At 41.2% G+C, this 144179-nt stretch overlaps 1 protein-coding gene and 3 long non-coding RNA genes across 5 annotated transcripts; 2 read left to right on the top strand and 2 right to left on the bottom strand.

Moving 5' to 3' along the window:
- Positions 1–29954: 29954 nt before the first annotated feature.
- LOC117515893 lies at positions 29955–31415 on the bottom strand. Its single transcript, XR_004562250.1, has 2 exons — positions 30474–31415; positions 29955–30381 (listed from the first exon to the last, which is right to left on the bottom strand). It is a non-coding gene; the product is annotated as an uncharacterized LOC117515893 (long non-coding RNA).
- Positions 30029–57704, top strand: LOC117515888. Its single transcript, XR_004562246.1, has 3 exons — positions 30029–30146; positions 50047–50081; positions 57694–57704. It is a non-coding gene; the product is annotated as an uncharacterized LOC117515888 (long non-coding RNA).
- LOC117515870 (fidgetin) lies at positions 37486–120263 on the bottom strand. 2 transcript variants are annotated; one of them, XM_034176636.1, is made up of 3 exons: positions 120046–120263; positions 119350–119380; positions 37486–40508 (listed from the first exon to the last, which is right to left on the bottom strand). In XM_034176636.1, exons 2-3 carry the CDS (start codon positions 119372–119374, stop codon positions 38239–38241), a joined length of 2295 nt encoding a protein of 764 aa, XP_034032527.1. In that variant the 5' UTR covers positions 119375–119380; positions 120046–120263; the 3' UTR covers positions 37486–38238. The 2 variants fall into 2 exon arrangements, with proteins under 2 accessions (XP_034032527.1, XP_034032534.1); XM_034176643.1 differs by lacking the exon at positions 120046–120263 and adding an exon at positions 119483–119594.
- LOC117515882 lies at positions 64822–89496 on the top strand. Its single transcript, XR_004562244.1, has 5 exons — positions 64822–64957; positions 66898–66901; positions 82780–82790; positions 87351–87355; positions 89486–89496. It is a non-coding gene; the product is annotated as an uncharacterized LOC117515882 (long non-coding RNA).
- Positions 120264–144179: the final 23916 nt, after the last annotated feature.

Genomic DNA, 144179 nt, shown 5'->3' with positions numbered 1-144179 from the left:
AAATGGGCTTCCTCAGGAGGGTGGCTGGTGTCTCCCTTAGAGACAGGGTGAGAAGTTCAGTCATCCGTGGGGAGCTCGGAATAGAGTCGCTGCTCCTTCGAGTTGAAAGGAGCCAGCTGAGTTGGTTTGGGCATCTGGTAAGGATGCCCCTGGGCGCCTCCATCGGGAGGTGTTCCAGGCATGTCCACCTGGGAGGAGACCCCCGGAAAGACCCAGGACTAGGTGGAGAGATTATATCTCCACACTGGCCTGGGAACGTCTCGGGATCCCCCAGTCAGAGGTGGTCAATGTGGCACAGGAAAGGGAAGTCTGGGGTCCCCTGCTGGAGCTGTTGCCCCGTGACCCGAACCCAGAAAAGCGGTTGAAGATGAGTGAGTGTGAAATTCATAAGGCATTCATAAATTCGAACAGTCCAGATAGCAGCTTTGTGCACTCGCTGAAGTCTTACGCTGCAGCAGAATTCCATTATGGTCTGGAGTGTTTCCAGTTTCCATACTCAGTGAAACACATTCAGTGGAAACTTGAAACTCAGAATTTCCAAATTACAACAAGGAAAAAATACATCTAATAAAGTTAGAGTAAAACGTGAGTCTCTCCACTAATTCCTTTTGGTAAACGAAGTAAAAACGGTGTGAGTGTCCTCCTACCTGTCCAGCAGGTGAAATATGTCCACATTTTGTCCGTAGTTCTTTCCAGTGGAATCTCGGGTGGTCTTTGTTTGCCAGCTGTCAGCCACTGGCTTTCAATTTAAATTTTTTATTTATTTTTATTTATTTAAATTTTTTTGGGGGGGGGGGGGGGGACACTTTCAATTCAATCACAGTTAAAGGTTTACTGTATGTCTGTCTGTATTTCTCAAACATGAGCACACATAGTCTAGCAATGCCTTGTGATTCTTTAAGGGCCCCTTCACACATAGTGCGAAGTTTGGACGAAGTGCACACTTAGTGCGCATAACGCAGGAATCGTGTGCAAACCGTGTAATGTCGCTCTGCCTCCAACGCCTCGTACACCTGTTGCTACAACTATTTGCACACACAAGCACCTGAAAGACAAAGTGTGCGCTGTGCGAGCCCATCGCTAGTGGCGGCGCCAGGAAATTTTTGTTGGGGAAGCTGGGGGGGTAAAAGTTGGAGGGGCTCCACAAAATGTCATTGAAATGAACAATATATAGTAAATTGCTTTATAAATACCAAGGTATATGTTTTAGTCACCCGTACTCCTCTAAAATGTGGTATCAATGCACACACACATCACTTAAAATGATTGCAAGTTTAGTAAACTTGCCCATAGGTATAAATAAAGATAAGTGAAGTTTTAAGAGTGGTCGTAATAAATATTTAGGAAACCTAAATTTTTGGAGTATGGAGTTAAATTTGTCTCATTAATACTTGCAAATGCACAGAGGGTGATTTACAAATATCCTTTGATTTGTACATGTGCTTTGTGATTGTATTCTGTTTTTTTTTTGTGTTTTTTTTACATTTTACACAATGTCCCAACTTCAATGGAATTGGGGGTTTATTTCTTATTTGTTTAATATTGTCTATAGTGGAATAATCTGTATGACGAATTGAAGCTACTGTTTAATGGTTAATTTAATTATTTATTGACAACTTGATCATTGTCTGGTGTTAACACGCTAAACCTTTTGGGAACCGCCATGTTCATGCTCCAACATGTTCAAATTTCAATGTTTTTTAAGATTTTAGAGGGAAAAAAAAATCTTAATTCAAAGCTAAATTTGTTTTATAAACATTTGTGGTCAGCAGTTATCTGTACCTACATATTTTAATGGTTTATTGATTCAGTAAGCTAATTAGCAGTCATCTAATCTAACTTTTCTTATATATAAAAAGTGAACTTTGCCTTCAAAAGGAAGTTCTGCAATTAGTGTATTGCATTGCAGAGATCTGACAAAACAACATTTTAAATAAAATGCTCACTGGATCTGAAAGCTGTCGACGCTGCTTGTTCACCTTCATTGGAATTCTGTGAACACAGCAACCAGACCATCAGATTAAAAACAAGCAATCAAAGTCACATTCACTGCTCTATTGTTTTTCATTTTAATCATTTGTAAGACTTAATTACAAGACTGAAATTTAACTAAGTATACAAGCAAATTAATTTTCACCTTAACCTTTGAAAGGTAAGGAGGCCCGACACGGGCTTTATCCCGTCAGATCGATTAGGATCTCTGGGCTTGAACGGAATGGATTCCCATGCAAATTCATTTCAATCAATCCACATTGCTGCATAATTGATGATGCGTCTTTCCAGGACCTTCCAGAGACGAACGTGTTATCAGAACATGAGAATTAACGTGTCCACAGCAGGTTAGATTTCATCAAAACAAAGGAAGCAGACGTGATACGGTTTCGTGAGCATGTAACCTGTGTTTAGACGGACAGGAGAGATAAAGGAAAACAATTTCAGCATTTCAACACAGAGCGTGAAAGAATGAAGGTGGACAGGTTAAGAGAGAGAAAAACTCGTCTTCTTTGTCAGCTTTCTCTTTGGATTCTGAACAGACCAGCTATAAACATCAGCGTGAATGTGTTACACTCACTGCATCACTGCTCTGAGCGCCTTTGATTCCAGCGTAGCTGGCTAAACATTTATGAGGTTTTTGCTGAGTCATTTCACATCTGGGCAGCACTTATGACATTTGTATTGTTTCTATTATAGAGGGAAAAAATAATGTGGCTTGAAGTGAATACACATAGTTGAAGAATTTATTTTTGATAATACCACAATTTGAGCAGCATTTATCTGTTCATTTGTTTGTTTACCTGCTCCATAATTGATTATGTGGATGATTATTTTGGTAAAGGTCAACGTCATTTGGGGTCAAAGGTTAAAACTTTCATTTTCACTCTGATGTCCACCAAACCATAATTTTTTTAATTTTATTTTTTACAACTACTCTATGTGCCTTTGAATTGGGGACAAATTACATTTTTGAATTGCTTATATATATGGAGAGAGAGTCAGTGCTATGAAAAAGTTTGTGAATCCCTTGAGCTTTTACATGTTTGAAATCTTTTTATACAGAGCTGTGAAATGAAAATTGTGAAGTCTGAGGAAAATTTGCAGGGGGTCTGGGGGGCACAGCCCCCCAGGAGCTAGAGTCTAGGGCCCAGAAACCAAATTAATTTTGTAGCTAATTATACATTTTCAGCATCCCCTGGAAGAAGAAAATCTCCAAAGAAGTGCATATTTAAAAAATCCTAGATTAAACTTTTCATTTGAACTGTCAGTGATAATGCTGAAATAATAAAATATGACATGGAAGTCGGACCTGGAAAGACTTTCCTTTTAATTGTAAACCAAATTATGCAATAACTCAGAACAACTAAACTACGTGAAATTCATGAAGACTGAAAAGACTGTTAAAGCATTTCAAAACCACAGCTAAAGCTTGTACAATATTTTTAAAATCATGCTAAAATATCATCTTATTGTAATAACAAAAGTCACTTTGACCTTTGACCCCACTGACCGTGGCCTGTTTGGTTGATCCTTGGCAAATTTGAAATACAGGACAATTCCAGAACCATCCTTCACAGGTGTGACATGTTTGGTGCTAATTGGAGTAAAAAACAAACAAACAAACAAAATCATAAAATTTGACCTTTCACCTCAATAACCTTGACCCCAATGTTAAACCTTTGTTAAATTGGATGTCAACTGCGAAATTCTAGAACTCCTCCACAAATGCATTCCAAATTTGGTGTCAATTTGACCTTTGACCCCAATATTGTTTTTAAACCAGAAACCCTTTTAAGGGTAATTCTGTGGATGAATGTCATCCACATCTCAAGTTCGATGGAAATTAGCCAAAGGACCTGGGAGGAGTAGGGGACCAAAGAGACAAATAAACCCAAAATTGACCTTTGACCCTAATGGTGTTGACCTTTTCCAAAACAAGCCCCTCAGTAGTAATGCTGGGTTCAACCTACATGCACATAGCAAGTTTGGTGAAAAGTGACCTGAGCATCTTGGAAGAGTAGTGGAACAAACAAACAAACGTTTCTCAGATTATATATATATATATATATATATATATATATATATATATATATATATATGACAAAATATGTAATTTCTCTCATCTGGTGTCTACTTTGTGCGTTGTAAAATTTTATTGGCAGGATTTCATACAGTTGGTGCTGTGTTGTGCTGCCTCTACGTGCACGCACCGTACCTGTATGTTTTCTGCAGAAGGCAGCATATGCACTTCTTTGTCCTCTGGTTGACAAACTTTTCCCCGGCTGATATTGTATGCTGGGAGGGCGGCGGACTGCGTTAAGCGGCATTGTGTTGCCTTGGCCGAGGACTGCGGGAAGTTGTGCTTGGCACGAGGCCCAGAAGCAAGGTGAGGACAAACGCTCCCAACAAACATTCACAGGCGACCACAAATCTCTGTGTAGTACACATCAGCAGTGTGAGTGGGTGGGGAGAGGGGACAAGTGCGTGTGCATGTGCGTGTGTGTGCGCGCGCACATGTATGTGAAAGTCCACCTTTCATCTGTGCTGAGATTTGGAATGGCTCGTCTTCGTGCAGGCTCCTTAATTCTCTCTTAATTCATTTGTGCTCTAAATTCACTTGGCTGCCGGGATAACCTGCGAATGATAATGAAGTTGAGGAGAAGAAAAAAAGGAGATAGAGTGAAAGAAAGGGACAGGAAAACATCACAGCGCAGAGATCTGTCTCCCATTTCACCTTTGAATGTGCTCCGAATGGATTTACGGCTTTTCTGGGAGTCTTTTAAAAGGAGATGGATCTTATTAGTGCTGATTGCTAGTCGCGGGATGTTTTCTACCACAGCAAGCGCCAGGCTTACTTAGCCATTTTGTAGATGTCCTGCAACCACGGCACGATCAAGACAAAAACATCATATCATACGAATGCAAAATTTCATGCTCAGATAAAGCAAATTTGGTTTGAGAAACCAAAACAGTTCCAGTGAATTTGCACAAGTGTTTGGACAATATGGAACATGCAGGGGGGAAAAGAACCCAAGATATTTCACGGTTTGTGTGGTCAAGTTAGGGGGATGGATACATGAACATTTCCAAGTCACTGAATATGTCTTGGACTTAATTTCATAAAAATAGTGCATTTAGATTTTTTTTTCAACATCATCATCATGATTCATGAGTTATCTTTGGGTGTTTTAGAAGTCAGTCTTTGGTGCAAATGTCGAAGATTTTTAAACTTAAAGGTATAGTGCCACTGGGTTTTTTTTATTTCAGTCATAAAAAGAATTTTCTTTGGCACCACTATAATTTCATTTCTTAGCATTTAGATAAGGGATTCATAACATGATATTGCCAATATGATCAAAAATAATTCTGTCAAGAAACAATTTTGAATTTTAACCACTGAGGGGGAGAAATTCAAGGGATCGGATGCTATGACCAACATTTGGTAGATTTGGAAGTGATTTACAAGAAATCTCATGGATGTTAACAGGTAATAGGTCACAGGTAACCTCAAAACCTCACGCTTGCACACACGCGCTTCCTCCTGTAGTTAATCTGCATAACAGCAATGAAGGAAAAGACAACATTCGCTACGGAATTTATCCCAGATTCAATGTTCTCTTCATTAAAATGAGCTGTAATTTTGCAACATGTTACAAAAATAAACCTTCATTATGTTAGATAATATCTGTGCTAATTCTTTGTTTTATGTTAGCTATTAAGTATTTGTGTTATTTGTTTGGAAGTTCTGAGATAAATATGTTAAGTTTTACTCTATCATCTGTCCAAGTTTCAGACACAGGGAGAGCTCCCCCTGTTGGTGAGAGCCAGTAACATTAGAAATGTGAGACTAAACCACACCTATTGTAACACCCACAAGGTATAAAAACTGTTGTATGACTCATTTTCGGGGCCTTTTCACAAGATGGACACTGTCTGTGAGGGTCCCAGGCCTGGTTTCTAACGTGACCTTGAATAAACTCAAAATGAGGAATGCAGTGGTTTGGTTTTTGGTAAGGGGCAGAATTTTACATAAAAGAACCAGGTAGAAATAACAATTATGATGCATGGATTTTGGTAGAAACTGAATTTTCTCAGTGTTGTGAAATTTGAAAGGCGCTATAGTTTTAAATTTTATTTTAAATCTGCTTAACTGTCAGTTTTCACTGTCTTGATTGACCAAAACTCCCAGTGCTGACACCTCTCCTCTGCGCTAGCACCAAAAGTCCCATTTCAAGTAAATTACCACTAAGATGTAGACCGGTATAAAATGGGGCCAAGAAATATAGAATACCTGGTGTGCTATTCAAACTAAATCAGTATATAATTTTGGGAAGAATGCCCAATGTACCTAATAATCACCTTAAGGTGTATTTAATTGAGCTGTATTTATGTGTTGGCTAACTAAGTAATCAAAATGAGTTCAATTACTTCTCTGTGACTAATTGATGTCGCCTGACACAGTGGCACCAATGACACAGTCCCAGAAGGATGCGTGTCGGCCCTCCAGGAAAGCAAATGCAAGAGCATTGACTAATTAATTAAAATGTTTCCGATTAATATGGAGTTGAGGCCTAACGGTGGCGTACTGTGCAGCATCACCGTCTTGGTTCGTTCCGCTTCCTTCTTTTGACCGATCACTATCTATGTTTTGACAATTTCGTCCTCCTCAATGCACATGGCAACAATTCATCCAGAGGAGAAAAAAAGGGCTCAGAGCCGGGACGATCGATAAACAGAGTCAGAGCTGTGATTTATTTACCGCTACGCGTTATGTAGCGACGGGGGGGGCTTCTGAAGCGGCCACAGGCAGTCGACATAATGGGGCCCTCTCAATCTTCAGTGAGTGGCTTGCTGGATTGTCAGGCCGGTTTCCGCCGGTGTTCAAAAGCGCTATCCGATCAAACCCTTGAGACGCAAGTGACCAGACAGATGATTACTCACTGTAAATGATCCGGGGCGGGGGGGAAGAGGAATAACTACAGCGGATATTGATGACTCAATAGACTCGGTGACAGACGATTCCATTTGTGTCAAGATAAACTGTTGACTGTCTTGGATCAATCATATTACAGGCATGTTATTGAGCATAAAAACTGTGTTTAATGTCATTAAATCCCGTTTGAGCTCAGTCATCTCCCCCTCGTGCAGTCTCCTCCTCCACCGCCTTTCCAAGAAGCTCGCACATATCTGGCAGTCTGCCGCCCGCGTGCACGCACACCAACAGGCCGGCGAGCGAGCGAGGGGGATGGGCTTATTTGTTGTGTTGTTAGTGGTGAGTTCGGGAAGAGGAAAGGAATTGGTGAACAAGGGGCGATGCAAGAAAAAAAATAAAGCTTGCAGGCAATCATTTCTGGCAGAGCGAAGGCAGTTTTTTGTAACAAGTATGGACTGTAGCGGGCGCCCAGCTTCAGCCAGTAACAGTTTACAGACTGCTTATGTCATCACATTTTGACAAACTTCTCAATCTGGAGTGACCTTCGTGATGCTCAAACACACCCAGCCCTCTCCAGGCATCCGCTTAGACGCTGCCCATAGCAGATATGATTTCAAGTTATTACAGGAACTGATGATGAACAAAATACAATTATATAGAAGTGTGTTTCTGCAAAATAAATGGTCGAATTATGTGGCAAAAATGGCAGAAAAGTTCAAAATTATGAGGTTAAAAATTCTCACTTTCAAAGTTATACAAGTTACAAAAGTCGAGATTTTGACTTTCAAAAATCAATTTTAAGATTTCTAAAGTCTGAATTAGATATTTCCATGTTACAATTTTAATTTTAAAAAGTCAAAACTTTAACTCTCCAAATCATAACTTTAAGGTTTGAAATGTTAATTTTATGTCACATTTACATGTTTAATAAGTCAAAAGGTTGACATTCTTGAGCATAAATTTAAGATTTAAAATGCTTAAAATTATAGTGAAGTCAAATGTTTAAGATTTCGTAAGTATACCTTTTATAATTCTAAGTTATAATTATTATTTTAAATCCGGGGTTTTGAAATAGTTGTTTATATGTATGAAAAAGAAAAAAATAAAGTTTTGAGATATGAACATCAGACCAAAATTAAAACCACTGCCCATACGGAGAGAACATTATATGAATTATAATATGTATATGTCGCTCTTCAACACCATACTATGTCATTTAGGTCCTTCAGACTTTTTCAGTAAGTGCTTCTGGGGAGCATTAGCATGGCTAAAATCCTTCAGCTTACCAGAGTTTACCCTAACACACCCAGACAAGATAAACTGTTGACTCTTGGATCAATCATATTACAGGCATGTTACTGAGCCTGAGCTAGCTTGCCTTTTTCAACCAGACATGCAGTGCTGTGACATATCAATCATCTGGCGTGGCACTTGGGGTGTCCAATCAGATTTTAGGGGAATGAACACCCTGGCCTCCCCTCTAGCTTTGCCCCTTCTAGGAAGCCCTCTTAACCCCCCACCATTTTAACAATGTATATATATATATATATATATATATATATATATATATATATATATACTCAACAAAAATATAAATGCAACACTTTTGGTTTTGCTCCCATTTTGTATGAGATGAACTCAAAGATCTAAAACCTTTTCCACATACACAATATCACCATTTCCCTCAAATATTGTTCACAAACCAGTCTAAATCTGTGATGCAGACCACGTGTAACCACACCAGACCTCCACATCCAGCATGTTCACCTCCAACATCGTCTGAGACCAGCCACTCAGACAGCTGCTGAAACAATCGGTTTGCATAACCAAAGAATTTCTGCACAAACTGTCAGAAACCATCTCAGGGAAGCTCATCTGCATGCTCGTCGTCCTCATCGGGGTCTCGACCTGACTCCAGTTCATCGTCGTAACCGACTTGAGTGGGCAAATGCTCACATTCGCTGGCGTTTGGCACGTTGGAGAGGTGTTCTCTTCACGGATGATGCAAAGGAGATGTGTTGCACTGCATGAGGCAAATGGTGGTCACACCAGATACTGACTGGTATCCCCCCCCATGAAACAAAACTGCACCTTTCAGAGTGGCCTTTTATTGTGGACAGTCTAAGGCACACCTGTGCACTAATCATGGTGTCTAATCAGCATCTTGGTATGGCACACCTGTGAGGTGGGATGGATTATCTCAGCAAAGGAGAAGTGCTCACTATCACAGATTTAGACTGGTTTGTGAACAATATTTGAGGGAAATGGTGATATTGTGTATGTGGAAAAAGTTTTAGATCTTTGAGTTCATCTCATACAAAATGGGAGCAAAACCAAAAGTGTTGCGTTTATATTTTTGTTGAGATCCATCCATCCATTTTCTTCCGCTTTATCCGGAGTCGGGTCGCGGGGGCAGCAGCTCAAGCAAAGCCGCCCAGACCTCCCGATCCACACACACCTCCTCCAGCTCCTCCGGGGGAACCCCAAGGCGTTCCCAAGCCAGCCGAGAGATGTAGTCCCTCCAGCGTGTCCTGGGTCTTCCCCAGGGCCTCCTCCCAGTGGGACGTGCCCAGAACACCTCTCCAGCGAGGCGTCCAGGGGGCATCTGGAAAAGATGCCCGAGCCACCTCAACTGACTCCTTTCGACGTGGAGGAGCAGCGGCTCGACTTCGAGCTCCTCCCGAGTGACCGAGCTCCTCACCCTATCTCTAAGGGAGCGCCCAGCCACCCTGCGGAGGAAACTCATCTCGGCCGCTTGTACTCGCGATCTCGTTCTTCCGGTCATGAGCCAAATCTCATGACCATAGGTGAGGATCGGAACGTAGATTGATCGGTAAATCGAGAGCCTTGCCCCCCTACTCAGCTCTCTCTTCACCACGACGGTCCGATACAGCGACCGCATCACTGCAGATGCTGCACCGATCCGTCTATCGATCTCACGCTCCATTCGTCCCTCACTCGTGAACAAGACCCCGAGATACTTAAACTCCTCCACTTGAGGCAAGGACACTCCACCGACCTGAAGAGGGCAAAGCACCTTTTTTCGGTCAGAACCATGGCCTCGGATTTGGAGGTGCTGATTTTCATCCCGGACACTTCACACTCGGCTGCAAACCGCCCCAGTGCACGCTGAAGGTCCTAATTTGACGAAGCCAACAGAACCACATCGTCCACAAACAGCAGAGACGAGATTCTGTGGTTCCCAAACCAGACCCCCTCTACACCCTGGCTGCGCCTAGAAATTCTGTCCATAAAAATAATGAACAGAACCGGTGACAAAGGGCAGCCCTGGCAGAGGCCAACGTGCACTGGAAACAGGTTTGATTTACTACCGGCAATGCGAGCCAAGCTCCTACTGCGGTCGTACAGGGACCGGATAGCCCTTAGCAAAGGACCCCGGACCCCGTACTCCCGGAGCACTCCCCACAGGGTGCGCCGAGGGACACGGTCGAATGCCTTCTCCAGATCCACAACACACACATGTCCACAACACATGTGGACTGGTTGGGCAAACTCCCATGAACCCTCGAGCACCCGATGGAGCGTGTAGAGCTGGTCCAGTGTGCCGCGACCAGGACGAAAACCACACCGCTCCTCCTGAATCCGAGGTTCAACCATCGGTCGAATTCTCCTCTCCAGTACGCTGGAATAGACCTTACCGGGGAGGCTGAGGAGTGTGATCCCCCTATAGTTGGAACACACCCTCCGGTCCCCCTTCTTAAACAGAGGGACCACCACCCCGGTCTGCCAATCCAGAGGCACTGTCCCCGATCGCCACGTGATGTTGCAGAGGCGTGTCAGCCAAGACAGCCCCACAACATCCAGAGACTTAAGGTACTCAGGACGGATTTCATCCACCCCAGGAGTCTTGCCACAGAGGAGCTTTCTAGCCACCTCGGTGACTTCGGCCTGGGTAATGGATGAGTCCGCCTCCGAGTCCCCAGTCTCTGCTTCCTCTTCGGAAGACGTGACGATGGGATTGAGGAGATCCTCGAAGTACTCCTTCCACCGCCCGACAACATCCCCAGTCAGGGTCAACAGCTCCCCACCTGCACCGTAAACAGTGCTGGTGGAGAGCTGCTTCCGCCTCCTGAGGCGTCGGACGGTTTGCCAGAATCTCTTCGAGGCCGACCGATAGTCCTCCTCCATAGCCTCCCCGAACTCCTCCCAGACCCGAGTTTTTGCCTCTGCAACCGCACGGGCTGCGGCACACTTGGCCTGCCAGTACCTGTCAGCTGCCTCTGGGGTCCCACCTACCAACAAAGATAAGTAGGAGTCCTTCTTCAGCTTGATGGCATCCCTTACTTCTGGTGTCCACCACCGGGTTCGGGGACTGCCGCCACGACAGGCACCAGAGACCTTGCGACCACAGCTACGAGCAGCCGCACAGACAATGGAGTGGTCCACTCGGACTCCATGTCTCCAACCTCCCCCGGGATCTGGGAGAAGCTCTCCCGGAGGTGGGAGTTGAAGACCTCACTGACAGAGGGTTCCGCCAGTCATTCCCAGCAGACCCTCACGATACATTTGGGCCTGCCAGGTCTTACCGGTTTCCTACCCTCCCAGCGGATCCAACTCACCACCAGGTGATGATCAGTCGACAGCTCTGCCCCTCTCTTCACTCGAGTGTCCGAGACACGTGGCTGAAGTTCAGATGATACGACTACAAAGTCGATCATCGACCTCCAGCTCAGGGTGTCCTGGTGCCACGTGCACTTATGGACACCCTTGTGCTCGAACATGGTGTTCGTGATGGACAAACTGTGACTAGCACAGAAGTCCAACAACTGAACACCACTCAGGTTCAGATCGGGGAGGCCGTGCTTCCCGATCACCCCCCACCAGGTCTCACTGTCGCCACCCACGTGGGCGTTGAAATCCCCCAGGAGAACAATGGAGTCCCCAATCGGAGCGTTATCTAGTACCCCTCCCAGGAACTCCAGGAAGGTGAGGTACTCTGCACTGCTGCTCGGCCCGTAGGCCGAGACAACGGTGAGAGACCTGTCCCCAACCCGAAGGCGTAGGGACGCGACCCTCTCGTTCACCGGAGTGAACTCCAACACTTGGCGACTGAGCTGGGGAGCAATAAGCAATGCGACCCCAGCTCTCCGCCCCTCCCCGTGGGCGACGCCAGAAAAATGAAGTGTCCAGCCCCTCTCCAGGAGTTGGGTACCAGAGCCCAAGCTGTGCGTGGAGGTGAGCCCGACTATCTCTAGTCGGTATCTCTCAACCTCCCGCACAAGCTCAGGCTCCTTCCCCCCTAGTGAGGTGACATTCCACGTCCCAACAGCCAGGGGCTGTGAGCATGGACCGGGCCGCCGGGCCACCCGCCCTCGACCGCCACCCAATCCTCTCCGCCACTCCCCCTCTAGCTGCCACCTTATCGTGGTGGGGGGGTTTGTGTACCCGGATGATCCTAGGAGCTATGTTGTTGGGGGCTTTGTGCTCCCTGTAGGGTCTCCCAAGGCAAACAGGTCCTAGGTGACGGGTCAGACTAAGGGCAGTTCAGAACCTCCATGACCAGTAAAAGATCAAGGACCGTGACGTCTCCCGGTATGGCGGAGCCGGGGTCCCACCCTGGAGCCAGGCCTGGGGTTGGGGCTCGCGCGCGAGCACCTGGTGGTTAGGCCTTAGCCCATGGGGCCCGGCCGAGCTCAGCCCGAAAGAGTGACATGGGCCCGCCCTCCTGTGGGTTCACCACCTGCAGAGGGGGCCATGGGGGTCGAGTGCAGAGAAGATTGGGTGTGTATATATATATATATATATATATATATATATATATAAATTAATATTCAGACCTTTCATCTAGTTGACAGTACGGCTGCACAATATGGTCAAATTATCGTATTTCAATGTTGAACCCAAATATTATATCTCTACCTATCATAACATGCAGCGGCCGATCTGACTGTCATGTCACCCATGTGAGCTGTTCCACATGACACGGTGTCACTCCTGCTGCGTGCCATCCACAAGACACGCTGGCAGGCAGGACATGTGCCAGCAGATGTGGACATGATGAGAAGCGCAAACTGCTTCTCATTCATGTCATTGTATGATTGTATGTCTGTGACCATGGATCATCTACAGAAGAACAGACAGATCATATTTGTATTGCTCGCTTGATAAGAGGGATTCAGTGTTATACGATGTTTTTCTATGTGTGTGGTTTTATTTATTTATAATTTATTTATACATTCATGTCCTTCCTGAGATCAGGCATTTTCCTGCACCTTTCACAGGCCAGCAATAGTAGCTCACTGGTAAAGTTTCTAACTGGTAATCAGAGCTTTTGGAATATGCGTGTTCGAATCCCACATGTGAGATGTATTTTCACAGCAGCAGTGCAATGTGTAACCACATTGCACTGCTGCTCTCACTGTGTTCCCGTTGCAACATGTATGTACACTTGCAACATGTATTTTTTTTTTCTTTTTTTTTTCTTCACAGCAGCTGCGTGATGTGGTTACACATGGCACAGCTACTGGAACTATGTTCCCGTGTGCACGAACCATCGCACTGGCATCGTGCATGCCTGCCCGTCGGTGCCATGTTTCATGGTGTGCTCATACGAGCTGTTTGAACAGGAGTTGCCCTGAGTTGTACAAATTCACACTATGTGTGAAGGGGCCCTAAGTAATGTTACACTTTGGTATAATACCTGTAAATAACAATCAGTTTTATTGCCAGTTTTCTTCCGACAAGTCAGGGGATGGATACATGAACATTTCCATGTCACCGAATATGTCTTGGACTTTATTTACATCAATTATGAAGCAAAAACAAAAATTTCTTTCACCAAAACATTAAATCTAAGCTTGCATCTCAGATGTACTTTCTGGCAAATTGCAACTGATCTTTCAGGTCTTCTTTTTAAGAAAATCCTCCTCTATACCACTTCACGAGGAAGCTGTATTTTATATTTTTTACTAATTTATATCAAGTTGTAGAGATTTGCTTTCAGTTTGAGTTTAAGGAAGATAATTTTAGATTTTTTTTTTTTTTGTATTTGAACTGGCATAAACAAATTCACACTGCTAGTTTTATTCATCTAAAATCACTGGAGAAACATGTATATATAAGGCAACCCAAATTAAAGGAGGAAGGGCGCTTTTAACAACCTGGACCTCATCTCTGGCATACGTGACGTGTTCAGGTTCAAATCTGGCTTGAAGAATTTTCTTCTTCTACTAAGGTAGACTAGAACTTTTTGTGGTACACAGCACCAGCTACTGTATATAGGAGGGACCTAGCAGTCAATATGTGTCACTAATTTCAAAATGCAGCTTCCTGTTTTCATCCAGATATGTGGTGCTGTGAAATGTCAATCATATGGTGTGGCACCTGGAGTGTCCAATCAGATTTCAGGGGAATGAACACCCTGGCCTCCCCTCTAGCTCTGCCCATGCCGGGAAGTGTTCAATATTTGACATTTCCTGTTTCATTGTGGACTCAAAATTTGGCACTTCCTGTTTCAGGCTTAACTTGCCACTGAATTCCCGCAAGATCCCACGAGAACTCGTCTATTGTCAATCCGGGAAGTGTCGATCCAGGTGTTCAACATTTATCATTTCCTGTTTTACTGTGGACTCAAAATTTGGCACTTCCTGTTTGTGACATAGTGTATCGTGAGCAAGCTTTGCTCGTATGAATAATTTCATAATGGCAGCCATCTTGGCAACCATTTTGAATAATCATATCCTCCAATCCGATTCACAGTGGGGCCCCTCGGGGCCTGTTTGTATTTTTAGAGCTTCAGTTGTAAATGCTCAGTGACAAAGAACTTGACACAAAGGTGATACTGGGCTTTGATAAGTTTTAAAGTCACCAGTCAGCACAAATCAGGCAATGAGGGTGATAAAAGTGTTGAGGAACTTGATGTTGTCGCTCCATTTTCATCGAACACGAGCCCCCCGTTCCATTCTTCCCCACCTTCACTGTGGGATCCACCTGACTGCCATCTGTTGATTTGGATCTCACTATCACACGGTGAGTACAACCCGGATTCACAACTTCTCCCTCTGCTGTATTCCTCCCTGCACAAACACAATTCCCAGTTCTACAGGCCTTCATAATGAAGTCATTCCCTGCACATATGATTGGGTGAGATTGCCACCATCACCACCGCCACGATCGCCCCTCACACTCCTCAGGCCTCCCATCCCCCCATCTCCTTATAGCTCCCCATGAAGGCTGCAGCCAGAGTGTACTCATGTGGAAACAGCAAGTGGCTGTGTGTGTGTGTGCATTTGTACATCTGCGATGTACAAACGTGTGACGTGTGTGATGTATGTGTGTTGCTGTGTGTTCTTAACTAAGCTAACACAGGCTGACTGGCTACTAATTGGATGTCTCCATCAGCAGTTATACACGATGTGGCGTTATGGCAGAGAGAAAAATCACACAGCAAACTACACCTACACCGTGATACAGCGGAGAGAAAATAGCACAAGTGCTTGTAGCGTGGCGCTGAGGGATTGTCGGGTTCACAGTCGAGAAACAAATAGCAGTACAGTAAAATCACTGGAGCATAAATCAAGTTATTTCCACCTGTCTATCACTTTCGATGGAAGGATCAAAGGCTTCGGCGATGGATGATCTGAAAAAGTAGACAACTAATGAATCGCTAACGATGTCTCCCAGAAACTGAGGGGTGTGCTCGTTAAATAGCACCCTTTTCCACCCAAAAGAATTTTTGAAGAAAAGAAAAAGTCCTTATGTGGGCATTTCCTGGATGGCCTAATGCACATCGTAGTCCCTGATAGTTCATGCAGTGACACCTCCTCAGTAGGAACCCTCCAGAGACAACCTCGCCGGCTGTCAGTGTGCCAGTCACCACTAACGCGACAACCCGTCCCCAAGTGCCTGTGAACACTCCACGAGCTCCGCAAATCTGTGACAACACGAGAAGCCAGAGAGTGTTTGTGAAGGTACCCACCTGTAACGTCGGAAAGGCATGTTTTTAGGTTCTGCCAAAATGGCGGCCGACCATGTGAAGATGAGCCCACTGCCTCGCCCACTTACTAATGGGGTGGTACAATCAAATGGAACTGATTCTGTGTTTGAAATTTGATGATGGCTCAGCCATCTTGATAACAGCCATCAAACGTACATAATATATCACCCCTGTCCCGGAAATGTGACGGATGCCTTCTGAAAAATCCAGACAGACCTAAACAAAAGATCCTGAATGTATGATGATACTCCACGGACACGTTATATATCTGAGGATGCGGTGGACATTTAATCAATCAGTAATTTTCTGACTTCTTCAATTTGCAAAAAAAATTGCAGCTCATTATCAATATGCCAACATCATCCATTATTAAAGAATGACCACATTAACATAATCATATATTAGCATAATCCAGACCACAATTTGCATGGGAAATGTTCTTGTAAATCAAATGTGGTTTCCACGCATCAGCAAAGGTGAAGTCGGTTTAATTTCCACTAAATCTTCAACCAGTTCAACAGTCTTAGTTCCTGTCACATCAGGAGCATTGATTATTTTAATTATTCACATTTGTTATCTCCAGAGTTGAGGATGCATCATTCTACAGAAAGTGCATTTGCTAAAGTGGTGAATGATCTGTTAGACTCCTTATCAGGATTTGTGCCATTAAAACAGAACGCTGCAATTGACACACTCATCACTCTATTTTCTATTTTGAAAACTATTTTGGGAGCTGTGAAAAGGGTCTCGTGGTTCAGGTCTTACCTATCACGTCAAAAGGAAGTCGAAATGTGTTTTAATACATCATGTCAGATTCCTCCGCAGTGTAGCACAAAATGCTTCAGAGGTCATTTCTTGATCCAGTTATTCTCTCATTGTACAATCTAATAGTGGAAAGAAGTCTTCTGGTAGAGTTTTTGTCCAGATGTAGTTAATTTGGTCTTATTACTCTGTTGTTGGCCTTCTTTCATTGGTACAAGGGTAAATTTTTGTTCTTGGCAGTTTTGTTGGTTGCATATAAAACACTAGAAGGTTGTGCTTTGCTTTATCTTACAGATCTGGTTGAGCAGCACAGTCTCAGATCCAAGTCATCACATGTTGAGGCAAACAGTTCATTTGAGTCAATGGCAATAAATGACAAGTTGAGTAGACACGTTGCATCACTATGTGACGCATGGGGAAATGCTAACCTTAACACTTAGTTCCGCTGTGTCAGAGCTACTTAATTCATGACATTGTGACAGAAAGAGACACTGACTAAATGCTGTGAATTTTCACTTGACTTATGTAAAAATGAATTTTAAATGAAGGCATCTTAAATGATTACATATATATATATATATATATATATATATATATATATATATATATATATATATAAAATGTGCCATCAGCATGACAATTAACATTATTACAGATGTTGGACAAAATCACTCTAAAACAACTTTTAAGTCTGCAAATCATAACGTAGGTTTATGAAGCGGCAATAAAGATGGGTAGAGATGTAGAAAAATTGATGGATGTCATAATTTTTTTCACTTTTTATGTTAAAATGCATGTTTAGTTAGTGAGACTTTCTACAGTCTGAAGAATGCCATTTTTGCTGGAGACTCACTGATATCTAAAACTGTGTCATCAGCATCATTAATATTGTTACAGAAGTTGGACAATGTGAACTTTGTCAAGACAAAGTTGAATAATGTTGAGGGCCCCTTCATACATAGTACGAATAAGTACAACTCAGGGTGACTCACTAGTATGGGCAAACCACAAAGACATCAAGCCAATGGGCAGGTATGCACAATGGCGCTGTGACGGTTCGTGCACGTGACGGTGTCTTTCGAGCAGGAACACAGTGCGAACAGCTGCACCACATCACACCGCTGATGTGGAAAACAATAAAATAAAAACCAGCTGTATAATTAGTGAATATCACTGGGTTGATATAAATAATATGAGGGTAGGCTGAAAAGTTCTAAGGCTGACTATGATGCAGTTGTTGAATTGAACAAATTCAGGGTTATTTTTCTACATAGTCTCCCTGTAACTCATAAAAGGGGATGCAATACAGAACCCCGCGGTTAAATAGCCCTGGTTAAAGTCACTGATGGGAATCAAACCCATAGACAGAAACTTTACCACTGTGCTACCATCGCTGGCCTGTAATCAGTGCAGAAAAATGCCTGAAATCAAGAAAGACATGGAGGAGGTGCACTGTGTCCAGCTCCTGCAGCCCGGTGCAAAGGTGTAAGATGTTTTATATATTTCCACGTGAGCACAGCAACCAGAGACATGTACCTCATGGAGGAATGTTGTAAGTTCACGTCCTTCCAAACACGGAACGTGTTCCCAAGCTGGGACGTCCAGCAGCAGAGATCTTTACAGCTGCGGCTGTGAGCAGACACCCCCCGTCCGTTCAGCACCCAGATCAACTCTGTGTTATGTGGTCATTCATTTTCATTATTTGTTATGCAATTGTGTATGTAGGTATTGTCGTAATTACTTATATAAGTGTCCTGGCGGTGGATTCTGTGTTTGTAATGTGTTTGCACTGAGCCATCATCCAGCTGTCATCAGCTGACAGGCTCCTCCTCATGCTGTGTGTGATCAGATCTGTACATACATACAAGCATTTTATGCAAGTGGGGGGGCACGCGCAACTCCATAGTTTTGGGGTATTTAGACATATTTCACATCCAGGTCGACAGTGACAGACTGCTGACTGTTTTCGTGATGATAGTGTGAATGGCCACACTTTTTCTACGTGCCAAACGAGTGGTGTTAGATGTTCGTGTGTATCAGCTGGAATTTGTTCGGCACCTGCTGTGAGACGGTTTGATGGGGTCTCACCCCACACACTCTGTCTTTCACCTGCTGGTGTGTGCAAATAGTTGTAGCAACAGGTGTACAAGGCATTGGAAGCAACTACGATTTTATGTTTTGCATCCGTCCTTTTCAGGTTTCAAATCCCGCAAAACCTTGGAGAGTTCACTGCGCTGCGAGATCTCTGGTAGACTACCAGAGCAAGAATTTTAGCTGAGGAAGCTTCTGCGAATTGAAGCGAAATGTCCTCGCGTCAAGCAACCCAGTCCAGTCGAAGATTCAAGCTTCTGTACTCAGTAACATTGAGAACTGTATTGAGACGCTCTGATCACACTGCACTTTAACCGCTGCACACGGACAACAGCATTAACATCGCAACATAAAACTATTTTTATATTGTGCCTACAACTGTCATGAATATATTCTCTGGGTTTTTAGACATTGTTATTGCGTTTATTTATGTAAACATGCGAGAATCATAGGCTGTCTCTCCGTTATTTTCAAAGGGAGCTGCTGTGAGCTACGCTCGCTTCCTGATCACGTCATTCTGGGGGAAAGTGAAGTTTGCTCTTTAACGTCTTGATTATTGTTCTTTACAACACCGTTTGTCCTCTTTGTTCCAGACTAATATATATAATATGTCTGAAATTCGGTTTGCGTTTATTAAATTCCACGCAGATTAAACGTAGCAGACACAGATTATTCATTATAATTGTTTTAGCAAGTTTTCAGGGTCTCTTGCATGCAGTCTCTTATTAACGCGATGAAAAGCATAAAAATACATTTTGTAGGATAATATTCATTTACAATTGTCATGTGTATTCTCTATGTTGTTTTGACTGCAGCGACTCTCTGGCGCGCAAGGGATTATGGGATACATGAAAACCCTGGATATGATTCCTGCTTCATGCGCACTTCATGTGCACTTCAACCACGTTCGCACTTGGTATGTGTGAAGGGGCCCTGAAGTCTGCAAGTCAAAGTATCTGTGTATTTTGATGTCCCACTTTAACATTGTTGTATTGGCAGACCTAGTTCTGATCCCTGTGGACCCCTTGTTCAAACATCAATGTAATTGGATTTGTCCGATATTACACAGTAAATTCTTCCAAGGAGATATGTACTAAGCCAGCTGTGGGCATTTATCAAAACTGTGTTCTAAACCAAGGGTGGGCAATCATGTGCCATGAAGGGCCGAGACAATGCTGGTTTTGCTTGCTACCAATCACCTTAGCAGGTGACTTCATTAATGATCAGGTGTTTATGTTCACTGGAGAAACTCATCAGCAACCCACCTGCTGAGGTGATTGGTTGCAAAGAAAACCTGCGGTGTCTCCGCCCTCGTTGCCCACCCCTGTTCTAAACTGTCAATAACCTAAACAGTATAGGACAATGACAACTGCTGTGCCATACTCATTTTTGTCTATTTACATTGATTTTACAATGTTATCTCTATGAACACAGGTTTTGGCCTCACTCAAAACTCTGACTGTTAGTGCTAATGCAACTGTTGACCTCAACCAAAGATTTTAATTGACATTTAACCAGTGTGTTGGTGAAATGCTTCAATTTTGATGAGGTGGCAGGTGTTAATGTCTCTACTGTCATTGCCTTTATGCACTGGAACCACCTGAACAGTGATTTCCACTTTTCTGGAATATGATCATGTACTAAACCCTGACACATTGGCAAATCAGGTACCTCAGTGGATTGAAGTTGGGCTATCAACATATACCGTAGACCCATGTTCGATTCTTGATCATGCTACTTATTTCTTTTCTTCTTAAACAACACACGTCATCTGCGCTGTCCCATTCCACCCAGCTGTAAAAGGGTACTGGCCTTGGCAGAATCTGTAATGGACTGGCATCCCATCCAGGGGGAGCTGTGTCAAGTAATCTAGGAATAAGTGTCAGGATCAATGAGCCTTAGGGCCTATACAGGACTTACTTTTGAGGATAATACCACGTACCTAAGGATAAGGTGGTTTCATAGCAGGTAGCTAACCTACCCCAACACTAAGACCTGGATTTGACTCCTGGTCATGCTAAAAATGGAGAAGTGAGGTACAATTAGTTATACCTAACAGTTAACGTTAGCTTATCTAGCCAGCTGTAGCACCGTTTATCATAGCTAACAATATAGTCGGTCCTGTTCTGTTTGGGAAGCTAAAGTTAATACACACTTTTGTTTACATTTTTTATTATCTGTATTTGTTAATACCGTTATTGTAGGGTTAAACAACGCTATTGTACTTTATACGCTAGTTACCGGATTTGTTTAATCTTGTTGGCTAGCAAGTTACGGTTGGCTTATTAACTGCTAATTTAATGGTAGCACATCTAGCTATAGTTATCTTATTTTCATGATTTACATTTTTAATTTACATGGTGTAGATTTTTAATTATTCTATAGTTTATGGGTTCTTTAACAGATATCAACATATAGTATTTAAGTTTGGGGTTTCCATTAGATAGCAAATAGAATATGTATTTTGTCCTCCTATAGTAAGCTAGCAGGGTGAACTTTAGATAGATACCTAAAACATAAAACATACACTCAACAAAAATATAAACGCAACACTTTTGGTTTTGCTCCCATTTTGTATGAGATGAACTCAAAGATCTAAAACTTTTTCCACATACACAATATCACCATTTCCCTCAAATATTGTTCACAAACCAGTCTAAATCTGTGATAGTGAGCACTTCTCCTTTGCTGAGATAATCCATCCCACCTCACAGGTGTGCCATATCAAGATACTGATTAGACACCATGATTAGTGCACAGGTGTGCCTTAGACTGCCCACAATAAAAGGCCACTCTGAAAGGTGCAGTTTTATCACACAGCACAATGCCACAGATGTCGTAAGATTTGAGGGAGCGTGCAATTGGCATGCTGACAGCAGGAATGTCAACCAGAGCTGTTGCTCGTGTATTGAATGTTCATTTCTCTACCATAAGCCGTCTCCAAAGGCGTTTCAGAGAATTTGGCAGTACATCCAACCAGCCTCACAACCGCAGACCACGTGTAACCACACCAGTCCAGGACCTCCACATCCAACATGTTCACCTCCAAGATTGTCTGAGACCAGCCACTCGGACAGCTGCTGAAACAATCGGTTTGCATAACCAAAGAATTTCTGCACAAACTGTCAGAAACCGTCTCAGGGAAGCTCATCTGCATGCTCGTCGTCCTCATCGGGGTCTCGACCTGACTCCAGTTCATCGTCATAACCGCCTTGAGTGGGCAAATGCTCACATTCGCTGGCGTTTGGCACGTTGGAGAGGTGTTCTCTTCACGGATGATGCGAAGGAGATGTGTTGCACTGCATGAGGCAAATGGTGGTCACACCAGATACTGACTGGTATCCCCCCCCCAATAAAACAAAACTGCACCTTTCAGAGTGGCCTTTTATTGTGGGCAGTCTAAGGCACACCTGTGCACTAATCATGGTGTCTAATCAGCATCTTGATATGGCACACCTGTGAGGTGGGATGGATTATCTCAGCAAAGGAGAAGTGCTCACTATCACAGATTTAGACTGGTTTGTGAACAATATTTGAGGGAAATGGTGATATTGTGTATGTGGAAAAAGTTTTAGATCTTTGAGTTCATCTCATGCAAAATGGGAGCAAAACCAAAAGTGTTGCGTTTATATTTTTGTTGAGTATATGTATGTATGTGTGTATGCATATATTAGATGGTTGTGATGACACTGTATCCCATGGTATTTTATTTTATTCTATTTTATGTATGTATGTATTTATTTATTTATTTTTGGCTAACTTATTTTCTATGTGTTTTTCTGTATTGGGTGGTTATTGTGTTTTGTGTGCCAGTACGCAAGCTGCTGAAACTAATTGCCCCTGGTGGGATGAATAAAGTCGTCTAAGTCTAATATTACATCATAGCTTCTATTTCTATAATAAAATAACCATATTTATAGCTTAGCCTACTAGCTATAATTTAATTTTACGACTAGTCTACAGACTAGATATACGTTTAATACAATCTTCTCCTGTATGAATATTTAGGTTTTGGAAGCTAACTCCTATAATATTATGTAGTAACTTTATTTCTTGTATATGTTGTTTATTATTGTTGTGTAAATATCTCATATACATGATGTCCATTTTCTTGAGTCACTTGGGTGGGTAGGGAGAGTTCCCATGGGATAAAAAAGCTTTTCAACCTACCATCCCTGGTTCTCAAGACCAGGCACCTAAGTGGCTCTTCTCTACTCTTCTATTCTACTTTCTTTTCTTTTTTTTAGATATTTCAATATACCTTCGTATACACTTAGAATACACTTAGAATTGGAATGTATTATAGAAGACATACCTTACTGAATTTTCATGCTATTTGTGTTCTCGGACAAGACACTTCATCTGGATTGACCCAGTCCACTCAGCTGTAAATGGTATCAGCGTTGGCTGGGGAAGCAACCTGTGTTAGACTAACGTCCCATTCAGGTATAGTCGTAGTCTCATCTGCTTCCTTCATGCTAAAGAATCCAGGGATAAGCACCAGCACCAACAGGCCTCAGGGTCTACATAGGACTTCTTAAACTTTGAGGGTCTGCTGTTCACATGCTTTCTTTTTCCACCCTCTATGACGTCTACTTTGGTAGTTTATAAGTTATAAACAGACCTGTTTTGCTGTACTGTGTGGGTCATCCATTAGCATGGACAAGCGACCAAAAATAGCACAATTAATTTAAATTGTAGGTTAGAATTCAAGGATTCACATTGAGGTTTGTTTATTGAATCAGAAAGGTATGGGTTTTCAAGTTCTATTCAAAGTGAAGCAATGTGCCCCTGATAAAACAAAGCAAAGACACTTAGCATGTGTTCTGCTAGTTAAGATTCCCTCTCAGCAGTAATACGTTTCTGAGTGTGTGCTGGAAAACAAGTGGAAGGTCAAGAACACGAACAATAGATGTTGATTCCAATTATGTGTAAAGCATTGAACAAGATGCGCTAATGATGGCGTTGTCGGAGGAAAAAAGGTGTTTATGCGCCACTCTCGCGAAGCCTGAGGAACAGTTTATTAGGCAAAGGCTTTATTTCCATAAAGGCTGATAAGACTTCAAATGATTCGCTGAAAAACAGTCCTGGCATCAGCATAGCAAAGCGGTGTGCGTATTTATCTCTCGCGACGCTGGGAGACAATCAAGACAAAGATGATAGCACATTTTGAAATGCAGCACAGAGACATAATGAGATTGCAGCTACTTCAGGAACAAAACCAGACAAAATGCTGCCCCCCCCCCCGCCCAAAAATGCCGCCTTGTTTTATTCACTCACACCAAAAAAAAAAAAAAGGCCATCATTTTCAATTAATGAAGCAGGGAATTGAGTCTGAGGTCCTGCGGGATATGGATTAACCACGATGGCTTGAGGGTCCAATCTCAAACTGAGTTGGTGCTGCGGTCTGCGTGGAGGAATTTCTCATTCGACGCCCCGACCGGCCCCCCTCCCGCTGCCAACTCGGCCGCCCCATTCCTCATTGTAAGGTGAGCTGCTTCAGTGCAGACCGCTATTAGTGGTGGGGGGAGATAAAACTGTAAGTGTTGCTCCCAATTAGTGCATCAGTGACCGCTCGGTGCCTCCTCCGCGGCGAGGCCCGCTAGGAGGAAGTGGGGGGAGGGGCCATGCTGAGTGAGAGATTGGAGGAAGGATGACAGGAAAGGAGAGAGAAAGGAATTAAAAAAAAAGTGTAAGAGGGCCAGAGAGTTATGCAGGTAGAGGTGGGGGGGGCGGGGAAGGAGATGAAACAGCACATCCAAAATGGCTTCATTTTGAGTGGCGAGACAGCTCCTATTAACATTTAACAGCATTTGCACAACTTGGTGTGGAGGTTAGGATGCAAATGAGGAAGAATTAAAACTGGCCAGAGGTTTGTCATTGATGGATTGCAGTCTGGTGCTACTCACCACTTCCTAGTGTCCATCACCGCCGATTACTGTATAATTAAACCTTATTTCTGGACTCTCCGACGCATAATTACTTGTGTGGGAATGTAACCATCATCTAAAAGCGCCGGCAAAATGCTTTAGCATTTAGGGGCTGCAGGCAGGCCGCAGTCATTTCACAGAGCGGTGACAGATAGAGCCATCTGATGATCGCCAAAAGAACAGTCACTTTTAATAAGAGGTGGGGAAAAAAATATTAAGCGACAGCGTGCTGATTATAGGAAAATTAGGCTTTCAAGTGCTAAAGTCCTTTGTGTTATTTGCATAATTTATTCCGACTTTACCCCTCTGTTCAACCACCTCTGTTTTTTTTTTTCTTTCCATGAGCTGTGGGCAATTTCCTCTCATATTTGAATAGATTGCACATTTAAGACTACTGAAGGAAAATGATCACTTTGCATATTTTAATTGTCGTCCAAAGAACGAAGCAGAGTGGACAGAAAGACGAGCCTTTAAAGTGAAGAGGAGGCATAATGTTGTGGCAGATAACCTTTAAATGTACAGGCATGCACACACTTCTTTATGTCATTAATAAAATAATTATCTAAGATTCAAACATAAAAAGACATAATGGTGGTGCCGTATCAAATCAACAGATTTTTGAAGATTTTCCTGCCTGACCATCCAGGATTTTCTTCATGCTTCATGTAAATAATGGTGTTGTTCCTAATAACCAGTGTGCAGAAGTGTTTGCTTTCCTCATGTTTAGTTTCTGAGATATTGAGGGTGTAAATTAGGGGTTGTGGTCCTCATAAGTTAGTACATCTTAAAAAAAAATAATGTAAAGTTCCATTCAGTCCTGACCTTTGAAGTATTCATGCTTCTACACTTTTAGACAGAAGTAACATCTGAAACTGTCGGCTTACAGTTGCATATTGGTCTATGGCTCCCTGAAACCTGCATTTAAAAAAAAAATCTGGTTTTGAAGCTCACAAATTTTACTTTTCTATATCATTGGCATGCAATATGACTTTCTTAGCAACTATGTGTGTTTGGAAAAACAACAAAAACCATTTCTGATCCATCTGAGGCATTAAAATAAACAAAACACTGTTTCACATACATATATGCAAGTCCATATTTCCAATGCAAGCATGTTTCAGTTAATAAAGGCACAAATTTGAAACCAAACTACATTAAGGTATCAATCATAGTTTTCATGGGTTTGAGTGTGTATTTTATTTTACATGGAATTTTTTTTAATTATCAACCCCGTATGTATGGCGACCACCTGCTTTTTATGTGTAAGCCTGTATTTTAGAAATTAAAGAAGATACAAGCCAAAAAAAATTATGCAAATCCAAGCGAGTCGGTCAGGAGGTCTCGAGTGATTTGACATGAAATGATCCATAAATACACTCATCAGGTTTATAATGTTCATTTGAGTCTATTTCTTCAAACTTGATGAAATGTTGGTGTGATCCTGAATGGTTTTCTGGAGTGATTATCACCCACTGACCATCAGGCCAGAAGAGGGATTATAGAAATGCATTCCGTCAGAGTATGCCCATTATAGGCTGATTAGAATGTATCAGATTTTCACCAAATATGAGTAACTAAGACAAGTCTGACTATGAGGATGATGGGATTTAACCAAGCCCCTCTTCGAGCCAAGCATTTACTGAACGTAGCAATTCATACAGGCATGATAATTTGGGTAAATTTTTTGATTTTCACCAAACTTGAACTTGAAGTTCCAGATGTAGCAACCAAACAAAAATCTAAGGTTTCGAGTAGTTTCGGGAAACAGTATTAATCTTTAAATGGTCTACAGAAGCTGAGTACTGGTGGGTGGTGTCCAGTCCGACCAATAGCAATGGGCAACATGGGCCAAAAATGCCAGGGGCAATATTTTTGTCCCGTCCAGACCTATGAGAACAAACATCAGATTTTCACTCAGCCTGTGGGTGGTCTTGCGACGTACTATAACTAATGGCTAGTCTTCTTGTGTTAAAAGAAATAACTTACGACCAAAACAGTTTATTATTTGCCAATATTCTGATTCAGTACAAGAACATCTTTTCATCTTTAAAGAACAAACTCCTTTTTTTGTTGCTATTTTAAGAGTATGTGGATTTTTGTAACTACAGGGGCAGCTGCTCCACCCCAAATATGGATTTTTGCCAACATTGAAGATGAGTTGACCATGCAGATGCTTGATTGCTAATGTTTTGAAAAAGTCTTATAAACTATGCAAGATTTTGTGCCATCTAGTGGTGAGTTTGCAGAATGCATTCTGCTGTTCCCAGTCACGATTTTGTTTCCTTTGACATTGTGACTTCTTTGGTGACAGAATACAAGCTCACTCGTCTTCGTTCATGGTATCAGTGGTGGGCACAGCCAACTAAAAAAAATTAGCTCAGATAACCATTAATACGAAAACTGAAAAGTTATCTTTATGATGCTAAACCGATAAACTGCTAAAAAGTTTATCTTTATTACAGATAACCGATAATTTTTAGTATTGATTCCGATGTGACCACATCAGATTACAGTCGGCTTCCGATAAACTAGTTTCACTTTCCGCTGCTGGGTAAATTCAAGGATCACAAACACATAAGAACACACGAAAAATGAATGAATAAAAAATAAAACCCCAAACACTTATTTTTCAAAAGCAGTAAAACACAGTATTAGAAGTCAGTTTATCTCAGTAATAGATACACCATCATTTACAAATTAAAAAGCTGCTGCTTTTTTCCACACGCTTTGAACTCTGCGCTTAAACAACTGAAATATGTCCATTAATGCATTGATTGGCAGACTAAAATACACATAGTAAATGTACATTACCTGTTAGTTTCAGTTTTATTCATCTGAATAAGTAATCCACATAAAGCGTCTTTTTAATCCAAAAGAGTGTCTAAACATGAAGAAAATTCCCTCAGCTATGCCGTGAGAGCTCCTCTCCTCGACCGAGTCTTGGTGATTAAATTATAGTCACAAATAAAATAATGTTAAAATTAGTCTGTTTTGTTTTTGGGTCAGTGGACTCACTCACTGTAACGTCCAAAGTGAACCTGAACTACACTACCCACAATGCTGTCTGCGTCGACCAGCCAATCACAATTTGCGCTTAATGATGACATCATCAGCAAGCGACAGGAAGCCAGTCTGCTACAAACACACAACAGACGGACTAAAATATTTGATTTTAGGGTTTCCAAACATTTTTGACCGTTAAACTTTGCTTACTTTACCAGTAAAAAAAAAAAAGGAACTAAATTTATCTGAAGATAATTGGTCCGATGATGGTTTTAAAACTTATCTGAAAAGCTAATCCGTGAGCAAAAACATTAGCTTCGATAATCATATGTTATCGGATTAGCCGAACTGTGCCCACCACTGCAAATATGTATGATCCTCCATTTCATATAAATGTGGGTTCTCAAACTTATCTTGAACTAGCAACCAGTATACGAGGTCTGTTAGAAAAGAAGCTGCTGACGGAGCAAAAGCGCCACTGCGTTGAAGTCTCACAGGACATGCTGGACTCTGAAAAATGATGCCCACCTTTTCCACCATTCGGAAGATTCAGACGGCTTTCGGTGGCTTTTCAGTTGTGTGACTATCCGAGAAATTGTGGAAGAGGTGGGCATGTCACAACATGTCCTGTGAGGCTTCAACACGAAGGCGCTTTTGCTCCATCAGCTTCGTGCCGAAGCCATCGGCATGAATTTCGCTGCAACTCTTTTCATGGCCAAATGTTCTGTCACAGTGGAATGTGCCGAAAAAGTGCTGATGTCCACCCCTTCCGCAATTTTTCGAATAGTCACACGACGGTCCCGCATCACCACAGCGTTCACTTTGGAATGATCTGGTCATTTCAGCATGTTGATGGCCGCCCCGGAGCACGGCTCGCTCTCCACCGTTGTGTGGCCATCTTTAAACCGGTTGTACCGCTCCTTAATCTGTGTGATGCCCACAGGATCGTCACTGAAAGCCGTCTGAATCATCCGAATGGTTTCCACCTGGCTGTCGCCCAGTTTCTGGCAAAATTTGATGCAGTCGCGCTGCTCCAGTCGTTCCGTCTTTTTCTTTGGAATGAAAAAACGCCGAGCGCACGACACACACCTCACACAAAGGCTGCTTACCAGGAAATGACGCAATCGACAGGCGTGAAAAAAATTCACGCATGCGCACGAAGGTTGGCTCAGGAAAGCACATGATTCAAATCCATCAGGTTTTTGAAAAAAATATAAAGGTCAGATACTTTTCTAACAGACCTCGTGCAGTGAACGTATAAGGGTGCAACCACTGGTTTCTCTTTTTCTTCAGTCTTACACCAGCTTTTGTTAGTAGATGTGAAAAGCAGAGTATGTCTTTTTTGGGCTAGTGTGTAATCATGGCAGTCTCTGTGAGGGGGCCTGCTCCCATGTCAATATGAAGGACTCATTCTAAGCTCACAAACACATTGATTCATTGTTGCAGGTTATTAATTATACACTAATGCAGTGATGGTGATGAATGCTATATTCCATTCCTGCTAATAAACGATTTGTATAAGGTTGTTAAAGATGTATTTCTACCTAAGACATCAGAAAAGTAAATCTATCTGGACCAATTCAAGCAGACTGATAAACATCAGGAAGGCTATAAGAATCCAGATCGCCTTGAGAGAGCAGAGTTTCAATACAGTCAACCTCGAGGACTGATAAAGATAAAATAATCAAGAAGCTTCGACAGCTATCAGTGAAAAACTGGTGTAATTATTTCTGATCATACTTTACAGTTATAGTATGATTCAAAGTGGAAACACACAGAGATCTGCAGACCTCTAATGCAGCACAACCCAGTGAAGTGTTTTGAGTTTTCACAGATAATTATAGAGGCTATACAGCAGCTTCCCACACCTCACCACCAGCTATATAATGATACCTCACAAACGTAGTGGGCAAAAGCACATCATTTTCATTAAGAACACTCTCATAATCCAAATTCTTTGTGATAGAGAAAGATAATTAAAGCTTTAATGTTTTGGTCTTGCCACTTATAAATGCAGCAAGAGAAATGAATTGTTACATTTTAATGAGAAAAGTGACAGCGCTGCCTTCCTGCGCAATGTGGATGATTTTATAATTGCACACAAGGGTGACTAACTCAAGGCTCATTAAGGCTATTTTTCAGCTGGACTGTTTTTGGCAGGACAATCTATTTTTGTTTTTTGTTTTTTTAAACCAATAAATATATTCAGCTGTTAATCTTTCTTTACGCACTCCTCAGAGCCTTGACGTGACTTGCGATATAACAAAAAAAGATGTACAAAATGTAATCTCCCAAGAAAATGTCTTTAATGGATCGTTTGTTGCTGCTTGTACCTCAGATTACATGAAAATACATTTAAGTCGACTGCAAGTATGGCAACATATTCACACATATAAACAAGTGGTGCATTTGTATTGTATGTATAGGTATGTACAACAGAAACACGTTACACTCGGTTTTAAAGTTGTGCAAGTGTGTTATATATACTAACAATTTATAAAATTCAACACACTAAATAAAAAAAAAAAAAGTGCCCACGTATATACACATTCACACGCGCACAACCACAGTAGTTCACAAAAGATTAAAGCAAATGTATTGGATTATACATTTCAGGGTCACTTTTAGGGCAACCCCAACTGTCCACTGCCATGACCTTATGATGTCATTCAGTGCAGGGTTTTTTTTTTCTGCCAAGCTCAGATCAGACACTCAGATGACACACACACACACACACACACACACACACACACACACACACACACACACACACACACACACACACACACACACACACACACACACACACACACACACACACACACACACACACACACTAGGCTATGCTGCTGCACCGCGAGTGCACCATCAGCTAAAACTACAGTCATGTGAGGTAGACTGCACAAATGGTGTCATGCTGCGGTCACACTAGGAAATTAAAACGCAAATAAAAATTTTCACGGTCCAGCCAATTGTCAGACCTGGTGACTTAAAGTTGTTTTTGTAGAGCTAATCGGTAAACACAAATATCTCGTCACAAGCGCAGTTGTTGAAATTATTTTGGAAAATTAGCACCTGTGTAGCCTCAGAATATGTAATTTTCTTACACACAGTTTAACAGAGTAAATATATCTTAATTAGGTGTATGGAAACTATAAGCTTAGTGAGGCATTTTATTGACTGGGTGAAGGGCGTTAGCTTCTTAGCTATCTTGGTAACAACCTGAATAATAAACAGTTATTTGAAGAATGCAGCCTTTTCTTAGGCTGAGAACTATAGTAAATGTGTTTTTGGAATAGGTTAATCTCCCGTACAACAGGGGCTTATTTAATTTAAAATGATAATGTGACATAATGCAGCATGGCTAGCTAATATACAGCACTGTGCAAAAACCTTATGTATGAAGAAAACATTTATATTCATAAAAAAGACAAAACAAAAATATAAAACAAAGGCAGTACAATTAATAAAAAATTACAACAAAGTGTGCTAAATATTAAAGACTAAGTCAAATAAGTATTATTCCCTTAACTTATAAATCTTTAACATATAATCATCATTATCAAAATATCATTATCCATTGATTATTGATTATTATGCTTGTTATTTTTGTGGAATCATGCTTTGAGTTGTACAAAAACAAGTTTCTTTTTAATCTAAACTGCACAGGTTTGTTGTAGAGCAGGTAGCTACGGTGCACCCAGAAAGTATTCACGGCGTTGCACTTTCTCCACATTTTATGTTACGGCCTTATTTCAAAATGGATGAAATACATTTTTTCCTAAAAATTTTACACACAATAGCCCATAATGACAATGTGAATATAGTTTTTTCTGAGATTTTTGCAAAATTATTAAAAATAAAGGGCACAAATCTGCGGAAGGATACAGATACATCTCTGCTGCTTTGAAGGTCCCAATGTGTGGCCTCCATTATCAATAAATTAAAGAAGTTCAAATCCACCAGGACACTTCCAAGAGCTGGCCACCAGTCTAACTGAGCGAGCGGGGGGGAAGGGCCTTAGTCAGGGAGGTGACCAAGAACCCGATGGTCACTCTCTCAGAGCGCCAGCATTCCTCTATGGAGAGGAGAACCTTCCAATAAGACAACCATCTCTGCAGCAATCCACCAATCAGGCCTGTAGAGTGGCCAGATGGAAGCCACTCTTTAGTAAAAGGCACATGGCAGCCCGTCTGGAGTTTGCCAAAAGGCACCTGAAGAACTCTCAGACCATGAGAAACAAAATTCTCTGGTCTGATGAGACAAAGAATGAATCATCATGTTTGGAGGAAACCAAGCACCATCCTACAGTGAAGCATGGCGGTGGCAGCATCATGCTGAGGGGATGTTTTTCAGTGGCAAGAACTGGGAGACTAGTCAGGATTGAGGGAAAGATGAATGCGGCAAAGTACAGAGATCCTGGATGAAAACCTGCTCCAGAGCACTCTAGACCTGAGATTGGGGCAACAGTTAATCTTTCAGCAGGACAATGACCCTAAGCACACAGTCAAGATATCAAAGGAGTGGCTTCAGGACAACTCTGTGAATGTCCTTGAGTGGCCCAGCCAGAGCCCAGACCTGAATCTGATTGAACATCTCTGGAGATCTGAAAATGGCTGTGCACCAATGCTCCCCATCCAACCTGATGGAGCTTGAGAGGTGCTGCAAAGAGGAATGGACAAAACTGTCCAAAGATAGGAGCACCAAGCTTGTGGCATCATATTCAAGAAGACTTGAGGTTGTAATTGCTGCCAAAGGTCCATCAACAAAGCACTGAGCAAAGAGTGGGAATACTTATGTACATGGGATTTCTTAGTTTTTTTTTATTTTTAATAAATTTGCAAAAACGTTTTTCATGTTGTCATTATGGGGTGTTCAGAGTATAAATTTGAGGGAAAAAAAAAGAATTTACTCCACTTTGGAATAAGACTGTAACATAAAATGTGAAAAAAGTGAAGCACTGTGAATACTTTCCAGATGCACTGTAAGTGCATAAAGGGCTGGCCTGCCAATATGTAGGCCTGGGTTTGACTCCTGCTACCTGTGTGCATCATTGGACACAGTCCACCCAGCTGTAAATGGGTACCGGCCTCAGCTGGGGAAGTAACCTGTGTTGGACTGGTGCCCCGTCCACGGGGAATTGCTGACTCTCATCCACTTCAAGCTATGGATTCTGGAGATAAGCACCGGCACCAAAAAGTCTCAGGACCAACAAAGGAACAGGGTTGCTACTTGCTACTACTTTCTTTCATAAAATTGACAAAATTATTCATTCAAAACCTTTTGTTTTGATGGATTTTTTTTTATAATCTGGCTACTTAAGGAATTACTGCTGCTGCTACAAAACAAAAAAATATATTAAAACACTACAATACCCAAATATCTTGCACACTATTGCTCTCTAGCCACACACACACACACACACACACACACACACACACACACACACACACACACACACACACACACACACACACACACACACACACACACACACACACTGAGGTGTCTGGTTTTATCATCTCATCCCTCGAACATTTAATATTTCTTTTTATCTTTTAATTGTGTTAATGTCTACTTTTTCATGAAATATTTTGTTAGACTGAAGTAGCTAGACATGTTGCGAAAAAAAAAAATCATTCTCCAGTGTTTTTTTTCTTTGAATAAATACTCTTGATTACATCAAGAGAGTCAATTAAAATCAATTAAAATTAAGTCAGAAATTTCATTGGTAAAATGCTAGTGTGACCGCAGCTATACTATGTCCTCGTTTCTTTTTTGATTTTCTTTGCATTTTTATTTTTTAAACTTTTTCCAATGCATTCTCACAAATGTCTGACATTTAGGAAAAACATAAATCAAACGTGAGTTTTGTAGCCATGAGGTAGAAATCCTTTAACAGGATTCTTAGTGTCCAAAATCTCAATGGACATTTCAGGAAAACAATGTACAGAAAAAGATCAAGACACAAAAGAAGAAGAAGAAGAAAAAAAACAGGGAACAAACAAGCGTAGCACTGACCAGAGTGTTTCAAGTCATTTTGTTCGCCGGCTGTGGAGAATGTGCTGTTGTTGTGTGCTCTGAAGTGCATTAGTAAGGTTTTGTGTCTAAAGGGACTCTCCCTCTCTCCAGAGGATTTGCTGACAGAAGGAATTCTGGTACGGATTGTTTTTGAGGGTGGTTTTCTGACGGACCGCTCTGCTTTCTCTTTGTGCCGCCGCCACACTGCCTGGCTGTCTTTCTTTTCCATCAGTTTTGCTGATGCTCAGCAGAACTTTGTCCCCCACATCAGGTGCTGCACTGATGCTGCCTATAGCAACAGGAAAAACAAGAGCGGCTTTGCCACCTACGCAGTCCCTCCTTTTGCAGTAACAAAAAAAAAAAAAAAAAAAAAAGCAAAATTACAGTGCAAAATTAATATTTACCTTCAAGTCAAGTAATTTTGCGCTGACATCACTCATCTCTGATGAGCCTGATCTTTAATAAACATAAATCTGGAATTACCCCACCCCCACCCCCCACCTCAACCCCCCCAAAAAACCCATAATGGTAAAAAAGTAATATATAAAAATGCTTTAGTTTAACCTCCATGTAGTGAAAGAAAAATCTGAAAAGGTGGGAGATAATAATACATTCCAGTGCAATACAGCGGGCAACAGATAACCTTCAGAGATGAAGGATTTTAACACACGTCACTCTCTTTTTTTTAGCAAATAAAGTACAATATTATGCATCCAACTGGTGCCTGCAGAACATGTAAATTTCGGGCAGATAAAGCTGACTATGTCCTCACGGACAACAAAAAATAAACGCACAGTTTGAAATGGATTAGCTGCTCTTGAGGGAGTTCTTAGTAATCTGAACATCTACTCTCTTGTTGCAACTTGATTAAAAATGTGTAAGTCATAGTTTATTTAATAACATATGTCTGTGTCTAACATACGAGGTCTGTGATAAAAAAAAGTGGTCCTTTTTATTTTTTTCAAAAAATAAATGGATTTGATTCATATGTTTTTACGTCAGACAAGCTTGAACCCTCGTGCGCATGCGTGAGTTCTGTCATGCCTGTCGGTGACGTCATTCGCCTGTGGGCAGGCTTTGAGTGAGGTGTACACTCCCCCTCCCGTTGGAATCTCTTTGTCTAAGAAGCTGCAGGGAGATGGCGCGCGTTGCTTTATCAAATTTTTTCAGGACCATGAGGAATATCTGTGTGGACACTATTCGAGAAATTCAGCTGGTTTTCGGTGTAAAGTTTAACGGCTGATGAGAGATTGTGGAGTTTCTTTCGCTTTAAGCACAGCCCACAAAGCGGATCAGCGTGGCGCCCGTCTGGCTGTTTCAAGCTGAAAACATCCTAATTTAAAGCTCTGTTCACCCAGGACGTCGTCAGAGAACAGAGAAGTTTCAGAAGAAGCCGGCATCAGGAGTTTATCCAGACATTCCACTGTTAAAGGAGATTTTGTAATGAAAGAACATCGGATCCGTGACGACGTGGCAAATCCGTCTGCGCCGCGACATGAAGAACACCTCCGTGTTGAAAACCATTTGTAAAATTCAGGCGGCTTTTGATGGCTTTGAACAAGTGAGTATCTGAGAAATTGTTTAACAGCTTGGGCATGTTCCAACTTGTCCGTTAAGGTTTCCAACGGAGGTGTTTTTCCTGTGGCGACCCCCCGCGGTCGGGTCTGGCCCAACATGTGAATCTGCCCGCACGTTCTTTCATTACAAAATCTCCTTTAACAGTGGAATGTCTGGATAAACTCCTGATCCCGAATTCTTCTGAAAGTTCTCTGTTATCTCACGACATCTTGCGTCCACAGAGCCTGAAATTAGGAAGTTTTCAGCTTGAAACAGCGAGACGACGCCGCCTCGGAGCGCAGATCGCCGTCAGGCGCCGTGGGCCGTCCTTACGGCGACAGTAAAACTCCAAAATCTCTCATCAGCCGTTAACATTTTCACCGAAAACCAGCTGAATTTATCGAATGGTGTCCACTCAGTTGTACCTTACAGTTTTGAAAAAATTTTGATCAAACAAAGCAGCAGTCTCTGAGCCATTCCTAAACAATGAAAAAAAATCGACGAGAGGGTGGGCCACTCCTCACTCAAAGACTGCCCACAGGCGAATGACGTAACCGACAGGCGTGAAAAAACTCTCGCATGCCCACGAGGGTTCAAGCATGTCTGATGTAATCACACGTGATTCAAATCTATATAGTTTTTGAAAAAAATAAGGTCCGTTACTTTTCTCACAGACCTCGTATGCCTTCTGTTTCGACAATCTTGTTGCAAGCAAATTTATAATAGTGGATCCTTTAATTACGCTATTTTGGGCGCTACCCTTGGACAGCCAACCTAAACCTGGAATGTATTTTATTTAACCCAAGTATTCCGAAGCCATTTAAAGCTTACCTCAACTGCTGCCAACATGTCGTTGCAATGAATATGACATACCCCGTCATCAGAATTAACATACTTCCTAAATAAGGTTGAGCAACAAAACTGGATATGATGCCATTCATTGAAATTTGGACCTTAGTGCGTAGTGGTAAGAGCCTGTCGACAGTTGATTCCCATCTGACATTTTGCGCTTTACCAACTTCTCGAATGTAGCCAAGTGAAACGTGGGACTCAACACTGAAGTCACTATGTAGTGGATCACACACAGGTGAAAGCTGATGCTCCCACACTACACAACTGACTCATTTCATCCAGTCCTCTCAAAGAAACCACTTGTTTGACAAAAGTCATTCCAGTGGTGCCCAAGTATCCTACAAAGAGACCTAATATTGAAGACATCCAGTCCTTGTCATTAGGTCACTGACTGTCATCCAAGTATCACAACCATACAGTAAGACAGGACCCACAAGACCCTTAAAGACTTGGCCCTTCATTCTCCTGCAAAGGTATTGCCATCACTAGGAATCTCATGACTCCTTAAGATCTTGCCATGCATCTCTAAACCTCAAAGGCCGAGAATCCAAAAACATGAACATCACTGCTGAGATTATGTTCAATTCAATACTTTGTCATTGTCATCATAACGCAGTTATCAAGAACAATGAGATGATGTTAGAACATCTTACCATTGGCATAGGAGAGAAGAAAGTATACAAGCATATGTACCATGTGCTATTTACACAGCAGGACAAACAAATCTTATGAAATACTAAAAATATTAAATTATGTAATTGAAATTACATGAGCAGAATCCCATTCTACAACTAATCCATTTCAAAAATGGCCGAGGAGCCCAAATAAGAAGGCCAAATAGATAAAAGAAGCCATTTTCCATGTCTTGCATTATGAGATGCATCAAATCCATAATTGGGATCATATCTGGAACACTATTTCTTGAGTACACCAGATCTATATGAAATGCAACAATCTTAAAGTTCCTCTCTCTAAATGTGATTTAAAAATGAGCCAACAGTCTGCACAGAATTTAGCTGACAATGTGTTGGCGCCCCCATGGAGCCTATCCACATACGTAGCCTAGGTCGCATAATATAAATGATACTTACTATGGTTGTTATAATAAATACACAACTCATCCAGCACATACCCAACACTACCACCCTGACACATACCCACCACCACGCAAAAAAACAAAAAGCAAAACAAAACGCAGGGCAGCAAAGTTTTACGACTTTTTTTGTTTTTAAAGAGCGATGGAAATACGCTTCAGGACTGGTCAAGCAGACACAGGTAGCTAAAAGCACCTGGTGTGAGAAAAAGAAAGAAAGAAAAGAAATTAAGTTTTTACTCTTACCATTGATTATATTCCATCATTCCAGAACATATGGAGTACATTCATTGTCACCGTTTTCCTATTTATCGGAGCCAGTCGAGGTATACCTAACACTGTTTCGGTAGACAGACTGTAAACTGCCAAACCACCTCAAATGCTCCCCTCAAATCTTAGTGCTTTTCGTCAAGATCTTTTGAGGTACTATACAAATCACAAACGCTTTCCTGAGTTTTGTTTGTTTTGCACGCAGAGGATCAGAAGAAACACATGTGAATCAGGGCCCAGACTACTGCCGCCCTGAAGGATTACTGCTTTTAGAGTGACAATAAAGAAAGATTGACCTTCGCCAACAGCGACTGACGTTTTTTTTTTTTCCTTTCTGACTCAATGCTGAAGTTTTAAAGCTCTTAGTAATCATCAGCTTCATGCCATGAATGTAGATTGTGAGGCAAATAAATGAAGAACGAAAACCAGAAAGCACCACTTCAGGCACTTAGATAGCGAACTCAATCTCAAGAACAAGACTATAACATTATATACACAGACTCTGGGGCATCTCTTCGCGAGCCAACTTGTTTGTGGTGTGTAAACAATGCCTGGATTTATGAAATGTCAGACATTAAAATTATAACTCTTGCTCATTAACCGCAAAACTGATCGTTGTCTTGTAAAACCAGGTCTCTTGGTGCATCAAAGCCCTGCTTGTGAGGACTCAGTGGGCTTGTGTTGGCCTTCTGTGCCTTTCCCTCCAGCACAACGCTTCTACCCTGAGGGGAAGAATTGTGGATGCCTCCTTTTCTCAAGTGCAGAATCCATATTTTCACTGGCTGCAGCCAAACATTTTGTTCCACTCGGTGTACATGTCAATCTCTTTCTGCGATATACTGGCTTGAAATTTACAAAAGACACTCTCAAAGTCCTGGTAGGTGAGGGGCCTGATCTGTCCCCTGGGCAACATACCCGTCATGTCCATGCCTTGTGAGGAGACATGTAACAGACCTACAAGGGCCTCCTGGCAGAGCCTGGCCAGGTCCAAGCCAGAAAAACCCTCAGTACGCTGGACCAGCAACACCAGCTCCTCCTCACTCAAGCAATACTTGTGCTGAGACTGGGCTAGGAGCTGGTTCATAATCTGGTGTCGAGCTGTACTGTCCGGCAGGGGCACCAGTACCCTCCGAGCAAAGTATCTGCGTAACCTCTCATCCATGTCCTGGGGTCTGCTGGTGGAGCACACCACCAATACTTGGTTGCCTCCATCCTCGCCTGAGCTGAGGAGAAGTGAGTCCAACTGTGCAAGTAGTTCCCCCTTCAGCTGATTGATGGGGCTCTCTTCACTAAGGTGAGCCGACAGGAGCATGTCCACCTCACTTATGAACAGTACTGAGGGCTGCCGACAGCGTGCCACCAGGAAAGATGCCCGGATTATTTTTTCTCCATCTGCCAACCACTTTGTGGCCAATGTTGAACCACTAAGCTGGAGGAATGGCGCTCCTAGCTGGCTGGCCAGGCAGCGACCCAGCAACGTCCTGCCACTGCCCCTTGGGCCAAACAGCAGCACACAATGTAGAGTTGGTCCTAAACCACTGAACATGTCAGGGCGCAGTATGGGCCACAGGACCTCATCCTTCAGTGTTGCCTTGGCAAGTTCTAAACCAGCAATGTCACTCCAATCCACTGGGGGTCCCTGCTGCACAATTTCAGAGGACACCATGTCTAAGAGGTGAGGGTCACTGGTTTTAAGCTGCTCTTCAGCATGCCTGGAGGAGGAAGTGGAGGAGGAGGAGGTAGGCCCTGGTGCTGAGTGGGACAGGTGGAGACGGTGATCATCAGCACTTTGCTCACTAATGGAAGGGGACGTAAAGCTGCCAAGGGAGTCTGCTGAGCGGGAACCCCCCAGGGTGGAGGAGACGTAGGCTGGCGGAGTTAGCGGTCCACCTGCTGCCTGGCTGTTGTACTTTCTCTGCTGCTGTTCTGGGAGCATCCCGGACTGTTTCTGAGGATTAAAAGGTAAAGACGACTTTTCAGCACTCCTGTCAAATCCACCACCACTGGCGCTGTTGGATCCTCCGTTTGAGCTGCTGCTGTCTGCTACCCTGTACATGGGGCTCTCAGCGGAGCTCCGGGCCTGGCCATAGCCAAAGTTACCATAAGAGGAGTCTATCTCTCCTTGACCTGCCATATAGAAGGCCTTTCTCTTCAGTGAATTGGAAGAGCTACTGTTGAGAGGGGTGGGAGCGATCGGGGTTAAGTTGTGGCTCTGGTATGGGTATCCAGGTAAAGCAGAAGAAGGTGGTAGGGGTGTAGGTGCAGCAATGCCTGAGGGAAGGTATGAGGAGGGAGGAGGCGCTCCCCCAGGGCTGTATCCTGGCCCAACTGAGCCCTGAGCTGGGTAGCCTGCTGGAGGATAATTGTAACTAGACAAGTTGGGGGAGCCTCCATTGTAAGCTGGGACTAAGGTGGGGTGGGAAGGCGGTGGAGGGGGTGGCTGCAGGAGCCCAGAACTGTGAAGCGGGGAGGGAAGCGCGGGGGCAGGAGCTGACTGGGAGCTGTAACTACTGTGCAGGTAGGAGCCGCTGTATGCTGGGCCGTATTCCTGAGAGGGCATGGAGGAGTGGAGTGCTGTGGCGGTGTGGCTCCCACAGCTGCTACTGGAATAGCTGGGCTCACTCAGGGTGCTGGAGGCCAGGCCCGGGGAGCTACACATGCCAGACACTACCTCGGAGGCTGCCGCCACCCCTCCCTTTCTGACTGAAACCCCCTCAGGGATGCAGCTCATGGGGTAAACGCCATCTTGCCAGGGTTCAGATTCACTTTTCCTTCCATTCATCACTCCTGGAGCCTCAGGATAGGAGCCGGGCATCTCCAGAATGCCAGAATACTTCTCGGCATACTTCTTGAGCAGGTTGGACGCCGTAAGTGCTGAGATGTCATCATTGGCCCAGGCGTACTGGTAGGTGGCGGAGCGCTGCAGATGGCCGGGCACCACCCTGTAGGCCTCCGCCTTGTGGGCTGGCGAGCGTGTGGTGGAGGAGATGTCGAAATGCTGTTCGGCCCACTGGCTGTGCTCTGGGGTCCACTGCATCTTTAAGCCTGGAGAGAAATAAACACAGACAGCAATGCATGAACACACCGACTAAAGTCACATTAGTAATAACTGAAATTCCAACATTTTTTTTTTCACATGACAAAGTTTTCAAATGAAAAAACTTGTCAGGTGTCAAAGGAGATTATTGTTCAAGTCAGCGCAAAACAAAAGGTGACTGATTATATGACAGACAAAGCTTTTGAATGCGCATTAGTTAAGCCATTAATAAAAAAAAAAAAACCCAAAACATTTCAGTGGCATATCCCAGCTTTTTTGAATGTGTGGATTTGCTAATATACAATTTTACTTGACATAAACTGGTTTTACACAATCACACAAGAACAAACTGGTGCCGACTACTTTCACATCTCCCTGGGCAATATTTTAAAAGGTTTAAATCAGAAAATGTGTTATTCTTGACTTATTTTAAAACAGCTAAAGAGAATGGCAATGCAATAGACAGATGTAAATGAGAGATGAACTGGTTTTAAACTGTTCTCAGGACAATTTAAAGTAACTTCATATAGAATATAAATCAAATAAATGTTTTAAACTGTTTCATACAAGTTCAAACAAAAGGATGGTTATAAATAGTTTTTAAAGCTCTTCAAAGATGTTCTAAACTGGTTAAAATCAGCCATTTTTTTAAAATTATTTTTGAATGAAATTTAAACAATTTCCTTCAGGATTAATAAATTTCTTTCTTATTCTTAAACTTAAATAGCTTTAACATCCTGTTTTAACTGATATGTTGCTAAATTTGAGATTGTAACGTTTGTGAAGAAAACGGTTTTAACCATTTAGATTCCAGATTAAACAGATTTTAAATCAAACATTACATATTATTAAACTATTTTAACACAAGAATAAACTGCTTTTAATCCTACTGAAGAAACTTCTGAACTGGATAAAACTGTTAAATCTCAACAGCTTTAAATGAAAAGTAATGTCTTAACTTGTATTTATTATGGTTAAATTTGACATAACTGGTTTCATGCTGTTCTACAAATAGGGTGTTTAAACAGTTTTAAACCCAGTTTAAACTGAGTTTAAATAAAATCTTAGAATTTTCAAACAGTTTCATGCATGGATAAACTGGTGTAACCTGCTTAAGTAGCTTGAATGTTTGAAACTACAGTGCTGTGAAAAGTGTTTGCCCCCTTGACCCTTTACGTTAGATTTTTATTAGGAAATCAAAAAAAAAAAAAAAAAAAAAAAAAAAAAAAAAAAAATCAGGCCTTGTATATATTAGAATTTCCAAAACTCACAGTGAAAGTAAATCTCTACAGTTTGATATAAATTAATTAAAAATCTAAAAGCCAAAATGATGGTGTGAATAAGTAAGTGCCCCCTTTAGTATAGCACATGTAAACCATCACTTTTACATACAGTTTTCTTTGGACAAGTCGGGATGGGTACGTGAATATTCCCAAGACACTGACTATGTCTTGGACATTGTTTACATGAATTATGAAGTATTACAAACAGTATAGCACTCTATGGTAAATCTGTGTGGAGTAGATAGTTATCAAAAACTGAGTGACTGTATAAGAAGGTGAAAATTGAGGAAAGCCACAAAGACACCAGGACAACCCTGAAGAAGTTATGGACATCTGTGGCTGTGATTGAAGAAATTGTGCATAGTGCAGGTTTTGAGTGTCGCATCACCAGTTAGACAGCTTCATGATGAAGTGGTATGGAGAAGGTTTCTATAAAAAAAGGAAAAAAAAAAAAAAACACTTGAAAGTTAAGCTACAATTTGTCAGAAGTCACATTGAAGATTCAAGCATAGATTTGATGTTTTGTTGAAAGAAAATTATTCTCTGTGCAACTCCACTATGAAGGCAGGAGTGGTGATACAAAATGCAAAACCTGCACTTTGCACAATCTCTTCAATCAGAGCCACAGATGTCTATAGGGTTGTCCTGGTGTCTTGGTGGCTTTCCTCAATCTTCACCTTCTTATACAGTCACTGAGTTTTTCAGAACTATCTACTCTACACAGATTTACCATAGAGTGCTATACTGTTTGTATTTCTTCATAATTCATGTAAATAATGTCCAAAACATAGTCAGTGTCTTGGGAATGTTCATGTATCCATCCCCTGACTTGTCAGAAGAAAACTGTATATAAAAGTGATGGTTTACATGTGCTACACTAAAGGGGCCACTTACTTATTTACAACATCATTTTGGCTTTTAGATTTTTAAGTAATTTATATCAAACTGAAGAGATTTACATTCATTGTGAGTTTAAAGAACATGATTTTGGAAATTCCAATATACAAGGCCTGATTTTTTTTTTTTTTTGATGTCCTAATAAAAATCTAACATGTAAAGGATCAAGAGGGCAAACACTTTTTCCGCAGCACTGTAGTGTAAAGCTGAAAGCTTTTAATTTTGAACAAATCCTAAATAAGATCAACTATCTTGAATGCAGATTTGAGATTGGAACTACTTGAAATTGTAAAGTGCTTTAAAACCAGTTTAAGTTGGATACACTTAAAAAAAAGATTTCTTCTTAAACAGCACTATCCAAGTTTAGTTTAAACTGAATTTTCACAATTAAAATTGGTGTGAAAGTGTGAAGTACAAAACCTCTTATTTTCAACAAATTTTAATCATCTGTAGTATTATTGTTGGTAAATTTGAGTTTGTAGCTGGTTTGAACTGCTGTCAGGATAAAATGGTTTAAAATGTTTTAAAATCACTTTTTACATTGTATACAATTTATAAAGATTTCTTATTGAACAACACTAGCCAATTGTGCACTGGATTAAACTGGATTTTCCCCCAGATAAATCTGATATAAACTGGGAAGATAATCACTAAATTGGCAGAACAGCCAAGCACTAAGCTGTGGATCCAGTCTCTGGTTACTGCTGAGTGTTGAAGTGACCTTGAGCAAAACGGTGAACCCAAAACTGCTCAGCAGCACTGCACATGAATGTGTATGTATGTCAAGGAACCACATTGAAAATTATTTCACCTAATTTAAAAAAAATAATAATAATGAATTGTTTAACTTTGTTTCTAGAAGCAATTTTTATTCAATCTTGGAAATTTTAATAGACAAAACAATTAAAGTGATAATCATATAATTACTGACAGATTAATCATTAACCAAAAATGACCATTTTCAGCCCCATGTTTTTTCATCTTTAATGAGTGTTTATCCCCCCCTTTTTTTCTTTTTTCTTTTTTTTAATGTGCATCAACTGGAGATGTGACTTGTTAAAATTCACAGACAATAAGAAGGACACAGAGTGCTCGTCGGCAGGAACAGTGCAGCACGGCGGGATGGTGGGATGGCTGGTTACGGCAGCCTAATGCACCCTGGCCAGACCAATAAGACGGAGGCATGCAGGGTCACTCTATAATCCCCAGCTCATCTAAGGTGGCTGGAGATGGGTTTGAAAATGCGCCTCGCTGAGTTCCACAAAGCAACACACACACACCTACCCCCCTCTGCTCGCTGCACTTTCATCCAAAACACACACACACCTGAAATAAAATATTAAAAAAATAAATAAAATAAATCTGTGCTCGGCCGTGCGCAGATCCACTGACACGGACGGACAAACAGGCGTGCACATGGGAGATGTGGCGAGCTATGAATTACAACACATTGTCTCAGGCTTAGTTCCTGTCTGCACAGCTCCACCTTGACCTCCTCGCTCCTCCATTCTCTTTACCTTTCTGTCTGCCTCTCCACTCCATGCCTCCCTGCCGCTTTGCCTCTCTGCCTCTTTGCTTTCTTGCCGTCCCGCTTCCTCCTCCATCACCACCACCACCCCTCCTCCCGCCCAATCGCTCTTTATTTCTCCTCACCTCCCTTTTATTCTGACTCCATCTATTTCGATATATATATCTTTTCATTCCCTTTGTGTTCTTTCTTTGCAGCCAACCCCTCCTTTTATTTACTCCCCGTGCGCTTGCTTTGCCTCCTTCTCCCCTCCCTCCTTCCGTGCTCCATCTCATCTCAGACACAGTCACCTGGCTCTCCCCTTTATTGCCTCGGGAGGCTTGAGAGCCACTGTTTCCTTTAATCCCAGCCAATGCCATCTGCAAACACTGACAGTCACACAGCGACTCCATCGTTGTCTCACTATCAAAGCCGTGGCGCTATCAAAGGCTGGACGCGGCGTAATCACAGCAGCCGCGTGGCAGATTGAACCCCGTTTGATTTGACTTAGTGCACACAAATAAAGGATAATATCAGTGTCATTTAGGCTGCTTCCGCCGACTTATTGAATGGCGGCAGTTGCGCGTAAAGATCCACAGTCGGGGGTCCTGGTGAGCAGCGGCTGCTTCATGTGCATGGTGTTTTTTTTGGTGAGTAAAGTGGGCATGCACAATAACATCCATTCACAGCACTGCACATCTTCATTTCCTTCAATCCATTTATGTGACTGCAAACGGACAAAAAAAAAGCAGCACGCAGGCACAGACACGCTGCCGTTCATACTCTCCTGCTCTCATTTCCGAGGCCCTGTGTTTGTTTAGTAACACGTAGAAGGGGTGGGGAAGAATCCCCAGACTCCCATTTCCTCTCAGAGTCTCCCCTCCAGCCATCTCTCGGCAGACGCCACTGGCTAATTAGCGGAATGGCGATCTGCTAATTGTGTTAATTTACAACATTTTAGCTGAGGGGAGTCTCGCAGGGGCTGGATGCTTGACACACTCCCGGTGTACGAGGTGGCGAACGCCTCACACCGGGAGCTGGAAACTTTTGGATTAGCTGAAGCAGTGCTATTAAAATAAATAAATAAAAATAAATAAATAAAGAATCAGAGTGTTTCATGGAGAAGACTATAAGCAGGAAATCTCAACAAAATGAGATGCCAGCAAGTACCAGGTTAATACCACTCACAATTTTTATATAAGAGCATTTTGTGCTTATTGACAAAAAATAAATAAATAAAAGAATAAATAAGTAAAAAAAAAAAAAAAAAATTCTGGAATTGACTTTTCCTCTTTATTCATAGGTGAGCAGAAAATTAAATCCCCAAACATTCCCAGAACAACTAAAATCTAATGCAATATTTTTTAAAGTGTTTCATTAAAGAAAATTTAGAAGTTAAAAATAATCTTTTTCCAAACAAAAACAACAAAATGTGATCTTTTTTCATATCGGTAATGCCAGCAGAAGACAGCACAATGGCAGTTACCAATAATCACTCAAAAATCACATTATTGTAAAAATCTGATTAAGTACAACCTAAAACTGCAATATACACAAACTTTGTGCGTGTGTGTGTATGTAACACACACACACACACACACACACACACACACACACACACACACACACACACACACACACACACAATATTTTAAGTCGCATGTGTCAAAAATGCCTCGAAGAGGAAAAATACCATATATAAGTTGTACCAGAGTGTAACTCGCCTTTTTCTGTGTTATCAGTGCTTACATTTTGGATTTTTGTGCATTGCTGTAGTGTATTGTTTATTACTGGCATTTATTATTTTATTATTGGAGTTCATTTTGTTTCGTGGTTTGATTCTTGAGAAAGTTCGGTATAAATAGCTATTATAATTACTATAATTAAAAACAAACTTGTCCATTTTTGATATATAAGTCGCACCAGAGTATAAGTCACAGGGCCTCCCAAACTTGTAAAAAACAACAACAACAAAACAAAAAACTGTGACCTATATTCTGGAAAATATGGTATATAGGGCGTGCATCTCTCCCTTATAAAATAATCCAATATGTATCTAGATACAGGGGCTGCAGTACAATTCAGCAACAATACTTTTTACTATAAAATGGTTCATTTCAGTGTGATTCACTGCAATTATGATTGAATTCAATACAATTCTTTGGTTATTGTAGATGTTTCATTTTCGGGGACAAATTAGAATACGACAAAAGTGCCATTGCTCACCTTTAAATACATATCTAATTAAAAAACAGGGTCCTTCTTCCTATCTAATGTGCTTTAACACACTGGCTTTCGGTCACCACTGGGGGCAGCACTAAGCGCAGCATCAGAAAGCGCAACACAGAAAAAGCAGCAGCCAGCTGCTGTCACACTGCCGGCAGCTTCTGACTGACTGTGCCAGGTCATCGCTGCAAGATGGGCTTGTAGGAAGGCTGCCGGACTACTTTTGAGGTTTCTTGGATGTAAACAAGAAGACATCCAACATGACGCGAAACCACACGCATGCATCAGTGAGAGGGTAAGTAATCATGGTTTAGTTGGAATTTTTGCCATTCGTGTGACTTTGTCAAATTAATACATTGGCAAGTCATGCGTTGTTTTGCAGTGCAGTTATCTGTGTGTTGTGGGACTACTTTAGGTGTAGTGATCGCTTCTTGGTGATGAGGCCAGCGCGCGGATGCGTTCAGCCCAACCGAGAGAGACCACTGCAGCATCTGAGCAGTGGCGAGCGGTAGAGGATAAGCTGTTGTAAGCACAGCATAGCATTCTTGTTTTGAGCCAGTATGACTGTATAAATTTGTGAACTGGTCGTAAATTTCAAAAGGGCACATTTACAAGTTAAAGTAACTTTCACTATCAGACACGTTTAGTTTGTTTTTACTCCTGGTTCCCAGTCTTAAGAGAGCTTCACACCGACCTTTGAACTTTTATGAGAGCTTGAAGATGCTCAAGAAGCAGCAGAACAAGATTAAGGCCGAACTGCCATTAATGAAGTCAGCATACATCTGCACAAATAATACAATCTGCATTGTATTTTTCATTTACATTCGAGGCACTGGTGACATAATAAAGCCATTACATCTGCACAAATAAAACAAATCCAGTGTGCTGTATGTTCCTGCTGCAATGCTTTTGCCAGAGCAATGAAAGAAGCTCAGCACAGTGCCATGCTGTGCACCTCCAGCAGGGTGCTATGCATCTCACAGCGCCCTGCACGCCGAGGCGCCGTGCATCTTGCCCTGCCTTGCTAATCTCATCCTGCTCAGCTAATGCACAAAACTGTGCGTGATCCCGGGCCCTTCAAGTCAATAAAACTGCTCTGCTCCAAAACAGAAAACAACCTGCACTGTATTTTAATTTCAGCCTGGAATTTTGACTTGGCATCAAAGTGACTGCACAGCCAAATCTGCGTTCAAGAACAAATTATTTATTTCAAGATGCAGTAACAAAATGAAAGAACAAAGGTATCTGGAAAATTAAAGTAAAAGATACCAACAGTAGTATTCAGAATAATAGTAGTGCTATGTGAATAAAAATCCAGGTTTTGAGTATATTTCTTATTGTTACATGGGAAACAAGGTACCAGAAGATTCAGTAGATTGTCACAAATCCAACAAGACCAAGCATTCATGATATGCACACTCTTAAGGCTATGAAATTGGGCTATTAGTAAAAAAAAGTAGAAAAGGGGGTGTCCACAATAATAGTAACATCTGCTGTTGACGCTACAAACTCAAAACTATTATGTTCATACTGCTTTTTTAGCAATCCTGTGAATCACTAAACTAGTATTTAGTTGTATAACCACAGTTTTTCATGATTTCTTCACATCTGTGAGGCATTAAATTTGTTGGTTTGGAACCAAGATTTTGCTCGTTTACTAGTGTGCTTGGGGTCATTGTCTTGTTGAAACACCCATTTCAAGGGCATGTCCTCTTCAGCATAAGGCAACATGACCTCTTCAAGTATTTTGACATATCCAAACTGATCCATGATACCTGGTATGCGATATATAGGCCCAACACCATAGTAGGAGAAACATGCCCATATCATGATGCTTGCACCACCATGCTTTACTGTCTTCACTGTGAACTGTGGTTTGAATTCAGAGTTTGGGGGTCGTCTCACAAACTGTCTGCAGCTCTTGGACCCAAAAAGAACAGTTTTACTCTAATCAGTCCACAAAATATTCCTCCATTTCTCTTTAGGCCAGTCGATATGTTCTTTGGTAAATTGTAACCTCTTCTGCACATGTCTTTTATTTAACAGAGGGACTTTGTGGGGGATTCTTGCAAATAAATTAGCTTCACACAGGCGTCTTCTAACTGTCACAGCACTTACAGGTAACTCCAGACTGTCTTTGATCATCCTGGAGCTGATCAATGGGTGAGCCTTTGCCATTCTGGTTATTCTTCTATCCATTTTGATGGTTGTTTTCCATTTTCTTCCACGCGTCTGTTTGTTTTTGTCCATTTTAAAGCATTGGAGATCATTGTAGATGAACAGCCTATAATTTTTTTGCACCTGCGTATAGGTTTTCCCCTCTCCAATCAACTTTTTAATCAAAGTACGCTGTTCTGAACAATGTCTTGAACGTCCCATTTTCCTCAGGCTTTCAAAGAGAAAAGCATGTTCAACAGGTGCTGGCTTCATCCTTACATAGGGGACACCTGATTCACACCTGTTTGTTCCACAAAACTGACGAACTCACTGACTGAATGCCACACTACTATTATTGTGAACACCCCCTTTTCTACTTTTTTTTTTTTTTTTTTTTAAACCAATAGCCCAATTTCATAGCCTTAAGAGTGTGCATATCATGAATGCTTGGTCTTGTTGGATTTGTGAGACTCTACTGAATCTACTGGTACCTTGTTTCCCATGTAACAATAAGAAATATACTCAAAACCTGGATTAATCTTTTTAGTCACATAGCACTACTATTATTCTGAACACTACTGTATCACCCCGTATCTGCATAGAATAGAATCAGATTATTCACTTTTGTGGATCATGATGGGTCATAACTTCACCAATGTTCTGAACATTTTCAAAAGCTTTCCAAGGTCTGCAATTACCACAGATTATTCACAGCATCATGCTCCGGGTATCAGATTGTTTTTTTTTTAAGTCACTAATAGTAACCAATTGGGTGCCAGAAACTGGTGATGGGAGATCTGCCTAAGACCATTTTCAATTTAAAACCTAAACCTCAATCAAAACCATCATGAATCAAACATTTTTGCACTGTTTTAAACATTTCAACAACATTAAACATCCCCAAACTGCTCCCTGTGTGCAGTTAAGCGCCTTGCATGGCAGCATCCCGGTATCAGTGTGTGTGTGTTTATGTTGAGCTGCGGTCACATTAGCTACAAGCAACAGAGGCAAAGTGACAAGTTGCCATTCATTTTCAAATCACTGGGCATTTTGCAGTGGCAGGAGACAGTGGTTGCTGTGCCGATAGCTAGGCAAGGCCAAAATAAACCAGAAGTCTGAGTGACATGACACGGCGACTGTCAATCCAAGTGACACCAGATAGTTGTTCGCTTGAACAAAACAATCCAACATGCAGAATACGCCCCAAAACAGCTGTGTTTCTCTATAAATCTGTTTCATATATCTTGTAAAAGTTAGCTAAAAATAAACACTTCTAAATCTAAAAATGCTATTTGTGTAACCAGACAACATCTGAGGTGATTTACATCTTAATAAAGATGTACTGTGGCAACACCAACTGCATGTCACCCTCATTTGTAGCTAATGTGACCACAGCACAAGGCATCAAGAAATGAGATTAATTGAGATGAGCAAATTTTGATGTAATCTAAGTGAATTCATTATTTTGACAGCGAGATTTTATATATATATATTTGCATGTATGTATGTATGTGTAAGGAAGTTTATTGGCACAAGTAAAAGACCAAAAACGATCTTTAATGTTCCTCATTGGTTAATTAGTTAATTTAAAAAAAATGAAGGATGTACAAAATGTTAATATGGCCAAATAACATAAATGGAAATAATACATAGAAATTTGTCTGTAATACCACAGAAAATACAAAATACACACAAAAATAATTAAGTAAGTTGCTGACATCATGTTTCAAAGTCTTAGACTGTTCGGTGGTTCTTTTTTTTCCCCAACTGCAGCAAAGATTTTTTTTTTTTTTTTGCCTCTGCCAATGAGGTTGGAGGAGGTTATGTTATCACCCCTTTTTGTTTGTTTGTGAAAAGCCCGAAGCCCACAAATTTTCATACATCACTATGAAATTTTTACTGAAAATTCATATCCCAGTATGCAAGAACTGAGCTAAAGGGCAAACTCAGGAAAAATCTTGGAAAATTGGAAAACCCCCATCTGAAATGTTGAGTGACTGTAATATGCTGGAATACTAGATACTGCAATAATTATTCCATAAAGCTGTATGATTTCATTTCAGAAATGATTGGCTTTTGACATCTTGTTGCACTGAGAAATCTCAGCACCTGGAAAAGTTGAGTATTGATCAGTGACCCTGTGAACTCCCTGCAGGTACACTATGGTCATTTGCATTTATCTGCTTACATTATGGTGATTTTGTATTATGAGAGAGAATTTGTTATTTATTTTACATGTCTAGATATCTACTCCTGGGCAAATCCATGGTAATCGAATCACAATAATGGCAAACTCTGGTCATGTTTGAGCTCACCATAGAAATTTACTCTGACTGTAATTCCATAAATGTGGAATTGCCCAATGGAAGAACAAATTTAAAATACGTTTTATTAAAAGTGTAGTTTCCCTTTTCAAGAAATACATAAAGTCATTCAGCAGTGGCTATATCTTGAAAAATGGAGGTAGATAAGATGTTTTAAGACTGTTATTAATTACGCCCTCTGAGGTGGTTTTGTTGCCGTTTGTCTGTTAGCAGGATTTTTCAAAAGCCTGTTGACAAACTTCAGTCCTGCTAATTCATTTATTATGAGGGTCTGGATAAAGGTGGGCTCTTTCCTTTCATCTCGAGTCCTCTGATCCAGAGTCGTTTCATCAAAATTCTGCCACTGATCTTTGATCCTGATTATAGAAAAGTCCTGATTTTGCAGGATCAGTCCTCCTGGCATCCGTCTGTCTGCGGGAAAAGTTGGTGTAGTGTCTACATTGTTGTTTGTTTTTTTTTATGTTTGGTTTGTTTAATAAACTTTTTAAATTAAATTTCATCAAAGTAGTCACTATCAAACATATCCCTCTAACAAACTGAGAAACGGACATATGTATCAAAAAGCAAAGTTGAGAATTAAAGATGAACAATCAGGATCAAAAGGTCAGCAACTGCAATCAAAGCTTATGAATAAGAATCAATTCACAGTATCATAGATTAAGATCAAAGATGAGTGATGAGGATCAAAGGTCACCAATCAGGATCAAAGAAAGGCAAATGTTAAAAGAGAACATAGTTGTAGAATGTTATAATCTTTCACTAAAAACTACAAGAATTATCACTTGGAGATCTCATACCTCACCTAAGCCAAGCAGTCCTCGACTTGTCTGTGCTTAAAGCCCCCTCCTCAATTTCATATATGCATCCCAGAAGTTAACGTTTGAAAATTTGTCTTTATCTTAAGAGCGTTCAGAATGAATTCCGTGAAGAACTGGGATGCATCAGTGAGATGAGATCAGTGTGCCATGACCTTTAAAAAAAAAAAAATTGCCTGAATTTTTAAAAATGTGTTTTGTTTTGGTTTTTTGGAGGGGGGGGGGGGGGGGGGGGGGGGGGGGTTGGTGACATCCTTTGACATATTTTGGTAATTCTTTGCATTTCTGTGGAACCTGAAATGTTGTTGTACATTCTGTGAAATTATTACTGGGCGCTTGATGTTAAACCTGGCTGTACTAAAGTTATATTAGAGTTGTTTTTCCACGTCATAGGGTTTGAAGCCCGGTACGTTGTGTCATCAATCTGTGCATTGGACCACATTCATGTAATCTACACATGCCGGTTTGTCACGGTTATACATTCCAACATGCTGGAATGGATATCCATGAAACTGTACTGTACGGAAATGCTCGTGGGTGCTAGGGTGTATCACCCCCCCCTTACAGACAGTTTTGAAAATCACCTTGTCCCTATGTTTATTTTATTACACTACTCAAGAAGTTACTACAGCACACATTTCAGCAAAATCATAGTATTTTTAAGTGGACCAAGGCTTTGAAATTCTTCAAAAACCATAAAAATACAAATATATAAATAAAAAAGTATGATTTCAAAGAATTGTTAATATACTACACTTAGTTTATTGCTTGTATTGTTTCGTAACACAGTAGAAGGCAGAGAGATGTTTCCTCTCCAAATTCTCTAGTCTGTGCTAATTTCGGTAATAAACATGAAGTATGAAACTGAAAGTGAAACTGATACTGAAAGTTGCTGGGAAGTAAAACTGCCTGAAATTTCTTCCAGAGGTTTCAGTAGGCAGACAGCACTGTCTTTATTTTATCTGAGGATGATATATGCCACTAATCTACCATCTATCAGGAAAACTGCAAATTTAAATTTGTGGAGAATTATAATCTCACCGTGGTCCCCCTAAACATGAACCAAATCACCTCAAAATTCACAATTCTTATGATTTTCTGGAATGGAACATTTTTAAAGTGGGAACTGAGAAATCTATGACTGAGGGGGGAAAATGACACACCCTAGTGTGGGCGCCGTTTTATCAAAAAGCAAATGACATGGAAACCAATGGCAGACATAAAAATTGATCCTGCAACTACATTCACTTCAATACACGGTATTGAGGTGGGGGGGGGGCAGTGACCGAGGCTAAGAATGTGGAGGTGATCGGAGGAAGAACACCATGAAAGGAAATATTCAAAGATAAATAATAACCTGCACGTGCTCACACACTTTCCCACCGCATAGTTTGACACTCCATCAAACGCCGATACGTCTTCCACTTAAAAAACAAAGTGAATGTTTCTAATTCCATCATTAATAAAGATAACACATATAAAAGACTGTCAGACTCCATCAGGGCTTTCATCTCTTCTGTAATGAGGTTAATGCTGAGACACAGTGATTACCCCAGCAATGCAAATGAAGGCCAAATGATAACTTGCACTATTTAAATAAGGTAATAACGATTACTCTACGTTATTCAAATGAGGACAGACTCTTTGAACGTTGTACTGTGAACCTGGTGCTCCTTCTTCACAACATATTGGAGAGATGGGGGAAGGACTGACTTTGGTACAGTTCAGGGTATATCCTCTAATTCGACTTGATGTAGAACCAAGGACAAACGAGCAAACCAAAGTGACTTCATGCTGCCGCAGGATGGGTGGAGCCCTCCGTCTTTAAGTCGAGACAAAATGTTAAAGGCAGCTTGATATATTCCACTCATACTTCCATTTTAAAATATTGCATGTAATTTGGTGCAATTCATAAACTAAAAAAAGATATTTCCCAGTCATATTTTCTTGCTCATTTCAGTGATAAAAAGAATATTTTCCCATACTGGCAAGCTGATGGGCTTATAATACATACGTAGCTTGTCACATGGATTAGAATAGAGCCCGACCGATATGGATTTTTTGAGGCCGATGCCGATAACCATATTTGGATGAAAAAATGGCGATCATCAATAAATCGGCTGATTTGCCGATAGCCGATAAATCAGCCGATATTATTTTTTTAATGAATAAAATGTTCTTTTTTGGACCCTTAACAAAAAAGGTATGACCTAAAAGCTGAAGCTTTGTCCTCATATTGATTAACTTTATAACAGAGAAGAATTTTCAAGTTCAAAAAAATGCAATCAAGAATTAAACCATTGTGAAATTGGCAAATACATATCTTTAAAAGAGTTGTGAAATACATCTGATCTTGTACCTCTTGTTGCTGCAACTTAGATATAGGTTCAAGATAAGGATATAGATCCTTATAAACTTACTTGTATACTTTTGTCAGCCGATCAGTGCAGTGTGACGGCGAACTACAGGGGCCGGTGATGAACACATTTAAGCAGGGGTGTAAGCAGCTCAGCTGAATGGAGTCAGAGCTCCATCTACTGGACAAATGGTGCAATACATTTTACATTGCAGACACAAACATTATTTCAGTAACTGTTCTGTTTATGAGAAATTATCGGCGTTCTATCGGCAAAATTTCAGCCGATAATGAGTACTTTGAAAAGGGCTTATATCGGCTGATAATATCGGCCGGCCGATATATCGGTCAGGCTCTAGATTAGAATATGGTTTTATTACTATTTGATAAAACAACGTATTTGCATTGGATTGTGCCTGTTCCACCACTGTACTTTTCTAAACATTTGACTTCAGCAAGATGTGCTTTCATAACAAAACTGATAGTGTTAACACAACTAAAGCCATCCCTACCAAACTAATAGTCAACTGACAAGGAATTCATGGAGCATACTGCTCCCTGTGCCACGAACAACACAATACAATATAATACAATGTGTAATTGTAAAAGGGGTGTTAGTTTTTTGTATATTATCTTAGATTAGACAGAACTTTACTGATCCCTTGGGAAAATGCCCTCAGGGAAACTGAGGTTCCAGCAGGACTGTATAGCAGCACACAGAGCATCAAAAGTGAAAGTAAAAAAAGAAAAAGAATTTGCAGCTATAAATACAGACCCGGCACCAGAAAAAAAATAGTAAGGGGGCGATGAGTTTATCACAGGGGGCGGGGGCGCCCCCCCGTCCCAAAAAAAAGTGTGCACCGGAGGAGACGTGCCTCTGAGCGTGCGTAATGAATTGGGTGCGCTCCTGGAAAGCTTGTGTATTTAGGCTACACCGTTGTAAGAGACTGACTGAGTAAGAGTAAAGAGTGATGACTATTTTTTTTTATTATTATTTGAACATATAGACCCTCGGTCAAGTGATCTCCTGCATACCACACAGAGCCGATGTTCTGTCGAGATGAGGTGCACCAACTTTCGACACTCTGAGCTGTGACGTACCTTCGTGTTGTCCAATAGGAAGGACGCGTCGGGCCAAAACACGGAAGACTCGTGGCAGAAACCACTGATCTGTACAAAATGGATTGGACCAATCCGATTGGTGCAGAAATCACTGATCTGTACAAAACAGTAACGTGTGACAGGACTGCTCATTTATAGAGCAGTTTTCTAAAGAAAAATCATTGGAAATGTTTTTTGTTGTTGTTTGTTACCTCAAAATTTCTGATTACTGTTAAAAAAAAGTTTAGAACACTTGTAATTAAAATAGCTAAATAAATCAATAAATGGTTCTTTAGAAACCTTTCATCTGTAAATTAAAACCACCTGTTATTTCATATTCGATAATTTCTTGTTTAACATAAGGAACCTCAGACATTTATTTTTAGACAAATAACATGGAAACTTGTATATTTTTTTAAGTCTGGTAGATTATTTATATCTCATTTCAACCAGAAAAACAAACACTAAATAAATACAAATGTTTATTATAAATGCAAAAGGAAATAATTTAACAATGACTGCAGTGTGATTGTAAAGTAGAATTTCTGTGACATAAACCTCATGATGAATTTTTTTTAATAGTCTTTTAAACTTGTAATTTCGTCAAAATATGTAATTGCTTTTAATGTTATCAGGACAGAGTCATTTCTAAAATATGAATTTGAGCACAATAAGTGGAGAGCTTCTACTTGTGCAAATGTCTTTTGACTTTGATTCGTGGACATTTTTAATGATCCGTTCATTTATTGTTAAAATATAAAATGAAACAGCTTTTTTAAAAAATAATAAAATAGTTGCTGTTCAAAGAGCCTTTTATTTAGAAGCAGGTGTTCTGCTGGATTCTCGGGACCAGATGAAGGTCTCTTCTGCAGCTTTGAACTCTGGTGGTGTTGCTGAAAAGCAGAGATGTTTTCTTTCAATTGGACTTCACGGTGTTCAGCTCATCAATGGAAGTTTGGTTGTCTGTACAGCAAATGTTCCTGATTGGGACAAATAAAAATATTTCTTTAAATATAAAGAAACACTAAACAGTTTATACACAAAAAAAAGGGGAAAAATGGCAAAAATGATGGAAAAAATGCCCGAAAAAATAAGTTATTTAAAGTTGAGCTTTTGTGGTGTCTGAAAAAAGCTGTAGCTTTATTTGGTAAAAATAAAAAAGACTGAACCATTTACAAATTAAAGTGTTCACTCAGATCAACTGTGCTAAAAGGCTAAGCTAACGTTAGCTGATCAGTTCAGTAAACATCACGTTTTATTTTTACATTATTCTCACCTCAGTAAAGCTGCAGAACTAAACTCCGTTGGGCAAACTGGGACATCGCATATATCCAAAAAGTGGGAGATTTCGGACTGAGTGGGTTTGCTCCATCACCCCGGCGGCCTGGATCGCTCTGCCCAGTGATGATGCCTGAAGGCCGGCTTCTCGGTGCGGGTCGGCCCGCTGTCGCGGTTCGATCGATATCCCTCCAAGTCGACAGTCCTCCCTCGGTCGGTGTCATTCCGAAAAGTAGCTGAAAAAAGCTTCTCCCAGCAGGGTGATGGGAGAATTGTTCTACTGCTGTTTTTTAAAGGTTTTTTTGTGGTTCAGGCGACCGAAGTTCAAGACGGCGATCGCTGAACTTTTTTCAGATTGTGGAAACAGCCAGAGTGTGACGTAACAATCTCTGCCCCCTTGCCGCTTCCGAAGCGACGCGTCTGACATCACGACGTGTTGGAAACGCACCGCCCTCTGCCGCACTGACAAGCGCAACCCTCAACCTATCAAATCCCTTGAACACAGACACACGGCATATCCATTTGTTTTAAAATTAATTACTTTAGTTAATTAATTTGGTTTATTTGTTAAATACGTGATATTATTGAATAACTAATATTTTGCTAGATTTTCCAGTATTTCTTTTTCATTTTTTTGATAACTAACATCCGAGGGGGTGAGGTTGATGACGTGAGGGGGCGTTGCCCCCGAACACCCCCTCGTGGCGCGGCTATGTATAAATATAAATACCAGACATACTGATCAATACTGGTTTACTGGCTTTTGGTCCTTCTCTAACTAGAAAATTTTGAAAATGTTCATAAATTCCTTTATTCTGCATCCTGAACGTTGACACCCTTTGCAATCCTTTGCATTCCAGTGGAGCCTGTACCATTGTCTTATATACCACAGCATCACCTATGGGCATGCTACACTTGCGCTACAGTTAGGTTATACATCACATGGTACAAGTCTGGCGCATTATATCAAACTATGCGCAAGATCACATTAGTAGCAAACCATGATCTTTACATGTCAGTTTGTCACAGTTCGGGATCGTCAACTTCTGGAATGCAGGTCCGTGAACAGGAGTAAGGGGTTATATTCCACATTTATTTACCTTTTAAGTATGCATTTAGTAGTAGAAAAACCTGCAGAGGATGTAAACAGACCAATAGCAGTGTCAGTCAAAACACAGAAAAAACAACAACTTTATTTTTTTTTAAAAAGCAACGGCAATGCCAGCAGCCTCATAGATGATTAAAGCAGATATACTGACATTAAAGTTCAAACTGGGAAATTACAGACATACATCACCTTGGCTGGCAGAGCCAGACTGATTTTCAGGTTGAAACTGAGAATTAGTCTGACATCCAGAGTAGTGCCAACAAACGTGCAGTTGGGAATAAAGTAAACGCACAGTTCTGACAAAGGAAAGCTTTTCGAGCAGTTTTCTGTTCTTCTACAGACTTGATACTGTCCATGTTGTTCAAAACAGATGCGAGAGCTGTTTCAAGTAGTCGCTTCATATCTGTGAAGCCACGCAGTAGTTCTTCGGCGCCCCTCAAAGGGTCATTGCATAAAACCCGCCTCTGAGATCAGTGGTTGTGACTGACCCCACCTCTTTTTGGCTGAAAGGAAACAGGCGCGAGGGTTGAGTTTACCAGGTTATTCATCACCAGGTGCTCATGCAAGAAGACAGTTAGGCCCAGAAATATTTGGACAGTGACACAATTATGGGTGATGCTTGTGTAAAGAACACTTGCCATCACATTGGATTTGAAATGAAAACAACTGAGGTGCAATAGAAGTCCAGACTTTCAGGTTTAATTCATGGGGTTGAACACAAATATCCTATGAAATGTTCAGGAATTGCAACCATTTTTCAACAAAGTCTCCTCATTTCAGGGGCTCAACAGTAACTGCACAAATCAACATTACCATAATTTAAGTGTTCATTTTTAATACTTTGTTGAAAATTATTTGCCTGTAGTGACTGCCTGAAGACCCTTAGACATCACCAAACACCGGGTTTCCTCCTTTGGGATGTTTTGCCAGGCTTTTACTGCAGCTGTCTTCAGCTGTTGCTTGTTTATGCGTCTTTCTGCCTTGAGTTTGTGTTAAAACAAGTGAAATGCAAGCTCGATGCTTATTTGGCACAAGTTTAACACCAGATGCCCTTCCTGATGCAACTCCACAATACATGGAGAATAGAAAGCATGTCCCTATACACTTCAGAATTCATCGAGCTGCTTCTGTCTTCTGTCAAATCATCAATAAACACTTTAGGCCCAGTGCCACTGGACGCCATACATGCCCGTGCCATCACACTGCCCCCACCATGTTTTACAGAAGATGTGGTGTGCTTTGGATCATGAGCCCTTCCAAACCTTCTCCACACTTTCTTCTTCCCATCATTCTGGTACAGGTTGATCGTAGTTTCATCTGTCCAAAGAATGCTGTTCCAGAACTGTTCTGGCTTCTTTAGATGTTTTTGGGGAAAAGTTTAATCTGGCCTTTCTATTTCTGAGGCTGATCCTCTGTATTTGTTCTCATGAAGTCTTCTCTTTATGGTGGGCTTAGGTGCTAATACACCTACTACCTGTAGAGTGTTCTTCACTTGTGTGGATGTTGTGAAGGGGTTTTTCTTCACCATGAAAAGGATCACACCACTGTTGTCTTCCGTGGATGTCCAGGCCGTTTTGAGTTCCCGAGCTCACCAGTGCACTCTTTTTCTAAAGCTGTACCAAACTATTGATTTGGCCAGTCCTAACATTTCCACGATCTCTCTGATGGATTTCTTATTTTTTTCCCCCCAGCCTAAAGGTGCACTGACACTAGATGCACGCACATCGTCGAGACGATCCCACCCACTGTGTTCCCAGCTGGATGCCGTGCATTGTTCCACCGACTGCCACACGCTGCGTATATAAAATGATTATTGCATCGTGGATTAATCATTTTCTCTGCAAGTTGGCTGCTGAAAATGGCTCATGAATCACAGAGGAGCGCTCCAGCTAGAGCTGTTAGCGTGCGTGCCGAACGAGCTGGAGAAAGCCTTTGCAGCCATCTAAAAAGGTAATTATTTGTCATGTTTACATTGTTATGGCTTGGTAAAAGGTTGCATGTTCTTTCCTTCTTGTGTGCACCTGTAAAAGTATGTTTATGATAGATTTAACATCTCGTTATAATCGTTCAGACGAGCTGTGCTCTGATGCGATGCGCTGACACAACCACTCGCTCTGTTCACTTCTTTACTCCACTTGACGAGCTGCACGTAGTGTCGGTGAGCAGATCGTGCCACTTTGCATGACATTTATGCATGAAAGATTTTTTTGAACATTTCAAAATTCTCTTTGCACAATTGCACGCGCTGACGACCCTCTGATGTTCAGTCTGCACCCGTTAAAGACGTTTACTCTCCTGCACGTCACAGGACGTGCAAGTGGGTGCATCAAAGTCGTGCAAGTGTCAGTGGGCCTTAGGGTTGGTCTGTTTCACTTCCAATGAGAGCTCCTCTGACCACATGCTGTGGCTTCACAGCAACAGCTTCCGAATGCAAATGCACCTGGAATGAACTCCAGACCTTTTTACTTGCTTAACTGAAGATGGCTTAATGAGGGAGACGCCCATGCAGCCCATGAGACAGCTTTTGAGTTAAATGCCTAATTACCTTTAGTCCCTTGAAAAAGAGGTGGCAACATATTAAAGAGCTGTGATTCCCAAACCCTTCCTCCAATTTGGAAGTGAATGCTCTCAAATTAAAGCTGAAATTAATGCTGTTGTGGAGCCACTGGAAAGAATATTGCACTCTATTTATTTATAGCACATACAGATGCAGCTATCACGTGGAAAACACAAGTCGATACTTTTGATCGGCGACAGCATAAACAAACTACTTATTTCAGAATTTTCTTCATATTTTTTCCTCAACTTTGAGACAGAGTGTAATGACTTCAATGCTGATATTATTTTATGCCACTAGGACACACTGCTGTGTAGCCGATCACAGACAACGGAACATACACAGCTTGCAAATGTGGAACATTCCAGACTTGGATCCAGACCATATTAGAATTACTGAGCGTGAGCAACAGATGAAGTGGAGTAAATGAAGTAAATGAAGTGGAGATACACAGGGATATTTTATTTGGTACCCTGTGAACCAGAATAAACATGAAATGGAAGCAGCGCACACACACTGAAGTTAAAAACAATGAGGTGCGCTGTGGCTGACAAATACTGAACACAGGGAGACAATTGGGGGCTTGTTAAGAAGCCCTGCAGCTCTAATTTCACCATCAAGTATTGCGCTCTGGGTCGGCCACAGTTCTGCGTGCAATCCCAGTTAACAGTGGCCATGGTAATCGAAATCAGCTTATGAGCCAATTATCATTTGCAAGTATACTCTCTTGCAAGGTCCTCCACCAGTGCTAACGCAGCCATTGCCAATACCATTTTCCTCATCACTTTGCACATGCATTTCCACCCATATAATTGCAAACACGTGGCTGTGTTAATTGATCATATGTGTGAATGTGTTTGTCTGACTGTAATGTCTCAACCTTGCAATAGACCGGCGACATGTCCAGGGTGTAACCCATCTCTTGGATTTAGAAAATGGATGGATGGAATTTTGCTATTTTTAAATGCAATTTAGGTACGTAAATAATAACAATGCAGACTACTACTTTTGCAGGAAACAACTGGCGTTCTTGTAGTTACTTTCATAACATAATGCATTTTGGATATAAATGCTCTTTAGTGTGTACCTCTGTCTTAATACAATCGGTTTACTTTTTTTTCTCTTTATTTATGAAGTGTCGAACGCAAGGCCAAGGGCATGGATTTGAGGGATTTAAAGTCTCGTCTTCAAGGGGTTTAAAGCCTTGATCTTGTGGATCAAACCCTTTGCATTGAAGGGTTTATAGCATTTTTCTGGAGGGGTCAAAGCCTTGGTCTTCAGGTGTCAAAACTTAAGCCCAGGTTACACATAGACGGTTTTGTCCGTGGGTAGTACGTAGACCGAAGTTCGCGGTAGTTCCAGCTGTTTTTGCGGTGGAAACGGGCGGAGCATTTCACCGGCGTTTTGAGCGCCGTACTAGCCGCAAATACGCGGATAAAACACTGCTAAATCCGCCGAATAAAATGGAGTTTTGACGCCGTAACATCCGGCACACGTCAGGCAACGGGGGTTAATACTCAGTTCTATCCTTTACAATCACAGGTTAAGACGCGCGTGAGAACGGCGGTGTTCTGCTGCCGCCGATAATGCCCTGTGTACCGCTGGATTTATCCAGGCAAATCCTGCGTTACTCCAGGAACTTTTGCTTATAGGCACCGCCCCCAGAGTATAATAGGCTGAAGCAGCTGTCAGTGCAGGGGGAGGGAGTGACAGGGAGCACATCTCTCAGCCTTTTCTTTTTTCTCCTTTTTTCCCCTCCTCAACGTGTTGCTCGTCTGCACCACAGGACTACCCTCTGCTTCTGAACCAGACCTCTTGGTAAGTCCTTGCCGCTGCCAATTTTATTTTAGGAGGCATACTGGAGCTTCTCTGCAAAAATATCTGGAGCTGGCTGCGAGTGAGAGACCTGCATGCAGCGCGCTAGCATTTTTATACTGACCGCCGCCTATTGGCCGTTTGGAATGCTGTTAACCGGGAGGTGGCGTTTATAACAGCATACTGTCCGCTTGCGCTGCCGTTTTGTCTGCCTCTGTCGCCGGTTAAAACGCCTTTGAGGATACCAATGTGGGCTCTATCGTTGTTTTACACGCCGTTGGTTAGGGATACAACGCCGGCCGCCAATTACAGCGGTGTAAACTGCGGGACTACAGGAAGGGGCGGGATGACACGGCGATTAAAAAGTATCAAACGCCGTTGTTCTCGTTCTCTCCGTCGTCAGGCCACTTCTCCGGGAGCTCTCCCGGAATTATTCAACATGTTGAATAATTTTTTCGAAGATTCCCGGTGAAGCCGGAACCAAACCACGCCCCCATGCACCGGCGTTAACTATGGCGTGTGATCCCTAAAATGGCCCGGAGGGGGCAAAATCTCTGCCGGGACGCTTCCGGGAGAGTTTACCGTCTATGTGTAAACGGGGCTTTAGCCCTTGGCTTTGAAGGGTGAAGGTCTCGACCTTGAGGGTTCAAAGCTTTGGCCTGGCCCTTTGGCCTGGTTTGAGGCTGTGATTATGACACTAATTACTAGACTGATTACTCAACACTGATTTATAAGAGCATAATTGTCCATGTTTGCCCACATTTCCATACTGCATGTATCATATGTTCACTTTTCTGTACAGAAGGATGAAAAGTGCCAGTGACATGGTAGACTTCAAGAATTACGTGCACTGCACATGCAAGTGACAAAAAAACTTGACAAAAATTTGTGCAGGCAAAAGAATCCTTCAATAAATTTTGGAAAGCCAAGAAGAGGCATGTAGGATTATTTTTCACAGCTGGCTTGGGAACACCTCAGGATCCCCCAGGAGGAGTTATAGGACTTGGCCAAGGAAAGGGAAGTGTGGGAAGAGCTGTTTAGTCTGCTGCCACCAAAACCCGGAGTCGCATACGCGGCTTAAAATGAATGAATGAAATCTTCTTTCAGCTGAAGGTGTCATGATTGCAGCGTTTTGTTGACACTGATTTTACTGGTAGCTTGTTTAAGTCTTAAAAGCATTTTAGATATTGTCTGTAAGAGTAGCTGGGAGATGATTTTTTTTTTTCACCATTAATTTGTTTATTTCAGATTAAAGCACAACAACATAAAACTCCAAGGCTGCAGCATCATTCATTTAATTTTCTCTGCATCCAAAAACTATATTTATATGTTTTTGTTCAAGGACTGAATTTGGAAAGAATCTGTAACATCCAGCCAGGATGTGAAGCATCAGGCCTGGCTGTGTTTTTGGCTTCTCCAGCCTCCACATATAGAAGCCTACTTGCTCTCATTATGCTCAGCATCCATCTGCATCAACAGAACTGCCTCTTCTTGTGCGTGTGCGCATGCGTGCGTGTGTGTGCATGCAGTAAACAGCTCTTTCGAGAGAGCTAATGAGCTCTTTTAAGTGTGTCCGCTGTGTGATTCTGCAAGCAGGGTGTCGGAGCAAACTGCCCATTTTGGTGACGTCATAATTAAGCTCTGTGTGTGCAGATTCTTTAGCAAAAATACATACCTAAACCTAGACAAACAATACTTGAAAAAATTAACCAACACAAACGCACGCACGCACACACACACGCACGCACGCACGCACACACACACACACACACACACACACACACACACACCAAATCATGCATTCATACGGTAAGTTGTAAGATCTTTTCTGCATTTTTGTGCTTACGGTTGCCAAAATCATGAATGCTATCATCTTGTAGCTCACCAAATTAAAAGCACATATAATAAAGCCAATCCATGTTTCATCTGGTGAGCTCTGACGCACCAGATTGATCGAAACAACAACTTTGTTTACTCTGTAACATTCAACTGATGTACTGCCTCCTACTGGACATTTAGTGGAAGCGCCTGACTTCATGAGTGTCAGCCAAATTATGGACGGTTAGAGGACGCTGGATATATTGTCAATAATTATGAACAGCTGTTGTTAAAACTCAGTTTATCTTCCTCCTGAACACTAAATATGCTCTGTGCTCACCGCTACGCTCCACTCCACTAACAAGCTAGCAACCGCAGGAAGACACACAATACCCAGTAAATAAAACTGTACAGATGGAAAGTGTGACTGGGGATGCTGCCAAAACTTTACACAAATTAGTGATGTAAACACTGATCCAAACGTAGAGAAATAATCATTTCTCTACATTGATTGCAGACTGCAGTGTGTCCGTTTGAAGCTTGAAGCAATGAAGCAGTGCTTTGATCCACTGTTCACTGCTTCGTTTCCAGCGGCAGGTCCACAATGTCTTCATTAACGCCTCTCAAAGCCATTTAAAAATGTCAACCATGAGTCACCTTTGTGTGGATTAAAGTTACGAACTGGGAGTCTTATCTTGTTGCGGACAAGAAACAACAATTATTATCCGTTCCACACCAGAGTTTTATGCAATGGTTCTCTGGCATGAGCACCAGCCGGTGCATAAACTGAAGTTGTCCATCAGGTAAAGGAAATAATAATAATAATATCCTCTGGTTTGTGGGACTAAGTGCACAGCTCCAAAGAGCCGCACAGATTTTGGTCTGAATTAATAACTTCAGAGCGAATTGGTGTTTTAAATCAAATCACACCTCTTTCCAAACGTTATAATACAAACAAAAAACTACAACCGACCAAACCTGGTTTTTTCCCCACAAAATGAGACGTCCTTTTTTTTTTCTTTTTATGAAACATTGATCTTGACTTGTTGTAGCGCAGCCAGCTGAAGAGCTCAGCTCAGATTCTATGGTGTTACATTTGTGTCATTAATGTCTGAAAGGAAATGCTTTTGATGAAAAACTACAGATTTTGTTTATTTCTATTTCTGTCCAGTGATCAAACATCCATCATGTACATGAAGGATCCAGTGTACAGATGTACAGATTTTACTGATTTTTATTTCTTTCCAGAAATCAAGGATCCAGTGACCAATTTCATATTTATTTACTTTAAGACTCAATAAAATGTTGTTGATATAGAAAACCTGTAAAGCCTACTTTTAGTACACGGAAAATTCACAAGAGATATTGATAAGAGAATCAATAAAGAATTGGATCGATAAGCAGAATCGATAATGGCATCGATAGATAAAATCTTATCAATACCCATCATTAGTCGTATTGCACCAAATTGCATCATTTCGCATTGTGAGGAATTGGATCGCCATCAAATACATTATCAAATTGCAGAGAATCAGGAACAGGGGTGAATCGTATCGTAAATATCGTCATGTATCACTATATGTATTGCATCGCTGGTAGCGTATCGAGGTGTGTATCAAATTGTTGTCAGTGATGAGATTCACATGCCTAATTCACACCCTTTGCTCAGTACGTTGTTGATGTACCCGCAATTACAGCTTCAAGTCTTCATGAATATGATGCCACATGCTTGTCACCCATAGAATCAAATGATTCCATAGTAAAAAGTATCATTCCTGAATTGTGTCATATCCCATTTATTGAGATACGCATCATATCGTTTTACAGTACGAGGGAGAGACGCACACCCCTTATACGAACCCAAAATATACTGCCAAAGAATCCAAGAGCTTTTCAATGAAATGGAATATTTGTCAATCACTAAGATATTCACCTAACAACAAACCAGTCCAGCATTCTTTTCATTTTGTGTGTATGTAACTGCTTTCAATCTCATCTAAAAAAACAGTGGTGTTAAATCTGGTGGGTAAATATTGGTCCTATTTAACAATAAATGATACAGTAAAACCTGCCGTGAGCTGAATGTGACACTCAGACTGGTCAATTGAATTATTTGTTCTGCAGGTCAAAGTAGGTGAAGTTAAATGCATAATTAAAAATAAAATTATACAAATCTGCACACAATCATATCTGCCCCTGTTGACATTTCAGCTGCAGTTGAGCTCAATAAGCCATTTGATGACCTAAATCCTACATCATCAGGTGAGGTCAGGTGTGAGAGGAGACACCAGTGCCATGCATCTATGCAACAATGAAATCACAGAACCACCATGGGTCCAGGATGGCAACCACCCAGGCAGATAATTGGTACATCCCCACCCCATGAAGGGAATGCTCTGCCTGCCTCTTGGCCTTCTCCAACTGCTAAGGTTCAACACTGACGCATCTGAAAGCAGGATCATGCTAAGAAACGCACCACACGGCTAAAATACCATCAGTGACGTCTTCTCACAATGGAAGTGATGCTCCTCATCTGAGGCTCTGTAAGTAACTGTTCATTTGACACAAAATCATTCCAGCAGTACTCAAGGATACGGCAAAGAGCCCTAGTACTGGAGACATCTAGTCATCAGCTTTGGTCACCGGTTAATATGCATGACTCATATTGGTGCAGTCATACAAGGAAGCACCAGGATCTAGACTTGACCTTCATTGACTTGACCTGCCGCTCCCCCCGAGCTCGCGGCTGCGTGGGATACTGCTGCGGACCCCCCACACTCACATTGCCTCAATTCGGATGACCGACTGTCTTAAAGTTTAGCGTACATAAACAATCAAATGTATATGTGTGGTTGTTTTAATTCTGATGTGTGCCATTATTACGTTCAACTTGTAATAACTGTGGACTAATTGTATCTTTCTCTGAGGTGATTTCTATCTATTCTCCCGCAAAGGTATGGGCTTCAACAAACACCCCTGTCCAGCTACACTGTCATCACAGAGCTGTGCTTTTTGGGCCAAAAAAAGAAAAAAGAAAATCAAGTACTCTGTTTGTGAACAAAAAGTAACATTTGGTGAATCAAACTGTTTCTGTTTGAACTTGCGGTCATTTCACTGCAACATCTCCAGTGTGTCATTTTGATTAGCAATCCAAGGCAAGTAGTTTATTTCCATGGCAACTGATAACATTACAAAAATCGTGTCAGTCAGATTATGATAAAAATAACACTAAATTTAATCCAAATCAAATGTATAAGAATGAAAATGTGTAATCTAATTGACATGCAAGTTTTTTTTCATTAAAGTAAATCTAATCTTATTGAGCTTATTAGCTTGTAAGTGGAGAATGCCAATTACAAAACTAACTCAAGCTGAAGGGGTTTTTTCCCCACCCCCCTTCTGTTTTATTTGATTGTGAGAAACGCCGTGCGGAGAAGAACGAGCTGCCTGACAAGCGACAACTTCATCAAGACAGACCTGTTTTCCCACAACCCTGGGGAAATCTCACCAGGCGCGTATTCAAATCCTTATCAAACACACCAGAGGGCATCTTTTAACCTCTAAATCACTAACTGTGTGTCTGCGCACGAGGACGACCAGCCACGTGCTACGCACCTGAACAGAAAGTGAAACAGACTTTTGTTTTCCATGTGCATGTGTATTCTCAGGTGTCCACACCTCGTACGTGTTGGACAACCTCTGGAGCCCCCCGCTAATGAGCCCGGCACGCTGTGACGAAGCCACAGGCTACGCTGTATTGGCACACGACCGACAGTACACAGTCCAATAATGTGATTAGGTCCTCCAAAAAGCCAATTAATTATGAAATTAGTCATGAGCAAGTAGGATGCACTATAATCAAAATCTTGTGCTGATGAAGTCATTTGATGTTTGCAGAGGGGCTGGAAATAATTATTGTTATATAACAGCTGAATGGATCCTTGTCATTTCATTGGTGGGTATTGTACCATTTGTCATCGTCTTTCATTGATCACGCAGTACTTCTTTTTAGAGTGCAATATGAAATGTGTTATTGCATGCCCCGACTACTGCGCATGCCAGTGTTTAGCTAGACATAGCAGAGTTTGTTTTGCTGGCGAATAACAATTTGAAGGAGCTAATTGACATTGCTAATTCTTCTAACACACACACGCACGCACGCACGCACGCACGCACACACACACACACACACACACACACACACACACACACACACACACACACACACACACACACACACACACACACACACACACAAAGACAAATCCACTACGTCGTAAGCCATCTGGAGGCATGAAGAGCTGTCAGGATGGAGAGGAAAAGCTGGACAAATTTGTGATGTGATTTTTCACTGGAGTGAGGAAAGCAGACGGCAGTCTGTGCACAAAGTCAGTGGACGGCATCATGGACTACTGAGAATGATTTTGGACTCCTATTTAAAGTTTGTGTTAGACTAGTAAGCACCAGTGACACACACCAAAATGCAAGTCCCTTTTCTATTGTTTACAAATTAATAAAATAATCAAATGACAAGGATCTATTTTTGCGGTTATATAAAACAAATAATGAATGTTTTTCCATTCTTTCAATGGAACTGACTCATGCGCTATTTAACCATTCACCATCACTCACTCAAGTGGCAGAATGTCTTGGCTCTTCACATTTCTTGCATTTTCCTTGGTGTATGTGTTTCCTGTTTCCAACCTGTCGCTGTTGTTTTGCTACTGTGATTTTTTTTTTAATGACTGCCTTGTATGTTTCTTTTCTGTGTACCAACTGACTGGCTGCCTTGCTAGAATGCCTATGCATTTTCCCTCATGGACATGGCCACCATGCGGCCTGCCTGCTCTGTCTAACCAAGCCTGTGCCTGCCTTTTGATCTTGATTAAAATCTGTTTTACTCAGCTTCCTGTGTCTTTCATTGTGCATATGTCTCTGGCTCTGCCAATTCCTACAGCAATAGGAGTAATAATGGTTCAACCACTAAACAATGAAAGCCTAGGCTGCGGTGTGGATGGACATTATCTGTGCAGCTATGAAATACTTCCTGACAACATTTTATATATATATATATATATATATATATATATATATATATATATATATATATATATATATATATATATATATATATATATATATTAAACTACAGCCAAAATATTCCACCATTATTAATATTCTTCTTCTTCACAACATTTTGCCTGGAGTTGTACCTTACTTAATCTTTGGCCAGGAAAACCTCAAAATATCTAGCTGTACTGCTCTGAAATTAATGCAGACTATGGACAGAAGGCTCTGCTCATATCTTTATTTAACCTTGAGCATAAATGAGCCTTAAGAGTTGTTGTTTGTCTTTGGTTTGGCCCTGCTTATTCAAGGTCACCACAGCAGATACAGTACAGATCTGCATTAGGATTTGGCACAGGTTTTACAATGCATGCCCTTCCTAACACCACTCCAGTTTTTATATGGAGTAACACACAGCGCCTGGTCTTCCTAAGCAATCTCCGAGCCAAGAATGAATCAGGACCTACTCCAGTTCACTTTTGAGATCATGTGTACATAGGGAAAACTGGAAAGGACATAATATCACCAATTTTTGCCAGTAAAAAAAAAATAAAATAAAATAAAATTACACACACACACGTCATGAGCTGAACTCAAAGATCTAAAACATTTTCTATATACACAAAAGCCCTATTTCTCTCAAATACTGCTCACAAATCTGTCTAAATCTGTGTTGTGAGCACTTCCCCTTGCTTTGCTGAGATAATCCATCCCACCTCACAGATATGGCATATCAAGATGCTGATTAGACAGCATGATTACTGCACAGGTGTGCCTTAGGCTGGCCACAATAAAAGGCTACTCTGAAATGTATAGTTTTGCTTTATGGGGGGGGGGGGGGGGGGGGTCTGGGGTGTCAGAAAACCAGTCAGCATCTGGTGTGACCAGCAATTGCCTCATGCAGTGCAACACATCTCTTTCACATAGAGTTGACCAGTAGCCACACACCATCAAATATGAGAATTTGCCCACTCAAGTTGGTTAGAAGGATGAACTGCAGTCAGGTTGAAACCCAGATGAGGACGAAGATCATGCAGATGAGCTTCCCTGAGACAGTTTGACAGTTTGTGCAGAAATTCTTTGTATTTTAACCCAAACGAACCCCAATTCACTCCAAGTTCACTCACAGATTTATAGTTACATCTGTCACAGCAAGCCCTTACATTTGGTGCACAACAAATAAGATATCCAGTCTGAAGCTGTTTCAATTGTTTGTGCTGTTGTCCAGTTTATCTCAAATGTAACCAAATGAAAGCTATTACGACAGATTTATTTTGGTGAACAACATCATACTCAGATATATTTTAGACTATTTTAAATTAGATGTTATTGATGAAGAAGTGCAAAATAATCATCATCTATACTATAACAGTCAAGTGGCATCTGTGTGTGTGTGTGTGTATGGCTTCAATCACAGAGAAACTGGGAAGAGCTGACATTTGCCATTTAGTATGCTTATGTATTTTGGGTCAAGGAAGAAAGTTGCAAAAATGAAAAGTTGACAGGACTACTATTTTTGTAGAAATTATCAATATTAGTTAACCAGTGACAAATGAAAGTTGCGCTGCAATGTTCCATGGGGGTTTGGGATTTTAAATGTTTTTGTGGTTCATGTTAGTTTAACAGTGTTATTAGTGGTATTGATTTGTGTTTTTGTAGTTCAACTGGTTTAGTCAGTTTAGTCAAGTGTCATGTTGCCGTTACTATGAGTGAGTTATGTTGCTGTTACCACGAGTGAAAACTGTACTGCGTTTGATGTCTTCCATCACCATCTCTGGTTGTGGGTGTGTCAAATTAAAAGCACATGCTTGCAGAAGAATACAGAAAAGGCAAAAGCTCTGCATGCGTATATATAGCTTTGATTACAAAGTGTGGAGCACTGACATTGCCGTTTGGTATGCTTATGTATTTTGGATCAAAGATGAATGTTGCCAAAACGGAACTTTGATAAGGCTAATATTTTTGGGGAAAGTACTGATATTAGCTAACAACACTGAACAATGAATGTTGATAATTACATTTTGAACTTACAGGCCAAACCAGCAAGGGAAGGTAAATCATTTATAACCCCAATTCCAATGAAGTTGGGACGTTGTGTGAAATGTAAATAAATACAGAATACAATGATTAGCAAATCCTCTTCAACTTATATTCAATTGAATACACCACAAAGACAAGATATTGTTGTGTGGGCCGCTGAAGAGGAGGTACTGCTGGCCCACCACCACCAGATGGCGCCCTGCTTGGAGTGCGGACTTCAAGCACGAGAGGGCGTCGGAACTACTGGGAGTGACAGCTGTCACACATCAACACCAGCTGTCACTCATCAACCACATCCTCCATAAAAGCCGGACTGCAACTCCACCTCCCCGCCGAGAAATCAGCTACCACTCAGGTAACCTTCTCTGCTGTAATTACTGAGACTAAATATTGTTCTGTGTGCAGCCGTTTTCCTGTGGATACAGTCTGAAGCTGGATTGGCGGATAGTGTGAGCGCGACGTCTTCGCCTCTCACTCCTTCCAGGGAAGTGACTGACAGGAGCTGCACGGGTGATTCTTTGTCTGGAGGTGGAGGTTTTCCCTCCTGGAGGAATTAAGCACTGTAAGATTACTGGGTGTGTATTCACACACCCACCATTAACTGTTTCTGTTTCTGCCAGCAGTACCGGGTCTGACTGCTGAAGACAGTGGCCACCTGAGGCGCAGGACTTGGCGGCTCCGGTGTACTTCAGGTCCGTTGACGGTGGAAACTGTGTGGGCTCCGGCTCTTCTCTTGCCAGACGTCTTCTATCTTCGAGCCTGCCCACACATCACCTTGTGTATGATTGACCATCCTCATCCTCTGTTATTGTCTGTAATTCGTTGTGTGATTCACAACATTAAATTGTTACTTTTTGGCTTATCCATTGTCCGTTCATTAACGCCCCCTGTTGTGGGTCCGTGTCACTACACTTTCACAACAGATATTTCAAAGTTCAAAGTTCTTTATTAATCGTCTCCTTTTGGAGAAATTTAGCTTGGTGCATGAGGGGGCTCAACTGCACAAACAATAAACAGTACCAACATTACAACAGTGATACCCACAGAATAAATACAACCAACAATAAAATAGCATAAATAACCATACATAACCTTAAAACCAGTGAAAACACATAAAATCACTGTACCCAACCCACTATCAACTACTAATGTTCAAACTGATAGACTTTTTTGTTTTTGTGCAAATATTTGCAAATTTTGAAATGGATGCCTGCAACACGTTTCAAAAAACTTGGAATGGGGCAACAAAAGACTGGGAATGTTGATGAATGCTCAAAGAATACCTAATTGGAAAGAGGTGAGTGTCATGATTGGGTATAAAAGGAGCATCCAAAAAAAGGCTCAGCCGTCCACAAGCAAAGATGGGGTGAGGATCACCACTTTGTGAACTGCGTCAAAAAACAGTCCAACAGTTTAAGAACAATGTTTCTCAACGTTCAATTGCAAGGAATTTAGGGATTCCATCATCTACAGTCCATAATATAATCAGAAGATTCAGAGAATCTGGAGAATTTTCTACACGTAAGCGGCAAGGCCGAAAACCAACATTGAATGCCTGTAACCTTCGATCCCTCAGGTGGCAATGCATGAAAAGCTGACATCACTGTGTAAAGGATCTTACCGCGTGGGCTCAGGAACACTTCAGAAAACCATTGTCAGTTAACACAGTTCGTCGTTACATCTACAAGTGCAAGTTAAAACTCTACCATGCAAAGTGAAAGCCGTACATCAACAACATCCAGAAACACCGCCGCCTTCTCTGGGCCCAAGCTCACTTGAAATGGACAGACACAAAGTGGAAAAATGTGCTGTGGTCTGATGAGTCCACATTTCAAATTGTTTTTGGAAATCATAGGCATTGTGTCCTCCAGACAAAAGAGGAAAAAGACCATCCAGATTATTACCAGTTCAAAGTTCAAAAGCCAGTATCTGTGATGGTATGGGGGTGTGTTAGTGCCCATGGCATCAGCAACTTACACATCTATGATGGCACCATCAATGCTGAAAGGTACATCCAGGTTTTGGAGCAACATATGCTGCCATCCAAGCAACGTCTTTTTCAGGGACGTCCCTGCTTATTTCAGCAAGACAATGCCAAGCCACATTCTGCATGTGTTACAACAGCGTGCCTTCATAGTAAAAGAGTACAGGTACTAGACTGGCCTGCCTGCAGTTCAGACCTGTCGCCACTGAAAATGTGTGGCGCATTATGAAGCACAAAATATGATAACAGAGACCCTGGACTGTTGAAAAACTGAAGTTGTACATCAAGCAAGAATGGGAAAGGATTCCACTTACAAAGCTTCAACAATTCGTGTCCTCAGTTCCCAAATGCTTATTGAGTGTTGTTAGAAGGAAAGGTGATGTAACACAGAGGTAAACATACCACTGTCCCAGCTTTTTTGAAACGTGTTGTAGGTATCCATTTCAAAATGAGCAAATATTTGCACAGAAACAACAAAGTTTATCAGTTTGAACATTAAATATCTTGTCTTTGTGGTGTATTCAATTGAATATAGGTTGAAGAGGATTTGCAAATCATTGTATTCTGTTTTTATTTACATTTTACACAATGTCCCAACTTCATTGCAAATGGGGCTGTACAGTAGTGTTCAGAATAATAGTAGTGCTATGTGACTAAAAAGATTAATCCAGGTTTTGAGTATATTTCTTATTGTTACATGGGAAACAAGGTACCAGCAGATTCAGTAGATTCTCACAAATCCAACAAGAGCAAACATTCATGATATGCACACTCTTAAGGATATAAAATTGGGCTATTAGTAAAAAAAAGTAGAAAAGGGGGTGTTCACAATAATAGTAGTGTGGCATTCAGTCAGTGAGTTTGTCAGTTTTGTGGAACAAACAGGTGTGAATCAGGTGTCAGGTGTCCCCTAAGGATGAAGCCAGCACCTGTTGAACATGCTTTTCTGTAAGCCTGAGGAAAATGGGACGTTCAAGACATTGTTCAGAAGAACAGCGCAGTTTGATTACAAAGTTGATTGGAGAGGGGAAAACCTATACGCAGGTGCAAAAAATTATAGGCTGTTCATCTACAATGATCTCCAATGCTTTAAAATGGACAAAAAAAAAAACAGAAACGCGTGGAAGAAAACGGAAAACAACCATCAAAATGGATAGAAGAATAACCAGAATGGCAAAGGCTCACCCATTGATCAGCTCCAGGATGATCAAAGACAGTCTGGAGTTACCTGTTAAGTGCTGTGACAGTTAGAAGATGCCTGTGTGAAGCTAATTTATTTGCAAGAACCCCCCACAAAGTCCCTCTGTTAAATAAAAGACATGTGCAGAAGAGGTTACAATTTGCCAAAGAACACATCAACTGGCCTAAAGAGAAATGGAGGAATAGTTTGTGGACTGATGAGAGTAAAATTGTTCTTTTTGGGTCCAAGGGCCGCAGACAGTTTGTGAGACAACCTCCAAACTCTGCATTCAAGCCACAGTTCACAGTGAAGACAGTAAAGCATGGTGGTGCAAGCATAATGATATGGGCATGTTTCTCCTACTATGGTGTTGGGCCTATATATCGCATACCAGGTATCATGGATCAGTTTGGATGTCAAAATAATTGAAGAAGTCATGTTGCCTTATGCTGAAGAGGACATAGCCTTGAAATGGGTGTTTCAACAAGACAATGACCCCAAGCACACTAGTAAACAAGCAAAATCTTGGTTCCAAACCAACAAAATTAATGCCTCGCAGATATGAAGAAATCATGAAAAACTGTGGTTATACAACTAAATACTAGTTTAGTGATTCACAGGATTGCTAAAAAAGCAGTTTGAACATAACAGTTTTGAGTTTGTAGCGTCAACAGTAGATGCTACTATTATTGTGAACACCCCATTTTCTACTTTTTTTTTTTTTTTTTTTTTTTTTACTAATAGCCCAATTTCATAGCCTTAAGAGTGTGCATATCATGAATGCTTGGTCTTGTTGGATTTGTGAGAATCTACTGAATCTACTGGTACCTTGTTTCCCATGTAACAATAAGAAATATACTCAAAACCTACATTAATCTTTTTAGTCACATAGCACTACTATTGTTCTGAACACTACCGTACATAGTAAAAGTGTGTGTGCGTGATTTATATTTTGTAAGTTAAATACAAGTACATAATATAATTGTAAATATGTTTAAAATACATTATGACACAAGAAAATGAAAACACTTATTTCCATTGTGGTCTATTTAAAAATAAAATGACAAAACAGAAGTAATAATAAAATATAATAATAATAATAATAATACTGATAATGATAATAATAATGTTAGCAAAAACCTAAACAATTTACAAATCCATTAACATAAAAAAATTACATAATTCACAGGAAATAAAAAGGCTTGAGTTCTTCTAAAAATCATTGAAGCGAAAGGTTCAAAAACATTTTGGCCTCGCACACCATTCCAATTCATTATAGAAACGTTGTTTAATTTATTACCACCCTTGAAAAATGTCAGCTACATATTTTATAAATACTGCCCACCCAAGAGGTCGTGGATCCCCACGTGCAACATGCTACTAACCAGTTTATTTCAAATGAAGCCAGTTTACTATTGATAGCTTTTCCAATCAGTTCATAAAGTGGTACTGTATGATTTTAATAATTTAAAGAATCTTAAAAACACAGTTATGAAGTCAGTCCTGGTGTAGAAGCGTGTAAAGTGTACCGTTTGTTTAAATCCAGCTAAAGACTTAATTATCCCAATTTCAGTATAGTTTACAGAAAAAAAAAATTGTGATTCATTGATCTTATCATGCTTGGTGTAGTACATTTTAAAACGATTTAAAACAAAATGATCTCATATTTAGACTGTATTAATCTTATTTATACCAACATTTTATCACAACCATTTGTTGTTCAGCAGTTCAAAAAGAACATTATGTAGTTTAACACCCAATTAAATGTAAAAGAGTGTATAAATCATTTTAAATTTGGTAATCTAATTAGATTCTGTTGATGATGCTACTCTGTGTTACAGCACTTAAAAATAAGATATCATATACCACATTTTATATGTATGTTAGCAGTTGGAATGAATGGAAATAATTATATTGTTGAGAGAGAATTTTCAACTCTTCCCTCCCTGAATAAAAGAAATCATTTTTTCTGAAACAACTGATTATCCAAATCACTCACAAATATTTCTCCAATAACCCGCTCACCTGTAATCAGTCAAAATTAATGTTTATGAAAAACAAACAAACATCAAAATTAGCTCAAACTAGTACAACTTTTAGAATACAGTCAAATCTTATCGTAATAAAACAGGGTTCCAGGCTATAAAGCTAAAAACGCTTGTGTTCAAGTGTGTGTGACAGAAAAAAACTTCTTTTCAGTGGTAGACTTTTCGTCTGAAAACAACCTCGAAGCTCGAATCAGTGTCTTTGAAGCCTGCGATTCAAGATCAGCCACAGCTTACCATTACAACGGCGAGTCTGTCGGAAAGCAAAGACAACAATAACAACAACAGATGAGTGAGTAAACAGAGCGAGTTCAAAGTCTAGACGGCGAGCAGTGACCGTGAGAGATGAGCTGTCACTAACTCAAAGACAGTGAGCGGGGGGGGGACTGCTGTAAAGATGACAGCTCCGAGACATTTAAGTGTGCAGCAGCAATATAAACATTTTTGACAAATGACAGAATCTTAAAAAAAAAAAAAAAAAAAAAAATCGTCATTGTAATCAGTAACCTTTGACCTTGTGATACCACAAAGTTTTCACAGCTTTGAACATCAAACTCTGTTTTCTTTGTAGAAGCTTCTAAGGAGGTTTACGGCAAAAACAGCCATGTGCAGAAAATGGATATTAAAATTATTAATAATAACACTGCAGCTTCTAAAATATTAAGGAGAATAGAGAATTGTGGGTTGTGGCCAGAGAATTCTTCGTTCGATTCCCCATCAGACAGGAAAATAATTTGAACTTGGTCCTTATTATCTAAATTTCTTCCACTGAGCAGCTAAGCGCCTTGCATGATGTGTGTGTGTGTGTGCTGGGGGTAAATGTGAGGCATCATTGCAAAGCATATTGAGCATCTGCATCAGATGGAAAACCACTCTCTAAATTACAGATGTGTCAACAGGTCATAATACAAGTAGAAAAAGCTGGAATGGCACAAAGAGCCATGATGCCACCAACAGTGGCATGCGGGGCCGGTGCGGAGGGGGCCGCCTAAGACGCTCGGCCCATGGGGGTTTAGGAGACCTCCCCCCCCCCCCAAAAAATGTATAAAACAGCAAATCTGGGCATATCTGAGGCCAAATTCCAGAGTAAGAATTATATTTTTAGGACACTTTTCTGTGATATATATATATTTTTAGATATATAACTGGAGAACAAGAACAAACTGAAGTAAACGCAGCCAGTAAATATAACTGTTTCATTTTAAGATATGGCATACTATATGTTCTCACAACTAATCTGTGTATACTTAAAAAAAAAAAAATACACCCAACATGAATACATGCAACAAAAGGAAGATTCGTTCATCCAACAGTAATACTGGAGTTTGTATTGGTGAAATAGCACAAATTCAATACATCATACAACCAGTAAAAAGAATAATGCAATAGAAAATTGCAGAAACTGGGGGGCATTGGGTAAGCGATATTCTTACGCGATGAGATTTTCAAATCACACTTAAAATTTAGATTTGGACTCCAGTCTATTTTACAACATACATAAAAAGACCTTGCTCAAGGGTGCTTAGTGATTTTCTGGTCCGTTGAGGAATTGAACTGAGGACCCTCTGGTCACAAGAGACAAACAGTGCAAGAAACTGTGGATCCATGCGAAATTGGCACCCCTGAAATTATGAATGGGCAGTACACTGGTGTCAACCTTCACCGGTGCGACAGTGTGCCTTTCGGCCACATGGTTACACTGTAAAGTTGTTCTTTTTTTGAGTTTTTGTTATTGTACATCTGTGTGCCGAATAAATAAAATTCATTCATTCAAACTAAACTCTGAATTTTTGATTGACTTGAACTAACTGTATATTATTTAAGCAAAACTCAAAACATAACTTAAGAACTTAAAAGAATTAAGTAATTATATATGAAAATATTGGAGTTGACTTGAGGAACACTTTAGCAGCGGTGGAGGCCAAGTGGTTACTGCGCTTGGTTTTGGTACACAACGTTCCCGGTTCAAACCCCACCCCTACCACATTTCTCAATCTAATGTGGAGTTGCGTCAGGAAGGGCATCCGGCTTAAAATTTATGCCAATTCAACATGCAAGCTCCCCCTTGGATCTGCTGTGGCAATGCCAAGTGAAAAACAAGGGAACAGCTGAAGGGGCTTATTTTACTTAATGAACACTTTAATTTAATTGTAATCTTGAGGTATAAGTAGCATGTAAACAAAACGTTTAAGTTCTTGGAACAACTGATTCTTAAGTTGATGAACTCAAAATTTTGTGGCAATTGATTGCCTCAATATTTTTGAGTTCTGCCAACTTGTTCGGGTTTACAGTGCAAACTAAACTAAAACTAAAGTTAAACTGTGAACCATGTGAACCAGCACAACCATGTGAACCAGCACAACCATGTGAACCAGTGCATGTCCATTTCAGCCTTAATGAGCATTAATTAGACACAATTATGGGATTTGCTAAAAACATTTAAAACTATAAAATAATAATAATAACTCTTGAAGGTTTTCATCCATTTTTTTAACATTAAAGGAGCAGGATTAAAAAATTAAACTAGTTCAAGTGAAACTCAATTTCAATGCATGTATATTGTGCCAAATCACAAGCCATGTCACTCCAAGAGGCTTCACAAAGATGAGGTCATCCCTTACTAACCCCTCTGAGCAACCACACAGTCAGCCGTGATCAGGAAGAAACCTCAAGCACACCAGCCTCACAGGGGTGACCCAACGCTGTAGCCAAACAAAATACAACAAAAGAATTGTCAAACATGCAAAACTAGTAAAACTGTGATCCAATATGAGCCAAAAGGTGAAAAAAATATTGAATTTAATTTCAGGTCCCCTTTTGCCCACCCCTAACAGAAATGTCATTTTAAAGGTAGCCTATAATCCTGAAGACTATATTAAAATCATGAGTTCAGAAATCAGAATTAACATAAATCTGCAGTGAAATCCCAGAGGTGTATGACGGTGGCCCCGGCCCAGCAGAATCAGATCTTCCTCACAGCTGTATAAATTGACAGTCTAAATTTCCTTTACTAGACAGACTGCTGAATGGGCGGGTTAAATGGTAGGGCGCCGTTAAACAAATGCTCCGGATCAAGGAAATTGTGCGTGGCTTCTTTTGTCATTCAGAAAGGAAATTGAGAGATATTCGGCGGGTGCTTGGAGCCGCGAACGCACAGCATTCATCTATAATGCACTCGGCCTGTCCGTCAGCTACTCCATTTCCTGTGACTAGCGCAGCGTGCCTAATCACCCGGCTCAACACGGGGTTCCTTCCTCAAAGACAACCCTGCACACACACACACACACACACACACACACGGTCACACAGGGAACGCTGAAGACACGCACACAATCATCAGGCCCGCCGAGGCAAACAGATTATTCTTATCTGGTGAACAAAACATCTGTAAAGACTCTCAGCACCACTGAGCTCTAACTGTGTCATGACCTTAACAGCATCTCCACATCTCCTCTTTCATCATTTGGAAGAAAAAACACACACACCCTTTATAACATGAGCCATACAAATTCAAGCACACATCACTGGTGCAGAAAAAAAAAAAATGCTCATCTGTATGTGGCCAAATCAAATTTGTTTTAAACAATACACACTGGTTACTTGTACCTTCTAAAATTCAACATTTAGATGTTTTGTTTTTATTTTGGGGGGTGAATTTGATGGTTGTGGGCTATTTGAAACCATCCAGGCCACTCTTCACTGTTAGCAGATGATTCAAATGATTTATCAACCAATGGTTAATCAATGTATTAACCTTATTTAAATTGCTGAATTAGTCAGTAGTTGTGGCCTCAGAGTTCTGATCCAATTTGGACAAAACATGGTGGAATGATTGAAGGTCATTCAAGGACAACGTGATTTGATTTGGAGAGAAATCAGTTAAAAGTCAAGGTCACAGGCTGAGGTCAAAATGTGGGCCCAATAATTGTACATTTTCGATACCCTCTTATTCCACTTCTGGGTTGCTTGGGAGCTTGAGCCTATCCCAGCAGGCAATGGACAGGGTACACACAGAACAGGCCACCAGTCTATTGCAGCTCCACATGTAGAAAAAAGAAAAAAAAAATCCCACAAAGTTTCCAGTTCACCTAAGCTGCATGTCTATGGAAGTGGGAGGAAGCCGGAGCACCCCAAAGGAACCCAAACAAACAAGGAGAGAACATACAAACTCCACACAGAAAGGACCAGGTGGGCAGTGATCCCAGGACCTTCTTGTTGTAAGGAAACAATGTTAGCCACTACGCTGCCTCGGGCATGAGTACCATGGCTATCTTGAGCAACTGACTAAAGATACACCTTTGTTTACTAATAAGTGCTAATATCTTTCTATTGGCCACATGACCTGTGATTTTTGGTGACTTTGACAGGTCAATGTCACTTAGGAATTGATAAGCAATACACCTATGGGTACTAGAAAAAAAATAAAATAAATAAATAAATAAACACTAATAACAACACCAATAACAATACAATACCAGAAAAAGTTGGGATGATATGGAAGATGCAAGGAAGCAAACAAACAAACAAAGGTCCGTACATTTACTTTGACTTCCATTTCATTGCAGACCGTTCATGTTTTTTGTTTTGTTTTTTTCGGAACAACTTCATTTCATTTGTTAATTTACATCTGTTCCTGCATTTCAAGCCTGCAACACATTCCAAAAAAAGTCAAGATGGGGCCAATTTTTGGTAAAAATATAAGGTTTAAAACCTACAATTTACAATCCAGCATATTTGCATCAGTAAAAATTTGTGAAAAAGCATTTTTTTGTTTTGACTGCAGATGAACACTAGCCCACATGGCTACATTTGGCACATGTAAGTGATTGACTTAAGCACTCATGCTTTTTTTGTGCATTATTTCATGTAATTAAGGTACACTGCCCCTTTTAAATAATTACATAAAGAAAATAAATGAAGAAAATTTACATTAGAGAAAGAAACAAAAGCTGATTATGGATTCTATTTCAACAGGACTTTTCCATCTGATTTCAGGGGATGCTGCAAGGTGTTTTACAATGACGCCTCACATTCACTCACACCTCATGCGATCATGCTGCCATGAAAGGCACTGAAATACACACTGGGAGCAATGTTGGGATTAAGGACCTTTCCCAAGAGCGCTTTGTGATTTTCTGGTCTGTTGGGGAATTGAACTGAGGACCTCCTGGTCACAAGCACACATCTCTAACCTCTTAATGATCAATTATCTTCATGCTGTTAATCTGTGTTGTAGATTTATTCAATCAAAATTACATGTAATTTGCACAAATTTGTCATACGGGTCAGTCCCTTGTGACTCCAGCCAGGTTCTGTTGAGATGTTCTGGATGAAAATACATTTGACTCAGTGTTTCGATTATCAAAGATACCTGAATAATTTTGAGCAAGAGGAGCTGAGAGGCCAAGTGAATGGATTTGAGACAATCCATTTGATGCTGCTGCTAAATACAGACATGCAAAGATGAAAAGCAACCGAAGGATTTAACCGTAATGCTTTTCTTACACTGGTGGCATTTTATGACACGGCGGTCACATCTGGCAGCTGTCGGGAAAAGTCGCCCCTCGGCATTCCCTGCAAACTGCTCCGAGGCCGGTGGCAGCGTGCTCCAACCTGAGACACAGTCAACAGGACCTTTCACAGTGTCCCAGAGGTTAACACGGGGCCACATGCCATCGATACTCCTCCGACGCCCGGATCCATACCGGTGAACCAGCACCTCTTTGTTTACCTGTGTGCTCGGTAATTAAAATAGATTTCTGCGAGGAGACTTAATCCTCACAGAAATGACATTGATCCAGCTACCAAAGCAACAGAGCTGCTGCGCAATTTTGTTCGCTCCTTCTTTTTTTCTCCCCCTCCACCCTGTTTCCAGAGGAGAGGTGCGGAGGATGCTCCCCCACCACCTCATCCTCGGCGGAAACTTTGGAAAGTCCTCGACATGAAGGACGTCATTTCGGGCCGCGCCAAGGGGTGGCAGGTGGAGATAATAGAGAGGGAGCCTCTAACCTCGTCTAAAGCTGTCTGTCTTCGTAAATAAAATGAGATAATTATTGAGTGAACAACATTATACGCCGACGACGCGCTCTTTCTTCAACCCCCCTCCTGCCGGCGCGGTTGTAAATCTCAACAAACACGGTGCTTTCGGACATTAAGTGCTCGCTAAGCACAGTGGATGCATCATATTTCAAGAGCAGGCGTTGTGTGGGTGAGGAGCCGGGGAAAATGGAGTGTAATGGTTATCCATTATCTTATACGGCAACGACGGTGATCATTTTCAAGTGACTCATTTCTGGAAGTACCTATCTATTGGCCACTTGGAGAGAAGACTTTGATGGTTAATCCAAAACAACTATTCAAAGGTCATTTGCTGTGGCGGCGCTGAGACACTCGGCGCGGGAGAACGCTCCAGCCTCCCTCATTATTCAAATGCAGGAAAATCCACATCACAAACAGCGGCTCTGCAGCCCAGAGTGGGCGATTACCAACACGGCGCCCTCCGGACCAGAGAGGAAACATTAACAATGCATCAACAAATAAACACACATCGCACCGCGTGTCTGTGCGAGATATTTGTCCTGGGAATTAAACAGTGTATTAGCATATCAATGATGCAGCTATAGTGGAATAGCGTAGTCAATACGTGTCTTGTCTGTGGGAGAACTTTTGGATTATTCAATCGTATTATTCTGGCGAGGCAACTTCATTTTTAGACGTGTAGGTGTGATGTTTGTTTGTGCGTGCGGTCTTGGCTCCACATGAATGGTTACTTAACACCACGCTGGTTTCCCCTCAGCAGTTACAGAGAAACCAGCCGATGCTCAATGATGCATCACAGTGTTCCGCCGCTGCCAGGCGTGCGCACGCGTATTTACATGCATATGTCAGTGTGTGTGTGTCCCATCATTGCTGGCGCGCAGACAAGACAGCCCGGCGGTGACTGCCGGAGTGTCACCATCTGTGGATGCGTGTATGTCTGTCTGTGGCGGGCGGCGTGCGTGTGGGTGGTGTTTTGGGTGGGTGTGGGGGGAGGGAATTACAGACTCAGTCAGACCGTTAACTGAACTGGCGCTTACTGACATCAGCCGGCAAACACTGTGCCAAGTGCCAACCACGGTGCAACAACTGTGTATTTAAACAAAAACTAAAAACTTCCAGTTTTTCTTAAAGGTGTCATATTGAACAAACTCTGTTTTAACTAACTTTTAATATTGACTTATTTTGAATGTGCCCAGAGTCCCACAATTCTCTCTGCATTTGTAAAAACTCTCCTGCTATAAGCAAAATTTGAGAGTGAAACAGCTCATTTAGGGTTCTGTGACATATGTCAAGGAAGTGCCTGGATTCCTGATAGGTATGTGAGACACACCCATTGAGCAAGAATACACTCTGAGGGACCAGTGGGAGAGAAATGGAGAGATACCCTTCTCTATAAGGGGAAGGGGCGGAGCCACAGAAACATCAGGTCCGTCCGGAGGTGGGAGACAGCCAATGCACTTCAACTGATCATTGGTCCTGAGGTGATGCCAAGCTGAATCAAATTATATTACATTTCAGTTCATCTTCAATGTGAAGGTGGATTTTTTGATGATTGGATCGACCCAGAATGCCTTGCTTCATCAACATTCAGGATTTTTATTTAGTTTTTTCAGTGAGTTGAAGTTTGTTCCCATTTTTTGCAGTGCTTGACATCCACATTTTTTTTATTTTTTACATGCATGTACAACAACGCCATGCAAGTTTATCCAGTTTTGCAACTGTGACCACGAAGGCTTGGAGAGGACGCAACATCAGGTTAGTGAGCTCAACGGAGAGCTGTGGTGTGGATATGCAACTTTGCAGCAGTTAGCACGGCTAGCTGTCAGCGGTGTCTGTGCTTGTTGGCTTATTGCCTATGGCAGGAAAAATGACAGAATTAAGGAACACAAATGTGACTATGGAAATTGGATGTTTAACAACCATTGTGTGCAACCTGTGGAACTCTGAAAAATTGCAGGATATGAAGCCGTGTGAAGAAGGAAGCACCGTCGGACAGCAGGACAATATTCTCTGCTGTGCGCCACGTAAGAAGAAATAAAATCAGCAGGATGCGGTTGTGTTGCCAGGTATGTATTCATTATTTGTCACTTAGTTTGTTTAAACTTATTGGATGTATTTTTAATGCTGGCTGTGCTACATTAGAGCGCAACTGTAAAAACAGCTGACCGTAAATTTTCTTCAAAATAATAACGTGCCCCCTACGGTGGCCCAGATGGGACTAAACAGAATTACGATGGCTCACTGGACTATCTGCACAATTCCTGCATGAGGCTGTTCATTTAGCATTGTACAGTTCATCTTGTGTAACGCATGCAAAAGTTTTGCCTTTGAGAAATAATACATCAATATTACTGTTACAACATTAACACAGTTAATCAAAAACTCTTAATTTATTCAGACTGCAGCACTCTTGGAATTACCAACACACTGACACCTGCTGGTCAACAAAGCAACAAATCAAACAAGTATAGCAAGAGTCAGCCTATGTCGATCAGAACAACTGCACGTCGGTGTCTGTGTCGAGCCCTTTGGTGCACTTGGAAAACACAGCGGAAACCAAACAAGTAAAAAACAACAACAACAAACCTTGCTGTGGACCTTTGTTTGAACCTTCAGGTACGGAAATGTCCTTAAACGCATCACCTGCATGTAGATGAGTATTTTTGGCTGCACACTTTAATAGCAGACACCTGGTGACCTATCAGCCACAAAGGTGCTTGATATGACCCCTTTAAAACAAACAAACAGAAATGTCTGCTAAAGAGCTGAGACACAGGACCAGTTTCAGGAAAAGGAAACAAGCAACAGTGGCCGTGGCAACCACGAGACTGAGGCTTTGGAATTGAAAATAAGCAGCAAATGTAGAAATATAACCACAAGAAAAACAAGTTTGGATTTGTGAAGTAGAAGAGAAGTGAAGAACTGTACTGTTACCCATCAGCGCAGCTAAAATATGTACACGTGAAGATAGTCCATGCGTGCAAAAGGTGCCATCTTCTTTCCATCAACCCAGTCCAAGTAAATCAGTGTATGTAACACGTCGCATAAAGAAATACACACCACACTGCAGAAGCTAAAACTGCTCCATCGGTTCTACCTGAAAGCTAAGACAGATTTCTACAGTGGATGTGGCACTTTGCACGTTGGTGAGATTACAGTTCAGTCGCAGTTGGTGGAGATTAACGCCTGTCAGGAGCTCTGTGTGTGGATTACTTAAGAGGGTCTGGCTGGGATAACCCAGACTCCCATAGGTTCCTTCAGAGTGCACGTGTCAAATCCACAACACTTGTGTGGAACAATAAGTAGAAAAGGCCCCAGCTGAGTGCACACCTCTGCCAAGGCCAGAAATGTCACATTTCCGTCTTCTGGTCCTCCTTGAAAATTTGTATTCTGCTCGAGGCTGTGTTCAACACTGACACCGAGTTAAGTGCGAATCACTTCACCAGTTTCATAATCATGAAAATTTCCTGGCCCCACCCACTTAAAGTTCATATCTCTGGTAAATGAAATGACAAATGAGTTGACTATTTTAAATAAATAAATTATGAAAATACTGATGTATTGTGTTTCAGTTTTAGTGCCATACGCCCTGAGAAATTAAGTCAAACATGGGGAATTTAGCTTGATTTCATCTGTCATTGATAAATGTTCAAAAACGTTAGCCTGCGAGAAATGTTGACTTCGGTGGCATCATCTTTGGACCCGCCTCCTCAGACCCATTTGCCATTTTCATTGAAACAAATGGGGAAGCCAGAATGTTTTGCAGCTTGAAATCTGTGCTTTTTGTGCAGTTTGACAGTGAATATGTTGAAATGGTGAACAGGTGTCTTTTTTATAAGAGGTCCAACAATACTAGTTGTGATTTTTATTAGTTGTCCACTGTTCCCATGGATGACACTTTTGAGGTTGAAGTGGAAGCAGTTTGCACATACCTCCTGGAAAGAGCGGAGAAATTGCAGCTGAGCTCAATGTGAGAAATGGACTTAAACATTTGGATCTATTCCTTCAACTCAATTCATGTGGCCAGCAAAACTAAGCGTGTTGCCTCTCCCAAAAGTGTTGAATGAGAGGTTTTTGTTTTTTTATGCCACTGCCATGGCAACGACATGTCTCTCTTTTGCATGTTCTATCAAGAGCCATGACGTGGACACAGGACCGGAGATTAAATCATGGAGAATGAAGAATTTTGTCTGTGTGTTTATAAGTGTGACCACAAAGACTGAAAGAAAGTGACTGCTGTTGCAGTTTTAACAGAAGAGTTGTGACGTGGACACCGGACCAACCCCTAGCCCAGGGGTATTCAACTTATACCAGAATGGGCCGAGAGGGTGCAGGTTTTCTTTGCAACCACCCTCTCCACCAGGTGATTTCACCGATTAACTGATTCCACTGCTCAAAGTGATGTTAATCGGTGAAATCACTCAAAGTGATGTTAATCTGTGAAATCACCTGGTGGAGTCAGTGGCTGCAAAGAAAACCTGCACCCTCTCGGCCCTTTCTGGAACGAGTTGAATACCCCTGCGCGAGCTGTTTAACAGTGTTACCTTACCAGATTAATGACCGTGTACAATCGGTGATCAGATCTTTAGTGAACATCATTTGTTCGTACAATCTGGAGGTTCTGAAAGCAGATAACTTCATTTACATATGGAGCAGCCTACAACCGGAGCAAGAGCAACTCTACACAGCTGCTGTGTGCGAACATGGCTGGAGAACTCAGTGGGATATAGCTCTCAGGGTATTTATCAATGCTTTGTGCTTATTTTAGTTTATTTTTTTTCTGAATACAAAAACCCGGACTGATGAAGTGGCGTGAGTCCAAGTATGAAACTGTAAATGGATGCAGTAAGTGACCTTCACACAGATAAGTCTGTTCCTAGTGTTACATAATGACTATGGACAAAAATGGCTGTGAATCTGTTTTGTATTCTTCTAGTGCACTCTGTCTTATCTTTCTTTTATCAGCTATATCAGGACCTGCACAAATTAAATACTTGAAAGAAATTTTTTCAAATTTGGTACAGAATTTTTTTAAACTATATATATATATATATATATATATAAATATATATATATATATATATATACACGAGGGCTGTCAATAAAGTATAGGTCCTTTTTATTTTTTTCAAAACCTATATGGATTTCATTCATATGTTTTTATGTCAGACATGCTTGAACCCTCGTGCGCATGCGTGAGTTTTTCCACGCCTGTCGGTGACGTCATTCGCCTGTGAGCACTCCTTGTGGGAGGAGTCGTCCAGCCCCTCGTCGGAATTCCTTTGTCTGAGAAGTTGCTGAGAGACTGGCGCTTTGTTTGATCAAAATTTTTTCTAAACCTGTGAGACACATCGAAGTGGACACGGTTCAAAAAATTAAACTGGTTTTCGGTGAAAATTTTAACGGCTGATGAGAGATTTTGAGGTGATACTGTCGCTTTAAGGACTTCCCACGGAGTGAGACGTTGTGCAGCGCTCTCAGGCGCCATCGTCAGCCTGTTTCAAGCTGAAAACCTCCACATTTCAGGCTCTATTGATCCAGGACGTCGTGAGAGAACAGAGAAGTTTCAGAAGAAGTCGGTTTCAGCATTTTATCCGGATATTCCACTGTTAAAGGAGATTTTTTTAATGAAAGACGTGCGGGCGGATTGCAGCGTCGGCTCGCAGCCGCCGCGACGCTCCGCCACAGGAAAAACACCTCCGTTGGAAGCCTTAAGGACAAGTTGGAACATGCCCAGCCCTTAAACAATTTCTCAGATACTCACTCCACTGAATGCCATCAAAAGCCGCCTGGATTTTACAAATGGTTATCAACATGGAGGTGTTTTTCCTGTGCCGCCGCACCGCGCCGGCTGCGTCCCGATGCGCGTTCATTTAAAAAACCTACTTTAACAGTGGAATATCCAGATAAAATGCTGAAACCGACTTCTTCGGAAACTTCTCTGTTCTCTCACGACGTCCTGGATCAATAGAGCCTGAAATGTGGAGGTTTTCAGCTTGAAACAGGCTGACGACGGCGCCTGGGACTGCTGCATGACGTTTCGCTCCGTGGGGAGTCCTTAAAGCGACAGTATCACCTCAAAATCTCTCATCAGCCGTTAAAAGTTTCACCGAAAACAAGCTTAATTTTCGAACCGTGTCCACTTCGATGTGTCTCACAGGTTTAGAAAAAATTTTGATCAAACAAAGCGCCAGTCTCTCAGCAACTTCTCAGACAAAGGAATTCTGACGAGGGGCTGGACGACTCCTCCCACAAGGAGTGCTTACAGGCGAATGACGTCACCGACAGGCATGGAAAACTCACGCATGTGCATGAGGGTTCAAGCATGTCTGACGTAAAAACATATGAATGAAATCCATATAGTTTTGGAAAAAAAATAAAAAGGACCTATACTTTATTGACAGCCCTCATATATATATATATATATGAGGGCAGGTTATTTAAGCAGGTTAGTCCCTTTGAAATCTCTTTTACAAGAGAGACCCGAACAATTCTAAAGTTTTCATTTCACCTAACCTGCATCTCCTTGGATGTGGGAAGTAACTGGAGTACCCAGAGGGAACCCACGCAAACACGAGGAGGACATGCAAACTCCACACAGAAAGGCCACAGGTGGGAATCAATCCCATGAGCTTCTTGCTGTGAGGTGACTAACCACTAAGCCACCATGCTGCCCACAATGTTGCTGGAGTGAGATATACCCTTTAAGCAAACTGAGTGGTTTCTATTGCACAGCTAAGAGTAGCCTTTAAACAACTTTTGCAACAAATGGCTTGTTATGTTTGGAATATTTCTGCTGAAAATCCAATAATCAAAAATGTATTCAGTATGATGCGTTTGGATGATAATTTGTTTCTGTAACTGCTGTTTTGCATCATTCCTCCTCCTAGTTTGAACAATGCAGGATGAACTTTTTGGAAGCGTCACATATTGGCCTTTGGGTGGCGTTAAATTACACAGGTTGTCAAAAGTGAATGGCAGGAAAGGTGAGAGAACAAAAGAAGGAAAGTCACCTAAAGGGGTCAGATTATGCCTGGGCCACTCGGTGACTTAAATCAAATATTAAAAAGCAAAAACGTATACTGTACTCTGAGGTGATGCATAATCAATCAATCAATCAATTTTTTTTTTATATAGCGCCAAATCACAACAAACAGTTGCCCCAAGGCGCTTTATATTGTAAGGCAAGGCCATACAATAATGATGTAAAACCCCAACGGTCAAAACGACCCCCTGTGAGCAAGCACTTGGCTACAGTGGGAAGGAAAAACTCCCTTTTAACAGGAAGAAACCTCCAGCAGAACCAGGCTCAGGGAGGGGCAGTCTTCTGCTGGGACTGGTTGGGGCTGAGGGAGAGAACCAGGAAAAAGACATGCTGTGGAGGGGAGCAGAGATCGATCACTAATGATTAAATGCAGAGTGGTGCATACAGAGCAAAAAGAGAAAGAAACAGTGCATCATGGGAACCCCCAGCAGTCTACGTCTATAGCAGCATAACTAAGGGATGGTTCAGGGTCACCTGATCCAGCCCTAACTATAAGCTTTAGCAAAAAGGAAAGTTTTAAGCCTAATCTTAAAAGTAGAGGGGTGTCTGTCTCCCTGATCTGAATGGGGAGCTGGTTCCACAGGAGAGGGGCCTGAAAGCTGAAGGCTCTGCCTCCCATTCTACTCTTACAAACCCTAGGAACTACAAGTAAGCCTGCAGTCTGAGGGCGAAGCGGCTCTATTGGGTGATATGGTACTACGACGAGGTCCCTAAGATAAGATGGGACCTGATTATTCAAAACCTTATAAGTAAGAAGAAGAATTTTAAATTCTATTCTAGAATTAACAGGAAGCCAATGAAGAGAGGCCAATATGGGTGAGATATGCTCTCTCCTTCTAGTCCCCGTCAGCACTCTAGCTGCAGCATTTTGAATTAACTGAACTTTTTAGGGAACTTTTAGGACAACCTGATAATAATGAATTACAATAGTCCAGCCTAGAGGAAATAAATGCATGAATTAGTTTTTCAGCATCACTCTCAGACAAGACCTTTCTGATTTTAGAGATATTGCGTAAATGCAAAAAGCAGTCCTACATATTTGTTTAATATGCGCTTTGAATGACATATCCTGATCAAAAATGACTCCAAGATTTCTCACAGTATTACTAGAGGTCAGGGTAATGCCATCCAGAGTAAGGATCTGGTTAGACACCATGTTTCTAAGATTTGTGGGGCCAAGTACAATAACTTCAGTTTTATCTGAGTTTAAAAGCAGGAAATTAGAGGTCATCCATGTCTTTATGTCTGTAAGACAATCCTGCAGTTTAACTAATTGGTGTGTGTCGTCTGGCTTCATGGATAGATAAAGCTGGGTATCATCTGCGTAACAATGAAAATTTAAGCAATACCGTCTAATAATACTGCCTAAGGGAAGCATATATAAAGTGAATAAAATTGGTCCTAGCACAGAACCTTGTGGAAACTCCATAATTAACTTTAGTCTGTGAAGAAGATTCCCCATTTACATGAACAAATTGTAATCTATTAGATAAATATGATTCAAACCACCGCAGCGCAGTGCCTTTAATACCTATGGCATGCTCTAATCTCTGTAATAAAATTTTATGGTCAACAGTATCAAAAGCAGCACTGAGGTCTAACAGAACAAGCACAGAGATGAGTCCACTGTCCGAGGCCATAAGAAGATCATTTGTAACCTTCACTAATGCTGTTTCTGTACTATGGTGAATTCTAAAACCTGACTGAAACTCTTCAAATAGACCATTCCTCTGCAGATGATCAGTTAGCTGTTTTACAACTACCCTTTCAAGAATTTTTGAGAGAAAAGGAAGGTGGAGATTGGCCTATAATTAGCTAAGATAGCTGGGTCAAGTGATGGCTTTTTAAGTAATGGTTTAATACTGCCACCTTAAAAGCCTGTGGTACATAGCCAACTAACAAAGATAGATTGATCATATTTAAGATCGAAGCATTAAATAATGGTAGGGCTTCCTTGAGCAGCCTGGTAGGAATGGGGTCTAATAAACATGTTGATGGTTTGGATGAAGTAACTAATGAAAATAACTCAGCCAGAACAATCGGAGAGAAAGAGTCTAACCAAATACCGGCATCACTGAAAGCAGCCAAAGATAACGATACGTCTTTGGGATGGTTATGAGTAATTTTTTCTCTAATAGTTAAAATTTTGTTAGCAAAGAAAGTCATGAACTCATTACTAGTTAAAGTAATGGAATACTCAGCTCAATAGAGCTCTGACTCTTTGTCAGCCTGGCTACAGTGCTGAAAAGAATAAAATAATAAAAGCTAAACATCGGTTTTCAGGTGTCTAAAATAAATAAATAAATAAAAGACCTGTTTCAGTGTCTGTTGCTTTAAATGAAAATGAGCTACGACACCCGTAAGCTTTCTACCGAGACCCGAAAGAGCTGATATGAAACCCAAAATTTGCTGCTCTGAGCATCACTGTGTTGGCAGGGCTTACTGTGCCTAAGTCACAATATTTGGATAAAGAGGTAGAGCGTGGGCGACACCCTGGGCAGGATGAATGAAGCCTGAACACGCTATCCTGTTTTTCAGTTACCAAGAAGCTAAGCTAAGAGGCTAACCTCAGTTCGGGCGTTTATTAAATCATATTTTTGGGGACTGCACATGTTTCTCATAATGGTTTGCTTTGGTGTAGGCATTAAAACTTATGGCCGCTTATTTTCTCAGTAATCGTAGATTAACTGGACCAAACCAATCAAGATACGGACAACTGCTAAAAGTGCTAACACGTTAGCATCCACAATTAAAACTCACACGATAATTTCACACGACCGAAACAGCGGCATGTAGACATCTTGGATGATCTGTTTGAAGAAGTACTCCCACAATAAGCCATATTATGAAAGATATTTGTAATAAAATGCTCAAAACAGCAAACACATTCCCCCCACAACAGCTAGCAGCAGCAGACGAGTGGCGACAACACGCTGCTGTAACTCAAAGTGGCCCTGCCCCTAATTATAAATAGCGTTATGGCTTAAAATGTCTTCAACTAAGAAGTTAAAAAAAATAATTACCCCATGTAGTTGTCATGGAGGAGGAAACCTTCTATAGAGACCAAAACCATTTGTTGTACTAGGTTGTAAACATGTTTATTGCTGCTTTAAACCTTGACATGGGAGTCCTATGGGAACATGCTCTCTTTTGGAACCTTCCCTAGTGACCATTCAAGGAATTGCAATGTTTTTTTCTAATTCTGGGTGGGCCTCATTTGGGACCACTGAAACTTACCTCTTACTTGTACACAAACGCCAACCTCTGCTGCTAAAAAGTGCAGAATGGATCAGCAGGTGTGTCTCAGAGTGAGACGAGATATGAACATCTGTGACATACATCCCAAAAGTCTAAAACGAGCCGTTAATTAGGCTAATTTTGACATGCACAGACATTAAACTGCAGATGTGTATCATCACACTCTGACAACAGTGAAACATATGACATATTAAAAACAGATTTAGCACAAAATGACCCCTTTAAAGTCACGAAGCTGCACTCAGATTTGCAGCATTTTGAAAAATGAGTCATTGAGTCGCCTCATCCAGGAACCAAACAGGGTCTGGAGACTGGTTTACGTTGGGTTCTCCGTGTTTATCTGGGACACCCGACGCTCAGGTACACATTGGAGGTTACACATGTGCGACTCGTCTTTAAATCCACTGTGGTTCACATTATGCTGGAATTCACACAGGTCGTCCAAACAGTCAAACAAGCGGATCGATACTCCGATCGATTGTTGACATCGGGACTGAACCGGTCGTGTCGAGGGGGCAGGAGATTCTCACTAGAAACTCAGATGCACGCACGCATTTGCAGACGTCGCTCCACTCACGCACGAAGAAAAGTGCAGATCTGTGCGGTCAGGCACTTGTATGTTCAGATGAACACAAACCAGCTCCGCCAAAGCGCCGCTCGTCTCATACGAGCGCATCGGTTCCTGTCTGCTGGAGTCGGAGCAGTCTGCCAGCAGTTTGTCTCAAAGTGAGGGCATCCAGTCAGCTCCAGCAGCTGAATACCAAACTGGCTGCCGCCGCGGCTCCTCGCGCTTAACTGACACAGTCGATAGCTCTGCATTATTCATGGGGACGGCCGAGGCCCAAATGAGATGGCCTCTCGCTGAGGGCTGGATTTCAACCGTCCCAAACTTTACACGGTCTGGCGGACGCGTGACACCTTCAACAACTGTTTATCGTCAGCGAAAATGACAACGCAAGAAGTGGTAGAAAGGTTCGGGGGACTTTAAATTTGTAAGCAGTGAGGCCAATTTGCAGGTTTGGTGTTGGATACCGGGTTTGACAAGGTAATTGGAAGACTAAACTAAACCCACTTTCCCAGCCCGCCACAGTTTAAACGGCACCGCAGCGTGGAAAATAACACTTTAAGACTCTCTTGTCAGGCTCCTCTTGTTTGCTATCAAGTCAATAAGCACGGATCAGAAAGCCAACATGAAAACCTGAAGCGCTAATAAAGAGCAAACAAATCATAATTTCAAATATCGCTCGTGCCTGTTGGCTGATTTCCATTACACAGACATCAATTAGCTAAACTGTGTGGTAACAAAAAAAAAAAACACAAGAAAGAAGAAAAGCAGTTATTTGGAGTAAATCAAACAAGACGCAACAAGAACCAGAGGCAATGAAAGACGTCAGGCTGCTTGATATCAGATCTCCAAGGAGAAATTTGATGGGCACGATGAGCAGAAGGCATCTCAGGAGAATTGGACAGAGGAGAGATTTAATGTGATCATAGGGGACGCTCGTCTTTCAGGCAACGGGGTAATAATGAGCAATCAATAATGTCCTTAACAGAGTTAGAAGCGAGCGGCTGACAGCAGATGTGAGACCAGCTAACAGGCTACGTCTGATCTCAAGTTACCGGCCTGGTTTTGAGTTTAACCAGGCATGCCAATGGCGTGAACACAACACAGGCAAGCACATACGCTCTATGGCGCCGTGACATAAACATATAGACGTCCGGTAATCTTTGTGTTACACTTGTTTGTCCCCCGGGTGTCATCACCGTCTGTCGATCAATACCTGTAATCACATTCATGTATTGATGATTACGGTGCAAGGCTGCATCCTGTGAATGTGTCCTTCTCACTTTAGTTGTGATTTCACAAGTGAAAATAGTAGCTATCACTGCTGTACTTACATTTTAATAGCCACAATTATAATCACAAAAACTCTGCATTTCTTTCTCCAAGCAGAGAGCTAGGCTTTGGAAATGTAAGAAATACATTCTAATCCAATTACATTTTTTCCCCAAATCTGATTGGCTAATCTTGTGAGATTTCAGACGATAAAATATCACATAAATGGTGGCAAAATATTAAAACTGTTTCTAATTTAATGTGTTACTCTGTGCCCTGTCCACACATGTTGTTACGCAGATGTCAATAATGGCGCTATCAGCTGAGAGCGGGAGGTTGCCAATCGCCATTAAACACGAAGAAGAAAAAAAAAAAACAACTGACGGAGCAACGACACTGAAATGGATTAATTTAAAATACCATACGAAAGTAGTGATGTGGATTCTACTCACAGAATTTCCAGTTTGGCATGAAGATGCTGTTATGGTAAGCTATGATGAGCTGACCACACCCTTTGTCTGCGTAACATTTTTACCAAACTATATAATTATGCGGATTAAGATCTAGCCTTTAGTGGTGGACACGGATCCATGCAAATGTTGAAATTAGATTAGAATGGGAATAACCCTGTTGTGTCAGATGATTTGCGGACATTAATGCTGGATTTTACGGTCGCTAACACATCGCTGGTAAAACTCAAACTCAATCATTAACATTCGCAAATCATCAGACAACGGAGTTATTCCCTAATTTAAGGCGACATGTTACGTCTTCATATTTTGACAGCACAACTGTCAAATGTATTATTTTTGTTTTTCCTTGCAGAATTATAAAATATTCAGGAAGGAAGACCATGACTTTATATGAGTTAATAATGGAATTCTGAATTAATATCCAAAATCTAAAATAAAATGTGAAAACAAAAATTAGATGACTGTTTCATCTGTTTAACAATAATTTATTAATATGCATCAATTTTTACCTGAGGCCATCAAATATGGCCATCAGGTATTGGAAAGGCTTTGCGTCCATCCGTCCGTCCTCAGCACAAGTCCAGTCCTATTACTGCCAGTCTTCAAATTCACAGGGAACATTCTTGGGCCACAGACCTTGGACAAGTTCAAAGATGGCTAACCTTGACCTATTTTCAGAGGTTAAAAAGTCACATTCTGTTTCCTATTTTTTCTGCTACGAATCATGCAATTTCTTCTTTTTTTTTCAGGGCCGGGGCTGACAGCCAATCAGAGTAGAGCACCACCATGATGTCAGTGACTGGTTTCTCTGCTGCTCCAAAACAACTTAGTTTATGTGTAAATATAACGTTTCACATATATTATGGAAAAGCTAGCGAGAAATAAACACTTCTCAAACTGAAAACACTTTTTTGAACCTGATAACACCTCTGGAGTGATTTACAAGACATTTTGTAGACGATAGCGTAGTGACATCACTGGCTGGTCTAGCTAGCTGCTAACTGTTTTGTTTGTGTGTAAATATAACTTGTTTCTCATACATTATGTAAAAGCGACCAAGAAATAAACACATCTAAAACGGAAAAAGCTGTTTTTGTAACCTGATAATATCTCTGGAATGATTTACAAGACATCTTGTGGATGTGAGTGTGTCCACTAACTTCTGCTTCTTCCGCTCTTGTCAAAAGCTTATGTATGCGCACACAACACGCCCTCCTTCAGACAATGCTAAAACATAGTATAAACAAAGTATTGTTGATGATTGATTCATTGATTATATTGATTTTGCAGAACAAAGTTAAATATACAGAGGTGAATGCATCCAGTGGTGGACACAGCTAACCAAAAAGTTAGCTTCGATAACTGCAAATCATTTATCTAATAAACTGTTTTTGTGCAAATATTTGCTCATTTTGAAATGGATGCCTGCAACACATTACAAAAAAGCTGGGACAGTGGTATGTTTACCAGTGTGTTATATCACCTTTCCCTCTAACAAGACTCGATAAGCGTTTGGGAACTGAGGACACTAATTGATGAAGCTTTGAAGGTGGAATTCTTTCCCATTCTTGCTTGATGTAGGACAGTTGTTCAACACTCCGGGGTCTCCGTTGTCGTGTTTTGTGCTTCATAATGCACCACACATTTTCAATGGGTGACAGCTCTGGACTGCAGGCAGGCCAGTCTAGTACCCACACTCTTTTACTACGAAGCCACGATGGTCTTGCGGAAATAAGCAGGGACGTTCCTGAAAAAGATGTTGCTTGGATGGCAGCATGTGTTGCTCCAAAACCTGGATGTACCTTTCAGCATTGATGGTGCCATCACAGATGTGTAAGTTGCCCATGCCATGGGCACTAACACACCCCCATACCATCACAGATGCTGGCTTTTGAACTTTGCACTGTAACAATCTGGGTGGTCTTCTTCCTCTTTTGTCCGGAGGACACGACGTACATGATTTCCAAAAACAATATGAAATGTGGACTCAGACCACAGCACACTTTTCCACTTTGCGTCTGGCCATTTCAAATGAGCTCGGGGCCTTGAGAAGGCGGTGGCGTTTCTGGATGTTGTTGATGTATGGCTTTCACTTTGTATGGTAGAGTTTTAACTTGCAGTTGAGATGTAGCGATGAACTGTGTTAACTGACAATGGTTTTCTAAAGTGTTCCTGAGCCCACACGGTAAGATCCTTTACACCATGATGTCAGTTTTTAATGCAGTGCCACCTGAGGGATCAAAAGGTCACAGCCATTCAATGTTGGGTTTCGGCCTTGCCGCTTACATGTAGAAAGTTCTCCAGATTCTCAGAATCTTCTGATTATATTATGGACTGTAGATGATGGAATCCCTAAATTCCTTGCAATTGAACATTGAGAAACATTGTTCTTAAACTGTTAGACTACTTTTTTCACGCAGTTGTTCACAAAATGGTGATCCTTGGCCCATCCTTGTTTGTGAACGGCTGAGCCTTTTGGGGATACTCCTTTTATACCCAATCATGACACTCGCAATTAGTGTCCTCAGTTCCCAAATGCTTATTGAGTGCTGTTAGAAGGAAAGGTGATGTAACACAGTGGTAAACATACCACTGTCCCAGCTTTTTTGAAACGTGTTGCAGGCATCCATTTCAAAATGAGCAAATATTTGCACAAAAACAATAAAGTTTATCAGTTTGAATATTAAACATATTGTCTTTGTGGTGTATTCAGATTCTTCTGAAGGTCTGGGCTCATGATTCTGAGGGTCAGCACTTCAGATGCTTCTGAAGTGCTGAATTTACCTAAATCACCAGTCTCCACAAACCTACCCGATTCACAGTCCATGAAAGCACTGAACATTGTAGGAGCTAGAACACATCCCTGACAAACACCAATTTTCACTGCCCCCTGCTCTGTATAGCACTCACAGGATCTGTGTATAGTCTGTCTATGATATCCTGCAACTTCTTGGAGATCCCACAAATTCTCAGGGTCCACATCCATGAAGCATCCTGAAGCTAAAAGTAGCTCCCAGTGACAATATTCTAAGAAAAATCTTAGAATTCCTCAAATTCTTACAATTTTCCCTTTGTAAGATGAAAGTTGGTCAAAAAGGACCTTAGGCCTTAAGAGAGCTCCTAAGGTGCCAAACTGGTAAGAGTAGTGAGGAGGACTTTGAAGAAGGCTAAGAGTGTCTTAAGCAGACAAGATGGTGGAAAAGACAGAGAGGAAGGAGAGATAGTCTCCGTATGCAGAATGACAGTGATTCAGTAACACGGTACCAGCTTGATGGAGCAGGGATAATGTTTGTGGTTGACCTCATCATGAATGAGCTTATACTTTTCCCACCCATCGTAATAACATCTGAGATAAAGGTCATCACAACACTGCGATACCTAGCTATGGGAAAAATGTAAATTGCATTATATATATATATATATGTACATACACACTTACCTTATATTTGTACATAGAGATTTTCAATGCTCTGTCCTGTAGGATGTTATACCTATGTATTTTTTTGTTTTTACTTTATCTGTCCGCTTGTACAGATAAAGTAAAAAAAAAAAAAAGTACAAGCAGCCGAGATGAGTTTCCTCCGCAGGGTGGCTGGGCACTCCCTTAGAGATAGGGTGAGGAGCTCGGTCACTCGGGAGGAGCTCGGAGTCGAGCCGCTGCTCCTCCAGATCGAAAAGAGTCAGTTGAGGTGGCTCGGGCATCTTTTCCGGATGCCCCCTGGATGCCTCGCTGGAGAGGTGTTCCGGGCACGTCCCATGGGAGGAGGCCCCGGAGAAGACCCAGGACACGCTGGAGGGACTACATCTCTCGGCTGGCTTGGGAACGCCTTGGGGTTCCCACGGAGGAGCTGGGGGAGGTGTGTGTGGATCGGGAGGTCTGGGCGGCTTTGCTTGAGCTGCTGCCCCCGCGACCCGACTCCGGATAAAGCGGAAGAAAATGGATGGATGGATGGACAGATACTTTATCTGTTTACACTGACAAAGGAGAAGCTCTTGCCAATCTCACTGTACATGTACAATGGCAATAAAGGGTATTCTATTCTATTCCAAACTCAATAACATTCATACACTTATTAATATCAAGCCATGTCAGCAGCCATAGCCTAAACATCTGCTTGAGACTAACTTTGCTTGTGTGGTGCAATCTCTGCTCTCGCTTTGAATTACAAAACGTACCAGCGCTTCTCACAATCGCTGCTTGTGCACAATTACCAGCATGGAGATTAAACAAAGCAGCTAATCAATATAACTAGTGCATTGCCCGTGGGGATCCATGGGTTCTAGATTGGTTAGTGTTTATAAAATAGGTAGCTGACATTTTACAAGGGTGGTAATAAATTATTCAAAGTTTCTATAATGAGTTGGAATGGTGTGTGAGTCCAGAATGTTTAGAACCTTAGACCTCAACGGTGTTTAAAACTCAATCCTTTTTTTTCCAGCTAATTAAGTCATTTTTTATATTAATTTACGGCCTTAATATATTTATAAATTGGTTAGGTTGTTGTTATCATATACGAGGTCTATTAGAAAAGTATCCGACCTTATTATTTTTTTCAAAAACCATATGGATCTGAATCACGTGTGATTACATCAGACATGCTTGAACCCTCGTGGGCATGCGAGAGTTTTTTCACGCCTGTCGGTTACGTCATTCGCCTGTGGGCAGTCTTTGAGTGAGGAATCATCCACCCGCTCGTTGATTTTTTTCATTGTTTAGGAATGGCTCAGAGACTGTTGCTTTGTTTGATAAAAATTTTTTCAAAACTGTAAGGCACAACTGAGTGGACACCATTCAATAAATTCAGCTGGTTTTCGGTAAAAATTTTAACGGCTGATGAGAGATTTTGGTCTGGTAGTGTCGCTTTAAGGACGGTCCACGGGGCCTGACGGCGATCTGCGCTTCGAGGCGGCAGCGTCTCGCCGTTTCAAGTTGAAAACTTCCACATTTCAGGCTCTGTTGACGCAGTACGTCGTTAGAGAACAGAGAACTTTCAGAAGAAGTCGGCATGAGGAGTTTATTCGGACATTCCATTGTTAACGGTCATTTTGTAATGAAAGAACGTGCGGGCAGAGTCGCATGTCGGGCTGGACCCGACCGCGGGGGGTCGCGGCAGGAAAAACACCTCCGTTGGAAATCTTAACGGGCAAGTTGGAACATGCCCAAGCTGTTAAACAATTTCTCAGTTACTCACTTGTTGAAAGCCATTAAAAGCCGCCTGAATTCTACAAATGGTTTTCAACACGGAGGTGTTTTTCCTGTCGCGGTGCACACAGATTTGCCGAGTCGTCACGGAAACGACTCGGCGAATTTGCGCGTACGTCTTTCATTAAAAAAATGTCCTTAAACAGTGGAATGTCCGCATAAATTCCTCATGCCGGCCTCTTCTGAATCTTCTCTGTTCTCTCACGATGTCCTGGGTGAATTAAGCCTTAAATTAGGATGTTTTCAGCTCGAAACAGGCCGACGACAGCGCCTGGAAGCGCTGCAGGACGTCCCGCTCCGTGGGAAGTCCTTACACCGACAGAAACACCCCATAATCTCTCATCAGCCGTTAAAGTTTTCACAGAAAACCAGTTTAATTTCTCGAATAGTGTCCACTCGGATATTCCTCACAGGTCCAGAAAAAAATTTGATAAAGCAACGCGCGCCGTCTCGAGCAGCGTGTGAAACAAAGGAATTCAGCCGAGAGGGCGGGACCACATCTCACTCAAGGCCTGCCCACAGGGAAATGACGTCACCGAAACGCGTGAAAAAACTCACGCATGCGCACGAGGGTTCAAGCATGATTGGTGTAATCGCATGTCATTCAAATCCATATAGTTAAAAAAAAAAAATAAAAGGGTCGGTTTATTATCTAAGAGACCTCGTACACACTTTTAATATTATCATTATCTTTATTGTTATTATCAGTATTATTATTGCTTCTATTTTGTCATTTGATTTTTTTAAATGGACCACAATGGAAATAAGTCTTTTCACTTCCTTGTGTCATGCATGCATTTTTTAACATATTTACAATTATACGCTTACAATCGACTTACTAAATAAACTCCCGCATGTACATATGCTTTTAATATATAGATAATTGGCATGTGAATGACATACGTTCAAACATTTTCAAGCTGTTTAACAAATCATTTAATTTTGCTGAGTTTCATGGCATGAAGTTATCTTCACAATTACATGCCTTTATACAGTTCAGGTTGTAAGATCGGTTGATTTTACTGTCCATTCATAACTACGAGCACATTTGTTTGTTTTTTTATTTTTCCTTCCCTTTCTGTGACAACCAATCACAGCTCTTTGAGGACTGCATCATACATTGTAATGGGGTCAAGCCCGCCTCCTCACAAAGATAGGAATTTCTGTCCCCTCCTTGCTCAGACTTGCTCGCAGACACCTCTTGGATTTCTCTTAGGCTAGGATTCCTTGCCAGGAAATTTTAGGCTAAGTTTGGAGCTCTTTGATGCATCGCAGATACATGCCCAAGATAATAAATAAATAAATAATCCCTACAAAAGCAATGGCGCCTTGCACCACCAGTGCAGTTGCCTTCACTGGAAACTGGGCACATACAACTGTGGTTCGGAAATTATGCTTTTATGCTGGAACCAGGTCAAAATAATAATTCTGCTCGGAACCATCAGATTTTAAAAGAGTAAGATAAAATAATATTCTCATTTAAAGTCTTGGCCGGACGTTTATTTCAGTGTATATAAACATATACACACATGCTATGAACCTGAACTTGGCTTTCCTAAAGAAAAACAATTCCTTATTCTGTTTGACTTTTCCTAACCAACCCATATTCAGGATATTATGAGTTAATCCAATTCCTCCACTTTTTGTCCGTCTCTCTGCAGTGGCTTTACACTCATATTTTCAGTCAAACTGATACACAGTCTATTTTGTAAACTACAACATACTGTAGTGTATGATCGCAGCCTTGTCAAGAACTTGCACTGACGGCTGACCAGATGTGTCCAAGGGTTTTAACGTCTCCTAGCAACAGAAAAATATTCTGCTGCTATGGGCAAGTCTGAAACCACAACAGAGATTTCTATAGCGCAACATGGCCAGCAAGAAAGCAGCATTATATGAAAGTCCACACAGAATCTCAAATGAGCCAGCTCCTGCAAATTTAACCCGTGTGATAGTTTTTTTTTTTTAAATCCACCAGGGGTTTGGATTTATTCCATACTGTACATGCTCCACTGTGCAGTGCACACATCCCCGCGTAGCCACTGCTGCCTTAATTGCAGATCACGGCTTTAACGCTGCTGTTCATCAGGTTGTTAGCAGCGCTGAGGCTCTACGACGTGGCTGCGGGGCCTCTTATCTTATCACTCAATCAGCAACGGCGTGCAGGAAATGAGACGTGCCGACAGCGATGCTGCCAACAACACTCATCCGTCAAGACACGCCGGCTCAATTACCACACCACAGCACAAAGACAGGACGCGTGGCGTGGCAGTGAAGTGGATCAATTGAATTGAATTATACAAATTAAGTCATTAGTTGCGCCCATATAGAGAAAGTTAAAAACTCGGCGGAACGAGGGGACGGAGGTGTTGTTTAATTTTGGAAGTGGCAAACTTCTTGCAGGCTGGACGTAAATCTGCATTCCTTTAAATCATGAGCAGCGTGCGTTTGATGCCGCTCCCTCTCACTACTGTACTTGTTTGCTGCATCTGTCTGGGCGGGGGGGGGGGGGGGGGGGGGGGGGGGGGGGGTTGAGAGTGGGTGAAGAAGATGCACAAAGGGAAAGACGGAGGAAATGCAGAGGAAAAAGTGGGAGATGGAAACAGACAAGGACAGAATGAGAAACAGATCCACAGAGGGAAACAAACATGTGGCGTGAAAACGCAAACGGCGCAGATAGATAGCGAGAGAGAGAGAGAGATGGGGAAGGATGCGAGATGTGTGTGCTGCATCCCAAGGGACCACTTACTCAGTATAGACACAGCACTGGCGGACAGAGCACAACAAGGGTTCATTGGCCAAAATCTTTCCTCTTTACACACACAATCCCTCCAAGCAATATTCCTGTAAGCACTCGTCCACTGAGAATAACCACATTGACTGAAGTGGAGCGGAGAAAGGAATGTGAGAGGACGATAGGAGACGGATGAGGGAGGAAAAAAAAAATAAAGCGGCAGGATCAGGAGGAGGAGGGGTGCCCACCTGGCCGGTGTCCAGGGGAATTAAACAGTCTGTTTACCGCTCTCAGCGCCTCAGCCGCGCTATGTTAGCCTAATGGCACCGACATGAAGCCAATTGATTTGTGGACCAATAGACGCATCCCTCAGCACAGGCAGATTACCTAGATCACTGGCTCTGCATCGAGCACACATCGCTTCTCATTCGCGCCCCACAGGCAGCGGAATGTGAACGGGGGCTTGTGTGAGGATGGGGTGGGGTGTGTGCTCGTGCGCCCCTGATTACAACGCGAGCGTCGGTTTGCATCATCCTCCCAGCGGGCAGGCGACACATTTTCTTGTTGGTGTGATGATTTACGTGTTGCTGCAGTTTGATTCACTTAAAAAAAAATTAGCCGTAATGATTATTCAATCGTGTTTTAGTAATTATTCATCTTAATTATAGGGTTAGGAGAAAAGAAACACCTGTGAAGAGGAAAAATGACTGATTAATCACTCAGCTGCAGGAGTTCGATCATTTCTGGTAACTGGTTAAATCATTTTCACCAAAAAAGAAACAAAAAAAAAAGCCAAACCAGTGCAACATCCAGCTTCTCCTATACTGACTTATTTTCTCACAAATATTTGGGTTTTGTACATTTTCTGGTCTACATCAGTAGGAAATTACTATAATTAAACTTTTTGACCTTTTCGTGGTTCGGTACCAATCACAGGTTGAAGGTCACGGTACAATCGTATTCATCCTCTAATTTTGTCATACAGTGAAAGAACAAAACGCTGACATTGAAGACAATAAAAAAGTAAGTCCTTTCCACTTTCCTTTGCACAATTGGCACAATTTTTACACCTGATACTATTCATGACACAACTCCAGATTACATGGAGAAATGTGGCAGGTGTCGGGTTTAAACTGGGAACTTTCTGCACTGAAACCAAGCGCACGACCCACTTTCCACCTGAACAATCTGCTTGAAGGTTTTAAACACTGTTTTATTTTTTGTATAATCACATAAAAATGAGAATATAACAAATATAAGTTATCTCACTTTTTTTTAATCATGTGCAGCCAACAGTTTCGTCTTGTGATGTGAAACAGTGTAGTTGCCTGGTTTTTAGGAGTCTGGTGATTTATTTTCCACTCCATATTGGTTAGAATCCTAATTCTCCCATTAAAACTTTGAAAAGGTGGTATAACAGATAAATGTACCAGTTTGAACTTTATACTTGGTTCATAAGGTGTTAAAACTTTCATCTCGGTTCAGGATGGGAAAGCTACGCTATGCCATTCATGGTATGCTAACAGCCGTGGGCTTCTTCTTCTGGGCTCATTCCATGTTGTGCTTTACAGTACTGCATGTGGTGCTGCCCCCAGTGGTGAACAAGAGGCTCCAATGTGCTGCAGTAGAGTAGTATAAACCTGAAGGTCCCTGGTTTTTCATGAAATGTATATTTGAATGGCACTTTTGTCTTATAATTTATCATGGAAAATAAATTCCAACATTAAATAAAAAAAAATGTATTGGACTGCATCGTATTACACCAAATCAAACTGCATTCATTCGGATCAAGCCGCCTCCCAACACAGATTAATGTGTTTTTGTCATTATTGGCACATTAATAATATTTTCAGAGCACATGCACCATTCACAGTATATTTTATCTTTATGAGAAAGTTTCAGCGCCATTTTTGTCAAATAAGGTTACTTTCATTTTGGTTTGAACATGCACCTTTGTATCAAAGTTAATTTATACACATCACCACACTGACAGAAAGCATGCAACAAAATTATTTCTTTCTGAGTTCACCTTTCCTTAAAGAAAAACATACAATCACACAAACTGTTGTGCAATTTTTTTTTAGTGGCGACACTGAAAGTATCTGCAAAAATCCCATTATACCCAAGTATAATTTCTGCAGTGGATTGGCATCTGAAAAAAGTCACACTGATTTTGGTGTGTAAGTCCAAAATTGTTGAAAGATAGTTGCAGCCATTTTTGAGGTACAAGGCAGCCCAACAACAACAAAGTATACAGCTGAAGCGAAGATACAAAAGCGACAAATTTAGCAGGGCTGAATTAGAATACTCTGATATTCACTGGTTAAGATGGCAGATATTTAATTTTAGAATTCGGATATTCAATTAAAATACAAAAACCTAAATATAGACTATCACTAATGGACAAGTACCCAGAAAATGTCATGATTATGGAAAATCCATACAATTTACAAACAAACAAAATATATCTAAAATTTCCCAAAATACTACACTTGGCATCATGCAGGAGGCAAACTTGTAACATAATGTGCATTTTGTCAAATTCAATGTTAACCCCCTTATTCCCCCCCAAAAAAAAAAAAAACTTTATGCAGGACAATAAAAGACCACACACACACTTGAAACTACAGTTGTCTGTGCATACGGCTGTGAAGTGAGAATAATTCCACATTCTCCACAGTTTTCACTCACGTCAGTGTCCGAGTTGATAAGCATGAAAATCCATTTATCTCCAAAGGAACTGTACGGTCCATATTGGACAACTGTCTCTTTCATGGTCCTTTGCAGGCCCTTTCGTCCACAAAGCCACCCAACTGACTCCACGACGTTTGTAATGGGCCACTTTCATTTCATATAGACACATCAAGGGAGGTATTGCAGTGGTTTTGCCGTGCATCAAGGGAAAGGGAGCTGGTTCACAGAGGCAACAATATGCTCTAAACATAAAAGAACAACGGATGCAAGGCAAATGCAGTCAGGCCGAAAAATAGACGCCACGCCGGCTGGCACACCAACACCAAAATGAGACGAAAAGCTGCGTCGGAACACAGTAAAGTTCATTCATCATTCATCGAGCTTTTCTGTGAGTAGATTGTGCATCGGCGGCCCGGCTGCAGAGGAAGGGAAGCACAGAGATTGAGAATTAGGCCTCTAAATTGGCTGTCAGATTAGAGATTAGAAGGTAGGGAAGTGTGGGATTAAACATGTGTCACCTGATTAATACAGCTCACAGATTGGCTAAGGGTGTTGTCAAAATTAGCTGCAGAAATTTGTCTGTTGGCAAACCGTCCTGAGAGAAATGTTTTGGGGAAAAACTCTCCCCTGACAATTCTTAATGCAACAATTTGCACTGTGGTCAATGTTATTCATTGCTCCTCAAATCCATATTTGTGTAAATAAATCACGTCGAACTTTACAACACAAAGCGCGGACACAAACCTTCGAGACGCCGGTATTAACACTGATGCTACATCTTAACCACCCTCTGGCTAATGCAGCTAATGAATGAGAGCACGCTAGCAGGCTAACGGCTCTAATTCTCCTTCACAGGCTATCATGTTGCAGCCCAGAGACAGATCAATACCATTTGCTCAACACACAGGAGGCCTGGGAATCTATAAAAGGGCTTTTATTGAGTAGTTAAACACCCATTACTGTCCTGTGCAGCCAAACAATAAATTTGATCAGCCTCTCAGGCGCAGATCAAACCGTGATTAATAATCAGTGCATGCAAGACGTAAAAGACCGCAACGACATTTTGCTAACTCCCGTCTCAGACACTTGTTTGTTTGTGGGTACAAAAGCTAACGGATGTAGGTTCAAGGTTGTTTTGTGCGGCTGGTCCTTCACAGAGCATCTATGCACTTGTGTGGACCTCGGCAGCAACACAATGCCCACCCCTTCTTGGCCTGGGATCAAATCCCACTAGTACCTGCTGTTCTGTGGCTAGTACATGGCACGCCCTGCTTCCCATCAGAATACACAACGAGCTGTCGATCAGCAATGACTGGAGAAGAATAAGCTCCAAGGTTATTTGAAATACTTTTTAACATTGAGAAACACTAACAAAATACAAATTTAAATATAAATGGACTGCATTTATCTCAAATTTTCATGGTCAAATTGCTTTGCAGTGATGCCTCACCCATTCACTCATAGACACACACAAACAGATGTCAGAGTGGTAAATATAAATATACAGAATTAAAGGAACAAAAACCCAGGCCCTGAAACAGTTTATAAAATTACATCACAAACATTACAACTAAGTTTGAAGACCTACAACCATTTTTAAGAGTTCTTAAAACCGCTGTAGGTTTGTAGCCATTAAAGCCACATTTTTTTAAAGAACTGAATAATTTATTCATGAGATTAATTCAAACTGCTATGTTGTTGAAATTAGTGTATTTGCTGTTTTTTTTTTTAAATATGCCTGAAAAATGGGTATATTTTTGTAATCACAGAAATTAAGTAACATATAATAGAGGTCTTGGCAAAATTCTATTGTACCTGTATTAATGGTACATGTTTACCAGGTGGAGATATTGCTCCATTTTAAGAACCTTGGGGCGTGACAAGGTTGCAGACTTATGCCCTTAAACTTCCCATCATGCACTGTCATTTACATTGCAGTGCCTAGTCATAAAAATTTACTGTTAAACGCTGAACTATGTACCCTTCAATTGTGCAATCAAGTACCATGTTGTCATTTTCAATTAATAACAATGTCAAATAAATAAATAAAAGCTGTTTTTGCTGTATGTTAAGTGTCCGGTACATAACGACAAAGAGTTGTCGGTGATTGCTCAGTTATAAAATCTAATTAAATACAACCTGAACGTCTTGTAAATGACAGGAAACTACCTACAAATAAAACACCAAAAACAAACTATGTATTTTTATAGAGTAAAGTCATCACACATTTTCTATGGTCACAGTTATTTATCAAGTTTAGATCCTCTGCTGTTTTTTAATTATTTGTCCAAGATTTTATAGACAATGTAGCTATGACTGTTGCATGTGTGTAGTTTTTTTGCTTTCTATTCCTTTCCTTTGCATGAAATCAGAGTTTCACATAATTATGGATGACCATAATCTTTTGGATCACTAATTCAGGAAGCCAATCACAGCACAGTTCAAATTTGAACAGGCCAATCAGAGGATCGGGGGCAGCCCGGAGAACGGGTGTATTTGTTCCTGTGTTTTTGAAAGAGGGAGCAGGAAAAGACTTGCATTCAAGCCCCTTTTTATTCTCTTTAGAGAACAATTATTGTAGAAAAGTGGCATCATAGGAAATATCCTTGACCATTCTAATTTATATGTTTTCCAATAATGCTGGAGAGAATCGCCCCCCCCCCCACCCCAAAAAAAGTTTTTTTTTTGTTTTTTTTTTATTAAACATATTTGAAGATAACTTTCAAATAATGTTTTTGCCTTTACTATTCTTACTTTTACTTTGGCCACACAAGGAGAGCAACTGAAAGCTGGATACTTTCTTTTTTCCATGGATTTCTCAACGTCCCTTTTCTCCACTTCTACAATAAAAAAAAAAAAAAAAAAACCTGCTACAATCCCATCCTTGTTGGAGAATATTTAGCGTTGTTGAGCCAACAATATGGCATCTGGGTGATTCGGCTAAATATGAATGGACCATTCACGGCGCTCAATGGAGTCGCTTGGCAATGGCCCTTTATCCCGCCTCCCTCCTCCATACTCAAAACAATATTCAGCGCAGCAGTCTTGGCACTTTTCCCCGAAATCAACAAAAGAGGAACTCGAAGCTGTCCCTGAAAACGCTCAAAGCATTAAGCCTCTGTGAGATGCAAGTACTTGGCACAAGCAAAGCGATTTAATGACAATGGGCAAATCATACAGTGCTTTGTGAGATTTAGGGGATACAATAGCACTCCGTTTCCAAAGCACACATTAGCAAGCATGTCATTGGGACCCCCTGGGGGATTTCAGCAGCCTCGAGGATTGTGTCATGAAGAGGATAAATATATGTTACTTGGCAAGAAGATGGAGCGCCGCCAATGTGCGCCTCCTTCGTACAACGTACACACACACACACGGCGGATTATGAGGATGTGGAATATGTTAATAGAATAATGTGTAGAATACAAACTCGCACTCCCAATGAAGTCATTTGGCTTGTTAAGCGCGTACACTGCAACCGATCCAAATTTACAACTATTTAGCAGAGCTCAAGAGGCATGTGTGAGGACAAATTCTTCACTTAGAAAAATAAGTGCCAATCACAAAAGCAAAAAAACTTGTTATAAATGCGCAGCGCTTGCAGCCATGCTGACCTCAGAGTGCAAAACAAAACCGGCAATGGCCAAGCAAACACCCACTCAAAAGTCAATACCATGCATGCCTGCTCCTCTTCTTCTATGGTTAATGCATGATGCCAGGTAGGGGAGACAGACACGGATCTCATTATACGCTGCGTGCTATCATTAGCTACCTTACCACGAGTCCATCCGACCAGCTTGAGTCGAACAAGCAACATCGTGATGCTCACACCTGTTTCCAGTGGGAAAACTGAGCCCACGCACATGCGCTGGAAACTGTGCAGTACACACGGAACAGCGAGTTAGCTAACAAGTAACATCCTTCCCTGACACGCCAAGGAAACATGCTCTTACACACAAGTAGGTGAATGCTGATGTTGAGCAGCAAAGTGCGTGCAGCCACTCCAGCACAATTAAGCAAAGGCAGGGTGCAGCCAATGGTGCACGTGTGCAAGTGGCACGCCAACAGGCGCAAACAAAACACCCGTTTTCATACAGAGCAAGCAAGATGTTAATTATATGCCGAGCTACATTGATATAGGATAACAGATCCACAAGCCATGCAAGAAATTCAGCAAAAATACCTTCTCAGTGTCTCACTGTTGAGCAGCTCCTGCACTCACCAACTCCACCGAAGCTACCAACCAATGCTGCCAAAAATCACACACTTCAGTATCTTAAAATCCACCAGTGGTAGTTGGAGCCTGCTCATTCAAGAAGGCAACATGATGTGAACAGTAGGGTTACACACAGGAAGAGTCAGCGTCAAGTGAATAATGCTAATGTTACCAGGTAATGCTACTTCCAGTTGAAGCCTAAAGCCATTTTATTAACACAGACTTCCACCCGTAATCAAGTCAAGTCTGTGCGCGTGTGTTTGTGTGTCACTGAATCCACCGCACCACAGAACTGCCCCGACTCCTGGATGGCAACCACCCAGGTAGAAAACTGACCCATTCATGCCTCTTAAAAGTAGCCATTTATTTGCTGCAGCTAGGTTATACACGTGCGTCCCCGTGGCATTCAACAGCCGAAGGGGTCTTCAAACCAAAAGGTACCTGCGTACTGGATAACCCCCAAAGAAATGAGCCACATGGACACAGTGTTGTACAACCCCTGGCAAAAATTATGGAATCACCGACCTCGGAGGATGTTCATTCAGTTGTTTAATTTTGTAGAAAAAAAGCAGATCACAGACATGACACAAAACTAAAGTCATTTCAAATGGCAACTTTCTGGCTTTAAGAAACACTATAAAAAATCAGGAAAAAAAAATTGTGGCAGTCAGTAACGGTTACTTTTTTAGACCAAGCAGAGGGAAAAAAAATGTGGAATCACTCAATTCTGAGGAAAAAATTATTGAATCATGAAAAACAAAAGAACCCTCCAACACATCATTAGTATTTTGTTGCACCACCTCTGGCTTTTATAACAGCTTGCAGTCTCTGAGGCATGGACTTAATGCGTGACAAACAGTACTCTTCATCAATCTGGCTCCAACTTTCTCTGATTGCTGTTGCCAGATCAGCTTTGCAGGTTGGAGCCTTGTCATGGACCATTTTCTTCAACTTCCACCAAAGATTTTCAATTGGATTAAGATCTGGACTATTTGCAGGCCATGACATTGACCTTATGTGTCTTTTTGCAAGGAATGTTTTCACAGATTTTGCTCTATGGCAAGATGCATTATCATCTTGAAAAATGATTTCATCATCCCCAAACATCCTTTCAATTGATGGGATAAGAAAAGTGTCCAAAATATCAACATAAACTTGTGCATTTATTGATGATGTAATGACAGCCATCTCCCCAGTGCCTTTACCTGACATGCAGCCCCATATCATCAATGACTGTGGAAATTTACATGTTCTCTTCAGGCAGTCATCTTTATAAATCTCACTGGAACAGCACCAAACAAAAGTTCCAGCATCATCACCTTGCCCAATGCAGATTCGAGATTCATCACTGAATATGACTTTCATCCAGTCATCCACAGTCCACGATTGCTTTTCCTTAGCCCATTGTAACCTTGTTTTTTTCTGTTTAGGTGTTAATGATGGCTTTCATTTAGCTTTTCTGTATGTAAATCCCATTTCCTTTAGGCGGTTTCTTACAGACGGTCACAGACGTTGACTCCAGTTTCCTCCCATTCGTTCCTCATTTGTTTTGTTGTGCATTTTCGATTTTTGAGACATATTGCTTTAAGTTTTCTGTCTTGACATTGCTTTAAGTTTTCTGTCTTGACACTTTGATGTCTTCCTTGATCTACCTGTATGTTTGCCTTTAACAACCTTCCCATGTTGTTTGTATTTGGTCCAGAGTTTAGACACAGCTGACTGTGAACAACCAACATCTTTTGCAACATTGCGTGATGATTTACTCTCTTTTAAGAGTTTGATAATCCTCTCCTTTGTTTCAACTGACATCTCTCGTGTTGGAGCCATGGTTCATGTCAGTCCACTTGGTGCAACAGCTCTCCAAGGTGTGATCACTCCTTTTTAGATGCAGACTAACGAGCAGATCTGATTTGATGCAGGCATTTTGGGGATGAAAATTTACAGGGTGATTCCATAATTTTTTCCTCAGAATTGAGTGAGTCCATATTTTTTTCACTCTGCTTGGTCTAAAAAAGTAACCGTTACTGACTGCCACAATTTTTTTTTTTTTTTTCCTGATTTCTTAAAGCCAGAAAGTTGCCATTTGAAATGACATTAGTTTTGTGTCATGTCTGTGATCTGCTTTTTTTTTCTACAAAATTAAACAACTGAATGAACATTCTCCGAGGCCGGTGATTCCATCATTTTTGCCAGGGGCTGTAGGTGACGCTCATCTGCTTCTCCCCAAGTAACTTACTCATTTGACACAAAGAAAGTAACTCAACTGTCAAAATGGTTGGTGCAAGAAGACTCCTAATGTAGCGATTTTATAGGAGGCCTACAATGTTAAATTGTTCACTAAATATCACAAACTGCCTGATGTCACCAGATGAATACATTTCAAAGCACATAATTTGACACAACCAGCCGCTACATACCAACTATGCACCCAGCTAGCTTGGTAAGCAATTGTTTTGACAACGCCAGACTAGTTAGCTCATTAACTAGTTTGGTCCAACTGGTAAAACTGGATTTTACAGAAATTAGATGACATGATATGACACAATTTTGTTGCATCTCAACAATTATTAGCAATATCAAGACAGTTTGTGTTTGGATGTTGATGCTACTTTGTATTTAAAGTTTACCAGTATTGAAATGTATGAACGCTATAGGTGGTTTCTTCAAGCGAACATAGTACCCATTTTGCAAAATCTGTGCAAATCAGTCAAACACGGACAACTTTCTGTCGCTTTTACAGACAAACTGGTGTAAAAGTGTAACAGGGTGTTTTCCGTTTGTTATTTCGAAGTAAAATCTCAAAAACACATTTCCTGCAGAATTTAAGTCACGACTGAAATGACAAAATCAACAAATGTGGACAAGTGGTTAGTGGTTTCAGTGCGGTAGGTTTTCGGTTCAAACCCCACCCCTGCCACATTTCTCCATGTAATATGGAGTTGCAGCAGGAAGGGCATCCAGTGTAAAACTTGTGCCAAATCAACATGCAAATCCACCTCAGATCTGCTGCAGCGACACCGAGTAAAAACAAGGGAGCAGCTGAAGGGACTTCCTTCTTTAATGTTTTGTTAATTTAACTTCCTGTACATGTCAGCTTAACCACATTGATCCTAATATATGACAGCATTTTTCTTTTTAACTTCGAAATTCATCTGGGGAAAAAAAAATGGGGTTGTCTTTTATTCAGGGACTACACTTTTACAAGTCAACACATTAGCAACAGCAAGTGGCAACAAAAAAAACATGAAATGAGTGCATTACAGGACTGAAAGGACCCAACTCTCTAAATGTCAATAGATGTCTACCATATTTATTTTATATTCTTACTGTTGTGATAGCTCTTGCACATAAGAGCCTGTTTATTTTGTTTTTTTACTCTGTATTATCTGGGAGACAGAGTAACAGAATTTCAATTCTCAACATATCTGTGTCTGCATTTCAGAACTGACAAAGTTGACTTGATGTGTTGCTGACAAATACTGCAAGTACTGTAAAATTGTTATCTGATTATTGTTGTCACAGAAACAAAACCCACACAAAGCATTTTTTGTTTTTAATGAAAATGCTGATCATGGCAGTGCTTTCTGCCTGGAAACTAACGTTACATAAACACAGGGCCCATGAAACTGAAGTTACAATGCAATCTTTAAGCTCATATTGATAAATGAAGCAGAGTCAAGCAACTGTCAAACACCCATGAAATACTGTGTAAGTGTAATGTTTGAGGATGACAAGGTCAAAAAGAATCTTAAATTGTACTGCAGTCATAAAAGTGGCTGATTCCAAGAGACTGACTGGTAAGGGTATCAGTATGTGGTTGAAAAAAGAAATGAGATCTGTCTATACAGTGCGGTTTCACTAGCATTCAATTTAATCATTTTCAATATAACAAAAAATAGTCTTCAGAAAGTCTTTTTCCATGAAAAAATGTCAGGGTGGGGGTGGGTCCTCATAATTAAGACCATCTTATATTCAGAACAATATGGTAAATAAATCTATTATACGGCATAACATCTGAGCTGAATCAAGATCAAATGGCAGCTAAATCAAATTGGCTCAAGTTAAGAGGGAGTCCGTGTGCTATGTTATTACTTACATCCGTGCGAGTACCAGCCTAAATCTACTGGACATCCCACTACTTTTCATTTACGCACATGATAGACGCTCTTAAATTTGAAGCTATATTGCTGTTTTCCCTCCCACTCCCAGTGTGCATCCATCTCCCAGAGGCCACAGGCGGCTCAGTGATGCTGTGCCACACGCCCAGCCACTCAGCATCCTTTGTGTCCATCGCCTGGCAGCCTGCCAAGCTCAACCACACACACAAATTATCCCCCGTGCTCAATGAGCCATTGTTCATTAACGCGCACACGCACCTTTGCCGCCTTGCAGACAAAAGTGTCCGACTTACTTGCCGGAGACGGGGCGCCTCTCGTGCGAGACGCCTCGCTAATCAAGACGTTCAAACTGAGCGGCGGACGTCGGGAGCAGCAGACGGGCGCTGTGTAGCCGATGAGGCTCGCTGTTAACAAAATCAGATCATCCAGCCAGAGCCGGAGGAAAAGGAGCAGCGCTGAGAGATTTACGCTCAGATCCTTCGTCTCTCTTAGCTGTCATTTTCATTGGCCCTCGTCAGCGCCGCTCTGCTCCGTCGTCAGGCCAAATGAGCGGTGAGCGTCTGCGCATATCAATGCACAATTTAACTTAAGACTTCCACAGCAATAACCTAATTAGAAACGCCGGCTTCTCATTGGAAGGCACAAGGCAAAGGATAAGCTGTGCGCCGTCGTGTCTACTGAGGTCTAACAGTGCCGAATATTCCAAAGTGGAATTTTGCCCTTCGGAAAAAAATTAATAAAATAAGTCCTTAACATGCACGGTGTTCTAATATCTGCCTGAAAATCTGGGCCATGAGTGCTGCTGAAGAGCAAAGACGGGTGAGCGGGCGGTCTGTTTAAAATTCAGAAATGGGGCAGAGGATTGCTAAGAAGGTTTTGCACCCCCCTCATACCCCCCCCAACCGAAAACAAAAAACCCCAACCAGCAGCTTTGATTCAATTAACACCTATGAAAATGACACATTATATAAAAGAAGAAACTTCAAAAATTTTAGCGAGCCAAGTTCAAAGACATTGAGATAATGCTTCTAATGCAGGAATTAACGCCGGAGTGAATTAAAAAGTAACCTTAAAGAGGGGAAATAAGAACGGGGAAGAATCGGGAAATTTGGCAGTGCTGATGTTTTGGCATCCAGCTGTCGTCTGGACCTGAACTGACCCTGGAGCTGCTGCTGTCTGCATCTCTGGGCGCAACATCTCCTCATTTATTCACACTTTCACTTCACTTCACTTCATGAGACACTTTATCAGACATTTGCAATATTTAGTCAAATATATCAAAAGCCTGATTAAATGCGCCCAATGTTTTTTGAGCATGATGCATTCCAGTGACATAAAACGACTACACTGATATTAACCGACATATGTACGTGCACACTAGTATGAACCCACCTCAGAGTCACCTTAACCCATTAGGTTTTGACTAGATAATAACCAGTGAGGACTGAGAGAAAGAATTTCAGGTGAATTAAGGTAGACTTTTTTTAATTGAATGAATTTTTATTCAGCTCACACACACACACACACACAGACTTAAAAGAATCTCTCATAAAACAAAACAAAAGAAAACAAAAACTCAAACAATTTCCCAGTTTTGTGCGGCCGAAAGGGAGTAGGCTGAAGCAAAAGCTTATAAACGCCCACCCCTTTCACCAGTTGCTATATACATATATGTACACACATACGTAACAACAAATACCAAAAAAGCAAAAAATAAGACAAGAAAGACAAGCAGAGACAATATAGATTAATCAGTAAACTAAAATATCTGGACACATGAGACTTCAATTTCAACATGGTAATGTGGGGGTGGGGGGAGGAGGGGGAGTCCAACCAGCAACTGTCAGTCACTGCAACAGTGACCCCTAAAACACAAACCCCCCCAACAAAACAGAAATGCAGCCTGTGAGCTTCTGAAAGAGAGGCACATGGGGAGAATGGATGGAGGACTGAGTGGATCAGGGTGTCAAGGATTTTAAGGAATCGCCGTCCGCTCATCGGCGGCGAAATGCAGGCAGCTGCCCGCCATCTCTAAGGTAGGAACTTAGATCAATGAGAAGGGGCTGTCCCGGAGCCCGCAGCCCAACGCACAAAGACCACACAGCCTCACGACAGTTTGTTGACACTCAGTGTTGCCAGGTCGACTTATTATAAGCAGCAGCGTCAATTTTTTTTATTAAGTAGAGTTGTGGGTTTTTTAGGCCAAATAATGCCTGTCTTGATCTAATTTAATAAATGTACCCATATTTGGAAGTTTAAACCAGTGTCACAATAAATGAAACATTTGTCGTTTTGAAATGTCTTAAACTTGAAACAAGCAAAAAAAATTCTATGTAGATATCAGTGCACCACCTACTGTCAGAGCGTTGTACTGCAGATATAACAGAGATGAAATGAAAGATGGTGAAAGATGGATTTGTCGAAAAACAGTTATAAACCTTGTGTTGACTCACGGCGGTCTTAACGGGAAAAATGTTCAGAATCAACAGCTTTGGTTTTTAAGTCTTTATCATGAGTAGTATATTGGCTCCTCCCTTTTCTTCCGGCTCGTCACAGCGGATCTGATATGGATCCGCATATCAATTTGGCACAAGTTTTTTTTTAAATGCCCTTCCTGATGCAGCTCAGGAGGTACATGCTGAATGGGTACAGGTGGTTTTGAATCAGGGACCTTATAATTTTTTTTTGCTACTGCATGCACAATCAAATGCATAAATGACAAATTTGGAGAGATTTAAAAATGACATTGATTCTGTAATTGTTAAATTCCAACAGGAAATCTGGTGAGTGGATAAAACTATTAGCATTATTATTACTGCCATTACCAATATAATTTGAATTAGTAAGAAATATACTAATTTTGTGACATATATGCAAATTAAAAATAATATATATTTTTTTTTTTAAGTGACTGCTTGTTTTGCTTTTCTTTTGGAGAGTCAATTAGTCACTTCTTTTGAACTTGTTTTTGCAGCCATGGCTGCTTGTTTTTCTCATGAGATCTGGCAACACTGTTGACACACACGCGTGCACACACACACACACACACACACACACACACACACACACACACACACACACACACACACACACACACACACACACACACACAGCCCCAGCACTGTCTTCTGGGATGACAAGCAAGGAGTAAGGGGGAGAAAGAGAGAGAGAGAGGAGGGGGAAAGAAGTGGACAAAGAGTGAAATTGATAAGAGAGCGAGAAGACAAGACAGGCTGACGCACTGTCGAGCAAACATGGAAAATGATGGGGGGGAAGATGAGAAGACAGCGAGAGAGGGAGAGAGTGAAACAGACAGACAGGTCTGAGAGGGATTTGTTCTATTTGCAAGCGCCGGGCTCCCATGGGGTCCAGCTCCGCTCCGCGAGCCGAGAGCACAAAAGATAACACTTAACATATTTGCTAAAAGATGACAACCCTGCCTGGATCTCGTTTGAAGAGGCCCTTTGTCAGGAGGAGCAGACAGGAGAAATCCACTGATACGGACTCGGCACAGACTAACAAATGTCTCTCTCTGTGTGTGTCTCAAAAGCACAATATTTCCCCACATCGCCTTACATCTGCGTCTTGGCAGAAGTCCCGCGGGGCGAGCTGGATCGTGTGCCGGTGGCTCCGGGACGTTAAAACAGCTTTTAATGGTAAACATTACAGACTGATAGAAAGTGTCAGGATAATTTATTTATACGGCCCCGCTGGGACCATACCGGCTCTCTATTCATTTGTGCATCTGACGGAAAGTCTGCATTCAGATAAATACAGCAGAGGAGAGGTAGACTAAAGGGGTCCTTGTTTGTAAAGCACTTTTTTCTTCTATTGCTATTATCGCTCCTCTCTCTGTCCCTATTAGCTGTACCGGGGGGCTGCAGGAGATGTGAGGCGATACGTTAGGTGTATAATGAGGGGGATTATTGCTACTGTCACTGCAACACGCACAGACGCCGGCTGGAGAGGACGGATCTTAAGCCATGTACTGTAGCAGACAAATACACTTAGAGGAATAAACTAGCTGCCGTGGTATTTACACTACACACACAAATCGTCGCCCACGCAGGTGTGCCAACGCACACACACACACCTGCATGATCACACTTATAATGTTAAAGTGTCCTTCGCCCAAAACAGATTCTTTTATTTAACCCAAAATCCCAGCAGCAGGATTCTTCCTCCGCTGCCCTTTAAAAATTCCCAAATCCAAAGTGGACAGGAAAAAAATGGAAAGAAAATCAGTTAAAAAAAAAAAAAAAAAAAAAAAATCAATTCCAAATGTGGAAAATCTGAAACAATTATCTGATTTTTAAATAAACATATCATCTGCATATTAGCTGACATTTAATTGAAAATTGAGTTCTGAGGAAGCGCTGCACTGATAAGTTATACAGAAACAATCAGTCCATCAACTGACAGTGAAGCAATTGGAATTTCAGTAATTCATTTAAAATGACTAAACTTTCAAGCATTTCACATTTTAAATATGTCAATTTTCTCTCAGACACTGCTGCAAATTCAATAACTTTTTTTGCTTTAGCTTGTTTGTGACAGAACAAGACACTAAAATTAATCACTGTAATTTGCATTATTTTTAAACTATTTTACAACAATATTGAGTAGATTAACTGAAGATTAAGAAGCATCAGCCGAAGCGTTAAGTGTTCATTTGCGTCATAACACGTGAACTTGCACTCGTCAGTAAATAAAGAAATGAGCGTGTACATGCTGATATCTTACATGAGCAGGAGAAATGAGCAGACAAGAAGCAAAGTGAAGGAAATGCACACATGAATGAGGGAAAGGTCAAAGGTGAAAGGTTGAGTCCTCACTAATAACTTCTATGAAGACCAAGGATGTGCCGCCGCGGCACTTCAGCCCGTTTGTACAGAAAGCATGTTATGATTTATGCTGGGATTGTTAAAAGAATGTAGCCGAGTGGGATGTCTGTCTTTTTTTAAAACTCTAATTTTAACAATCCACCACTGTTCGACAGAAACAGACGAGCTGACTTGAAGAATTTGCAGCACTTCTCCAGCAGTGACATGACAAACAAACCCCAACAAATGGAGAAATAAGAGGATTTTTTTAAACACATCCTGCATTCACACAACTTGGAGAAAAAAAAACCCCTCCAGCTTCTGTTCACAGACTCAGTTCAATACTTCAAATTATCAACACATCCGGTGATCTGAGTTGGTAAATTCTGATTTTAAATACTAATTTGTCCATTTTTCACTCTAATGTGTAATTTCCACTCACATTATTCATATAATTATTTATTAAACTCAAATTTAAGAACAGAAACTAAATAAAACTGCTTTGTAACATCCACAAGTAAAATAAAATTATTTTCTTATTAATTTGCAGGATTTTTTAAATAAGCATAAACACAATATTTCACAAAAGATGTAATTTTTCATGGAAAATAATGTATATTTAGTATTTAAATAAAGTCCACTGTAATCTAAATATGAGGCCAAATTTTAATTATTACACACATGCTGTAATAGCGTCTGTGCACATCACATCTGATTATGCAGCTTTAATTGGTTTTAAAAGAGAAATTTAATTTTATTTTGTGCGTGTGCAGTTTGAGTGCAGGAATATTTCCAAATACATGAATTTAAAAAACAAACAATGCATGAATAAAAAAGAGAAAAGGGCCTACCATAGACGCTGCTGCTGCTGATCATGTCGTGCTGGAACAGGGAGAGGAAGAGCAGATGAGAGCACTGGGATTAATTTGTGGAAGAGGGAAAAAAATGAAAAAGGGAGGAATCTCCCACCCTGAGAAGCTTTACATTACAGAAAGAGACACTTTTCGGTGCTCGGATTTCAACACGGGCCCTTCAAGTGGAGCGAGAAACTCAATAGGAGTCACGTAACCTACATGCATCTCATTAAGAAGGTGGACCCGAGGGTGACAGCGCGCGCCGGCCACGAGATCAACTGGTGCTGCGCGTCACACCTCCAGGATTTTCTCTCCCCCTCAAAAAATTGAAAATGGCAAAAACAAAAACCGCGCAACTTGTTGGAGCTGCATCTGTGCGCGTGCAAGTTGTTATTTGGCGCACAGACTGCACGCGACCGTGCCTCTGCGACTCGAACCGTGGCGCAGGTGCGCACCGCGCAAAGCCCACGTTTATTAAAAGCAGGCGCGCGGCCATCGGCGCAATTAGGCGGAAGAGAGCAACAGAGAGAGAGAAGAAAAAAAACTTGCAAGAAAAAATAAATCGCAAAGTCCACGCGTGTGCGTGGAGGTTAAAAGATAAGCGCCGGTGCTCGCGGGCTGCACGCGAAGTGTTGAGACGCGCAGCCCGGAGGAGCCGCGAACTGCAGACGCAGCGCTTCTCTCCATCCTTACCTGCTTTTTTTAGCGACAGGTCGACCTCTCACGTAGCGGTTTAGGGGCGCATCGGTCCCGCTGTGGGTTTGTGCTGACGATCGGGGCGCTGAGGTTAAGCCGGCGTGCGTGCGAGCTGAAACCATCCCAAGTTAACGCAGGAAACACTGACCACAGCCACTGCCATGTTGGAATTTCACCAGCCCCGAACAGCTGCTTCTCAGACTGACCACTGCGAGCGCCAGTGCGCATGCGCCTAAAAGAGGGAGCAAAGAAGAGGGAAAAAAGAGAGAAAAAGTCCAATTATTGCTCATAAGGTTATTATGGGCGTCTGGTGCGCGTGGAAAGAATTGCAGATTGGTCGAAGAGATTACAAGTGCAGAGCAAAGATTTTAAAAATAAAAGTTACAACAGGAGAAGAATGACTGCAGCTCCATGTTTTAAAAACTATAATATACATTTTTCTCACATTATTTCAAGTAGTGAGGCCCATAAGTATTTGGACTGTGACTTAAAATGAAACAGTCAATGTGTGCTTGCAGTGTAGAATTTCAGAAATGGAGGGACTGTGGATAAAAATGGCAGTAATTCCCAAAATGATATGAATGCAATGTTTTTGTTAAACTCCTTGCATTAGGGCAAAAAGTCGACTAACATAAAAACACAACAAGGCAAACATAAAAAATGCATCATAGACTTTACTGAAAGTACAGAATGAGATGGAAACATTTTCACACAAACCTAAACTAAAAGCAGAACATATCAAGCTCAAATTTCAAATTTGTTCAACTCTGGATGCACAAACTTGGTCATTTTGCTCAGCCAATGATTGTTGAGTACGGGGGCAACTGTGTTCACAATGTTAATAACATGCAATGTGGAATTCCCAGAATTCTGCAGCACCAAACTAGTTTCCTGTCAGTGTGTCAGCTTGCAAATGCAGCTCCCCAGTTTGTTTGGGTTTGTTTTTTTTTGTTTTTTTGAAGTGTAAAATAAATGCAGTTGATGTAGTTGGCCTAATGATATGTTTCAAGCCAGCAATTGTTATCAAGGGAAGGAAAGAAATTACGTCACCATGGACAGTTCTGCAAAGATATGCAGCGTAGAGCAAGTTCCACCAGAAGACTCAAGATTCACTTAGAATCAGTTCACTGACACAGCTTTAATCTCTAAATGGAGGCAAGTGCCCCCCCAATTAGTCATCAGCCCTCAACCAACAGGAAATGTGTACATTCCTAAAAACATAAAAGTTCTCACTCACCTCTCACTGTTTACAGATCACAGACAATACGTTCCCTCCTCCACCCCACTGCCACCACTTGGTCCCTATGGCTGCCTTTTCCAATGGCAGGATTTGCCATCATCTCAACTCTACTCTCTACCATGATGGGGACCTACGCTAAAGATACTATACTAAAGACTATTATAACATCCCATTCAGGCTCAGACAGAGTAGCCACTGCTATGCAGATTTTTCCAAGCCCCCTGAACCTGGGAGCAGTGGGTGACTCCTCACAACTGCCCAAGTCACCACTCTCCAAAGACAAGACCCTTGGTGCTCTCTTTTGAATTCTTCTTTTCCAGAGATGAAGCTCCAAACATCTTTCCCTCATTGCTTCCATGCATGCTACCATCCAATGGAAGGCAGCAACAGAGTTAGTTCTAAGGAGTATGGAAACAAGAGATTTTCTGTTCTGGTGCTGACCATAGCGAAGTGTTGTTTGGTTGCTGAAGTGCTGATCCCAGTACCAACCCCCAAAAAGACATTATCTGTAAGCTGGAACACTACCTACAGTCCTGGATGCAGTATACCATCATGCCCAAGGCATAAATATACAAAATACAAGACAAAAGAAATTAGAACATCCCCATAATTCATATATATATATATATATATATATATATATATATATATATATATATATATATATATATATATATATATATATATATATACAAGGTCTGTCCATAAAGTATAGGTCCTTTTAATTTTTTTCAAAAACTATATGGATTTCATTCATATGTTTTTACGTCAGACATGCTTGAACCCTCGTGCGCATGCGTGAGTTTTTCCACGCCTGTCGGTGACGTCATTCGCCTGTGAGCACTCCTTGTGGGAGGAGTCGTCCAGCCCCTCGTCGGAATTCCTTTGTCTGAGAAGTTGCTGAGAGACTGGCGCTTTGTTTGATCAAAATTTTTTCTAAACCTGTGAGACACATCGAAGTGGACATGGTTCGAAAAATTAAGCTGGTTTTCAGTGAAAATTTTAACGGCTGATGAGAGATTTTGAGGTGATACTGTCGCTTTAAGGACTTCCCACGGTGCGAGACGTCACGCAGCGCTCTCAGGCGGCGTCATCAGCCTGTTTCAAGCTGAAAACCTCCACATTTCAGGCTCTATTGATCCAGGGCGTCGTGGGAGAACAGAGAAGTTTCAGAAGAAGTCGGTTTCAGCATTTTATCCGGATATTCCACTGTTAAAGGAGATTTTTTTAATGAAAGACGTGCGGACGGGTCCGCGCGTCGGCTTGCAGCCGCCGCGACGCTCCGCCACGGGAGAAACACCTCTGTTGGAAGCCTTAAGGACAAGTTGGAACATGTCCAGCTGTTAAACAATTTCTCATATACCCACTCCACTGAAAGCCATCAAAAGCCGCCTGGATTTTACAAATGGTTATCAACACGGAGGTGTTTTTCCTGTGCCAGTATCACCTCAAAATCTCTCATCAGCCGTTAAAATTTTCACTGAAAACCAGCTTAATTTTTCGAACCACGTCCACTTCGATGTGTCTCACAGGTTTAGAAAAAAATTGATCAAACAAAGCGCCAGTCTCTCAGCAACTTCTCAGACAAAGGAATTCCGACGAGGGGCTGGACGACTCCTCCCACAAGGAGTGCTCACAGGCGAATGACGTCACCGACAGGCGTGGAAAAACTCACGCATGCGCACGAGGGTTCAAGCATGACTGACGTAAAAACATATGAATGAAATCCATATAGTTTTTGAAAAAAATAAAAAGGACCTATACTTTATGGACAGCCCTCGTATATATATATGTAATTACAATAAATCATTAAGTTAATATAGTCATGACATTCCATTAGACATTCCCTTCCTTCTCTCCACTAGAGTTGCAGATACTTGTTGAATCAATGCCAAGGTCTATTCCCAACATTTGATTGTGCTTCTCAATGTATGCTGTCCAAGCATGATAGACTGTGATACCCTCCTGCCTCTATGGATCTGATGCTTAGGGCTTGTTCTTGTGCTGCCATGATCAGAACCTCTGTGATGTCCTTTAGGCCAGACTGAGGAGGTGTAGTTGCTACAAGGCAGGATATAGGACATACACGACATCTACAGAAGGAATGGGAATCCCATTTAGCCCAGTCAAGGGTGAACCATGATGAAGATGCCATAGCCAGATACCTCCAGAAGGTAAGACAGGTGCTGAGAATGGTCAGAATAAGATCACAGATATCATTACATACGCCCTACCAGTTATCAGATACCCAGCTACAATAATAAATTGGCCACAGGAAGACATAGATGCCACTAATGTCAAGATAAAAAAACTTACAATGTTTAGAGGTTTCCACCCAATGTCCAGCACGCTGAAGGTCTATGTACAGCAAAAAGAGGGAGGACAAGGATTTGTGAGTGTCAGAGCCACAATCCAGGATGAGACGAGGAGCATCCATGACTATATCAGAAAGATGGCCCCCAAAATCAGCTGCTACAAGAATGTCTCAGACAGCTGAAGACAGATGATAATAAGGAACAGGAGGAGGAGGTATCATGGAAGACCAAGGCCATCCATAGGTAGAAGAAATGGCTGACATCAAGAAGTCCTACTAGTGGCTAGAAAAGTCAGTCAGAAAGGACAACATATTTGAGAAGTCATTGTTGTGCTTTCTTTTTATTTCATTATTTTGTTTGTTTATTATGGTTATCCCACTGAGTCTGGTCAACCTGAGGTTTGTTCCTGTAACCAAAGAACCCTGCCCTATGTCAGCGTGATCCCATCAGATCTCAGAAGCTAAACAGTGTGGGGCCTGGTTAGTACTTGGATGGGAGACCTCTTTGGAACACTAGGGGCTGTGTGTGTTTCTCCAGTCTGCAGGTACAACTGGAGTCGCACCAGGAAGGGCATACGGCATAAAACTCATGCCAAATACCAATGCGGATCTGGCTGGATCTGTTGTGGTGACCCTGAACAAAAATAAATAAATAAATATGGGAGCAGCCAAAAGGACAACTTGCCATTGCCAATATGCTTACTCATGTATTTATAAGGTTTAAACCTTGCTTATGTGTAGCACCTTGGAGCAATCTACAGTATATAAGTATACGGCAACTTGTCCAGGGTGTACTCCAACTCTCACCGCTGGGATAGGTTATGCCCCCCCACCCCCCCACAATCACCACTCTACCTGTGACCCTTAACTGCTTTATAAAATGGATGGATGGATGGATGAACTAAACTACAAATTATTATGAATGCAGTCTGTTTCCCTGTGAATTTATTCTACACTATCCCATCACTGAGAATACTGGAATATACACTTGCATCTTTGTAAGCTTTGCATTTAGTATCACCAGTTGTACAGCTTCACGATAAAGTGGTATAGAGGAAAATCTTGTTAAAAGACCTGAAGGTTTAGCTACAAATTGCCAGAAGGTACATCTGAGATGCAAGCCTGGATTTGATGTGTTTTGTTAAAAGAAAATCCTTCTCTGCTCTACTCCACTATGAAGCTAAGAGTGGTGATGCAAAATGCAATATTTGCACTGTGCACAATTTCTTCAATCACAGCCACATAAGCCTATAACTTCTTCTGAGTTGTCTGGGTGTCTTGGTGGCTTTCCCTCACTCTTCTCCTTCTTGCACAGGCAATCAGTTTTTGAGAACTGTCTACTCCACACAGATTTACCATAGAGTGCCATATTTGTATTTCTCCATAATTGATGTAAATAAAGTTCAAGACACAGTCAGTGGCAGTTTTACCATCAGAGAGCCCCGTCCACAACTACCACAAAACACTCCAAGCTGTCATTGATGTTAAAGGGGGAAACACACGGTATTAAGAACAGGGGTATGTAAACTTTTGATCAGGGTCATTTTGGTAGTTCCTGTGTCATTATGATTTTAAAAGAGTAAACACAGTTGTTTGCCAATAAATGGCTTCACTCAACCACTAACCATGAGTGAAAAAAAGAGTTTTTGTGTTATTCATATTCTCTGAAAAAATGGTTAAAAAAAAAAAAAAAAAAAAAAAAAAAAAATTCTGCCAGGGCTTGTAAACATTTGAGCACAGCTGTATGTGGCTGTACAGCTGTAACATTTCTGTTATGTTCTGTCAAACTTGTATTGTGCTTTTTGTTTTGTTCAGATGGCCACAGCAGATGGACACCTCAGTGAGTATGGTCTGCATGAGGTTTCTTCATATAGCCAAAAAACTGCTTGCTCATGGGGTCAATAAGGTCCAGAGCAGGGGTCACCAACGGTGCTCCTGGAGATCAGCTGCCCTGCAAGTCTTCCATTCTGGCTTTTCCTAGCTCTTGTTTGGTTGAGCACACCTGACTCAGATAATCAGCAGCCGGTGGAGTGGACAGTGTTGGAAAACTTGCAGGGTGGGTGATCTGCAGGTGCAGGGTTTTTGACTCCTGGCCTCGACCTGATTCATGTACAGTACCCTGAGGTGAATTATGATGTAGCGCTCTATCGATAAATTGAACTGATGTGATGTGTGACCTTTATTGGTTGTAAACATTAGTGGGGAATCCTTCCTTTGCCAGTGTGAGTGAGGGTGAAAAAGAAAAGAGAAATGATGAAGGACATCTGGAGGGCCTGGGTGTGCATTTTGTGAACCACCCCGTAGGGTAGCACCCCCCATCCCCAACACACACACACACACACACGTGCATATACCGGCAGTGCAGTGTCCATGTATCTCAAAAATTAGCAATTGAAGCCATAATTAGAAAGAAATTGTCCCAGTTAGCATGCTAGCGAGGAGGGCATATGTTTAAGCAAGATATAAAAGCTGGATTAAGTGTCTGTTCATTGTTGGACACTTGGACAGTGCCCTCCAGGTTTTTATTCTGGACCCAAATGAACCTGAAGACATCTTCAAAAATCAAATCAAACCCAAGATGGAAGTAGTACAAAATGAACAAAAAAAATGGTTTGAAAGTGAGCAAACAAGTCTGAGTGAGGTCCTGCTTACAGATCTGCAGACACACGAGTCTACACGCGTCTCTTCAGTCAAACGTAGTGTCCTTGAGTCGCCATCAGCACTTGTAGAAAAGTGGCTTGCTTCCTTCCCCTCCCCCACCCTGCTGCATTTTCCCACCTTTGTTTGGCCGCAGCACGTTGCGTTTCTCTTTTGCGTGGAGTCACCTTTCACTCCCGGTCATCCATAGCTAATTGTCTGTTACTTTTTTTTTCAACCTTGGGAAACAATCAAAAACATTGCTAATCACCGTGTAATAGCTTTGTGAACAGCTGCTGTTCTTTTTTTTTCTTGTTTCGTTAACTAGTGCTAATTATTAGCTCAAAATGAGAGAAAACCTTGCATTTGTGTGTAAAGTTTAAAAGTAAAACATTGCTATTCATGCAGCCTACAGCTCTTTTTTTGTCTTTGCGGATTTACATGCCAAAGCCAAAGGTAGATTTCAAGTGCGTTGAATATGCAGCGTTACTATTAAAGGCTCTCATATTGATGTGCAAAATGAAAATCTTGTTCTCCTCACCAATGTGTTTGCACTCTTGAATGAATTTAACTTAATTTGGCGGCTTTAGCTTAAATGTTATTTATTTATTTTTAAATTCCCGCCTGCCATGGTGTGTGCACGTTGTGGAGGAGCTCTAACGGCAACATAAATCTAAATAGATTTTAACTCATTAGCCATTGGAGAGGTAATGATGTAAGTCTGCCACTAATGAGCTTAAGCTCTTAATTGAATAGGAGGGTGGAGGGGTGTGTGTGCACACGGGAGCGCGCGCGCACACACACACACACACACACACACACACACATACACAGTGGGACTCCCACACAACCTTGGTGCACAAAAGGATGCACACTGGCATCCGTACATACCTCCGAATGCAATCCTGCCTCCTGTGTTGGAGTTGCCCCCCTCCCTTCTGGGGTCATGGGGGAGCAGGAGGGGGAGGTGGGGCTCAAAGTCACATGACCAGCTAAATTTCAACTCCAGCGCCTGCAGACTGCAGTGTCGGCCCACATCACTTCACCAGTGCAGTCCCCCCCTCACTTCAGCACTACCTCCCTCCCTATAAAACGCTATCAGAAGACAAATCAGGCGATTAAATCATCAAAGCTGTGGCATCAAGGCTGCATCATAAAGGATTCGGTGGCAGAAAAATAAAGAATGAAGCGACTAATCAAAGAATTCTCATTGAATGTCATGCTAATCAAACCTCTAAACGAGCTGGTTCCATATCTGCAATGTAAGAGGAAAAACATGCAACGGACCCGCGGCTTTGATGTGACTTCTTCCCGATATGTTTCACGTTCTTAGTCGTCTCTTCCACATAATTATCAGCACTTAACCCGCAGTGTCTGCAAAAGACAGAAAAAATGTCAAAATCAATTTGAAAGAAGAAGAAAAGCTTATAGGATAAAATATCCGTGCTTTAAATACGTTTATGAATAGAACACATCCCCTTGGTGATACAGCCAGCAAAAAAAAGATAATATCCACTATCTAATTCTATGAAACAGTGGCCTGATATAAAACAAAGCCCATGTGCACGGGGAACAATGGTGGGTAAATCTCAAAGGGGGAGAAGAACAAGAGATTAAAAGAGCACGTGTAACGCTTCTCAGATAAAGAGAAATAAAAAAGGCGATGAGTCATCTTTGTCTCCAAGGTCTGCGTGTGGCAACCGTCTTTTACAAACCCACAGAAACACCACGTTTCCAAATACCTCTGTGCATGTATCCTCAACAACTGATTACTCATTCATTTCTATGGAATGTCCAACATATGTACAAAACTCCCTCAGTTTTTAAAATTTGAATTATTAATTTATTTATTTGGTCCAGAATTTTCTTTGAGTACATCGAAAACATGAAACCTTTTTAAGTGGATTTTGCAGACAGTATGCGCTGTGTACAGGAAGACAGCTTTGGTACGCTAGCAAGCTTTGGAACGCAAACAAACTAGCTCATTCAGTTATGGCTGACAGCTAAATTGTGCAGTTTTATAAGTGAAAAAGAGGAACAAAATGCAAAGAGAAGCTTCACACATACATCAGCAGTATTGGGCCAAATTCAGTGAAAAAGAAAATTAATAAAAATCAACAGCTCATTAGCAGAGCTAACTTTTTACCTTTTCAGCTAACTTTGAAAACCATTGGTGGACCAATTAGCTTCACTAAATTTAGTTCTGTTAACTTTAAATATTTTTTAAATAAAGTCTGAAAATTCTGCTAAATGAAAACTACTTGTTAATGTAAATCATCATCAGCTGATCTTGGTATGTTAAAATCATTTTGGGAAGCTCCATTGAGCTACGACGTATTAAAATTTCAGCTCTTTATGTGAGTTTGTCAGGGTTTTAGTACCAAAGAACCATGCTAAAGTTAAATTAAAGTTAGCAGTTATATGTAGCTCCAGCTGAATGTTTTTGTTTAGTTATCACATCCTTCAAGCGCTGCATCCGTCGACTGCATACTAGACTGTCTCATTTTTGAAGGCCGCTTGGAATGCGGCCGATGAACGCAGCCTTCTTTCCCCCAAAATCAAAGGATACAACAGTTTTATGCTTTTTCTGCCCAAAAAAGCCAAATTTAAAAACACAGAAGGATGATCTCTGATTCAATATGGACAATTATAAAACAAGTTGTGTTGTTGCCAGTTTAGCTGCTCCTGTTATTGTTCGGGGTCGCCACAGAGGATACAGTCAGCTCCGGGTAGGTATTTGGCACAAATAAATATGTTATAAATAAGCTTGTCGAGTGCAGCTGTGAAGGTTGCTAGGTGACAGCGGGTAGGGACGGGATAAGCTAATGATGAGATCACAAGATGACATCCATGGGCTAGACTGTCATATTGGAATGGTTGGTTTGGCCTCCACGATTTCTGAAAGTTAGATCTTTAAAAAAAAAAACAAGTATGAAGCCCCAACTTGAGACTCAGCCACAGTTAACTTTTCAGTTAGCAGTTATTATAGCTAATCTTTAAATCAGCTGTGCCCACTGCCATCAAACATTGCAGAGGCTCCCATAGAAATGAACGGTTGTCACCGATGCATTCGTAGAGTTAGAAAAGAGATGCAATGACCTGATGGGATACAGTGTAAATCTGAGCTGCTAAATTTGCCAATAATAGAAAAGTGTTTTCCTGTAAAGATGCACTGCTCCTGAGAGCGTCAACACAACACAGCTGCAGATGTTGAAGGAAGTAAGTAAGTCCCTTCGGCTGCTCCCTTGTTTGCACTCGGGGTCGCCACAGCAAATCCAAGGTGAATCTGCATGTTGAACTGGCACAGGTTTTACGCCGGATGCCCTTCCTGATGCAACTCCACATTACATGGAGAAATGTGGCAGGGGTGGGATTCGAACCCGGAGCCTTCTGCACTGAAACCAAGCGCATTAACCACTTGGCCACCACCCCTGCCTAGATGTTGAAGGAAGTGCATGGTAAAAAAAAATCCCCTTTATACGGCACGCGTGCACACACTGCACACACACTCCATGTGCCTGGCCGACTCGCCTCCGAGCCGCCGTGCACTCTTGCTCATGCAGCTCAGCAGCACTGACTTTGGCAAATAACCAGGAAGTCCTGGTGTTGGCTTAAAAACTCCAACTTGTTCAGTTGCAATTCTGCATTTGTCCTGCTTTAATGGCTGTGGAAGTGGCTTTGGAGGTAATCTGTCAGTGATTGATTAGACTCGGGCCAAATCTCCTCACTGAACGCATTTGCAGGCTGCAGGTCTGCCTGCTGCTGTGTGAACAAGAGAGCAACACAGAAAGGCAGAGAGAGAAAGGCCTGCGAAAAACGCAGGTCTCCTCTGTGTGGCCTTCACCCACGTGTCTGTCACACCTCGAGTGGCAAAGTTCATCTTTATTGACAATACTCCAGAAGAAAACACAATTTAAGGGGCAAAAAAAGGACTAATTTCCTTAATAGACACTCAAAGAACCTGAGTAATTTAAGGCAAAGAGCAGCAAAAAGGTGTTTTCACAAGGGTCAAAGGTCAAAACAGGCTTTGGTGATCATTTTCAGAAAAAAAAAAAGTTCAGTTGAATGACAGAAAATGGGTCTCTCAGTAATTTAAGACTAAAATGTAGTATATAAACTCTGGTCCTTGAAATACAGCAAGGGACATTTTCATGGGGTCATAGGTCAAATCATATTTTCAGCAATTTTTTTTTTTTTGTTTTGTTGAAAAATGTTCAAATATAATAACTGGAGACTTGGGATCTCATCTATTTGAAATCAAAACCTGCTGTTTCTTTGCAGTGGTGACTGAGATGAAGCCAGGGGTCATTGCACCTGGGTCAAAGGTCAAAATAGACATTTCCAGCCATTTTTAGGAAAACTTTTGTAACAACCCAAAATCTAGAGTCTCTGAGTCATTTAAAACAAAGACTTGCTTTTTTGCAGTGGCAACTGAGATGCAGTCAGCGGTCATTTTGTCATGGGTCAAAGGTCAAAACAGACATTTTCAGTTACTTTTCAGAAAAAAAAAATTGTGTCAGTTTTGAGTTACTGTGTAATTTCACACAAAACTTGCTGTCTCTACAATGGTTGATGAGATACAGCCAGGGGTCGTTTAACCTGGGTCAAAGGCCAAAACAGATATTTTAATTGTTCAGTTGTATCAATTGGCAACATGAGGTCAGTTAAGTTCAAACCAACAACCTGCTCTCTTTTTGCAGTGGTTATTGAGATATAGCCAGGGGTGATTTCACCTGGGTCAAAGGTCAAACCAGACATTTTCAATCATTTTTAGAAAAAAAAGTTCAGTTAATGCAACTGAATACAGCAAGAGGGAATTTAGTCTAGGTCAAAGGTCAAAACAGGCATTTTCATTCATTTTTAGGAAAATTATTCAATTCTGTGAAATAGAATCTTGGGGAACCCTGAATGATTTTAGGGCATAATCTACTCTCTAGCCACAGTGGTTACAGAGATACAATGAAGAGGGTGTTCACTGGGGTTACAGGTCACATCAGGCATTTCTGGTGATTTTACATGAAAAATTTTAATTTGACAAAATTGAAGAAGCTAAGGGGCAGCACGGTGGATTAGCGGTTAGCAATGACGTCTCACAGCAAGGTCATGAGATCACTTCCCGCCCTTTCTGTGTGGAGTTTCATGTTCTCCCTGTGTTTGTGTGGGTTCCCTCCGGGTGCTCCGGCTTCCTCCCACATCCAAAGACAAGCAGGTTGTGCAACATGCGATTTTGTGCATGTGAATGGCTGTAATTAAATGAGCGGCTCTGGGACATACTGTATCTGAGCGTGTTCACACACTGACAAAAACAAAAGAAGTTAAATAAAAAAACCTCCAAACTGGTGTGATTGAGCTGAGCTCTGTGGATTCCATCTCTGCACACAACTTGGCATCAGCTATCTGTGTGCAGAAGTAAAATGTACAGCTGTCTTTGTGTGCAGAATGCTCTCAGAAAAATGCCCATGCAGTGCGCAACAGATATGCATGCACACAGACTCAGAGCTGTGCATGTTTGTGTTAATTTGTATGACATCATGTGACATATCTGTGACTGTAATTATTACAAGTTGCACGGAAACGTACTTTGGTCCATCTGTTATGCATGGAGACATTTATTCTGAAAGGAACAAATTTGAAGTAACCCCTTAAGTCATTAAATATCCCCAACATTTACAATGAATGATTTTTTTTTAAACTCTGTACATGAGGAGGCGGTGGTCTGTGTGCTGCATTTTGTCAAGTAAAGCCAAGGCTTCACACTTGCAAAACAAAACAGGGATGCTTTCAGCACTTGCTAAATTTCATTTTGACCTTGACAAATAATGATGCATGTGCAAACCTCAACTATTTACATACTTCCTCCCAGAATTTTGCGCACTTTGGTGGACAAACCATAAATTTCATATTCATAAAGGCAAACCCACTAATTAACAATATGCACTATTTTGCACATTTTCTCATTTGACAGAAGATATCCTTGTGTACTGTTAGCAACTCAGCATGCACATGTATTTGCAAGGGCAATGGTGTTCTCACACACACACACCTTTAAGAAATCAGGCCCTTGGATTCTTTAGGCAGGTCATGGCTAATATCCTGTTGGCCTATTCATGGAAAGACACAGCGTATAACTATAACACAGTGGCACATAGTTTGATGATATAGTGCCTGTCTTGTACCATGTGATGTGCTTGAAAAAAAACTGTACCACGCTGTAGTAGAATTTTAGCAGAACCTTGCTGCTTCCTGAAATCCTCTTGATGACACCATTGCATTTAAGAGAATGTTACAGACTTCATGGAAATGCAAGGCAGTGTTGCCAACATGAATAAGAAATTAACAGGTGTCTTCAAAATCCCAGTTTGCTGATTATTGCAAGTTTCACGATGTAGTGTGATTTTATCCATACATCGTTTGGAGGTTATAACTCAAATTTAATGTTGAAAAAGTTGTTTTTATTTCACGGGTGAAGTCATCAGACTGTGACAATAACACAACGCAAATAGCAAATATACATCTGTAGATAATGTTATACACTATTTCCATAGCAATTTACGACGACTGACCATGAAGGCTGTTTAATGGTTTTACATGAATGCGTTTGATCACCTCGCTCAGAACTGCTTTCAACTCCAGCTGAAAAATGTTCCATTTTCTTTCCATCCTTTATTTTATAATCAAAGACGAACGTCCTTTTTTCCAAAGGGTTTGACCATAAAAAATGTTGAGAGTGAATCTTCGTATCGCTTAAATGATAATTATTCTGCTCACCACAAACCTGACTAAAAGATGGAATTCAATCAGAGCTCGCACATAATGACAGTCATTATGAAAATAATGAATAACAAAGTAATAATGACCTCCCTATCTGCATTCAGACCTGTTTTTCCTCACACATCTCCATGGTGATCTGAATCTCTTTCTTTTTTTTTCTCCCACCAATGCATTCTGACTGGCCCAAGGCCGCTTTAATCACATTGTTTATGGTAAACCAAGCGTTGTGCACTAGCTGTGCGCTTGGACTCATTTAATTAACCACTTGAGAGGCGTAGCCGAGCCTACAGTAGCGTGCCGTTGTTTCCTGCAGTAGTGAGTGCACGCGTATTGTTGCTGACCAGTCCATCTCTCAGCAGCTCACTCTGTTGGTTCTTTGAAATCGGGCAAACACCCCCCCCCGAGAAGGAATTTCTATCTCCACCTTTAATGCGAATCAATGCCCGACAGTCAGGAACAATATAATTAGGGGAACACATCTCACCGGGGCTACGGTGTAAGAAACGACACACACTGGGATTAACTGATCAATCATTAGTTGCTCTATTTTCAGTCAGTTCTGGCAATAAAATGCAGACTTAATAGGGGAACTCCTAACCAGTGACCTAAGGGGACAACTGGATTTACAGTGAGTGTATTCAGCTTGCCCCGCGCCATTACATTAATCAGCCAGTTAGACCGTGATGGTGTTTGCGTTTTAAATCAATAACACGCTCTTACATTTCATTTGTGTTCTGCATGAATAGACAACCCCCAAAATGCTTACAAATACAACACACATTGGAAAATATCAAATGTTCCCTTTAACATTAGATTTCACCTGTTATGCGAGATGGGTGCAACTGAATAATTACCACATTTTTCTTTTTTTTTGGGGGGGGGTTACCCACAGACTGGACAAATGCTGTGTGACATGTGACATTACCCATAGGTTTTCTATAAAGACCCAGAAGAACCATTTTGAAGCCCAGAAATTGCTGTTTTCCATGTTTCCAACACCATTTGGATGAAGAGATGGAGCACTAGTGAACCTTGTATGACCTGGGCGGGACAAATAAAGCACAAACCATAGCCCATCTACAGAGTTTCAACCAAGCTAACAGGCTAAAAATTAGTTTGGGGTTCATGAAATCATGTTTTGTGGGGTCAGTGCGATGGTTCTCATACCATATGGCTTTGGTGTGGTCATTTAAAATTATGACCCGCTTACTTCTTCTAATTGGGCAACACAGTCTTGTTTGAGGGCGGGCACTAAAGGGGGTAAAATATGATGTCATTTCTCTACTTCCGGGGACAGAAACACGGCACTTTCTCTGAGTGAGAACAAAGAGAAAATGCAAAGAAAAAGCGATGATGCGGTGGAAAGTGGACATGTGTTACGGTTGTTTATGACCCGGAGCGCAAATGTGTCGAGGCGGTTGTGCAGGTGAGAGAATGTAGCTAGCTGTGTAGGCTAACGCTTACCGACACGACCTCTCACATTTGCCTCGTCTTCCGTTCTCCACTGGGAACCGAAAAAAAAAACCTGCAGTTTTCGCAACTGTTTCAGTGATTGCAACCAAAAACAAAACAGTACACCATTTTGCCCTGTGAAGTTATGTTGTGTATATATTGTGCAACAGGACCGGCTGTCCCCATGAGTGGTCAAATCCCCCGATATCCCGCAGGGTTCAAACAAGACTGCGCTGCCTTATTGTGAATTAACTGGACCTAACATCATCATGGTACCGATAGCTGCTAACAGTGCTACCGCTATTAGCATACAGAAATAAACAAGATAAAATTTCACTCGCTGGAAATCTTTGATGATCCGTTAGGACAATTAACCACACAACAAATCGCATTATAACAGACATTTGTAATAAAATGTTTCAGAAAAGACAGACAGGATCATCCACTACAACTTGCAGCCACACCTCATGGTTTCTCTACTATTACAGCTCTGAGCTCATCTCAGTGCCACAACACGAGCTGTCACTCAAACCCCTAATCACGCATTTATGGCTTTAAACATTAGAAACTACTGGGTTAGAAAAAAAATCACACATGCAGTTGTTAAGGAGTGGGGGAAACTACACTCAACCAAAATATAAACGCAACACTTCTGGTTTTGCTCCCAGTTTGTATGAGATGAACTCAAAGATCTAAAACTTTTTCCACATACACAATATCACCATTTCCCTCAAATATTGTTCACAAACCAGTCTAAATCTGTGATAGTGAGCACTTCTCCTTTGCTGAGATAATCCATCCCACCTCACAGGTGTGCCATACCAAGATGCTGATTAGACACCATGATTAGTGCACAGGTGTGCCTTAGACTGTCCACAATAAAAGGCCACTCTGAAAGGTGCAGTTTTCTTTTATTGGGGGGGGGGGGGGATATCAGTCAGTATCTGGTGTGACCACCATTTGCCGCATGCAGTGCAACACATCTCCTTCGCATAGAGTTGATCAGGTTGTCAATTGTGGCCTGTGGAATGTTGGTCCACTTCTGTTCAATGGCTGTGCGAAGTTGCTGGATATTGGCAGGAACTGGTACACGCTGTCGTATACGCGGGTCCAGAGCATCCCAAACATGCTCAATGGGTGACATGTCCAGTGAGTATGCCGGCCATGCAAGAACTGGGACATTTTCATCTTCCAAGAATTGTGTACAGATCCTTGCAACATGGGGCCGTGCATTATCCTGCTGCAACATGAGGTGAGGTTCTTGGATGTATGGCACAACAATGGGCCTCAGGATCTCGTCACAGTATCTCTGTGCATTCAAAATGCCATCAATAAAATGCACCTGTGTTCTTCGTCCATAACAGACGCCCATACCATAACCCCACCGCCACCATGGGCCACTCGATCCACAACATTGACATCAGAAAACCGCTCACCCACACGACGCCACACACGCTGTCTGCCATCTGCCCTGAACACTGTGAACCAGGATTCATCCGTGAAGAGAACACCTCTCCAACGTGCCAAACGCCAGCGAATGTGAGCATTTGCCCACTCAAGTCGGTTAGGACAACGAACTGGAGTCAGGTCGAGACCCCGATGAGGACGACGAGCATGCAGATGAGCTTCCCTGAGACGGTTTCTGACAGTTTGTGCAGAAATTCTTTGGTTATGCAAACCGATTGTTCCAGCAGCTGTCCGAGTGGCTGGTCTCAGACGATCTTGGAGGTGAACATGCTGGATGTGGAGGTCCTGGGCTGGTGTGGTTGCACGTGGTCTGCGGTTGTGAGGCTGGTTGGATGTACTGCCAAATTCTCTGAAACGCCTTTGGAGACGGCTTATGGTAGAGAAATGAACATTCAATACATGAGCAACAGCTCTGGTTGACATTCCTGCTGTCAGCATGCCAATTGCACGCTCCCTCAAACCTTGCGACATCTGTGGCATTGTGCTGTGTGATAAAACTGCACCTTTCAGAGTGGCCTTTTATTGTGGGCAGTCTAAGGCACAGCTGTGCACTAATCATGGTGTCTAATCAGCATCTTGGTATGGCACACCTGTGAGGTGGGATGGATTATCTCAGCAAAGGAGAAGTGCTCACTATCACAGATTTAGACTGGTTTGTGAACAATATTTGAGGGAAATGGTGATATTGTGTATGTGGAAAAAGTTTTACATCTTTGAGTTCATCTCATACAAACTGGGAGCAAAACCAGAAGTGTTGCGTTTATATTTTTGTTGAGTGTAGCTATAAAGACCAACACCCTTTTTTTTTGTAGAGGTGGTAAACCTGTATATTTCTGCTCTAAATTTGGACATTTTAACATTAGCTTCCATAGCAACCTGCTCCTTTTTGGTGTCAGCCTCAAGCAGCCAATCAAGGAAGTGCAACTTTTTCTTCTTACCGCTGAGCCTCATTTGGACGGCTGAAGCTTACGGCTTGATGCTATCCGTTACGCCTTTGCTTGTATGTGTTTTTCATATGCTTGGGTTGCGTGGCGGGCCGTGTCCGTGCGCTCCACATGGATGAACTCAATCAGATACCTCAGATCCAGTGAAGGGTGATGTTCAGTGGACCTGAAGTTACACGGCAAGAGCTCCTCGGTTTAAAAAAAAAAAAACACAACCCAAATATCCAACCTGGTTTATATGAAAAGATGTTATTTACAACCCTTGAGAAGTTCACAAAAGTTTTAAATAAGAGCATTTAATTGTTCTCACTGCCTGGAAGCTTTTTTTTTTGTGAACAAACACATTTATATTCACTTTTCAGCTCCTTTCTTCTCTTAGTTTGATTGTGAGCGAATCGATATCTCGCACGGTTACTGGCCATACTTAAAATAAATCCTCTTTGGCTTCTTTTTTACTTTTATACTGTCAAACCAATTAATAGCAAATGATACCGATGTGTATTTTAAATCATCAAAGGCACAGCACAAGAGATCACTTCTTTTTTGTTTAGAACACATGAACTGCTTCCAGGGGATTTTGGAGAATGGAAGTTTGCTGCACAAATCTGCTGGAGGTTCTATCCAAACACAGACGTGCCATTTTTCAGCAAAAATGACAAAAGGTCTGGACACAGAACTTGAAATGGCCAATAGGTTTGTGGCCCGAGAAGCCATTACTTCTTGAATACCTTGAGGATAATGAAAGTGCGCCAGGGGAGAGTGGAGAGGGAAAACGGTGCTGTTGGAGTGCACTGAGCCATTGCAAATTTCTGTTTGAACCCATAACACTGCGGCCATGTGACAAATGATAGCAAATGGTGAGTTTCGGACACTCGCAGGAGATTATAGTCGCCGCACCTGAAACAAGAACTGAAAGTAGGAGCTTGAAAAATGCATGTCTGGAGGATTTCAGTGTTCATGTCGTGATTACAGTTCAGTCTCACTGACAGTAGTCCAGTATTCACCACTTTCTGACAATGACCAGAAGTCATTCGGACCCCGCCTGACTTTCTTAGAGTTGCCGAGTTGTTTGCCGACTCTTTTAAAGCTGTAAAGCCTTTGAAATTTCACAAAACTGACAAAATTTGGTTTCTACTGAAATCCGAGCATTATAATGTTTTTTTTTTTTCTGTAACATGTTGCAAAATTACAGTTCATTTTAATGAGAAGAACATTTTTATCTGGGGGGAATTTCATGGTGAATATAAACTTTTCCTTCGAATGACATTGTGCAGATGGACTGCAGGAGAAAGCCCATTTGTGTATGCACGAGGTTTAGAGGTGACCTGTGACCTGACCTGCCTGCTTGATGTTCGTTCATGGGGCATGCACGTTAGCATGCTAACATCTGTAAGATGTGTTGTAAAGCACTTCAGAGGTGATACCTGGTAACAAAAACAACATTTTTAGATTCAGAAGTGTTTATTTCTTGCTAATATTTACAAAATATATTAGAGACATATTAGATTTATACAGAAATAAGCCGTTTTGGAGTGTTTTCTGCCATGTTGGTTCATTTGATCACACTACCTTCCTCCACTCTGACTGGCAGACACCGTGTCTTTCCCATAACCCAGCTCAGGGGACCCAATCTATAACATCGCTACCAAATGTACGTCATGGCATCTGATCACTTGAATTTCTCCCCTTCAGGGGACAAAATTATTATTGTTTCCAGACCGTGTGAATTTTGACCACATTGACAACATCATATTGTGAATAGCTTATATAAATGCTAAGGAATACAATTATAGTGGTGCCAAAGAAAATTATTTTATGACTTAAATCTTAAAAAAAACAAAACAAACAGAGGCAGTACAGCTTTAAGTGAAATTGTAAACAATGAAATATTTAGCGTTTATTCAGACCAAAATAAAATCATGATAGCACTTTTACTATGACTTCAAATACTTCTGCAGTGGCAGTAAGACTAGCACTTATCTGCGTTTATTCAGCACTGTTTTTATTTGTTTGTTTTAACTAAACAACTGAAAGTGTTGCTGAGATCATTCAAATGAGAAACAAATCATTGTAATTTAATTGTTTTCAAAGGTTTTGCTGGAAATAAGTACACTGTACTTCTAAGGAAGACTACAAACTGTAAACCACTGTATATTTTTTTTCCATTATCCTTCTCTTTTTCAACAACTAGACAATAAAACCCATATACAGTTGTATGCAAAGGTTTGGGCACCCCTGATGATTTTTCTTTATAAGTCTTTGGTTGTCTAGATCAGAAATTTCAGTTAAATATATCATCCAGCAGACAAACACACTGATATTTGAGAAGTAAACTGAAGTTTCTAGTATTTACAGAAAGTGTGCAATAATTATTTAAACAAAATCAGGCAGGTGCATAAATTTGGGCACCCTTGTCATTTTATTGATATGAATACATTTAGCACTAATTATTGGAACAGAAAATTGGTTTGGGAAGCTCAATGACCCTTGACCTCCTTACACAGGTGAATCCAATCATGAGAAAGGGTATTTAAGGTGGCCATTTGCAAATGTTTGCATCTCTTCTAATGGGTGGCATCATGGGAGCCTCTAAACAACTCTCAAATGACCTGAAAACAAAGGTTGTTCAACATCATGGTTTAGCGGAAGGATACAAAAAGCTATGTCAGAGATTTCAGCTGTCAGTTTCCACTATGAGGAACATAGTGAGGAAATGGAAGACCACAGGCACAGTACTAGTTAAGGCCCCAAGTGGCAGCCCAAGAAAAATCTCAAATAAGCTGAAGCGAAGGATGATGAGAACAGGAATAGTCAACCCACAGATCTGCTCCAAAGACCTACAACATGATCTTGCTGCAGATAGTGTCTCTGTGCATCATTCAACTATACAGCACACTTTGCACAAGGAGATGCTGTAATGCAGAGGAAGCCTTTTCTGTGTACATGCCACAAACAGAGTCGCTTGGGGTATGTTAAAGCATATTTGGACAAGCCAACTTCATTTTGGAATAAGGTGCTGTGGACCGATGAAACTAAAATTGAGTTATTTGGACATAACAAGGGGCGGTATGCATAGCGGAAAAAGAACACAGCATTCCAAGAAAAACAATTTGGAGGTGGTTCCATCATGCTGTGGGTCTGTGTGTCCAGTGCAGGTACTGGGAATCTTGTTAAAGTCGAGGGCCACATGGATTCCAGTCAATATCAGCAGATTCTTGAGAACAATGTTCATGAATCTGTGACAAAGTTTAAGTTGCGCCGGGGCTGGATCTTTCAACAAGACAACGACCCTAAACACTGCTCAAAATCTACTAAGGCATTCATGCAGATGAACAAGTACAACGTTGTGGACTTGAATACCTGAATATTATTGAAAATCTGTGGTGTGATTTTAAGCGGGCTGTCCATGCTCAGAAACCAACAAGCCCGAGATGTTTTGTAAAGAAGAATCGTCCAAAATATCTTCGTCCAGAATCCAGACTCTCATTGGAGGCTACAGGAAGTGTTTAGAAGCTATTATTTCTGCAAAAGGAGGATCTGCTAAATATTGATGTATTTTTTTCTGTTGGGGTGCCCAAATTTATGCACCTGCCCAATTTTGTTTAAAGAATTATTGCACACTTTCTGTAAATCCTATAAACTTCAATTCACTTCTCAAATATCACTGTGTTTGTCTGCTGTATGATATGTTTAACTGAAATTGCTGATCCAAACAACCAATGATTTATAAAGGAAAATCATGAAAATTATCAGGGGTGCCAAACTTTTGCATACAACTGTAAAAAAAAGACGTTAAGAGCTATGGTGGAGAACTGGTGTAAGAACAGCATCAGTAAGGACAGGATCAGCTTTATAAGAATAGTATTTCCTGATAAACTGACCTTTGACACCCGTTATTTTCCACTCCTTGAACCTGCCTGATGTCCTGTTGGTTAAATGCTGTTTTTGGTCACTTTCCCCTTGTGTCATACTTTTGCCAGTTTTGAGTTGTGTTTTGGTTTTCTGGTACAGATCTTTGGTTGAGTTCTTTGGTTAATGCACAGATAGTTGATTTTTTTTTTTTTTAAGGTTTAGGTTATACTCACCCTGGGTTCCTTGTAGGTTCATGTTTCAGCGTTTGTCAGTCAGTTTGTAGGCGTGGTCTTGGCAGTTGGCATTCCTTCACAGCTGTTCCACATCACAATCACCACACCTGTCTCTCATCTCCTCATTATATGTCACTATTTAAGTTCATCACTTCACCACCTTGGTTTGCTGGATTATTGTGGTTCTTGTGTGTTCTGATTCCTGCCGTTTGGTCTCCTGCAATCTTGTTTATTCCTCACCTCCCCCTGACTCCATGTTCTTGTGCCCATTCTCCACCTCACCCCGACTGTTTACTCCTTATTTTTTGACTGGGCATCATTTTTTTGGAACAATAAATAACTTATTACTTTACCTTCAGTATGTTCACTGTCTGTTTTTTTTTTTTTTTAGGTTTATCAGATAAAGATCCTTCCATCAGACACTCTGACCCCAATTACCTTGGCCTTCACCCAAGTTACTGAGCTTTGGCTGACCTTGCCAGGGTAACTCCGTAATCAGTGTATGTGTGCCTAAAGTGTGCTGCACTTTGGTACAAATTTTGATCTTTGACTCATGTAACCTTTTGCCAAAATAAACACTTTACGTGAAATTCTGGGGTCAACTTTCACTCACATTCCCAGTTCAATAAACATAAAAATAAATCAGTCAAAGAACCTGGTAGGAGTACGCCAACAGACAGACAGAACCTTGACCTCAGTGTGTTGACAAATTTAACGTCACCTGGGCAATTTTGGAACTCACTTCCAACGGCATACCAGCTTTAGTGTAAATGGGACTGGAAAAGAAAAAAAATGAATGAATTTATTCAGCAAACAAATCAACAATAACAAAAACTCATAACAAAACAACTCAATAACGAACCCGTATGACCGAAAGGGTGAGGGCAGAAGCAAAGCTTATAAATATCCACCCCTTATACTATAAATAAGAAATGTATACACACATACGTTTCGTTGTGGCCTTCACCCACTTTGCCTCAATTCGGATGACGGACTGCTTCAAGGTTAGAGCACATAAACAATGTCAAATGTAGTATATGTGTTCTTTAATTTTGATGTGTGCATTACGATAAAAAAAAGTAGTAATTGTGGATTAATTGCTGTATTCTGAGGTAATTGGAGTGTAAACGTAATCTCGTTGTTGTTGCATTTGTAATGACAATGACAATAAATCTCTCATTCATTCATGCACACATAAACACAATTTCATAAATATATATATATATATATATATATATATATATACACACACACACACACATACATACATAGATATATACACACATACACACACCCCTGATGACAAATACGCCAAAAAACATGCAAAATTAGTCAATGAACTCAAATTTACAAAACACAACCAAACAATGGCGCACAACACACAAGCGCAAAACTCAATAAACCGAAGTCTTGAAATTATAGCAAGCAATTTTATTATTCTTGTAATGCCTTTTAAAGATAACTAAAGTACCAAGTACTTTAATATTGTCATGACAGCTATTCCAGATGTTAACACCATTAACAGAAACACAATGACTTTTTGCTGTAGTGGGGATCCTTAATTTCTCAAAAAATAATATTCCTCTTAAATAAGTGAGTCCTGAGTCCCTCAGTTTAAACAGATCCTGGACATATTGTGGCAACAGTTTATTTTTAACTATACAAAATTTGACCATTCACTCCAATGACCTGGGGCCTTGTGTACTAAGGTGGCCTATGGACAAACACTTTGGGTAGGCCACCTTTCACACTCATGTTCAGATTTACTGAAAGCGAAATGAAATTGACAATGTACGTACCCCAATGGCAGTACATACAGTAGTGTTCAGAATAATAGTAGTGTTATGTGACCAAAAAGATTAATCCAGATTTTAAGTATATTTCTTATTGTTACATGGGAAACAAGGTACCAGTAGATTCAGTAGATTCTCACAAATCCAACAAGACCAAGCATTCATGATATGCACACTCTTAAGGCTATGAAATTGGGCTATTAGTAAAATGTAGAAAAGGGGGTGTTCACAATAATAGTAGCATCTGCTGTTGACGCTACAAACTCAAAACTATTATGTTCAAACTGCTTTTTTTTAGCAATCCTGTGAATCACTAAACTAGCATTTAGTTGTATAACCACAGTTTTTCATGATTTCTTCACATTTGCGAGGCATTAATTTTGTTGGTTTGGAACCAAGATTTTGCTCATTTACTAGTGTGCTTGGGGTCATTGTCTTGTTGAAACACCCATTTCAAGGGCATGTCCTCTTCAGAATAAGGCTGAAGAGGACATGCAAAACCTGGATTAATCTTTTTAGTCACATAGCACTACTATTATTCTGAAGACTATTGTAAATGCAAACACAGCAATTTTTTTCATAAATATATTTTTTAAATACCCAAAGTTATTTGGCAGCAAGAACAAAACAAAATGCTTTAAATAATAAAGTGAAAAAAAAAATGTATGCTGGAGCCAGTTATTGACACCCTTTGATGAACTTACAGTAAATAAGCCACTTTTCTTTAGATTAGTCAGAGGATGGATACATGTACATTTCCAAGTCACTGAATATATCTTGGACTTCATTTCCAAAAAGATTTAATAAATACAAGCACATAGTGCTGTGTGGTAAATCTGTCTGGAGAAGGCAGTTCTCAAATACTGACCGACTGTGCAAGAAGGAAATAAGTGAGGAAAGCCACCAAGACACCCATGAATACCATGATGTAACAGGTTCCTCAGCCAAATTATCTCAACACATATACCAACCCTTCAATATGCACTACTTAAAACAACAACAGGTGAGGTCATAGTCTAGTGGTTAAGGTGTTGGGCTTGAGTCCAGAAGATCATGGGTTCAAATCCCCGCCTGACTGGAAAATTACTAAGGGCCCTTGGGCAAGACCTTTAATGTGTAGTGAGCGCCTTGTATTGGCAGCACCCTGACATCGGGGTGAATGTGAGGCATAACTGTAAAGCACTTTGAGCATCTGATACAGATGGAAAAGTGCTATATAAATGCAGTCCATTTACCATTTACCATAAAAGCAGAGATCCAAACAACCTGAGGTTAAGTTGATGAAAAATGACCTGTTTTGGAATGTTGCCAAAGGTGGCAAAAATATTCTTAGCTTTGTCTTCAGAGTAGTATCCACACTCCATTTGAATGGCTTCTACTTGGACAGTGAACCATGCCCTGCCCTTTTGCCAGCTTTCATGCAAACTA

The sequence above is a fragment of the Thalassophryne amazonica genome, chromosome 1 (assembly GCF_902500255.1).
Source record: "Thalassophryne amazonica chromosome 1, fThaAma1.1, whole genome shotgun sequence".
NCBI classification, from domain to species: Eukaryota; Metazoa; Chordata; class Actinopteri; order Batrachoidiformes; family Batrachoididae; genus Thalassophryne; species Thalassophryne amazonica.
The sequence above is the reverse complement of the archived record's forward strand: the minus strand, read 5'-3'. Positions and strand labels throughout refer to the sequence as shown.

Excerpts from the sequence above, each read along its gene's own strand:
- LOC117515870 (XM_034176636.1), bottom strand. The coding sequence starts at position 119,374 with ATGATCAGCAGCAGCAGCGTCTATG. Across the intron at positions 40,509-119,349 it reads CAGCAGCAGCAGCGTCTATG|GCTTAAAGATGCAGTGGACC; the intron begins GTAGGCCCTTTT and ends ATTTCTCTCCAG.